The sequence below is a fragment of the Balaenoptera musculus genome, chromosome 2 (genome assembly GCF_009873245.2).
Source record: "Balaenoptera musculus isolate JJ_BM4_2016_0621 chromosome 2, mBalMus1.pri.v3, whole genome shotgun sequence".
Classification (NCBI taxonomy): Eukaryota; Metazoa; Chordata; class Mammalia; order Artiodactyla; family Balaenopteridae; genus Balaenoptera; species Balaenoptera musculus.
Genome location: NC_045786.1, coordinates 80,724,124 through 80,850,133, shown reverse-complemented (window position 1 = coordinate 80,850,133; position 126,010 = coordinate 80,724,124). Strand labels below are relative to the sequence as shown.

The 126,010-nt window shown below is 37.2% G+C and overlaps 3 protein-coding genes and 1 pseudogene across 3 annotated transcripts in view; 2 read left to right on the top strand and 2 right to left on the bottom strand.

Moving 5' to 3' along the window:
• The window catches only part of ARPP19 (cAMP regulated phosphoprotein 19), a 17,972-nt gene extending 15,319 nt beyond the window's left edge, over window positions 1-2,653 (bottom strand). Inside the window, exons 1-2 of the mRNA XM_036842243.1 lie at window positions 2,571-2,653; window positions 2,277-2,331 (exon numbers count right to left, since the gene is read on the bottom strand). Coding sequence (XP_036698138.1) covers window positions 2,277-2,321 — 45 coding nt within the window. The 5' untranslated portion in view covers window positions 2,322-2,331; window positions 2,571-2,653. The remainder of the gene's footprint in view (window positions 1-2,276; window positions 2,332-2,570) is intronic.
• Window positions 2,654-9,464: 6,811 nt separating this feature from the next.
• Window positions 9,465-95,082, bottom strand: FAM214A (family with sequence similarity 214 member A). The gene is given in 14 exon segments (XM_036843711.1): window positions 9,465-10,065; window positions 12,205-12,404; window positions 14,719-14,787; window positions 19,725-19,883; window positions 23,808-23,916; window positions 24,638-24,717; window positions 27,901-28,017; window positions 30,171-31,264; window positions 31,267-32,018; window positions 32,775-32,900; window positions 33,181-33,383; window positions 34,358-34,542; window positions 94,451-94,566; window positions 94,883-95,082. Coding segments are annotated over 13 exon segments (3,264 nt in total). The 5' UTR covers window positions 94,467-94,566; window positions 94,883-95,082; the 3' UTR covers window positions 9,465-9,911.
• On the top strand, window positions 44,108-45,000 carry LOC118890627 (histone H3.3A-like). Its single transcript, XM_036843712.1, has one exon. It carries the CDS (start codon window positions 44,221-44,223, stop codon window positions 44,629-44,631), a length of 411 nt encoding a protein of 136 aa, XP_036699607.1. The 5' UTR covers window positions 44,108-44,220; the 3' UTR covers window positions 44,632-45,000.
• On the top strand, window positions 67,680-68,405 carry LOC118890629 (annotated as a pseudogene).
• Window positions 95,083-126,010: the final 30,928 nt, after the last annotated feature.

Here is a 126,010-nt window from a genome sequence, read left to right as displayed (position 1 = left end):
GCTTACTCTTAAAAAAGGGAGAAATGAGGGATCATATGGTCTAAGGGGTTTAACTTGCCAAACTCAAAAGGCTCCTGCACTTTAAACAATTGCTACCATAGTCTCAATACACTGAAATTCAGTTTCAGCAAAAATACCATGCCACAGTGAATTAATAATTTAGAATGTTTTTGTATTTAGTTTGTTTTAGTTTTAGCGTGGTGTACGAGAGATAGGAGTTTATACTTATTTTTACGTTGTAATATTTAATTAGTATCGCCAATAAAAAATAGTGGCCTATACAGTTTTCTTCTCTTAACAGAGTGCACATACTACTCAGGTAGATAGTGACTTAGCTCTACTCCATGCCAGGCTCATCTCTTTACCTTAGTTTTTCAGAGGCAATGGCTGACGCCCATAAAACTATAAAAGTATTTTAGCTGAATACTTTGGCTTTAATTCAAGGTCAATTGGGTACAAAAACAATATCTAATTTTTTTTAGGTCATCTAACTATTCTTCCAAATATAAGAAACAGGTTGATTTGGCCCACAGGAACACAGGAAGTGACTCTGCACATTTTTCTCATGTTTAGGGATGGGTATCCATGCTACAGGCCACTTAACATCTACAGCCAAACCTTAATTCAAGAAGGGACGTTATATTACTAACTCACACAGCAGCCCTAAAATCAAAGGACCTGAATTAAAATTTTAATGTAGACACAAAAGGAAAACATTGAAGATAGCCTTAAACGTGTTAAGAGACATAAATATTAGGCTGTCCCAAGTGAAAGCATTTACAAGGCAGAAATCAACACTCCACGCTTTGGAAACATATTAACAAATCTCATAAAAGAAAATTACATAGCACATTATTGTGCATCAGAAGTCAAAACTGAGGTTGATTTTAGTGTTTAGGACAAGACAGCACAGACATGAGTTTGCTGTTTTATCTGGGTTCCTAAATCCTAAGCAATAATGAACACCACGATAAATATTTTACAATAAATACATAATATTTAATATTACGATTATGACTGTAATTCTTAAATTATATATATGATATATACTTTTTTTTTTTGCCCCCAAGTTTGATTTTTAGCAAAGTGTGAAAAATACCCAACATAGTTTACATCGGAATATTCTCGAATGATGTAGTGACTTGGCCTATTATTTGTTATTGCTTTTTTCTCCAGTTACTTTACAAGTAATATCATAACAGAACCATCCAATTCAGGGAAAGTTAACATGGTAAAGAACACATGGAATGGGTTTAAAACACTAATCAAATTTTCAGCCTGATTAGGAGCATGGTTGTAACCTTAAACAGAAGCCCTTACAAAATCCAAGTTTTAGACCAAATCCTATTTATGACAATGCCCTCTGATTCTTTAAATAATTATGGTGGAAGAAGCAAGCACTAGCCTAGACAAATATAAAGTCTTTATAACCATAATCTGAATCACACCGATCCGTGGCCTATTTCCCTACATGAGCAAGGTATTACAAGTGAGTTTACAAAATGTTCCCATGTTTCCACGAAAAACGTGATCAAGTCAGCTGGCAAAAAAAAATTTAAATTCCAACCTTTCGAGTTTTAGTCAAGCACCATAGGCGAATCCCACTGGCTCACATTTCGGAGCACACGCTGCGCCAAAGCTGTAAGTTACTCACCACATTTAAGCCTCACAACAACTGTATCCAGCAAGGACTATTATTCTTATTTTACAGATTAGAAGACTGAAGCCTGAAGAGTTTAGTAACTGACCAAGGTTACACGACTAACAATGACTGGACCTGAAATTCCAACCCAGGTCTAAGTCACCGCCCCAACACGAGGTACCACCTTTGGAGTTACGAACACGCAGACAATACAAGCAGTTGGACAGTTAGTTCTTCGAGGGAAAAATAAAGGTTCATGAGCCAAGTGCAGCCCACGGAAAAACTTAGGCTCCACGCATACGGACCAAGTCACGGGCTCTTGTGTACAGCTGAGTGATTAAGGGAAACCCCGACACACCCAGGCGCTAAAGGAACGTTTCAGCCAGGACGCCGAGAACCTCCAACTCGCACCACGTCGGCGCTAACTACCCGAGCTCCTGCCGGCGGCCGGTTCCGGAGTGTCTGGCCTTGCCAGGCGAGGAGGAGCGGCACACCGGCTCTGCACCGGCGCCGGGCTGGCTCCGGCTGCGCCCCTTCGCCCTCGGTGGGACCAGGCCGCCGCCAGGCCCGGCCACCGGCAGCAACGGCCCCCGGGCCTTGCGGGCTCCCCGGCCCTCTCCGCGGGCACACTCACCTTCTGCTCCTCCGCGGAGGCTGCCTCGGGGACTTCCGCGGACATACTGCTCCCTCTGCGGACAAGACACCGGGAAGAGAAGCAATTACCGAGTGGCCGAGGCCGCCCGCCCGCCGCGCAGCCTCAGGCCCGCCCCGCTCCCCGAGCGCCCGCCCGTGCCGTCTCTGCCCGCAGAAATGGCCGCCGCCTTATGACGACACGCAGCCCCGCCGCGCCCGGCGGGCGGCCACCACTGCGGCCCGCCGCCGGCCCGCCGCCTCTTCGGCCCGCCGCCCCTGCCGCGCCCTCGCCTACCTTAGCCCGCTTCTCCCGCTCTGCGACGCCCAAGCACTTCCTTCTTTCCTTCAAAGGTCGCGGCTCGCGCTCACCTCACATCCGTCCGCCGAATGCTTCCTGGGAATTGTAGTTTATGAGTGGAGCCGCCTCTCCCCGCCCTCGCCTGCCTAGTCTCGTCCCTTCGGTTCCAGGAGCGTTCCTATCTTCACTTCCCCAGGCTCGCCTGGTTCCGCTCTCCTCCTGGCTCTCCGCGCTGCGGTCATACAGACTTTCTTCTGGGCGCTCCATACCTCTGTGCTCCACAAGTCTCTCCCCACTCTGCTTCGCCTTCTTAACCCTATTTTTCACATCCTCAATCCTACGTCATTGCCTCGGGTTTTTACTGAGACCTTACTAGGTCAGATCCACCTCTTAAATGCTGTCACATCTCTGCATAGTTCGACAACGCACGCTTTATCATTAGACAGTATTTGTTGTGATTACTTTATTAATGTCACTTTTCCTGTTTAGATAAGCCACATCAGGGCAGGGACCTCGTCCGTATTTGCTTATGTTTTGTTCCCAGAGCGCAGAAATTCCTAGATAGTCAATAAATACCTGATGAAGGAATTCAGCTTCCACTCATTTGTCAACTCCCAGGGGTCCACTCCCACAACTTTACTCAAACTGCTGGTACCAAACTCCTCCAATGATTTTTTTTATATAAATTTATTTATTTTATTTATTTTATTTTTGGCTGAGTTGGGTCTTCATTGCTGCACACAGGCTTTCTCTAGTTGCATTGAGCGGGGGCTACTCTTTGCTGCGGTGCACAGGCTTCTCATTGCAGTGGCTTCTCTTGTTGGGGAGCACAGGCTCTAGACACGTGGGCTTCAGCAGTTGTGGCACACGGGCTCTAGAGTGCAGGCTCAGTAGTTGTGGCACACGCGTTTAGTTGCTCCGTGGCATGTGGGATCCTCCCGGACCAGGGCTCGAAACCGTGTCCCCTGCATTGGCAGGCGGATTCTTAACCACTGTGCCACGGGGGAAGTCCTTCAGTGACTTTCTTAATTGCCAAATCCGTTGGCTTTACATTGAATCCTTATTCTACTTGACATCTGAATAGCTACAGGCAATATGTGGTGGTTCCAATGAAGCGTCTCTCAGAAACCTGGAAATAAGATTGCCCTCTAAAAGTTGAACTAGTATAAAGCAACAGATTATGAATGCAGTTCTGTGGGAATTTGGAAACCATAAAAACTCAACCAGGTTGTCCTGCGTAGACTGTCAGGCAGGAAAGATTGCACTGGGATTGCAACTTGAAAAACAAAAAGTGCACTCCTTTTGCAGAAAGAAAGGAAGGGGTTTGTCAGGCAAGGGAGTATTTAAAATACAAGGGTTCAAGAGACTGAGCTTTTTCTTTGCCAAGTATATCCCTTGGGAGTGACTTAAGCTGGGCCAGCTGAGAAACTTCATAAGATCAACTAAATATTTGTTCTCATTTCATACTCACAAAGTAACCTACTGAAAATTTGCCTTTCTTTTATGCAGACCTACAGGGAGAAGGCAGAATGCACTAGTCAGGCTAACTTAAGCATCTAACAGTTTTATTTTTATTGAGTTGACATTCTGGTATATATCCTACATCAATGTATTTGTGAGCTAAAATCTGATAGATGCACATATATAGAAAATCAGTATATGTAACCTTAGATAAAGAGAATCTGTTCCTGAAAGATAGTGACACTCACATGAGGGCAAGTTTGAATTTCTGGGAGGCAGATTTTGGTCAATGGAGAATCCACAAAGGCCAATGTCCCACTGTGGGGACTGTCTGAGAAGCCATCCTTCCCCAAGTAATATTCCTTTGCATCATCAACCATGTACCTTAATGTTTAAAATTACACAGCGATCACTAATTCCCTGTTTCTCAAAACTTTCTTCCCTTGACCTTTAGGATACCACTCTCTTATTCTCTCTTACTTCTCTGGTCATTCCTTCGCTGAGTCTTTACCTGCCTCTTAATGGGAGGATTTTAACAATTCTGTCCTTGGATCCCCTTCTCTTCTAGTTTTGTACTTTCTGAGAAATCATTTCCATCCTCATAGCTTCAACTGCCATTTATATATTCTAGATCAGTGCTGTCCAAGAGAACTTTCTGTGATGATGGAAATATTCTGTATCTGTGCTAGCCAATACAGTAGCCACTAGCCATATATGAATAATGAGCATTGGAAATGTGACTGGCACAACTAAGTGAATTTTCAATTTTATTTAATTAAATTAAATTAGCTACAAGGATTAGAATCACTGAGAAACCCTAGTGACGGAGATTCTCATTAAGTCTGGGGCAAAGAACTGATGTTTAACCAAAGCTCCCCCTGGTGATTCTGGTGCATACATGCACAAAAGATTTTTCAGGCTTGGAACTAGGTAGGAATATAAAAGTTTTAAAAAAATCAGGGGTCTTTTTGAGGTTTAGGTACCCTAGCTCAAGGGTTTGTAGGAGTGAGTAAAGGAGATGAGAAGTCACACCCCATCCATTCCTCAAACAGCTGAGCGAGGAAGTCTACCTGCATCATTGCTGATATTGTAGCAAATATCAAGAACCGAATACCGTTTTTTAAATTGAAGTATAGTTGATTTACAATGTTGTGTTAGTTTCAGGTGTACAGCAAAGTGATGCATATATATATTCATTCATATATATATATATATATATATATATAAATAATATGTTCTTTTTCAGATTCTTTTCCATTATAGATTATAAGATATTGAACATAGTTCCCTGTGGTATACAGTAGGTCCTTGTTGTTTATCTACTTTATATATAGTAGCATGTATCTATTAATCCCAAACTCCTAATTTATCCCTATTCCCTTTCCCCTTTGGTAACAAGTTTGTTTTCTAATTCTGTGAATCTGTTTCTGTTTTGTAAATAAGTTCATTTGCATCGTTTTTTTTTTTAGGTTCCACATATAAGTGATATCAGATGATATTTGTCTTTCTAAAAACAGAATACATTTTTAATGAAAGGGAGAGACTGGAAGATCAACGCAGGGAAACCAAGTTAGATAACAGAGTGCCAGAAAACCCTGAGTATAAATGGTGATGTCTGTGAGCAAAACTCAGGGAACATCACCTGAATAAGTAGGTCAGAGAACTGTAAAAAAACAAAAAAAAGTTTTAACAACTTGAGTGTTGGAAGTGGAACTTGAGAGAGGAGGATGCCACTTCTCTAGGGACTTAGTGAGACGAGAACTTTATACGAACTGGAAAGGCTGGAATAGGAAATTTTTGAATGAGTAAAAAGAATGATGAACAGTGGGGTCTGGAAGAGACGTTTAAAACTTTAAACATTTAAATCTCATAAAATATTTGCCACAATATGTTTCTGAAACTTCTCACAACTGTATTTGCATGCCTCCTGACAGTATACTAAGTTGAAGGGCCTCTGAGTTGCTTTATGACATTCCTTCCTAAAGTTTTTTTTTTTTAATCAAAATCTTTTCTCCCCGAATGATTAATAGGCATTGCCCTATTATATAATCTCATTACACAGCAAATTAACTTTTTTGCCAAGAATATTGATGAAAAGTATATTTTGATGCCAGGCCACAATTACTAGTAGAAAAAAAAAAAATGAAAAAAGGGGCAAAATGCCAGTGTAGTAGAGTGGAAAAGACAGAAGATTTAACCTAGATTTGAATCCTGGCCCTTCAACTTACTGACCATGGGACCTTGGGCAAGTACTTCAAGTGTCCTTTTTCTTTCATTGTAGACTATATCCAAACCCTCTCTGAATCATGGCTTTAAGTATTAAATCACATATAAATTGTTTACAATGCCTGGCACACAGTAGGCATTCATATGTTCCCTGCCTCTTCCCAGTGTTCAAGTTTAAGACATATCTCTCACAGATAATCCATGGTGGAGTACAATGAGCTGATTCCAATGTCACACAGAGACAGTCTTAGGGATTGAGAGTGAATTCCTACCATGATGAAAAGCCTACTTCCCAACTAGACTGATACTGTGTTCCCAGGTCTAGTAGATCATGTGGAGTGTCATATACTAAATTTTTTTTTTTTTTTTTTTTTTTTTTTTTGGCTGTGTTGGGTCTTCGTTTCTGTGTGAGGGCTTTCTCCAGTTGTGGCGAGTGGGGGCCACTCTTCATTGCAGTGCGCGGGCCTCTCACTGTCACGGCCTCTCTTGTTGCGGAGCACAGGCTCCAGACGCGCAGGCTCAGTAGTTGTGGCTCACGGGCCCAGTTGCTCCGCGGCATGTGGGATCTTCCCAGACCAGGGCTCGAACCCGTGTCCCCTGCATTGGCAGGCAGATTCTCGACCACTGCGCCACCAGGGAAGCCCTTATATACTAAAATTTTAAGAGCCACCACATCTGTAAAGTGATAGCTAGAAGGGTGGATGGAAGGAGGGACTTTCACATTTACTTTACATAACTATGTAGTGTAAAAAAATTTTATAGTAAACATGCATTGCATAAATTTAAAAAATTAAATTTAAAAGCAAATCATTGCTTCACTCACAAACTGACTAGGGAGAGTGGGGATCCCAAGGATGAAGTTTCTGAAGGAGAAATTGCTTCCTTTCTCTAACCCTCTGGGAATGAGAGAGACCTGGTGGGGTAAAATGACAGGAGAGGGAACCCTCTGTTGGGTGCCTTCCAGCCAGTCCCCATTGTCATCACTTGTTATTAATGTTTTTCATACTCTTCTGATAAGAAAATCTCCAAGGACTTTCTGGAGGTTACTTGTGTCCTGGAGTTCCTTTTAAAAAGAAGTTATCACTCATTTTGTTAGTCTGCAAAACTGCCAAGTGAGCCTGCAGTAAGTGAGGAGATCTCTATGATCTACCACAGGTAGCAGTGTCGGTTGTCTTTACCTGCAAGCCAACTCTCAGTGTAGTGACATAATCTGTGAGTACAAAGAGGAGCCACATAGGAAGTGTGGTAAAGTCTTGGCCTATGACAAAAGAAGGGTAGAAAAAGAACCATTATGATAGAGATAGTGCCAGGGCAAGAGAGAGCAGACAGGTGCTGGGTCACCATACCTCACTGGGAAAAAGAACACAGACAAAAAAGGCCGTAAGAAGTAGATGGACAAAATGTCAGCACTTGTTTCCCTTGCACAAACTTCCTAGGAAGAGCACAAGATGCATCCAGCTGCTTCAGTCATTTTCTGGAAATTTTCTTTCAAATGCCCAGAAAGGTGGAAAACCAAGTACTAGAAGTAATTCTAGAAAGATTGCAGTGTCGTGTCCACATAAAAAGACACCTGCATACACATACGTCATTAATTTTTGGATTACTAGAGAGGTTAAAGCAGCAATAACACTTTTTTAAATTAAATAAAGGCATTTTGATGTTTTAAATACTTGGTATTTTCCGAGTTTTATATAAAATTATCAATATTGACTTTTGTCAAATGTATATAAAACGTCTATTGGGATTGACATATACGCACTACTATATATAAAATACATAACTAATAAGGACTTACTGTATAGCACAGGGAACTCTACCATACTCTGTAATGGCCTATATGGGAAAAGAATCTAAAAAGAGTGGATATATGTGTATGTATAACTGAATCACTTTGCTGTACACCTCAAACTAACATTGTAAATCAACCGTATGCCAATAAAAATTTTTTTAAGTCTAGATACATGTATTGAAATACGTATTCCAATAATTAGATGACACTTTAAGAAGACACATTAATGATACTCTCACCCCATTTTGTCAATCACCCAGAGCCAGAAAGTTCAGTTCCATCAGATACCATTAGAGCTAGGACTATAATCCAAACCTCATGGGTCCTAATTCCATGTTGTTACCACACACCTAAAGATTAGAAACAAACCTTTATAAATCTGTGCCACTGAAAACTTTTTTATTTTTCGTGGAGTATAAATAGCCTTTTCTCTTTAAGCTGGTATTTCAAAAGGACTTTATAAGAGACTTCTTGCTGACCACCCCACAGCCTGCAGGCACACACTCTTACATGCCTTGTATAGTCTATCCATTTAGGTGAGTGCCAAAATAAAGACCTTCCCATCTCCCAAATTCCAGACTGCTCACTTGGTTCTAGACTCCCAGGTCTCCTGGGTCTGGCCTACTTGAACGGTATGTATTTTCTAACCTGCGTTCACGGCTTTGTGTGAGCATTCCCAGTATCTGTGCCTTGTTATCTGATCTGCTGTTGCCCACTGTCCCTGTACAAAGATCTAAAACCACTCTTCTTTCTGAGGGGGATGGATGGAAGACTTTTGATGCACTCAATCATGTTCCTTTACTCAGTGGTTTTCCCAGTTGCCAAATGCCTTCCATGTGACCGTGAATGAGAAAGTGATAAATTGGTACAAGGCTCAAGATCTCTCTCTCTTCTTATCAGCTGTAAAGCTAGAATAGAAACTGTCTGATCGGTACCAGAAATTCACTCAATCACATAAATGTCTCATCTAAAAATAAAAGCCAAATACACATTTCTTTGTTTCTTGCATATATTTACAATATAAATACTAATTTGTTTTCAAAGTACATATTCTTTCAACAATTTGCAAAAGTTATCTAGAATGGGACAGCAATTTAACGTAAAGCCTTTGTAGTAGTGATTAAGGAAAAAATAGAACTGTTTTGGCGATAAGGGGTTCTAGAAGGAATATGAATGGGCATGATGATCTGAACTTGCTAAGGGAATGTGAAGCAGCTTACTCCGCGTTGCACTGCCGATACAGCATGTCAAAGGACTACTGTGTGAGACAGCAACTGGGATGGGGTTTTGTAAAAACTAAACCTGGGAGATATAAAAAGTACGCATGCTTGCATAGTGCGTTAATCTTGAAAGAAGCTCAACATTTCATTCTCATTTTCAATAACTTAAATGAATAGTACTTAAAACACATCACACAAAATTAAAAGACTTGTGCATATATTTCGGATTTCAACATTAATGTCAAAAATACATAGTATGATTTTACATAGGATTTGTGCTACATTAGAACACTAAAGACAAACATCACTTGAGTAGTAAGGAGAACATTAAATATTAAATAACTGAGAAATGAAACGTGTAAACACTAATCTAACTGTGGCGGGGGCTGGGGGGGGGGGTGGTTTGCTCTTGCAACAAGTCCAGTGAAGTGGTTTCGACAGTACAAAAAGGGTTAGGACATGAGTGTTTCCAGTCTCCTTGGAATATGTGGATCTCATCCCAGGAATCCTTTCATAAAAACTGGTCCAGGATTACAGGAGAGGATCCACTCTCCTGCTTGTTAATTTGGTACACTCCCTTCTACGCTATTTTTTACTTTCAAACTTGGGTACTGAGCAAATACTTTAAATTGTCACTCTTTATCAACATCTTGGTGAAAACTGAGGGTTTGTTGGCGATTCAGTGTAAGATTTGAGTTCATATGCAGCACCGCTATCAACTTCCATCGACTTTCTAGAGAACAGGAGCCGTACATCTCTATGGAGGTAGATCTTTCCAGATTTAGAACTCTGGAACCTAAACAAAGAAACAATAAAAAGATGCTTCATTTCAGGGAATCAGTGTTTAAAACAAACCTGAGTAATTAAATTTTGAAAGCAGGAAGAAGTCTTGCTATAATATTAACAGTGCCTCTTTAACAAGATATTTAAAGTCTTATATTGCCAATGCACTCGCTGCTATTTCAGTGCCTCTCCCTCACTATCCCTAAACATTCCATACTCCCTTTCCCCTCTTACAATGACAGAGGTGCTTCTTTTCGTAAATCTGGGTTTCACATGCAATCTGACTTTACATCCCTGACACCACAGCACATGCACCTTTCCTTACCTGTAGTAAGCACTTTCAGTTCACGTCAGCCAATTATACTACATTTGGGCATCTTCTAGCTACAAAGAATGACCCATTTCACACAACTTGCCCTCCTACAATTTTGAGTACATTAAAATGGATTCCACACTTGGAAAGTCACCACAGAAAACTATCAAGTTTTGAGACAATCACAGGATGAGAAAGGACTGCTACCACCAGTAGTGGCTAGCTAAATAAAGCCTAATCATCATTAGAAACCAAGAGGAAAGTTAGCAGTGAAATGAAAATGGTTATCAAAGCTGTATATGGAACTGTTTCTATCCTCTGCTAACAGCTTATAGCATAATACAGGGGGTTGGAGGCTTTAATCACATAAACTTATCTGGCAGATAGTCAAACATACCCTTTAGTGTTAATTTCTCTAGTTTTCCCTTTGCATAGCAGAAATATCTGGGTTTGTGGATTTTATTCCCAAATTAACTGAAAAATCTGGTGGTCAGTTGTATATATTAAAGCAGACCTCAGACTGGCTCACTCTTTCATTCTTTCTGCAGTTTTTCACCTACTCAATCTGAAGAAGAACATGGTGAGCTTTGGGAATTATGCCATACCTTCTAAAGCAGTTTCTTTACAGCATTTAAGGTATCTAATCATTATGTGGAGATGATAAAAGCTGGGATAGTTGACTTTTTGGCGAATGTTGGTTACATATGGCTACGGCTGTTGTAACAGATTAAAGAGATGAAAGTTACCTCCTCCTGATGAATAGGGCTCCTTGGAGTGAGTAGTTAAGCTAAGATGAATTACTGTCACTGATGTGATTGAGGACTTATCAGAAAATTATTAGGAATAGAGTTACAGGCAAAGGGCTACTGAGTTCTCTTCTAAGCAATAGACCTGCTCATTGATCTTAAGAACTACACTAGGATTTCAGGGCTTAAAACCTTACCCTACGATGCTGGAAGCATGGACCTCAAGAGCAAACAAATGGTTTCTCGCAACCTAGAGCTATTAGCTGGGTAGTAAAAGTTTGAGGAAAATATATTTCTGATGGAATCACCAGAATATGAGCTGTGTAAGAACAGAGATTTTGTCCCTGCTGTTTCCAAGAGTCTAGAAGCATGCCTGACACATCAGTATTTGTTGAATGAATGAATGAATACATGAAAGTTAAGAATTTCCCTGTCCAACTCAGCAGCCACAAGCCACATGTGGCTACTGAGCACCTGAAATGTGGCTAGTTCAAACTGAGTACAGCAAAAGAATGTAAATATCTCATTAATAATTTTTATATAGATTACATATTCAAATTAAACACTTGATATAAGCTACTGAGCACCTGAAATGTGGCTAGTTCAAACTGAGTACAGCAAAAGAATGTAAATATCTCATTAATAATTTTTATATAGATTACATATTCAAATTATAACACTTGAATATGTTAGGTTAAATAAAATATATTAATTCTCTGCTTCTTATTGCTTTTTTTAATGTGGCTACTAGAAAATATAGAACTATATATATGGCTCGTATTACAATTCTATTGGACAGCATTGGTTTAGAAAACTGTGTTTCATTTCCCCCAGATATATTAGCATTGTTTTGCTATAAAATAGTTTCCATTACACAGCTATAATTGAAAACTCCCCTAATTCAACAAGTAGTAATGACTGAAGGAAGATATGCCATGTGTTTTCTGCATCCTGGCATATCATAAAGAGTGTCGAAGTTAAGCAAATTCCAAGGGGCACTCGTCTAGTTAGAATGACAGTTTTTTAAAATAAACTAAAAATTTTAGAGTTTTCTTCTAAAGTAACGTATTTTCATATTCATTTGAAACATTACCTCAGATGTATGAGGTAGCGTAATAACCGTTCTTCTGTATGTCGGATGTTCTCTTTATTAACACTTCTCTTCATTTCTTGTTTAACAGGTACAGAAAAAGTTCTTTGTCGTAGGAATGTCTGATGATTGGCTGGCATATCTCGTAAGTCATATATCACAACAAACATCTTCACCACAGTCTTATTAGGATTAAATAAGGTCTGAAGAAACAATATAGAAATTATTCTTTAAAAACAGTGATTTGTTTATTTGATTTTAAATGATTGTGCCAATAATAAAATAGGCTTTTTAATAATAAATTAATCCCAGTGGATATAATTCAGTTTGGGGGAATAAAGTTAATAAAATTTCAGAAGTTTATGAAATGATATTCAATATATTTTTAATGGTTCAATTAGATTTTTTATTTACAGAAATAAAAGAAATAAAAGCTCCTGTAACAAATCAAAATCTTTAGTCACAAATCTCATATTAATAATAGATAATACATAACATTTACTCTTGTTCATATTTTAAGAAATGGTTTCATTAGATTAAGCAAAATACACCTTCACTGAATTAAAACATTCCAGTTCAATTACTTCAAACACTAGCTTTATTAAAATGAGTCAACTGAAAAATGCTCAAAATAGAATTTTAGTTTTCCTCACATTTTAATAGTGAATAAATAGAATTTTTTTAAATAAAAAAATAAAATCTTGGTAAAACTAGACTTTGATGTGATGTTTCAGGTACATATGGTTATTATAAAATTTAAAATACATTCTCAAAAAAGAGAACTTTTCTTGTTTGGAAATTTTTCCAAGTTTAGAAAATAAAGTTCATTATTATTAGTTACAAAGTAGGCTAAGTAATACTTCATGTTCTCACAGTTGGATTCATTTCAAACACTGCAGTGATACTAGACTTTTTTTTTAATCATCATCAATATCATACTAGACTGAAATTAAATTCAGTTGCTACTTGGCCATTAATAACTGAAGGAATATTATTTTTTAAAGTACTAATTTTTAAACAAAATTCCAAGCTGCTGATTTGACTTTAACCAAATTACCAACACATCAATAGGTAACTTGGTGCCCATGCTTTCAGAAGCTCATCCGTGGCACTGGACATCACTCACTGAATCAAAATGAGAAATATATCAATATTATGATCCAATTTTTGAAATCTAGTGAGTCTTAAGGCTAATAATACATTTAACAACCACAACAACTAGTAAGCCAGGAGTTCAAGCCATGTTTATACATAATTAAATTTATACAAGGAATGAAAGACATACCCAAATTTCAGATTTAAAATAGCCAGTAGAGTTGGTAGTCTTCAAACAAGGGGTAAATGTGCTGCCTCTGGGTTTATGCCTCATTATTATGACACCTGATAGCTAGCTTTCCAGTGACCCACACTTTCACAAGCGCTACAGAGCCAGAGGCAAGAGATCAGAAGATGATCACTCTTTTAGTTCAAGAAATCCATTCAACATAAAAATCTTACTTTAAAATGCAGTGATTTTTCCTCGGTAAAATTTATACATATGTACATACTGCAATACGTACATGCATATATATTGCCTAGTACTATGTTTCATTCCTGTGCGATACGAAATAAACAAATGTACAGACTCTTCGCTATACTGGAACAATGCTGATGAGTAAAAGTGGTCCTTCAAAGCACTGATCACACTGAACCCAAAGGTCATCAAAAGGCTTGCTGAATTAGACCAGACCCTTAGTGTGAGGAACTCAGCTAGACCTTTTTTTTTTTTTTTTAATTTCAGCTTTATTGAGGTATAGTTGACAAATATCAGCTAGACTCCTTCCAAGAGGTGCAAGAGCCAACACTGTAATAGACTTCTGCGCTTACAGGATTATCCTGGGTCTGACCTGGAGATGAACTCAATCACAAACTGGCCTTGATATAAAATTACTCTTCTGAGAACCCTAGATCAAGGATGATGAAGGATTATTGCTCTGGGCTAGAAGAGTTCTCCTAAGCCAGAACTAGATCAACACCTAGACCAAAAGGAAAGAGGCATTCTTTGCCCTGACATCTGTTGGGCTGCATTTCTGCTTTGTGTAACCGTCTCATTAAATCAATTTTAGAAATTGTTACAGTAGGGATAATATAATTTTGCTTCCCATGTTTCCCTGCCAAAGCAATACTAATATTTGGGGTCTCCTTTTACATAGGTCAATCTCAATACAGCTTATTATATTAAGTAGAAGGTACTGGTAATCTAAATTCTAATTATACTGAAAATAGCTCTATTTAAATTATGTTAACTGTCATATACTAGTTTTCTAAAGCATTCACCTTGATTAGCTTATTAATGCTTTCCTTTTATGGAGGTCCCCAAATGGTCATTCCTGAGGCAGAGCAGGGAAACTCCAAACAAAGCTGCAGCCCCACTGTTACTTACCAAAGTTGTTGCAGCAGCAGTAGCAGGAGAAAGGGCTAAGTTCTATATGTATGTGAGAGAATGATTATTGCAATTGTAGGCTATAAAACACATACCACTTGTATTGTTCCTGAAGGAGGTACTCGATAACCCCTTTTACCAAGGGACTCTAAAGTAATCACACCCTTGAAATAAAAGAAGACAAACTGAGTACAAACTGATGCATATATATACATAAAAGACTAAAATAAGAATAATAAATCATGTAATTACTAACATTTCAGAATTGTATTTGTATGGAAAAACATTCACATTGAATTAAGAGATACATTCTATGAATATGAAATAGTGAGGATCCCACCTCACTAGCAAACAATTTACTGTTCTTCCTAGAGATGCTTCAATAAACAATACATAACATCAATGACCATACTGCTTGAAATTAATATTAAGATATAAGATACAGAAGTGAGAAGTTCTTTAACTAAAAAGGAAATAAAGGGAGATGATAGGATTATTCTCTTGTACCATGTGGGAGGAGGGAAATGAAGCAAAACAATTTATTGGTCTTTGGACATACAGAAACTCAGGAATGAGGAATGATCCTAAGTCTTGCCCAAAAATGAAGTCAGTTCTTCAGTCAGAAAGTTGAGTTGTTATATACGTATATGGACTTCTGACTAGAGACAGACCAGCATCATCGGCATCACCTGTGAACTGGTTAGAAATGCATAATTTCTGGCTTCTCCCCAGACCTACCAAATCAAATCTGCATTTTAACAAGATTCCCCAGATGATATCATATGTACATTAAAGTTTGAGAGGCACTGCCATATTATATAAAATAGTTTTCTGAGAAAGATGCTGTAATTACTGAAGTCCAAACAATGACAAACAGTATAAATTAAAACACGGGAAGCTAAGATTGAATGTGTGAAAGTTTCTAGATAACCAGGATGACCAAATTACTACAGGTGGTGACTGTGATACTTAATTCTTAGGTAGCTTTAAGAAACAAATGCTGATTCATTTAACTGGGTGAATAGTTTTCTTTTGAGTAGTTAAGTAGAATAATTGCATGCTCTACAACTCATATCCCATCATTTTACACTGTACCTGCCAAAACATGTCAACTTTATGTAAAAGTAAATATAAAACAGGACTGTCCCATCAGGCAACATCTCTGTTGGGTTTGAAAGACAGACCAGGGGAGGCGGTGGGGGGTAGAAAGCAGTGGACAAAGGTAAAAGGGAAGGCCAGACTCTAATATGTGAATACCTAATCTCCAAGTGAACAGCAATTGACAATCAGAATATTAAATTAACATGTTAATAATGGGAAATGTTCATGGAAATGGGCACTGGAAAGACATATGTGGTTCTTAACAAATATGATTACATGGTCGTTTAAAGCATGAAAACAGCATATCAACAAACTGCATCCCTAACCAAAACAGTAATGAAGCTTTAATAATTTTTCTCTTATAATCTTCTCTACATGAAAAAATGCTATGGTATATAATGCTCCTCTTCTTCCTAGTTCCAGAAAGAAAAAGCAGAATATATCTAAATAATAGCTACCTTTCTAATCACATTGCTCCAGGCAATACATTACTGTTTTTCCTTGCCATCCTCCACTAAATATATATAAGAAAACTGGTGAGGGAAAATCTACTACCAAGCCTACACTTACTTCCTTTAATACAATACAATTCTAGTAGATTTTAGAACATAATAACAGTAACTAAATCAATTTATAAAGAAAGAATATGGATATTTTTAAAACCCCTCAAAGTTTAAGGCAACACTTTACAACAATAATTTCTAAGCAATATAAGACTAGTATTGGCAATGGCAAGTTAGGAATTTTGAAGAGATTGGGAAAGTATTTGGAATTTTATTTGTATTATTATTTTTAAAATTTCTTATTTTAATTGGTTGGCATATTAATATTTCCACCTAGAAAGTTACTGTATTTAACATAAAGAAGAAAAATACATTTTCTTCTGGCATTTTAGGATGGAATAGGTAGATTAAGATGAACTAAATTTGGTCAAAATCTTACACAAAAACTTCTCAAGTGACTGGGGAATAGAGAATATGCAAAGCTAAGTAAAACTGAAGAAGGTATATCTTAATTTGGTTAATTATAAATAGAATAAAATATATAAAATATATAGTGCTGTTAATATGATCATAAAGCAAGTCATACCATGAATTTGCCACGGGCAAAACTGCTTTAGACCTTTCTGCCTGGTTCCACCGTGCAATAGTTTCTGAACAGTGAAACGTTGCCATATTACATAACACTTGGAGAACATTTTTACCACTGACGTCGGATTGGAGAGAGACATTTCTATGGCTTTGAGCTAGTCTAAAAGGAATTAGTTAATGAAAAGCCCTGTACTATCTCTACTCCACAAAGACAGAATTCTCTGTGCTAAAATTTCACCCTTGTAAGTCATTTGTATAATTTGTCATGACAGGTCCCAAGGTTATTATTAGAGTAACAAATAGGGGTTTGGTGTCTCAGCTCCACTGTCTGTGATATGTACTATCTTATCAAAACATGATCAGTCCTTTGAAAACAGACTAAACTACCAAAATACAAATAAGACTCCCTACCAAATAAGATTAGTTTGATTAATTTACAGTAGGAAAGATCCGTGGTCTAAGATTTGGACTGGGTCATTTGCAAAGGGAACCCATTCCTAATGAGTAAAAAAAACTACATAATGGAAAATTTATTAAAGAATATTATCAGAGAAAAGTAAGAAAGAGATTCTTAAAGGATAGACTAACTTAACCTAATTTAGACTCTTTTCAATATTTATTCATAATCTGTGATCATTTGTGTGTGCTTTCTGGAGACAGAGTGATAAAATCCTTTATCTGTCTTTTTTAAAAATTTAATTAATTTATTTTTTATACAGCAGGTTCTTATTAGTTACCTATTTTGTATGTATTAGTGTATATATGTCAATCCCAATCTCCTAGTTCATCCCACCCCCTGACTCCCACTTTCCCCCTAAATCCTTTATCTCTTAAACCTTATTTTTTTAGATGTCAACCAAGTCAAGAATTAATGTTGTTTTGCTTTTTTAAAGCATAGTTCAAATTACCTCTTGCTCATGAATTTCACTCAAAGATAGGTTTTTGAGCTGACTTTCAGCCAATTCACTCTTTTTTTTTTTTTTTTTTTTTTAAATATTTATTTATTTATTTATGGCTGTGTTGGGTCTTCGTTTCTGTGCTAGGGCTTTCTCTAGTTGTGGCAAGCGGGAGCCACTCCTCATCGCGGTGCGCGGGCCTCTCACTATCGCGGCCTCTCCCGTTGCGGAGCACAGGCTCCAGACGCGCAAGCTCAGCAATTGTGGCTCACGGGGCCCAGCCGCTCCGCGGCATGTGGGATCTTCCCAGACCAGGGCTCGAACCCATGTCCCCTGCATTGGCAGGCAGATTCTCAACCACTGTGCCACCAGGGAAGCCCCCAATTCACTCTTTAACTTGTTTCTAACTCATCCTAATGGTCATCAGGGACTCTGTACACTAATGACCTTAGACCTTATCTTTCCATTCTTTATTACCATGTGCCAACAGAATACCTGAAACTAATGAGACTTCTTGATGTCCCAGTAAAGCAGAATAGGCATCTTTATAGCTATATTCTAATATTATAAGCATTCCAGTAAGATACACATTTTTTCTGGTATTGAGCTTATCTCAATGATATTTTCCATTTTATTATCTAAAATTAAGTTATTTTTTCAAAATTGTACTGGAAAGTGGATACATCTTTCTATGGTAAATGAATAACAAGTGGTATATGTGATAACTGGGTAGGTTTGTGAAGAATTGGGCCTCTGTTTTTTATAACAACCACTGTTATGCATCTTTACAATTATGACCCACAAGTGTTATTATTATTGAAAAAAGAAAACTTTGAATAAGTGATACCACTGTGCTTTTTAGATCGAAGTATGAAACACCAATCAGACTCTTGATTAAAATTTTCACCCTTAGAATGGAATAAGGCTTAACAACCTTCCTTGAACAAACTACGCCAATAATGAGTAGACTATATTTAGGTCCCTAAAACACTGTAACTTCTCTTCCTCTATTGTTTCTCAGTTATGTAGAATTTGCTTTTCATAGTTTTTATTAATAACAAAAGACATTGTTGCTAATGTCCTTGAGGAACCTAGAAGGTGGGGGAGAGGGATATTAGAAAGGAAGCAATTGGGTCAGGGGATAAGCTGGGAAATTCAAGTAGCAAGACCAGAGCTGTATATTTCTATGCCTATTGCAATTGTATTTCTCAAAGTAAGACCTAACATAAAAACCCAGATCTGACTCCATATTTTATACCATCAGTGTAAACTTCTTACAGACTTGCACTGCTAGCCACTAACTTGTCTTTTGGAAAAGGGCTGATAGTAATCACACACCAGGACTTGGTATCATTTTTGCAGTTGAGGGCTTATTTCATCCTCAAATCCACTGGAATAAAAAATGGGAAAGATAAAATTATAGGATCCTAAGGCTCAAGACAGTGCTCTTATTCCTCTTAGCTATTTTAATCTCCACTAAAACATTGGCCTGGAGTCAGAAATAGCTAGTATTCTAAAGAACCCTCGGAATGGAAAAAGAATGGTCCAAAGATAAACCAAACAGGAGAAAGGGGGTGAAAGGGCCTCACAGAAGCCGTAGGTCACCAAATCTTTACCCAAACTCTACTGAGATGAGGATCACAGTGAAGGCAACACTGATAGGACTAGAGTGCCCAGCAAGCACTTGAGAATTTGTGTGAACTCAGCAAGATATGGAATTACAGTGTCACTAATCAAAATTTTATCATTTTTTCATATTACATGGAAACAAGTAAATTTTCAGCACAATCCTCAAATGTAATAGAGGATATCTGTTATTAGAGCTTGCTCAGAAAGAAGTTGCGGGGTGTTATTTTGGCATATTCATCTCTATGCAACCTTCAATCCCCTCTTAGGAAATGCTTTATATTTTCAAGCATTGCACCAAAGTAGTACTAAATCTCTTTAAACGTAAAGGTATTTGTCATTAAGATGGTTGATTTTAGCAGAAGAAGACAATTAAAAAATACTTGCCATATAAGGAGAGGGAGCGTTATCATCAGAAACACTGTAGAATGACACTTCAACTGGAAGAGTCAAATGAGTGGGGCAGAAAACACCACTCGCCCCTACCTCGGCAGTAAAGCCATCAACAATGCCGAGAGGATCTAAACGATAGTTCAAGACAGACTCCTGGAAGGCAAAATAAAAGAATTTTTAAGAAATAAAATTTAAAAGTTAACACATTCATTCTTTCGTTCTATTTAAAGAAATATGTTAGTATGCTTTCTGGCACTAGAAAAGTGGTCGCTGCCATTGCCATGCCCTCATTTCAAATGTTCATCTGACCTGAAATCAACCCCCTCCCAAATCAATCTTCTACCATCCTACAAAGTTTGGCCTCCTTACTATTCCAACCCACACATCTTTGAACTTCACCATTATGTTGATATAATCGTTTAATGAGTTATTCTTATCTCTGTAAAGAAAAATATGCTCTACCAGAGCAGGTATAATATCAGAAATTTTCTTATTCCTCACAGAGTATATTCCTACTGTTAGCCACAGAGAAGCACTTGAAAACTTGTTAACAGGTTATATACAGAAGTTCCATCAAAACAGAAAGCCAAGTACTCATAACTTTAACTGAGAAACAACTGCCTCTTAAAAATCGTTGTTGGATGTGACATATGTTTTATTCTTTAGCTTAATTTAAAAGACAGTAAATACACATTGGGAAAAAATTTAAAAGTACATAAATACAAACAGTAGAGAAGCTCCTTATCCATCTCTCCCAAGCTCATTTGCTGAGGAAACCACTTTTAACAATTTAGTGTTTATCTGTCCAGGTATGAGAAACACGTTAAACCTTTCACAAGCTCTCTTTTCTATACATACATCAACACATATATGCATACATCATGAAGTGTGAGTAGCGTTTCTTTGATTCAGTAATTCTTTGAAAAGAAACACTCCAAGCCTTCATGAGTCTAAATTGGAAAGTGACATCAGCAATTCTCAAGTCCCGTGTCAAAAAGACCAGACCAAGAGACCTATGTTACAACCAGCCTTCTATATCTCCCTCCTGCCCTGCAATCAATGCAATCCATATCCTGCTGATGGGACCTCTCAGTCTCACAGCCTCAGCTCTCTCAACACCACTAACCTAGCTCAGACCCTCATAACCTCTCCTCTGAACAAATGCAATACCCTCTAATTAGTTATTCCATCTTTAGTGTATCATCTGTATTACTGCCAGAGTTTTTCTTAAAAAAAAAAAAAAAGTCTTATGTTACCCACCAGGTTAAAAACTTTGTGTTTCCTGATGTCCACAGGATGAAGTCAAATATTCACAGCATGGTATGTAAGGCCCACCCTACATCTCTTACCACAGCTCTCCTCACTTGCACACAGTCTTATACTCCAGTTCTGGCTGATGCTTTTCAATATCACCATGCTCTTTTACTACTTTTACACGTATGCCTTTGCACATGTAGCTCCCTTTGTCTAGAATCCCTTGACACTTCTCACACAAATTTACTTGGCAAATTCCTACTCATCTTTTGTAACTAAGCTCAAGTGACAGCTCCTTAGTAAAACTTTCCCAGTCCCTTAGCAGAGAGAACAAATATATGAAGACTGAGAAAATTTCTATTACAGTGCTAAATACTACTTTCGGTTTTATAGATTATTTATATGTCCAACTTCTCCAGCAGATTGTAAACTTCTCTAAGGCAGGAAGTTTATTATTTAGCTTTATATTCCTAGCATACAACATGACACATAGTAGGTACTCAATAAATGTTTCTTAAATAAGAAAAATGTTCTAAAGATGTATGAAATTTTCAGAGAAAGAGCACAAACAAAAATGCTAATGGATAAGGCCAATGATCCAATGTAGTCTCTGACTTTATTCAGATTTTTGTGACTTTAAACAAATATATTGTACTAACATGCATGTTAGGCCCTATTCAGTGCAAAACTACAAGAAAAGGAAGTAAAAGGTATACAAACTACAGAGTAAGAAATAAAACTGTCCCTATTTGTAGATGATGTGGGAATCTACGTACAAGAATCCGCCCCCTCCAAATCAATAAAATTAATAAGTTGAGCAAGGTCATAGGTGATTATATATGTGTTTATACATGCATATATATACATACACACATACATATATATACATACACACGTCCATACATATAAAATCACTTATATATATGTATATTTTTAGCCCCACCTCGCAGCATGCAGGATCTTAGTTCCCCAACCATGGATCTAACCCATGCCCCCTACAGTGGAAGCATGGAGTCCTAACCACTGGGCCAACATGGAATTCCCTAAAATCACTGTTGTTGGGAATGTAAATTGGTACAACCGCTATGGAGAACAGTATGGAGGTTCCTTAAAAAACAAAAAATAGAACTACCATATGCCCCAGCAATCCTACTCCTAGGCATATACCCAGAGAAAACCATAATTCAAAAAGATAAGTGCACCCCAATGTTCACTGCAGCACTATGTACAATAGCCAGGACATGGAAGCAACCTAAATGTCCATTGATAGGGGAATGGATAAAAAAGATGTGGTACATATATACAATGGACTATTACTCAGCCATTAAAAAGAACGAAATAATGTCATTTGCAGTGACATGGATGGACCTAGGGATTGTCACACTGAATGAAATAACTCAGAGAAAGATAAATATCATGTGATATCACTTATATGTGGATTCTAAAAAAAGGGTACAAATGAACTTATCTACAAAACAGAAGTAGAGTTACAGATGTAGAAAACAAACTTATGGTTACTGGGGGGTAAAGGGGGGGAGGGATAAATTGGGAGATTGGGATTGACATATACACACTACTATATATAAAATAGATAACTAATAAGGACCTACTGTGTAACAGAGGGAATTCTACTCAATACTCTGTAATGGCCTATATGGGAAAAAAGAAGTGGATATATGTAAGAAAGAGTGGATATATGTATATGTATAACTGATTCACTTTGCTGTACACCTGAAACTAACACAACATTGTAAATCAACTATACTCCAATAAAAATTTTTTTTTAAATGTCATTTACACGTTCATGTTTAAGATTGTTTTCTAATTGAAGACAACTAAACCCTTGATATACTTGATCCCAAGTAGAAGAGTCATTAAATAAAGCAGCACATGTATCAGAGACCTTTAACCATTTGATTTTTTAAAAATAATCTTATTTTATAATAAATTTAGATTTACAGAGAAGTTGCAAATATAGTACAAAGAACAATTTGATTTTGAAAATCAGCCTCCTTGATCCTGAATCAGCTGCTATCAGCCCACCATCATCCTTCCTGGGTCCCAGAGCCAGTTTTACCAGGTAAGAAGGTGTGGTCAAGTCTATTTTCCAGCTCGAGCAATGGATACCTCCATCCAACCTGATTTCACCTAAGTCCTGCATCTCCTCCACCAGCTCCCAATTCTAAGATGTCACTGCCAACAATTCTCCCAACTTTACTTCTCATGAAAAGGAAAGGAAAAAGGGAAATGGAAAAAGGAAAAAGGGATACGGAAAAAAGAAAAAGGGAAAGGAAAGGAAAGGAGGTGATTTCAAGGCTTTAGAAAAATGTAATCCATTTATTTCCTTTTCAAGAACAAATGACATAAATGACACCATGGATCTAGGTTAGGAAACTTCAACTCTTAAAATAGTTTCAAAAAACATTACCTGGGCTTCCCTGGTGGCGCAGTGGTTGAGAATCTGCCTGCTAATGCAGGGGACACGGGTTCGAGCCCTGGTCTGGGAAGATCCCACATGCCGCGGAGCAACTAGACCCGTGAGCCACAATTACTGAGCCTGCGCGTCTGGAGCCTGTGCTCCGCAACGAGAGAGGCCGCGATAGTGAGAGGCCCGTGCACCGCGATGAAGAGCGGCCCCCACTTGCCGCAACTAGAGAAAGCCCTCGCACAGAAACGAAGACCCAACACAGCCATAAATAAATAAATAAATAAAACAAACAATATGAGTTAGTCTAAACTATAAAAAATAAAATAAAATAAAATAAAATAAAGAACTCAAAGGACAGTCAGCTTCTAAAAAAAAAAAAAACAAAAAAACATTACCTCAAAATTTCCTAAGAGACTAAGACTTGTTATAGGTGGAGCACTAGAACTCAGAAATGGTTTTTCATGAATATCTGGATCATCTTCAATGTTTAAACATGGTCGAGGACTATTTAAAAAAAGAACAAATCAGCAAATGGACACATTAACAACAGTATTTTCTAATTTACTTTTGTACAAATTAAATTAGGAGGATCTAATCAATTTTAAACTTAAACTACCTTAATAAAAAATTAATGTAACCAAATTTTAAGATAAGAAATATCTCATTCTAAATTCCTGATTAGATTTTATAATCTTTGCTATAATATTTGATAAAGAATATAAATAACATCTAGGTTTCAAGGTGGAATTTATAACATATCACATAGCAGCATCTCCTGGAAATATATAATATTATAATGCAGTCTTCGATATCAATCTTCAATTTAAGTTAAAAATTAGAATACGAAGGCAAACTTATGTGACTAAGGAATATAATGAGAGTATTATTTGTCAACATGGAACAAATTGCCAAGGCTTTTTTGCAAAGGAGTATAAGACAAAGGAGGAGGTGAATGACCAGAAACAGACAAACCCACGTAAATGTTAAAACCAATATAAGTGTTTGTTTATCATAATGACCACTGTATAGTTAGTTACTCATCATCTTAATTTCTCCCTCACTCATCCTTAATAACTGTATGTGTGAAATCATCTTGAAAATGATAAACTGAAAAATGGGATTCCTGTTAAAATTTTGATTTTCAGAGTCAACATTATTTACTGTGAAAGGCTAGAATTTTGTGCAAGATTATTTCATATACACTAATGAATTTTAAGATAAATACCTTCTAGATGATAAGCTTTTCAGATGCAGTAATGAAGAATCCAGATTAAAGCAACCTGATTGTGCCTTTCTTTGAGGAACCTAAGGTTAAAATAATCACTTGTTAGGTTTCAAAAGAATTTCAGAAGACTATAATTTTTTTCTTGAATTGATAGAACAATTTTCAAATGAAAGCTAAGCATATCTTAAAAAATAATAAAACTTCTCTCCTAACAGCTTATTAAAATCATGCTCTTTATTACATACTGTCCCTATGTCCTCATTTTATTAACTAGTTTGGAAAAAAGATGATTAATAAAAGCACTTTTACTAGGTTTTGATTTTTTTCTTTTTTTGGCCGACCACACTGCGGTATCTTAGTTCCCCAACCAGGGATTGAACGCTGGCCACGGCAGTGAAAGCGCCAAGTCTAAACCACTGGACCGCCAGGGAATTCCCTAGGTTTTGATTTTTTAAGAACCAGAACCAGTTTTTTCTAAAACCAATTCTTACATGTAATCCCAATATATAATATAATAAGACTTTTACTTTTTTACTTTATATACTTCTGTATTGAGGGGGTAGGAATAAATGATTTATAGCTTTACAATAAAAGGGGGAAAAAAAGAATTAAATGGTGATGGGAGTCTGGGGTCCTGCCAACCCTACTGTTCTTTTATCCATCCCTACTCGACTGCACATTTCCAAGAACCCTGGCTGGGGCTTCACAGAGAATAGGTTTGAAAAATACTACTATGGAATTTTAACCACTATTGTATACCAAATTACATTTAAGACAAACCACCAACTAGCTAAAAATAATCTAAAAATGAAAGACCCAAGTGTAAATTAAAGGTCAACATGCAAGTTAGACGGATTTGTCTCTAGAATTAATGTTAAATATGTATAAAGTATCTGAGTGATTGGTCTAATTTGTGACTAAGAAACAGATGATACTGAAAGTCTAAACAACCTCAATATTTTTGAGAGTTGTACAAGTACACCATTCTATATTTTGGAGTTAGAACTTAATGTGAAATCTTCAATCCAGATTCTCAGGTCTTCAATTCGGGAAAGTTTTCTACTTTCATTGCCTCTCATACTGCATTTTCCTTATTCCATCTAGTCTTCCTTTTGGAATTTCTACTAGGCTTATACTGAACATCTCATTTTATCCTCCAGGGCTCTTTCATATTTTACCATCTCTCTTCCCTTCTGCACTTTATTCTAGGTGCTTTCTTAATATGTGTCTATCCACTGACGAAACCTCTATTCAGGTGATTCCAGTCCATCATTTAATCCATGTGTATGTGTATGCGCACGTGTGTGTACACTTCAATTATATTTTTCATATTTTTAATTTCTATTTTTCCAATCCCACATGTTCTCTTATCTCAGTTCCCTGTCTTTATCTTCATTTATCTCTTGGAACATTCATTCATTCACTCATTCATTCATTTATGTTAACATCTTTATTGGAGTATAATTGCTTTACAATGGTGTGTTAGTTTTTGCTGTATAACAAAGTGAATCAGCTATACATAAACATATAACCCCATATCTCCTCCCCCTTGTGTCTCCCTCCCACCCTCCCTATCCTACCCCTCTAGGTGGACACAAAGCACCAAGATGATCTCCCTGTCTTGGAACATTTTAAAAAGAATTATTTCTGATTCTCTTTCAAGTTGCTCTGATAACAGGATTCCTAAATATGAATTTTCCCACTTCTTCTTCTTGCTGATTCTTTTAAGGTGCTTTGTAATTTTAATTCCCCTGAGATCATCCTCAGTAAGAGTTACCTTCCATGAAAATAAATCCTTGGTGCCATGGGTAATAGATGTGGGATAGTTTCATGTTTTCTCATAGCACAAATTCAGAACCCCCTAACCATGGATGACTTAGGCTTAGGTCTAAATTCTTCTGGGGGCTTCTTTTCCCATCTACTCTATCCCTCCTATTGCATCCCTTAAGTAAACAGGTGATTTTTTTTCCCTTCTCCCATTTCTAGAATGGCAGTCCTCACCTGTTTCTGGCTTTATGGAGTTTGGTTTTAGGTCCCAGCTATGACTGGCGTAGACCTGACTCCTGATCCAGCAGGAGCATTAAACCCTAGCACTGTATTAGATTTAGATATCTTAGAAGGTCATAATTTGCCCCAAGTTAGTTTCAGAGATTTATCTTTCTTGCTCTTACACTATATTATGTATTTAAAAGTTGTGTTATATTTTGTCCAGGATTTTTGTGTTTGGGAAAGAGGAAGGATCTTCTTGTATTAACTCAGTCCACCATATTGAACAGAAGTCTGTAGTGCTTTTTATACCAGCATGATGCTGTAAGTTTTTTCCTCATCACTCGGGCATTTTGAAAGCACCTCATACGTAGGTCAAACATTTGGGGTTATTTTAAATTGTTTAGAATTCAACTTCCCTAAAATAAACATCTAAGGTCCAAGTTACAAATTTAAAACTAAATCTCTTATTCAAGAATTAATTTTTGAAAATATGCCAGATATTGCATGCTTTGAGTTTACTTAAAAAACTCACATAAAAACAAAAACTATGTCAATAGCAAAATAAACATGTTTTTAGTTTACTAGGATATTGACTGCTTACCTCTGGTTTAACTGAAATGGCAGCTTTAGCGACTATCAAATGCTGACAAGGAATGATACTAATCATCTTCCCAACACTAAGGTAGACATTATCACCCCCTTTTTTCAGGTGAGGAAACTGAGGCTCAGAGAGACAATATTTCTCACCTAATGTCGCACAGCTAGGGTGAAGTCAGCGTGATGCCAAAGCGAGGTTCTTAACCACACACTCAGATCTATAAATTTATTAGTAAATGTAGAGTGGGGAAACGTATATGTCTCAAAATAAGAAGATTAACTGTACAGGTCGCAAGTCAAAGACAGCCACGAGTTTGATTCCCAGATGATTCAGCTGGTGGTGTCAACCAGCCTCAGTACCATGATACAAATCTATTTAGAGAAAATCCACTTGACACTAAGTATTTTCTTTACATTAGTGAGAATTAATATGCTGGACAAAAGAATTTCAGAGAAATTTTATAATCCTAATACAATAAATTCATTTTTATTCATTTTTTCTGCCTTTTTCCATATTAATATTTAGCTATTAAATGTATCAAAAAATAAAATGTTTTCCCACTAGAAATTTATTTTGAAGGTATTTAAATTTTTTCAATTAAAATTTGGATAAAGTGATTTGCAAACATTTTACATGTTTTGCAATTCTAAATATAAAATAAGAGAAAAACACTTACAGGACTGGAAAGAAGAGGCAATCCAGTTCGAGGATGAAAGGCTCTGGTTGAGGTTCCATCCAAGGAATGAAAATTATGTTTCTGCCAGACACTTGACTGTTTAAGTGGTATAGTTCTCTGCTAGGAAAAGATTTAGATTTTAATGGCAATATTTAAAATTTTTTTGTTTTTAGATTTATTCTTAACATGTACTGAGGTATTACATCCTTGGTGGTAAAGCTAACAACCTATATAACTATCTGTACACACATATATATACACTTTAATCAAAAAACAGTGTTTAAGAGTTTTTTCTAAGATGCTGAATAAACTCAAATATTCTACAAAAAGTATGTCCAAACACAGTTGCCTTATCAACATATTTATAAAAACTCAGTCTGGGCTTCCCTGGTGGTGCAGTGGTTAAGAATCCGCCTGTCAATGCAGAAGACAGGGGTTCAATCCCTGGCCCGGGAAGATCCCACATCCCGCGGAGCAACTAAGCCCGTTCGCCACAACTACTGAGCCTGTGCTCTAGAGCCCGCGAGCCACAACTACTGAAGCCTGTGTGCCTAGAGCCCGTGCTCCGCAACAAGAGAAGCCACCGCAATAAGAAGCCCTCGCACCGCAACCAAGAGTAGCTTCCGTTCACCACAGCTAGGGAAAGCTCGTGCACAGCAATGAAGACCCAATACAGCCAAAAATAAAAACAAATAAATAAATAAGTTTATAAAAATAAAACAACTCAGTCTATCATCTAGTAAGCTAATATTCAATTCTTTTAATCTGTGAAAAAAAAACCTCACAGTTAGAAAAAATTAGTAAAATATTCTAAAATATAAAACTATGTCAGTAGCAAGAGCCATTCTCAGAAAATATAATTTGGTACAGCATGATACAAAAATTTAAATGTGAATTTTAAAATATACTTAACACAGTCACAGTATCACGTTTTTGAAGTGATATAAGAAATAGACTAATTCTTAAGAATTTAAAATGGCAAGTTTATACCCAGAAATAAAAAAATGCATAAAAACACATGAATAAAAATCAGAGAAGAATAATTGGGGTCCTGGCTCTACCATTTACTAGCTTTATGACCTTGGGCAATTTACTTAACCTCTCTGGGCCCAGAGTCCTCATTTGTAAACTGGAGTTAGTAATAGCACCTAACCTCATAGCGTAGTGAAAGGATTTAGTAAGCCAGCATGTATAAAATATTCAGAAGAGTGCCTGGGCACCCAGTAAATGCTATATAATTAAATTTAAAATGAGTGTATGAAAAAACAAATCTTAGTGGCTTGAAAAATACCATGGTCAAAGTAAGTCTCCCTATTAGGTACCAGAAAGGATCATGAAAAGCTAGTATTCTTAAGGCCAGGGTAGGTTTTTGTGACAATTACAGTTTTAGGAAATTGGAAACTGTCATTTGATTAAACCCATGTGTTAGAAAGAGATCGTCTGTTGAAAAATATTAATTGGAAACATGGCATACTTTTAAGACTCTAATGTCTGGCAAAACTAATTTGTATGATAAAGAAGATGAATCAAGGTTATTCAGATTTGGATAGAGGCAGTTAAGTAGTTTTCCATATAACTGAGATATAAATTTGTGATACTTCTTGGAGAAATAAAGGAAATTTAAGCCTAATAATAATTTTCTAAAGTTAAAAAGTGGTTTGGTGGACAAATAAAATGGAACTAACTTAAATAACTTTGATTTAGGTAGTGCATTAAAAGCTTACAAAATGTTTAAAGATCTATAATTTGATTATCACCACAACTATAAGCAAAAGAGATTCATCGTTCTTATTTTAAAATCAAGGAGACTGAGGGTTTTACAAGTTACGTGATTTATTCAGCTTCACTCAAGGACCAAATCGACAGGACTGAAACTTGGGTATTCTGACCAACAGCCCAGTGATTTCACTACAGATATTCCTAAAATCCTTAGCTGAGCAGTGGCATAACACAATGGGCACACTGCTTGTACTAGGCCAGAGCTGCTATCAAACAATACCTTAAGCTAATGATAACAGGTTTCACTTCTGACTCTTATTTACTCTCCAGCAACTGTTCACAGTATTAAAGTAAACAAAAAAAAGGCAACAGGAAGAATTTACCTAGCATTTGCTCTGAAGTGGGTGGGTTATTTACAAGGATGTTTACTGTATCAGACAGTGAGTTCTACAGATAACGGGCATCTTGGGCCTAACTAGATCTCCTGTACACAAAATTCAAACCATAACAAATGTTTGGGGATTATATTTGAAATGTTAGATATTACTTACCAATACCTCTTTATTTTTCAGTCGCTCACACGTAAACAAACAGTCTTTTATATTCTTCCTCTGAGAACAGTTTTGAGATTTTTCATCAACTGGATCTTCTTTCTTATCCTGTTCATTTTTTAAGTGGTTTGGCTTTTTGCATTTGAAAACTTCACTATCTTTATTGAGATAATTTTCTATACTATTAAGTTGAGTATTTTGTTCGCATGACTTAGGCTTTTTTGAGTCTTTATCTGAGCACTCATTTGCATGTTTGTTCAAATATCCAGACATTTCCAACACAGTAACATTTATTTTCGAGTCATTCTTTTTTGAATGATCAAACTGGTGATTGTTAAAAGATTCTGGATTATAATTTTCATTTATTATTATTTTGTCCTTATACTTATTTGTGCAAATCTGTTTGTCAATACTGTTACATTTTGAATACTGTTTATTGATTTCATTGTCAATTTCTTGTTCCTTAAATTGACACTCAGAAAGTGTGTTTTCCAATCTGATTGTGAAATCTAAGTTATCTTCTTTGCAATGAGACATATTTGAAGGATTCATTAAACCAGTGGCTTTGTTCTGTGTCTCTTGAAATGTACTTTGGATTTCACTAGGATTGTTCTGATGCAGATTTCTTCTTGTTTGAGGTTTCAAAGAAGGCTTGACATTACTATTGCATTTAAAAGAACTAAAATATTTATTAGGTGTTAAGTTTTTCCCTTCACTGATGTTATCTAACAAGGAAAATTTTGTATCAGAAATGGAAACAGAGGTGTCATCCTTGTTTTTCTTCAACAAATTTCTGTCTTCATAGGAACTCCTAAACAGTTTAGAAGGAACTGAACTGGAGTCCTGCATGTTGAATGATTGCCGGGGCATGTGAGGTGCTGTTGGATCAATATGCTCCAAGTGCTGAGCAATCCTTGCAATGACATCTTGCCGCTCCTGGAGTAAAGAGCTTATCAAAGGATTAATCTCACCAACAGACTGATGAGAATGAAGACCATTAGAGATGCAAGTCTCACTTCGAGGAGTTTCTGGTTTTACTCGAATTTTCCCTTCATTGGTGTCTTCTGAGGAGGTGAGCTCTGGATTACCAAAGAAATGGAGAATGTTTCTTTACATTTTCTCACATTTTCATTTTCTCGTGAAACCCGGAAAAGTTTTGAATTAAGTGAACTAGATTCTTGTGTATTAAGTGGATGTCCAGAAACATGTGAAGTGCTTGGATCACAATGAATCAAATGCTGAGCTATTCTTGCAATAACTTCTTGTCGCTCCTGAATTAAAGAGCCTATTAAAGGATTAGTCTCACCAACTGATTGCCAGGAACTCTGGTGGCTAGATTCACTAGAATCAATCACTGAAAATGATTTTAAAGTTCTCACTGATGTTTCATGTGACTTTTTATCTCCTATACCACTGAAGCCCAGAATATTGCCTTGAGATGTTCCATAGTCAGATTTACCGCTAGTGCCCGGATATAGTTTGACATTTTTGACAGCTGCAGTATATTCTGGAGTTGTGCCATTTTTTGCATGTAATATTATGCTCTCGGGTGCCATGGTCCAAGTTTGTTTGCTACACAGACGCTGTGAACCGTTTGTACCACATTGCTCTGCTTCAGTAGAATTTCGGTGCTGATGGGTTTTAAGTTCATGGTCTTGAACTCTTTTCTCATAAAGGCCAATATTAGTGTGAATACTACAGGTCAAAACTGGATAATTAGATTGTCTGGGCAAGGACTGAACACTGACTTTCAAGGCCACATTGTGAGACACATTGGGAACAGGAAACACATGTTCAATTGGAGTCTGTGAAAAATTCCACTGTAGGTCTACATCAGCAGCACTGATTCTAGAATCACACAGAAAAAAATGGAATCAATGGATTATAAAACATATCATTATTATATGTTATTTAAAAAATTTTAAACAGTCATATACTTACCTTTGTTTGCATTAATTACTATTGAGATTTTATTTTAACCTACTTTACCATGCATGTCGTTCTAACAAAACCAACATAAATAGATTATACCTGGAATAGAGACCATCTTCTTTTTGAGAACACTATTCTCTTAAAGCATTAAAGCTCAAAAATACTATAATTTAAAATTAGTTGTCAAAACAGAAAAAAAGGACTTTCCATTTACTACTAAATAAATGGATTCAGCTAACTATTAAGCATGGTGATTAAGAGATACTCTCTATCTCATGGCCACCTGCCTAAAGAGACAGTTAAGACAGTTGTTCAGCAGCCTGTGTGTTTACAGTTTTCAGGATCTAAAAACTAAGTCTACCATTATGGAAATTCAGCAACCCAGAAAGTTTTTCCACTTTATTTATAATGGTGGTACGTTCTCATTGTTAGTTCTGTAAAGTAAGCTAAAAAGTTCTCTGAAAACTATTCTACACCAGATTTAACCCAAGAAGCAAAATTCATATTGAGTCATATCTAAATTTCTCTAACTTGTTTTGAAAAATACTTCAGTAAATTTTGTCCACTTATATTTAGAAATGAAGGAAATAAACTGCTTAAAAGGTAAAATTTCATTCAGTAGCTAACCACTGTAGCTGAATACACATTGTCCTTTTTCTGCCCTAGACATACCTGTAAAGAATATTTCGTGGAATAGCACCATGAGAAACACTCAGCCAAGCACTTAATTGAGAAAAAAACACAAATGAGCGGACAGCCAATAGGAGAGTCTTCTCTTCAATAAATCGATCGCCACTCCTAAGGGAAGTAAAAAAGCATCATCTAAATGTCAGCAAGTACAAAATGACTAAATTTTAGAAAGATAAAAGCTGAAATAAACATATCACTCAGGATATGTGCTTTCAAGAGTATAGGAGTGCATTTACCAGTGTCACCTGAAGTCACATAAGTACTAAATATGTAAATTTTACTACATAAATAGAGGGACTCAAAGATATGATATATTATTAAAATAATTTATATAAAGTAATGGAAAACCTGATTTACAAAGGACAACTTCAAACTCAGTTCAACTTACTGTCGAGGAACTGGCTCCAATATCCATCTTTCTAATAATAACGCATCTTGCTTAATTGCAGGATCATTTAGATCAATCCCTTCTGTGGTGGGCCCGTCATCACTGTAGCAGCAATCTGGTAGTAGCATCACTTCCACCATGATTGGAAGGTTATTCTTCCACAATAATGCGACCTCAGACCTAGTTCGTCGGGCTTGGCGACACTTGGAGAAGATGGAGATAAACAAAATGGCTTAAGAGCCCACCCAATTTTATATTTAAATTTGAAAAGTATAATTGTAAAGCAGACATCTGTATGAAAATGAGTTGCCTATTGCAGGGCTCAACTCAGGCTTGTCTGCCTATTTAGGTTTCCTCATTAAACAATGCATCAGCACTAGGAGCTCTAGAGTGTGGGGATTAGTAGCAAACAACAATTATGATGCAAATTTTCTTGGGGGAGGATATCTTTGCTCTACTTTGTGGAAAAAGAACTGTCATGCCCAACGTCTGACAGGCCTCAAGATGGCCCAGCCTCGCCTCATTTGTTAATTACATCATCATTAATTACAGAGGAAAGATTCATTCTAAGAGCAAAATATTAAAAACTCATTTTCATTAAACACTCAAAGTAGACAAGATTTTAGAAGTTTAAAATTTTGGACTACAGTTAAGAGACTAACTGGGAGAAAAATCCTTACAGCAAATTATACGCTACATACCAAAATAAATATTTTTAACAGTATTATACAAAAACATTAATGATAGCAAAAAGTATCCTCCCATTAAAAAGGGGAGGGATATAGGAGGGAAAGTGATTAATGTGGGGAAAATAATTATGAACATCCATCTACTAAATAAACAAGAACACAAAGTTGATGAACCGGGGCTGAGACTAAAACTAAAGAAAAGCTAATTCATAGTAACAAAGATAATCTTAAATCTGGTGTGTGTGGAGGCAGGTATGAAACTGGCTGCCCACCTGCCTGCTGATGGAAAAGCTACCTACTGTGGCCTTTTAGAGCCTTGTTTACGAGCCAAAAGTATTAGCTGCGGTTCAGGATTAGTACTTTTTCTTTATGTTGTGACCAATTTTATACTTAAATGTGAACATTATAATTGTGATTTAACAAAGTTAATGACAGAATTTAAACAGGTTTATATAAAAGATAAAAAGCATTCAAAACACAATGCTCACCTGGGCCAGCTTATCACTACATTCATGTTTGCTAGTTACTGGGTAACAGGACTGTGCTGGAGGGCAATGGAAACTTTCCGTCCGACCTTTAACAGAACATTCAGGTGTTCGTCCTTCTGTTATTAACAAGGCCAGAGAGACCAAGAACTCCTCTGCATCATATTCAAAATATTCATCCAGACTATCTGGTATCAAAAAAAAAGAAAGAAAGAAAGATGGGTCCTTGCTTTAAGGTATTCTTGACAAGAACTCATTTTTTTTTTTTTAACATCTTTATTGGAGTATAATTGCTTTACAAGAACTCATTTTTTTATGTCTAAAATAACTAATGCCATAGCCCAAATTCAAGTATATTCACTAACAAAGAGTGAAAAGAGAATAAAAGTGAGGCAATTAAAATACAATATTGGTACTTCCCCGGTGGCGCAGTGGTTAAGAATCCGCCTGCCAGTGCAGGGGACACAGGTTCAAGCCCTGGTCCGGGAAGATCCCACATGCCACGGAGCAACGAAGCCCGTGCGCCACAACTACTGAGCCTGAACTCTAGAGCCCATGAGCCACAACTACTGAAGCCCACGCTCCTACAGCCCGTGCTCTGCGACAAGAGAAGCCACTGCAATGAGAAGCCCGCGCACCGCAATGAAGAGTAGCCCCCCTCACCGCAACTAGAGAAAGCCCGTATGCAGAAACAAAGACCCAAAGCAGCCAAAATAAATAAATAAACTTATTAAAAAAAAATGGATAAACTCTTAATTCACAAGGTACAGAAGTCAGATGATGATGGATAATTCAAAATTTCATTTAAGACAAAGCTGGTTAAAATTACGGCATAAAATTGTTTTTATGTAAACTTCAATTAAAATGTTTAAGATTTAGGAATACATTTATAATCTTTTAGATAGTGATATTTTTGGACATCAAATACAGTAGTTTTCACACACAAAACTTCGCCAATAGCCAAAAGGTCAAAATGTCTTATTAGGTCATATAAATATTTTCAGCTAAGATGTCTTATTACTGTTATTAAATATTAGAAAAAGAGGCAGATACAAATGTATGTTTCTCCCTTTCTCTCCCTCTCCCTTCCTTAACTAGTTCCTTGTTCTTACAGCCCTAATTCTGTGATGTGGACACTCACAGCCACAGGGTCCTTCTCTTTCCTTGCTGTGCAGTGGTAGTAGTTTCACAGGAAGAAATTTTATAATTATCCAACAGGAGATGCAAGCCTGTATTGCAATATATGAAGTGTGATATTTTTTGGTTACTAGGCAGTTCCAAACAATCTAACCTGCAGATGTTTCACTTAGATATATTAAATTTAAAATTTTTCACAAGTCCTCCAATTTTAAAAGCACGGTTAGTTTTTAAAACTGTTAACCTGCTATGCAGGTTGGACATGCATGCATGTGTACATTCACACACGAAATTCAATTTATAGTGCAAACTTGAAAAGGTTGCTTTCTCTTATCTCTGCCAGCTAAGCAACACATATTTTAAGTGCCTAGCACACTGTAGTAGGCGACAAGGGGACACAAAGTTGTACTGCACATAGCTACTAGTTTCAAAGGATTTGATTCAGAGATGATTTTTTAAAACAACAGAACACTGAAGCATATAATAAATTCCAAAGAAGTTCAGATAACAGTGGTAAAATTTTGCCAAAGAGGTAGATGTTAAGCTGAACCATGAGAGAGAAAGTGCAACTTGAGTGGAGCATTTGTACCAAAAAAGTGTAGAAAAGGCAGGACTGGAGACTGATTGTGAATAGCCTTGAAGAGTATGACGACGAGTGCCTATTTCTAGCCTCAGGAAGGCTTATCAGGAAAAGAAGGAGTCTTGAGAGCCAACTTGATTGAGCTGGTATTTTAATACCATTCAGTCCCTAAAATGACCATTTGCAACATATAAAACAACAGCCTGCACTTAGTAATGTTAGGCATTGCCAGTTTTCACTACTTTCTATACATTAACTCATTTACTCCTCAAAGCAGCTCTAGAAGGGACTATTACCACCATTTTTATAGATAACCGAAGCATAGAAAGGTTAAATAACTTGCCCAAGATCACCCAGCTAGGAAGTTGCAAAGTTGAAATTTGAACCTACACAGGTCTGGTTCTAGAATCTGAGTCCCTAACTACCCCATGCATGCTTTCTTTCACTGTGACTACAAATTTTGCCTTTATATACTTTAATAGATGTTTGTAAAAATATAATGTATATTCAACATATATTTTAACAATATATTTTGGAATATTGTGGTACAGGATTTGTTTCCAGGAAAAGGACCGTAATTTATAATAATGCGCCAAACTGGGAAAAAAAAAAAGAGGTCTCAACTTTCAACTTTCCTCCAGGAACCAATTAGGTCATAAGCCAAGGGTCTCCTGTGGTCTCCTGGGACTCACTGAGTTAAATCATGGTGTCCTTCAGACGGAAGCAAAAGACATAAAAAGAAATCCATTCAGACCTTTCTCTGATGGTTCTGTGGGTTTTCAAGGCTAGCTCAGGCTTGCCATGGGCTGGCTACATGGGATGATTTTAGCTCCCGGGAGATTTCTCTGGGCTCATCCTTTTCCCTCTCTCAGACTGTGGGGTAATCCTGGAGAGTTAAGAATTGTGGCAGAGCAGTGGCTCTTACGCTATGGAATGCTGAATGATGTCAAGATGTCAGTTACTCCATGTGAGTACCAAGGATGGTTCACAGCCTAAGTAATGTCTCATATATATTTGGCACTATTTTTTTTTTAAATTATAATTTATCTCCAAAACCCTAGCAGGATATCCACTGACAGATGAATGGATAAAGAAGATGTGGTACATATATAATACAATGGAATATTACTGAGCCATTAAAAAGAATGAAATAATGCCACCTGCAGCAACATGGATGGACCTGGAAATATCATACTAAGTGAAGTAAGTCAGAGAGAGAAAGACAAATATCATATGGTATCACTTATATGCAGAATCTAAAAAAAAAATGATACAAATGAACTTACTTATTAACAAAACAGAAACAGACTTACAGACTTAGAGAATGAATTTACGGTTACTGAGGGGAAGGGTGGGGAGGGGGATAGATTGGGAGTTTGGAATTGACATGTACACACTGTTATATTTAAAATAGATAATTAATAAGGAGCTACTGTAAAAAAACAAAAAACAACAACCCTATCAGGAAATGGCTTACTCATATACAAGAAATTACCAAGTTTAAAGTGATAAAAGTTAAACTGTTACACATTGTAAAGCAACTATACTCCAATAAAAATTAATTTTAAAAAACTGTTACGTGATGACAACCTTTAGGAACTTGTCAGGAAAAATTTATGGGTGTCTGAATTTTAATAAATGAGAATAGTAAATCACAGTAGTCATTAGAAAAGTTGCATTATTAAAATTTTGATAATTTCCATCTCTAAAACCTCTGCCATAGCACAGAGTTTACTGTAGTAAAGAATATGACTAAGGAACTGGGAAATTTTATGTCATACTAAAGAAAATTCATTAGATATGACGATACTTTGAGGACATAGCTTACTCAAGAAATAAGGTATAATTGTTGGGTCTCTGAAAACAATTTACTCTTTACAAAAACAAAAAGTGTTGCAAATCTAGACAAATATGGGCTGCTAAGGCTTACCTACTAGCTATACATTTTAAAAGAGAGAAATTATTTGATGTAAAACATAACTTTGAAAACAACAGAAAGGATGTTATAAATTCTCACAGGCTATCAATGACAAATCATTAGAGAGTGGGAATCAATCAATCAAAACATAGTCCCTCTGCCCCCAAAACCTCAATGAGGATAGTGCTTACACCACAGTCTGACTAGAAGCCATGACCAGACTAGCTCCTTTTTTGTGGCACACTCTTCTGGCTCCGGAGTTCAGCCATCTTAAAGTTCTTCATCTGTTCTCTCCAACAAAAGAGGTTAATAATTTGGCCCCTGGGAAAACCTTAAACAATCAGAATGACCCATAGGTGAAACAGACTAACTTGGGAAGTAAATTCTTCATCACCAAGGGTGTTCACAAACAGACTGATAAACAATTGCCAGGGGTGTGGTTGAAGGGATTTAGCTGTCAAGTGGAAACTGAATTAGACTTGCAGTGGTTCTTTCAACCTTGAGAGTCTGTGAATCTCTGTTCTTCAGAAGTACTTCATAAAAAACCCAGGGGAGAGGCCAGAACCACCACTTCCTTCTTGGGAGCCCCTAACCAGGAGCCCCTCTGAATCAGAACTCATCATAAACACTTAATGGTGGTGTCTCTGGATCCTTGATTTAAAACAAAAACCTAGGATACTTCAAAGCTCTGTCTCAAGGAAACAGAAGAAGGTCCTTCCTACCATTGGGCTGCTGTATATACTGTTCAATTTACTTCTAAAGCCTGCCAAGGTAGTAGATTTCACCCCCCTCATATATGGAATAAAATGGCAAGAGAAGCATGAGAACACCTGGGGGATTGCCAAAAAGAAAGTTTCTCTAAAAATAATGTCCTTTCAAACTTATAATGGACAATCTAGTAATACGAATAAAAATTCTTCTGTGAATTTATTCCAATGAAATAATAGAACAAGTACACAGAGATGAATGTTGAAGGATATTTATTAAAATGTTTATAGCAGTCAAAAAGAATTGTAATCAATCTAAATGTCCAACAAAAAGGGACTGGTTAAATACACTGTGGTACAGTTTTATCTAAAATAATGATATAGATCTACTTTTGACAAGGAAAGATTATCTACACCATAAGTGAAACACAACTCTCAAAAGAATGTTATGATCATGTGTTTGTGGAATTACACATGCATAGAAAGATATACATGCAACAAAATATTATCAGTCCTATAAAGCAAACACACAAACACATAAACTAAATTTTAAATAAATTACTATTCTCTGACTGGCATTAGATAAATGATAAAGCCTATTAACTGAAAAATAATATGTAAATAAAAGAATTACATAGTGTCATATATTTTAATTAGAGTTATTGTTTTGTAAAACCCCTGCTAAGGAGATCACAGTTTGGTTACTCAGTAGAGGAATTTGTGAAGACACACATAGGTAACAGTACACTGGTTCTGGTGTTGAAAAATTAGAACTTAGCAGTTTGAAACACTTTTCTGCTTTGCTTTCCTTTTTTTTTTTCTCTTTATAAATAATCTTTTAAAAATAATTAGGTAAGAACTAGCATCTCATACTGATAATATGAGAAACATATGGATGAATCTGAGAAAGGGTGTTAAGAATTAGTAGAAGAGGTTATGCTCAGAGAATTGGACTCTCAGTTGATATTACCAGTATGTAGGTATGAAGATGGTGCTAAGTGCCACGCTGTAATTGCAAAAATTGAGAATAATTATGTAAATGCTTTATACTAACTGTTGAGGGATGGCTTTTCTGAGCAGATAACATTTAAGCCAAGGTCTGAACAAGGAACAAGCAATTCAAAAATCGGAGGAAAGACCATTCTGAGCAGAGGGTCTAAGGTGACAATAAAGGAGTAATGTCCCAGGAACTAAAAGAAGGTGAGTAAGGCTGGAATGGCAGTAGCAGAGAGAGAAAGTGGTAAGAACTATAGTTTAGAATGGTGGGCAGGGAGTACATCACACAGGATTTTGAAGCTAGGGCAAGGAGTTTAGATTTTATCCTAAATGCAATGGGAAGTCACTGGAGGGTTTTAACTAGAGAAGTGACACGATCTGATTTACATTTTTAAATGATCGCTCTGACCGCTATGTTGATAACAGAATAGGGGAAAAAGAATCAGAGTAGGTATACTAGTTAGGAGGTTGCTGTTTTCCAGGGTTGGGGATATAGTTTTGGGAATCATTGGCATTTGGATAGTATTTAGAGTGAAGAGTTACCTAGAAGCATGTAGAAGACATTCATGACAAAGGCCCGAGGCACTCTAAGAAGTAGAGATCTGTTAGAAGATGATGAACCAGCAAAAGGAGCTGGTATATGTCAAGTATGGTATCATGGAAGCTGCAAGAAAAAAAATGTTTCATGGAGGGCATGGCCAATGGTCTCAAACACTAGTGAGGTTTAATAAAATATAAACAAAGAAATGACCACTGTATTTGACAATAAGGAAGTCATTGGTGACTTTGACAATAGCGATCTCAGTAGGTGGTGATGATGGAAGATTAGATGTGACATACATTGTCAATTATTCTGAAGGGTACAGATGATAAATACAAAAGCCTACTTTCCTAGTCCTCTCTTAACACAATGGCCATTCATGTATCACAATATAAGTATTACACATGCAAAATCATCACTCATACAAAATTGTCTCCAAATCCCAAAAGGGAATACGAGAAGTTCCCTTCTAAGTCTATGGTACAGGGACAGGAGATTCTCCCGCTTTATGGTCCTAAAATCCAGTCACTGAACAAGTCACTAACTTGTTCTTCAAATTTCTCTTGAAATTAAACCTTCCTTTTTAACCTCAAAACAGTTACCAAGGTGGATTCCTATTACTTTACACATAAATTACTACACCAGTCTCCTAGTTACGGTCTAGGACTCTAGGCCCTTTCTTATTCATCTTGCAACCTGATGCAGATTAATCTTCCTGAAAGCCATTCCATCACATTCCTCAAAGTTTTTCTGTTTGTTGTTTGTTTGTTTTATTGGCTCCCTAACTGCCTATTAAACCCAGTGTAAACTCTTAAGCCTGACATTAGGGCCAGGGCCACTGTACAGAGCCAGCTACTCTGGCTGTGCATTGCCAGATTCTGATGTGAACACTGCCTCTTGAAGTTATACACTGAGGTGACCCTGCTTAAGACTCCACCCACCTCTGGTTCTTAATCTCATCTTTTCCTGCTCTCTGTGTTCTACCCAAACTGCTGTCTATACCACGCTCTACTCATTTCCCACCCTGTACCACTGCTTTTTCTTTCTGTACTGCTAACTTTAGCCAACCCTCTCCCAACTGCAGGAACTTCCACAGTTACACTAACCCATCCATTTCTTTATAAAAATATTCTTAATATTTCATAGATGTTTATCTCCTAATGGGTTAAGTTCTACATACATTGAAATATTTTTGGTTTCTCATTTATATGTTCCAATCTCATAGGTATGTGTTGAGTGTTTCTGTTTCAAGTGACAATTGTAAAGGACCTTAGAAATCATGCAGCCTAATCTACCTTACTTCCAGATGAAGAGAGTAAGGTAAAAAGACATTAACTTTCTTGCTCAAAGCTGTATGCATACTGCTGCACACTGGAATCCCGGTTTCTTCATTCCTAGTGCAACTTGATTTATACACCATGAGAAGTCTTTAAGCAGAGAATAAAAGACAAAGTTGACTTTAATGACAAGTGCAAAAAATAGTGGCTGTGGCTATAAATGAAAGCAACTTTATATCTGCACTATTATTTTATTAATACTAGTGACACATAAATATTTCCACTGTCAGAAGAGTACCTTCAAACACAAAAATATTCTTTGTTTTTGTTAGCCAACAACAAAGCTTAAACTGAATTTTTTAAAAATCCTCAGCACTCTATTATGAAAAAGGCCAGTGATCTGTAAACAAACTTATCACGGACTGACTTTTAACAGCAGCTTTCTAGACTTGTGTGTGGTTTAAATTCAACCAAGTATTTCTGCTGTACATCTACATTATACAGTAACCACCAAAATTCAAAATTATGATAAAACAATGAATATTCTGAGGTTCTATCTGAAAAACAAAGTCGTGTATGTTTTTATAATAATCTAGCTCTTTGAAAATTGGCTATAAATTTTAATTGTCACATAATACAAACATTCAGTTAAACAAAGATGATCTTATCATCTTGAGTTGTGGAGTGTTTTATCAAGTGCTTCCTCATCTTAATTCTCATGATGTAGCATAAAGTAACAGTTAAGAACATGAACTGTGAGGTCAGGCAAACAGTTCTGCTACTTGCTAGTTGTTTGGCTTTGTACAAGTTATAGTGATACAACCTCTCTTTGCCTTAGTTTTTAAAAAATCTACTAAATGGCAATAATAATAGTATTGACCTTCAGAGGGTAGTTAATAGGTTGTTATTTGTAAAATATTTAGAATATTGCCTGGCACATAGTGAGCACCATACTGTTTCTTTTTTCTTTTATTTTCCATCTAACGTTTCTTAAATTTAAAATAAAAATAGGGACTTCCCTGGTGGTGCAGTGGTTAAGAATCCTCCTGCCAATGCAGGGGACATGGGTTCGAGCCCTGGTCCAGGAAGACCCCACTTGCTATGGATCAACTGAGCCCGCGAGCCACAACTACTGAGCCTGCGTGCCACAACTACTGAAGCCCGCACGCCTAGAGGCTGTGCTCCACAACAAGAGAAGCCACCACAATGAGAAGCCCGCACACTGCAAGGAAGACCCAACATAGCCATAAATAAATAAATAAATTTATTTAAAAAAATAAAATAAAACAAAAATAAATGCGATGGCATAGGTTTTTCTCTCATTTTACAGATGAGAAAACTAAATTTGTAAAATCATTTGCCCAAGGTCACAAACATTATCAGTAAGTAGAGAACCATCTGTAGGAGCCCACTTTCCACTACCAATAGTTCTTAATAATGCTCAGTTATGAAAGTTCATTCTTATTTTTCATTTCACACAAAAAAAGACTCATTTTTAGGGTAGAGGTTACCCTACCAACTCAGGGCATAGATTCTAGAAAGCTCTTCAGATAGACATATCTTCAAGGATTCCTGGTATTAAAAGAATTTGGACAGCTATTCCTTTCTCTCCTTATGTCTCCCTAGTTTAAAGGTTTCTCAATTTAGATATCATGGAAAAGGTCTGGATCATGCAGTTCCAGAAAGAGCAAGAGGATATCCCACTTAGAAACATTATCCTTATAATGCTTGGCAAAACTGTACAATTACATCTGCTCATAAATAAAATATTTCAATGTTCTGTTTTGTGCATTCAAAACCACTTAGAGTTTATTAAAACCAAGCTTGGTCCCTCTGTCATCAAAGAAAAATAAGCAGCTTCTGTGGGCAAAACTACAGGGGATAAGTTAAAAAGTGGGGCAAGGTGGGGGGAGTCTTGGCTTTTGTATAGAATTCAGGAGTTAAAGAACTCAAAGGAACCTTCAAGAGTATGTATTTTCATTAATCTATAGATGAAGAAATTGGACTTCAGAGAGTAAGGTGACAGCTCAGACACACAGAGCAACATAATGGTAAAGTGAGGCCTTAAATCAAGATCTCCTATGTATATAAAATGTTAAAAATCTGAGGACTTATTTCCAAGTGTCATCCAGTGTGCCTACCTAAACTCTACTCCCCAGTTAGTCCAATTCCAATTCTGGCTCAGGAAAGAATAATGGATGGAGACTCAGCCTCAGGTATTTGTTGGCTTGGTATCAAGGTCATTCTTACAGCTCATTCTGTATTGGTTATCTAGCCTGTGAATGTTGATTCTGGTCCTTACTGTAAAACATCTTGATGTCTAATTCCCAATCTCTGTTTTCCTTTGAATTCTAACTGGACTTGGCAGTTTACATGGTTACTATTCTGCAATCTTGACAGAATTTTCTTTGTTTCTCTGCTCATGCAACCACTCTGAACCCTACTTCTCACCACTGAGACATGAGGTGCTTACCTATCTCAGGATTGTTTCCTCAACATCTGTTATATCTGATAGGGATTCCTATATGCCATGGCTACCCAAACTAAACCTGACACTCTGAAAGCTGCAAAAGAAGAGTTGTGAATGGCTTTTTTCAATTGTGTTCGCTGCCGCCGCCGCGCCACTGTCGCTCTCCGACGCCAGCGCCGCCTCTCGCTCGCTGAGCTCCAGCCGAAGGAGAAGAGGGGTAAGTAAGGAGGTCTCTATACCATGGCTCATACAAAGCAGACTGCCCGCAAATCGACCGGTGGTAAAGCAGCGAGGAAGGAACTGGCTACAAAAGCCGCTCGCAAGAGTGCGCCCTCTACTGGAGGGGTGAAGAAACCTCATCGTTACAGGCCTGGTACCGTGGCACTCCGTGAAATTAGACGTTATCAGAAGTCCACTGAACTTCTGATTCGCAAACTTCCCTTCCAGCGTCTGGTGCGGGAAATTGCTCACGACTTCAAAACAGATCTGCGCTTCCAGAGTGCAGCTATTGGTGCTTTGCAGGAGGCAAGTGAGGCCTATCTGGTTGGCCTTTTTGAAGACACCAACCTGTGTGCTATCCATGCCAAACGTGTAACAATTATGCCAAAAGACATCCAGCTAGCACGCCGCATACGTGGAGAACGTGCTTAAGAATCCACTTTGATGGGAAACATTTCATTCTTTAAAAAAAAAAAAAAAAATTCTCTTCCTGTTATTGGTAGTTCTGAACGTTAGATTTTTTTTTTCCCCCCCGTGGGGTCAAAAGGTACCTAAGTATATGACTGCAGGTGGAAAAATGGGGGACAGAAATCAGGTATTGGCAGTTTTTCCATTTTCATTTTTGTGTGAATTTTTAATATAAATGCGGGGACATAAAGCATTAATGCAAGTCAAAATGTTTCAGTGAACAAGTTTCAGCAGTTCAACTTTATAACAATTATAAATAAACCTGTTAAATTTTTCTGGACAATGCCAGCATTTGGATTTTTTTAAAACAAGTAAATTTCTTATTGACTGCAACTAAATGGTGTTTGTAGCATTTTTATCATACAGTAGATTCCATCCATTCACTATACTTTTCTAACTGAGTTGTCCTATATGCAAGTACATGTTATTAATGTTGTCTGTCTTCTGTGCTGTTCCTGTAAGTTTGCTATTAAAATACATTAAACTATAAAAAAAAAAAAAAAAAGAGTTGTGAATGAGTTGGAAAACCAAAGGGGGAAGGGAAACAGGGGTTAAAAACCTTAACTAAGGAGTACACTGTTACAAACTGTGTATTTTCCAATGGAGAAATTGAAAATCTGCCAACTTTTTTCTAGTCCCTGATTTCAGTTAAATTTCAACTCAGGTGGGAAGCAGACACAGAGGGAAATCCTCTCATAAGCTTCATGTGTTCCTACTGCAATTATTACTCTACTCTAATGGCCGACTGTCTCTAATTAGATTATAAACTCTAGGCATGCAGGAGCCAGGTCTAACACATCCATCATTCTATTACCAGTGCCTAGGACAGTGCCTGGCGTATAGGAGACGCTCAATGAATACATAAGCAAAATGAAAGAGTGGTTAAAGTGTAGTTATTTAACTAATTAATAAGATCTCAGTTGCAGATCAACTGAGATCTATGTTAAAGTATGACCAACTCTGAAGAATTCAGGTATTATAGGACAAGTGACCTCAGATTATTAGCCCTATAACAAATGGCAGGTTGAAGGTGCCAGGACATCAGGCAATGCACAAGAAGTTCTTTTAGCTTTTATTTTACTACTTTTTTTAAAAACAGAATTTAACTTATTCACACTGACATTTTAATAAAGAGTTGTTAAAACACACACACACACACACACACACACACACACACACACCACTAAAATGATTATATTCATGTATGTTCCTGGGCCTCAATCATCAGTATCTCAAGAGAATTTGTTTTCTACATTCCAATTTGACAGCCAGTTCTGCCATCTGATAGTGTATTCTCTAAAATGTTGAAAGCAGGTAATTTTTGAGGGTAAGATCTTACAGATATCTTCACACTAAATCTCACAGAAACCAAAGGAAAAGCCTTGGCTAATTCTCTAATCACTAATTCTCTATCATTAACAATTAGCACAACTAGTATAACCAATGGAAATGGACTAAAGGAAGGCAGGCTTAGTGATTTGACAGGTGAGAATTAGGACTTTCAATTATTTTCAATGCTCCAAAATGTTTCTTAAGTTTTTCTAAAACTGCTCATGTTTGTAGACATTCTATCAGGCTCAGAACTGGTGTTTTGAAGTTTTCATATATATACACAAAAATTTAACTATTGTGAACAAAATCAATACAAAATATTCATTCCATCATTCTTAGATATTTTAAGATTAATAGTATTTTCTAAAGCACTTTGAACTTCTTGAAACAAGGATCTAAATAACGTTAAAAGCCATATAGTTCTAGTTCTAAAACTAAAAAAGAACATAAGAGAATTCTGGAAGCATAGAAGGTGCTCCTTTGATATGAGCTATGACAAGCCTGTGTACTCAGAACTCACGCCGTACTGAGTTCCTATGTTCCCTAAATTACTTACAGTCAAGTAATAAGTACTAACCCTTTCCCACCTTTGCAAATATTGCATTATAAAAAACAGCAATCACCTACCAATTTGAATTTGTTTACCACAACTATTAAATAAATTACAGTAACAAAAAATACAATGCTATGTAGTTTTTTAAAACACTATCGTAGACTATAGTAAAACTTTTAAAAAGGCATATATTTTATGTCATTTAAACTGCTCAGATGATTATATTATAGATTAAAAGCTTGCATAACAAAGAAATATGGCATTTATGATGCCATATTTGATGGCATTTCCATCAAAATAATTTTTAACTAGAAGTGCTACATAGGCATAACACAAAAGAAAGAACTCTTTATAGTAGTAAAACAATTGGTGAGTTTATTTTAAAAAAATTCAATCTAATTTATGCAATACTTATTACTGAATTTTTCACCCAGTTGTTAGCAGATAGATATTTTCTAGGCACAGAAGAGTAAATAGAGTTCACCAGAAGCCAAGGAAGGTAAACCTTGTACTTCACACAATTCTGCAAGGCGACTCTTCCCAGAGGACTGTAATTGGCTGCCGTAACAGACATCTCCTTTTCCTCTACAGTCCGAATTCCCAACTACACAAAGCCTCTAATATGTAAGTGCCATCCACATTCCCCTCCTGGCTCCTTACCAATTCAGCCACAGTAATTTGTGTGGAGATAAGGGAATTTTTAAAGAAAACAATCAGAAAAGAATAGAAGGATAAGTAACTAAGAACTGTGATCAAAATAAAGAGAAAAACAGGAGGAAAGGGACAGGGAGAAACAAAATAGACAAAGAGGAAAGAACAAACAGGAAAATAAGATGGGGGGGGCGGTGGGGTGCGGGGGGAATATAAAAGGAAAAATAAAGTAAACAGAAGAAGAGTAGAGTTAGAGGACGCTGAACAGATAAGGGAGGGAAAAACTTTTCAGGGGAGCCATCACTTTCTGTCCTAATTGTTCCTTAGGCTCTTTTCCTAAACTCCCATCTTTCAAACATTGCAAAGTAGGCCTCCCTGTCTTCTTACACATGTTCTACTAGCACCCCTAAAAGGAGCCCCAAATTTGTTAGTTAGTTGTATACCCATTGATTAAAAACATTTTAAAGTAGAAAAGGCCAATTCAATCTGGATTTTAGTTCACAATAGTGTTCAAAAGGTACAGAGCTTCAATTTAGTGAGCATAAAATATTAACTGTAACCTAGGCAAGTTGCTCTCTTAATTATTTCTCTGGTATCTAAGAGATGATTTATTGTTTGATAACCATATTGCTTATAATAATTTTTCTGTTGGTTTTAGATAAATGATCTTAAAGATTAATTTTTCTAAAGGACACATAATATGCCAAAATTATAACTCTGAATTTTAAACCTGAAATATTAAAATTTTATGTTCTTCTATAGAACTGTGATGGTTCTAAACTGTGGCCTAACTTCGAGGAAAAAACTGGCTTTATGATCAAGTAGATGTAAATTCAAATACTGAGTGAATCTAGGCAAATTAAAATAATAATTCTTTGAGAAATTTCTGAGGAAAAAAAACCTCTGCCCTTTGATCTTTGGCATACCCTACTATGGTAGGAATTATCAAATTACATTTCAGTTATTATTTAACCTTAAACAGCAAACCTCATGTGGTTGACAAATATTTATTTATTTATTTATTTATTGACAAATATTTAAAAACCCACTCTAAATTCACTGCTCTTTATGGTCAGAAGACATTCCTAGTAAAGTTTTCATACAAAGGGCCAGAATATAAATTAAGAAATTATTGATTTCAGGCTGTATTTCCTTCATAATGTATTTGATTCAAGGAAAGCCATGAAGCATAAAACCTTCCCATCTCCAGAAATGAAATGAGGTTATATACAACATAACTGATGGCCAAAGTGAAAGTTAAAATTCATGTAAAGATCTGAAAATGAAATTAACCTTTAATAACTATTTTGTAACTGCAATACGTAAAACATTCACTGCAGAATTTGATTTTACTGTTTTCACAAAGACAGTAGGATCCAGTGAGGACAGTCCTGGGCAAGTTCAGGCACATCACTTAATTTCTTCATTTATACAATGGTAATGGTAAGTGTCAGGGGAGAAAGGAACTTCTTCCCTTTACCTGGGTTGGGTCTCTGTACACAGGGAGAGCAGGACTTTACCACAACCCTTATCTTCCACCAAGGAACATACTGGGGAGAAACACATAATTTCTATATTCATCCATTTTATGAATTCTTCCACAAGGCCAGTAGGATGGCTGACATGACTGGTTTGATTTTGGTAGTCACTGTGTTATTTCCAGTCAAAATGGAGTAACAGGGACTTGATTTACCCACAACCTAAACCACAACAAAATACAAACAACTGTTTCCAGACACTGGACAACAGACAGTGTAAGACAGTGATCTCTGAGAGAAAAATAAACAGGTGAGCTCTACAACTGCCCAACTTTAAGGCCTGGAGAAAGTTTCCAGGCTGAAGGACAGGGAAGGAGAAGGCAGACAGAATCCAGCAGTCTCCCTGAATCAAGCACAAAAGAACTAAGGGAAAGGGAGGGTAGGTGGCTAGAGTCACAGGGCAGAGTACCAGACAAAGGAGAGTAGCACAAAGAAGGTGAGCTCAGGAGAAATAGAGGAGTGAAAGAAAAAAACTGTCAACCTGGAATTCCTGAAAAACAAACAAACAAACAAAAACCTTAGACCCAGAAAAGCTGAAACAAGTTTATCACCAACAGACCCTCACTACCAAAAATGGTAAAGGAAATCCTTCTGTCAGAAAGAAAATTAAACCATTTGAAAATCTGGATCTACACAAAGAGAACTGGAAATCATAAATATGTAGGTAAATAAAAAATAAATTTGTTCTTTGTTTTAAAATCAGTTTTAAATAGAACTGACTAAAGGAAATGTTGAAGTATTTGAAGGTAAATACTTCAAAGTATTTGAAGGTAAACTGTGACAAGTTAATTATTGCATACTTTAAAGTAACTACTGAAAAAACAAACTAAACATACCCCCATAAAACTAATTATAATTAATAAGTTAACAAAGGGGATAAAATGGAATTATTCAAAAAAAACCCCAAAACTATCAATCCAAAAGAAGACAGAAAAAGAAGGATAAAGGAACAAAGACCAGATGGGACAAATAGAAAGCAAATAATAAGATGACAGATTTAATCCCATCCATATCAACAATAACCTAAAATGTGAATGGTCTAATTAAAAAGCAAGGATTATCAGATTGGTTAAAAAAGCAAGACACAACTGCATACTACCTATAAGAAATCCATTTTTAATATAAAGACACAAATAAGCTAAAAGTGAGTGCTAACACTGGCCAAAAGAAAGCTGGAGTGGCTACAGTAATCAGATGAAACAGATTCCAGAGCAAATGATCTTGCAAGTGATAATGGTGGCCATTTCATAATGATAATGAGGCCAATCCATCAAGAGAGCATAACAGCCCTAAACGTTTACGTACCTAAGAAAATAGCTTCAACAAGTATAAACTAAAAATGATAGAACTGTAAGAAGAAACAGACACATCCACAATTATATTTGAGACTTCAACACCCGCTTTTTCAATAATTAATAGAACAAGTAACAGAAAATCAGTAAGAACATAAAACTCTTGAACAGTACCATCAACTTGACCTAATTGGCATTTACATAACACTCCACTCAACAAAAGCAGAATACACATCTTTACTAGGTACACATACAACATTTACCAAGACAGACCATATTCTGGGCCATAAAACAAATCTCAATAAATTTAAATAGTTTTAAATCATCCAAAGTGTATTCTCCAACCATAATGGAATTAAATTAGAAGTCAGTAAGAGAAAGATAGCTGGAAAATCTCTAAATATTTTGGAAGTAAATAACTGGTGTGATTTCAATAGTCACTGGACCACCTCTTTACTCTGAAGTGAGGTTTCCAAGTTTATGGACTGAATTGTGTCCTGCCACACCTTCCCCCACATCCCCAAACTCATATGTTGAAGCCCTAACCTCCAACGTGACTGTATTCCGAGACACGGCTTTTAGAAGGCAATTAATGTTAAATGAGGTCATCAGGGTGGGGCCGTAAACCAATAGGATTGGTGGCCCTACAGGAGTGGAAAAGAGAAATCTCTCTACCTCTCTTCCTTCCCCTCCCACCTCCCCCCTTTCCAAGCACATGCACCAAGGAAAGACCATAAGGGCTTCCCTGGTGGCACAGTGGTTAAGAATCCGCCTGCCAATGCAGGGGACACGGGTTCGAGCCCTGGTCCGGGAAGATCCCATATGCCGTGGAGCAACTAAGCCCGCGCTCCACAACTACTGAGCCTGCTCTCTAGAGCCCAAGAGCCACAACTACTGAAGCCTGTGCACCTAAAGCCTGTGCTCTTCAACAAGAGAAGCCACCGCAATGAGAAGCCCATGCACCACAACGAAGAGTAGCCCCCACTCTCTGCAACTACAGAAAGCCTGCGTGCCACAACAAAGACCCAATGCAGCCAAAAATTAATTAATTAATTAATTAATTTTTAAAAAAAGGGAAGACCATATGACCACACATCAAGAAGGCGTCCATCTACAAGCCAGGAAGAGAACACTTACCAGAAACCAAATCAGCTGGCACCTTGATCTTAATACTTCCCAGCCTCCTTAACTGTGTGAAAATGAATTTCTGTTGATTAAGCCACTCAGTCTATGGTATTTTGTTATGGCAGCCCAACCTGACTAATACATCAAGGATAAAAGCCAGGAATCTGCCTCTATATTTCCTGTTCTTTGCTGAAACTCAGAGGGTGTAGTCCTGCACCTTGCTCCAGATTTCTAGATAAGGCATGCTGGAGCCTGTGTCTAGAGCCTACATGTTCTCAATTAACAAAAGAGGGAGTAAAAATACCAGGCATAAATGGGTTTCCAGAATCCTTGCATTTGGAGAACCATAGGGTGCATGCCTGGTTTAATAAAGTGATACTCTATTTCTCATTCTATTGATACCATCAATCATGTGTGTATATACTTGCAGTTGGAAAGGAGAAATGGTGATTAGTACTATGAATCCCTAGCAATTATAACTATCCAACCATCTTACATAATTGTTGTGAGGATCAGAAGTGAGGTATGCCAAACACTGATTCATTAAATTAATCTTACTCAAAGGAAAAAAAACCCTTCTGTTCGAGGGCATGGCTACTTAATGAAGTCAAGGTGGGGGCAAGGGGACAAAACTGAGAAAAGAGTGAGGAATAAGGGGAAAAGAAAAACAAAAGTAATGATAAACACATGTAGAATTCACGAAGTCCAACATCATATTCTACTCCCCCCTACTACCTATACATCTCCAAACCCAAACCTGCTCTTTCTCTTGAGTTCCCTATATAGTCTAACATTATCGATGCTCAACTGCCCAAGCCAAAAACTTGGCAACGGAGTCCTATAAACGGCACCTCCTAAACAGCTCTAGCCACTTTTCTTCCTCACTCTAGGACCCTTACCTATACTACCAATGGCCATATGGGGACTTCCCTGGTGGTCCAGTGGTTAAGGCTCTGCGTTTCCACTGCAAGGAGCATGGGTTAGAACCCTGGTCAGGGAACTAAGATCCTGCATGTTGCATGGCGGCCAAAAAAATTAATAAATAAAAAAATAAAATAAAGAAACCATTAAAAAAATACATACTTAAAAAAATGGCCATATGTTACACACTAGTGTGTATAAAATAGATAACCAACAAGGACCTACTGTACAGCACAGGGAACTATACCCAATATTATGTAATAACCTATAAGGGAAAAGAATCTGAAAAAGAATATACACATATATATATGTATAACTGAATCACTGTGCTGTACACCTGAAACTTATATGATATTGTAAACTATACTTCAATAAAAAATTTTTTTAAAATAGCCATATGTTAAAAAACACCTCCTGTAAAATGCTATAAAAAATATATATATATGTATTTCACCAAGAGTGAACCCTAATGTAAACTATAGACTTCTGGTGATGATGTGTCAATATACATTCATCGACTGTAACAAATGTACCACTGTGTCATGGGGTATTGATAGTGGGGGAAGTTGTGCATGTGTGGGGAACGGGGTGTATATGGCACTCTGTACTTTGTGCTCATTCTTGCTGTGAATCTAAAACTTCTCTCTAGGAACTTCCCTGGTGGTCCAGTGGGTAAGACTCTGAGCTCCCGATTCAGGGGGCCCGGGTTTGATCCCTGGTCTGGGAACTAGATCCCACATGCATGCCACAACTAAGAGGTCTGCACGCCGCAACTAAGAAGTCCGCATGCCACCACTAAGAAGTCCACATGCTGCAACTAAAAATGATCCCGCATGCCGCAACTAAGACCCAGTGCAGCCAAGATAAATAAATAAATATTTAAAAAAATAGAATAAAACTTCTGTCTAAAAAAAGTTTATTAATTAAAAAATATTTCCCTTCTATAAAATGCCAGAAAAATATTCTTGGTGGGTTTTTTTTTACTTTCTGCAGATTTAAAAAATAAAAATCAATACTGAAAATAATCTATTCACTTATCCCAAAATTGTACTTAAGAAGTTTCCCTTAGGAAGCATGAATTATGAAGAAAAAACCAAAAATTATAGTAGAAAGCAACAAAAGAAGCACAAAAGAAAATTATCAAAGCTCAGATGAGTTATCACTGTCCCAGGATCAAAAAAAAAAAAAAAAAGATGTTCTGTACAAACTTAAATTAACATGGTTTATGTTTTATATTAAAGCATTTTAATGCCTCATAAGTATGAATATACTTAAAAGTCTTCAGGGCCTGAAAAAAATGTGTAAGTTATGAAAGAAGGGAGAAACACTACTTCTGCAACATTATTTGCTATTTAACTTGTATTACAGGTAAAAAATTAAGTGACTGAGGGAAGCACAGTTCTTATTATAACTGATATTCTCAAAGTCTACTGACAATAATCTTGTTTCTCATATAACCTCTGGTGCTGAGCTTCTTGGACAAAATTCCCCTGGACTAGACTATTGAATACCTATGTTAAATTCTGTATTTTGAGAATATGCCAGAGTAAGAGTCCTTAATGAGCAGTACAGTGCAGTATATTGTATAATGATGGCTTTCAGCATTCTATAAATACAGCAGTCTTGGAAATATCAATTTAACGCCAGTCAGATTTGTTTATAAAAGAACCCACCTACAGGAAATAACTGAAATAAGTTTCACTTACAAACTGAAGACTGCTTGGACATCTTTCTCTGGTCTGTGGTTGTGGATCCATCACGCAACTATAACACTAGTATCTACAATGCTATAATAACAGCTGACACTTCCTAAGCTCTTACTATGTGCCAGATACTGAGATGATTATTTTCCCTTGTTTAATCTTCACAACGATACTGAGAATACATCACACTGTTTTACCTCCAAAAATAGCCTGATTATATATGGAATGGTCATTCATATATAACCACTATTGTTAATTCATCAAATCTAAGATGTCATTAATTTTAAGATACATAACTATTTTATCTTTCATTAAGAAAGAAAAATCTGCCAATTTAACTACAGTGTGCATCAAAGTGTAAGAAACACATTTCTTTCTGATTTCAAAGATTTAAAATATAGAAAATGTGCATGCTAAAATCAACCAAATATGGTAACCCTAAAATTGTAAGTTTAATCAGAATCTGATTTAAATGCAGTATTTCTTAATAGACCTGAAAACAAAGTGAGCTAACTAACTGAATGCTTTTCAGCCTCTTTTGAGAAGAAATCCAACCTTGGAGAATGAAGTCATTTCGCCAACAAACTTCTTAACTGAATAGGAAAAAAAGAGAGAGAGCTACAGCTGCAGGTGTTCATATGAACTGCATTCACACTTTATGCTTATATATTTTTAGTCAAACTATGTACATTATTCAAAGTAAAAACACCTTCATCAAAGTGTGTGTTTAACAGTGACTGGTTAATCTATATTGTAATAAAAGGGCGAAATAAGACTGGATATTTATAGTTTTGTGGTTAAGATCATGATTAACAGACAATCTGAATCCTGGTTCTGCTGCTAATAACGATGTAGCCCAAAGGAACGTATTTAGTCTCTCTAAACTTTACTTTCCTGAAAAATGGAGGTAATACCTATTTCATAGCATCAATGATTTCATGAGCTAACAGTATGTTGTGTTGGACAACATGGCACACAGTAAGCAGTTTTATATAATACATAGTCTTACTGTTCCTTAATAAGCCAAAGTATTTGGATAGAAGTTTTCAATAGTTCTAGAATCTTGTGGTTTGGAATCCCAGCTGCACATTGAACAAACTGGAGAGTTTTAAAAACAAAGTATAAGACAAAACAAAAAAACAGAAACAAAACTCAGGGACACATCCAAGACTGGATATTATATTCTTATAAAAGCTCCCTATGTAATTCTAATGTAATTCTAATGCAACAAGGATTGAGAACCACTGCTCTAATTGGAAGCTTGAGGCTAAGCAAGGGGAGAAAATGAGGATATTAGGCAAGGTGGTACATGGAGAAAATAGTGGTGACATTCGAAAAGCAAGAGACCCGCTTTAACATATGTACACTGGAGTTACATTTTCAGTTATAGCTGTGAATTTGTGAATATCCATTTATAATATGTAACTGAGGTAGAAGTGGTTCTCAGACTGGGGTCTGTGGACATTCTGGGGATCTGACAGCTCTCTCTCCAAATCTAACACGTGATTTATTTTCAATGAAAATCTCAAAAAATGAGCAGAAACCTAGCCTGGAACGTCGTGGACAATGATAATCAAGGATTGCCTTATAATTTCAGTGCTATATTCATATGTACTATTATGATTTACATTTACAGTTTTGCTGGTGTTTAAATAACATGACTTTAACAGCTCTAGGCTAGTAAGAGAGGTGGACTTAACACAGATGATGTTTTGTATTGTGTGCAAAATGGTGGCCCGGGGTACCAACAAAAGTTGACAATGAGTCAAATGGGACAAGCAAATATCAAGCCATAGTACGGTAGGCACGTTCATCTCAGAAGGACTTGGCCCATAATACCAATCATGATAGTCACATTTTGACCAGTAACTTTGTAACACAGCATAATGATTTAAAGTTTACTGCTTCTACAGTTTTATTTGCACTTAGTTTTTAATTTTTAAAAATCTTTTTAATATTTTAATTTTATTGGAGTATAACTGATTTACAATGTTGTGTTAGTTTCAGGTGTACAGCAAAGTGATTCAGTTATACAGATACATATATTCATTGTTTTTTAGATTCTTTTCTCATATAGGTTATCACAGAATATTGGATAGAGTTCCCTGTGCTATACAGTAGGTCCTTGTTGGTTATCTATCTTATATATAGTAGTGTGCGTGTGTTCATCCCAAGCTCCTGATTTATCCGTCTCCCCCATGTTTCCCCTCTGGTAACCATAAGTTGTTTTTGATATCTGTAAGTCGGCTTCTGTTTTGTAAATAAGTTCATTTATATCTTTTTTAAAATTAAATTCCACATATGAGCGATATTGTATGATATTTGTCTTTCTCTGTCTGACTTACTACATGATAATCTCTATGTTGCTGCAAATGGCATTATTTCATTCTTTTTTATGGCTAAGTAATATTCCATTATATATATATGTACCACACCTTTTTTATCCATTCCTCTGTTGATGGACATTTAGGTTGCTTCCATGTCTTGGCTATTGTAAAAAGCGCTGCAATGAACATTGGGGTGCATGTATCCTTTCGGATTATGGTTTTCTCCGGATATATGCCCAGGAGTGGGATTGCTGGATCACATGGCAGCTATTTTAAGTTTTTTAAGGAACCTCCATACTGTTCTCCATAGTGGTTGTACCAATCTACATTCCCACCAACAGTGTAGGGAGGTTCCCTTTCTCCACATCCTCTCCAGCATTTATTGTCTGTAGACTTTTTGATGATGGCCTGCATTTAGTTTTTTAAAATCATTTTGGTTTGATAGTTGTATGAGGTCTACAGGAAAATTATACTGAGTTCATTTGTCTACAATGTAATTAAAAAATAACTTATGTCAGCTGGTTCAAAAAAATTTTTTCCCTTAAATAGTTGTGGGGAGTCCTGGAAGAAAGACTGAATGGATTCAAATCTCAGTTCCATTATATAAGGAGGAGGCTTTCAACTTTTCATAAAATCTTTAAGATCTCTTTCTCTCTCAGGTATTATTTTGAAGTTGGCAAAAAGTCATACTTGGCACACCTGTCAGAATGGCTATTATCAAAAAGACAACAAATAACAAGTGTTGGTGAGGATATGCAGAAAAGGGGACCCTCGTGCACTGTTGGTGGGAATGTAAATTGGTGCAGCCACTATGGAAAACAGTATGGAGATTCCTCAAAAAACTAAAAATAGAACTACCATATGATCCAACAATTCCACTCCTGGGTATTTATCCAAAGAAAACAAAAACACTAATTGGAAAAGATATATGCACTCCTATGTTCACTGCAGCATTATTTACAATAGACAAGATATGGAAGCAACCCAAGTGCCCAGCAAAAGATGAATGGATAAAGAAGATATGGTTTATATATACAATGCAATATTACCCATAAAAAAGAATGAAATTTTGCCATTGCAACAACATGGATGGACCTAGAGGGTATCATGCTAAATGAAATAAATCAGACAGAGAAAGACAAATACTGTATGATTTCAGTTACATATGGAACCTAAAAAAACAAAACAAATGAGCGAACATAACAAAACAAAGTTATAGATATAGAGAACAAATTGCCAGAGTGGAAGGGGGTTGGTTGCCAGAGTGGAAGGTGGTGGGGGGAGAAAAGAAATAGGTCATGAGTATGAAATGTACAGTGTGGGGAATATAGCCAGTAACTATGTAATATCTTTGGTATGGTGACATATCGTAACTAGACTTATCATGGTGATTATTTTGAAGTGTATAAATACCAAATCAGTATGTTGGTGCAACAGGAACTAATATAGTGTTGGATGTCAACTGTACTTCAAAAACAAAAAAACTAACGCACTCATAGAAAAAGAGATCATTGTGGTTACCAGAGGCAAGGGGTGGGTGAAGGGGGAATTGGAAGAAGGTGTTCAAAAGGTACAAACTTCCAGTTATAAGATAAATAAGTACTAGAGATGTAATGTACAATATGATAAATATAATGAACACTGCTTCATGTTACATATGAAAGTTGTTAAGGCAGTAAATCCTAAGAGTTCTCATCACACAAAAAAAGGTTTTTTTCTCTGTTCTTTAATTTTGACATGATGGATGTTCACTAAACTTATTGTGATAATCATTTCATGATGCAGGTAAGTCAAATTATTATGCTGTACACCTTAAACTTATACAGTGCTATGTGTCAATTATATAGAGAGAGTATGATCCTATTTTTGTTTAAAAAGAGTTTTAAGACATCTAATATTATATATACTTACATGCGGACAGGGGAAAGAGTAAAGATACATGCACAGAACTATAGATACTGTTTATCCCTGGGAAAGTAGGCATAGGAAGAGGTAAGGAGTTTTCCCTATTTGTTTATACACTTTTCGTTTGTCTGAATTTTGTTTCAAACACCATGTACTATTACTGTAATGTTTTAATCAAATTTTTCAAAACTGGGGGAGGGGGCAGTGAGACTCAAATAAAGATACATGCCTTTAAAGGCTTTTAAAATCACAGATAAGAAATACCTACCATAAAAACTAGAGGATTACCAACTTTTTACTTTGCTAGATATTTTTTAAAAGACTACTGAAATAGAGAACTCCTAAAATGACTAATTATGTATAAAACTTTAAGACATCTATCTTATATAAACTTTCCAAGACAGAACAATATTATTTAATAACAGTTCAAATATATATACAGTGATTAAGGGGAAAATATTGAGTATCTACCATACACCAGTGTTTCTCAAATTTTAATTTTTCTAAGTATTATGGTAGACAGAGTAATGACCCCCCCCCCCCCAAAATGTCCATGTCCCAATCTCTGGAACCTGTGTATATGTAACTTTACATTGAAAAGGAACTTTGAGGATGTGATTAAGTTAATCTTGAGATGGTGGGGGAGAGGTCCCTGGATTATCCTGGTATGCCCAACATAATCACAAATCCTGGGCTTCCCTGGTGGCGCAGCGGTTGAGAATCTGCCTGCCAATGCAGGGGACACGGGTTCGAGCCCTGGTCCGGGAAGATCCCACATGCCACGGAGCAACTGGGCCCGTGAGCCACAATTACTGAGCCTGCGCGTCTGGAGCCTGTGCTCCGCAACAAGAGAGGCCGCGATAGTGAGAGGCCCGCGCACCGCGATGAAGAACGGCCCCCGCTTGCCGCAACTGGAGGAAGCCCTCGCACAGAAACGAAGACCCAACACAGCCATAAGTAAATAAATAAATAAATAAAATTAAAAAAAAAAAAAAAGAAAATGTATATTCCCAGGTCCTACTCCCAGAGATTCTGACTCAGGAGGTCTGCACGTTTAATAAGAAAGCTCTATGCCTCTGATGCAGGTGATCTCTGAATCATACTTTGAGAAATAGCACTTTAGATCATACATCAAAATAAATACCTCACAGGTAAAAAGAATCATATCTAAATTTTAACGGGGAAAACTAGCATAATATTCAATATGTATTTATTTGACCTGTGGAATAACGAGACCTTTCTCAGCTTGAAAAGAGAAAAATACACACAAAGGAAAATATTGGCAGATTAAAATGTTTTAAATCTAAATTTTATATATTTCTTTTTCTATTTCTTAAAGGTAAAAAGTAGAAGGGGACTTCCCTGGTGGTGCAGTGGTTAAGAATCCACCTGCCAACGCAAGGGACACGGGTTCGAGCCCGGGTCCGGGAAGATCCCACATGCCACGGAGCAACTAAGCCTGCGAGTCACAACTACTGAGCCTGCATGCCACAACTACTGAAGCCCGTGCGCCTAGAGCCCGTGCTCTGCAACAAGAAGCCCGCGCACCACAACGAAGAGTAGCCCCCACTCGCCGCAACCAGAGAAAGCCCGTGCACAGCAACAAAGACCCAATGCAGCCAAAAATTAATAATAAATTTATTTTAAAAAAGAATGGAAAATATTTCTATACTATATGGTTGACAAAGTGTTCCTATTTATATTACATTATTCTATATGCTATTTTAATTAAACTTACTATTTCAAAAGTTGAAAAGAGAAAGAATTCACATAAGGTGAAATAAAAAGAGTAACCACATAGAGAGGAATGTTTACTCTCTCTAGAGAGGATGTTTAATCAAAGAAATACCAATTAAAACCATACTGAAAATCCATGTTTTATCTACTATAATAGTAAAGTTAAAAAAAATTTTTTTAATTATCTGTGAAAAATGGTTTGAGTGATGTTATGTCAACATGATGGAATATCCAACAGACATTAAAATAATTATATTATTTAGAAAAATGCACTCAAAATCCATTAAGTTAAACAGCAATACATACAATTTTATATTTAAGACTTTTTTCAATAATGTATAAACTGATATAAAGATGATCTGAAACAAAGACAATATAAAAAACTAAAATAAGTTTGCTAAAGTTTGCTAAAATAAGCTCTCTAAAGCTTCTGAAGATTTTTAAATACTTTACTTCTTAAAAGCAAAATTAGAAAGAAAAAAAGTACTATCTATCTATCTTTTTACTTTCACCATCATTTCATAAAAGAAATAACAAAAATTTAACAGTCATGATCCAGACAAAGGGGTCTCTCTTGAGAAAGGCTGCCATCTTTGCCATGGACAAATGAAAAGCTTATGTTAGACTAGCACAGGTCTGAGGACCAATCTTTGGGAACCACTACTACTACCCTGAAAACTACTTGACTTCAGGCCCTGTGTGAATAGTAACCAAGAGCCCAACTACAGTTCTCTGGGGGTTCTTCCTCTTTCTCTCTCCACTGCTCCCACTTCAATCAGCCTGAGAAACTTATCTATCATTTGAAGGAGCAATGATAGGGAGGGTAGAGACCATGTTCCACAAAAGTGGAAAACTGCCAGTTCTTAAAAAAAGGGGGCAATGGACCAGAAGTCAATGAGAAAGATAGCTTGCCAAAAAGAAAATGAGATGATGTAATAGCACCAAGAAAGAATACCCACTGGTTCCTACAGTGATCCAACCAGTTGAAGCAGGGAGACAATGCCACCCTTTTAACCATTTGTTTGTTCAAGTAGATTCATTCATTAACCTCTGTGCAAATGTGGGGAGATCAATTATTTTGAATGGAGGTTGCAGTTTAGTTGTAAATGGCTATTGTAAAGATATCACCTTGCTATATAAGGTTGGTAAGAAAAGAAACAATACTTTTTTCTCTCTAATTTTTTCTTCCTCAAAGGCAGTTTCATATTGCTTTATTTCCCCTTTAAAATGGGTAACTCTGCCAAAGACAGTATCCTTTGATAAAGATAATGATCAAGCAGGGGGATTTAATGCTAATGTAATGCTTTTAATTAACGTTTTATTGGATAACTCTGTGGTCATTATTGTCAACTTCAATCAGCCAAGTACAGGATAGTTCCTAGAACCAGATTAAACTGGTTTTAGTTCAGCCAGTATACACACAATTAGAACTATCATCAGTCGAGCATAGCTATTATCATCAAGCAATTATTTATTGTTATATTATTCCAAAATCATCTGTTTAGAAGATAAACTTGCCAATATGCTTTAATTCCATATTTAACTTACATCTTTTACCTAAATTTTGATAGCTAAATAAATCTTAACACCAACATTTATACTTGTAACAGATCTTGAAATTGACAGATCTCTCAATAAAACAGAAAACAAATGAAAAAAATTTTATAGTAACTTGCAAAAAGTATGAAAATGCTATACTAGAAGCCAGAAGATCTGGATTCTAATTTCAGCTTTGTCATGAACTGGTTCCAAGACTTTGGGAAAGGTCAATTAAACGCAAACTCACTTGTAAAATGAAGGAATGTGAAACTAGATGGCCCCTTCCAATTTAAATAATATCTGATTCTACATGTGCCAATTTTTGGAGTTATAAAATACTATCATCCCATTTGCTGTCAGTACCACTTTGTCCACAAGCACAGACTGATCCTGGTACATCTAGCCTACCACAAACTAAAAATAATCATGGGGGTGCTGGTCAGAGTACAAAACTTGTCCCAACTACAGCTGTTTTTGCTTTCTGTGACTCAAAATCTTAGAATTTTCTATGCCTCCTCCCTTTCTCCCGTCTCCAATAAGTAAAGTCTGACTGCTTCTATTAACAATCTCCCATATCTGATCCCTCACCATTCCCAGTTTGGCCAGAGCATTGGTTTCATAAAGAGAAGCAATGAGAGATGAGGTAAAAAAGGACGCTATCTAACTTTTTTAAACCTCTTCTGTCATTACTGCCCTTTAGGCATCCAATGGTCTGGCTCACCTGATCTTATTCTCTCCCATAGCCACATCAAGATATCCCACCCCTCCGTATTCCACTGAATCACTATAATTTCTTGTTTCCAGCACTCCCCTCTTGGCAAGCCTCATAGCCCCACCTCAGTTGTTTTAATCCTTCTCTCCAACTATTCCAGTATTTTTAAAGCCACACCATGGAAAAACTTTGTGGTAAGGAGGTGATTCATCCTTTGTGCTCCAACTCTCCTAATACTCTTACTGCTTTTCCATTCTTGATACCCCACTAATTTACCAATGAGTCCCAAAAATTATAGCTAGTGACTCAAAAATCACTTCAACTAACTTTTTAAAAACTGCATTTTAAAGGTTCAAATCTCACCATTTATACAAGCCTTCTAAAATATTCTTTGGAAGAGTTTTAAAATTTTCTTCATAAAGAATTTGCTATTAAGTTCATTCAAAATTAGATTTGTTTGTTACACTTGTGCATGGGTTTTTAAAATTACATTTTCTAACAATCTCTACTCCTATGAAGTTAAAAATTTAACTTTACCACTTGGTCAAAGTTCTACAGATTAAAAGAACAGGGTATGATATGACCCGGCAATCCCACTACTGGGCATATACCCTGAGAAAACCATAATTCAAAAAGAGTCATGTACCACAATGTTCACTGCAGCTCTATTTACAATAGCCAGGACATGGAAGCAACCTAAGTGTCCATCGACAGATGAATGGATAAAGAAGATGTGGCACATACATACAATGGCATATTACTCAGCCATAAAAAGAAACGAAACTGAGTTATTTGTAGTGAGGTGGATGGACCTAGAGCCTGTCATACAGAGTGAAGTAAGTCAGAAAGAGGAAAACACATACCGTATGCTAACTGATATAGATGGAATCTAAAAAAAAAAAAAATGGTTCTGAAGAACCTAGGGGCAGGACAGGAATAAAGATGCAGACGTAGAGAATGGACCTGAGGACATGGGGAGGGGGAAGGGTAAACTGGGATGAAGTGAGAGAGTGGCATGGACTTATAAATACTACCAAATGTAAAATAGATAGCTAGTGGGAAGCAGCCGCATAGCACAGGGAGATCAGCTTAGTGCTTTTTGACCACCTAGAGGGGTGGGATAGGAAGGGTGGGAGGGAGATGCAAGAGGGAGGAGATATGGGGATATATGTGTATGTATAGCGGATTCACTTTGTTATACAGCAGAAACTAACACACTACTGTAAAGCAATTACACTCCAATAAAGATGTTAAAAAAAAAAAAAAGAACAGGGTATGAAATAATGCAATGAGCTCTAGTTCAGCTTAAATACACAATTCTTCACTAGGTCTTATCCCAACTCATCTGGTCCTATTATACCCTCCCATGATGTTTTATTGTTTTTAGGAGAAGAGCTCATTGTACCTTATGCTTTTCTTTCCTAAAACTTAGCACAGATAAAAATAAATCACTATTTGCCTTTTTTCTCTAACCCACTAAGCTCCATGAGAACAAGGACCAACTCTCTTACAGTTACCCAGCACAGCACTTAGCATGAAGAAGCTCTCAAACACTTGTTGAAATACTGAATGGTTAATGTTCCATCATATTTTGTTTTCTGCCTATTTCAGCTTACTTCTGGTTAAAGTGATAAAGGCTTGCTGTTACCCTTTCCAGATAACTATCATTTTATTCTTCTCTTGGATTTGACATTTTGCACTGAAATAGTTTTTGTGAGTTCTTTTTTTAATGCCCTTATTATATAATTTTCTTAAACGGGACAAGGAAATATTTGTTTTTAAAATAAAGAAATTGCATTAGGTAATCACCACATCTCTAGCCCAGGGCAAAAACATTTACTTTTTAAAAAATAAAAAAGAGAGCGTACTTTCTGAATTCTAATTTCCATATTGGTTATTGGAATTTCTAGATCTCAACAGTCTTTTAAGGGGTAACAGAGAATTCATCATACCAACCTATTGATTGCTCATGTGATGAGTTGGGGGCAACTTAAGCTCTAGAAAGAAAACTGTATTTTAAGTAATTTAAAGACTGGCTACAAGGTAAGAGTGGAAAAAAGAAGTATCTACATGTCAAAAAATTCAAGTGAAATCCAGCTCTTCTCCAGAAGGCAATGGGAGAAGGCCTTCAAGTAGAGGACAGTCTTATGGAGCACATTCAGATAAGTCTAATTCGGGGTGATGCCTGATAGATAATAAAGGTGTTACTAGAATGCTTAGGTGGGAACTCAGTCTTAGATATCAGAAAAAGCTCCCAGAAGGCTTGATATTTAAAATGAAAGACTTAGGGAATTCCTTGGTGTTCCAGTGGTTAGGGCTTGGTGCTTCTATTGCAGGGGGCACGGGTTCGATCCCTGGTGGGAGAACTAAGATCCCCCATGCTGTGTGGCATGGCCAAAAAAAAAGAAAAAGAAAGAAAGAATTAGACCTAGTCAGTGTTACTGAGGTGTTCTTTTGTTTCGCCTCCTTAAGTTCAGGTTGCCAGAACTGAGCTTTTAGCCACGTATCATAGATGCACGGGCACAAACTTAGAGCTACACAGATTTTATTCATTTCCTTCTTACTTGCACTGACCCTATTTTTTAATTTATCTGTGCTCTGTGTAAACCATTAACCCTAATTCACCACTGTTTCAGGGCCTGAAAATCCTCAAGTAGAAAATACTGTCCTTTCCACTTTTGTAGGAATATTCCTGATTATATGGGTGTTATCACTCCACACCACATGCAGAAAGAACCATGGGACAAAAAGCTGAGAAAATGCTGCCACAAAAGGAAACAAAGTCCTGGGCTTCCCTGGTGGCGCAGTGGTTAGGAATCTGCCTGCCAATGCAGGGGGTCATGGGTTCAAGCCCTGGTCCGGGAAGACCCCCACATGCCATGGAGCAACTAAACCTGTGCGCCACAACTACTGAGCCTGTGTGCCACAACCATGAAGCCCATGTGCTTAGAGCCCGTGCTGCACAACCACAGAAGCCACCGCAATGAGAAGCCTGCACACTGCAACGAAGAGTAGCCCCTGCTCGCTGCAACCAGAGAAAAGCCCACACGCAGCAACGAAGACCCAACGCAGCCAAAAATAAAATAAATAAATTTATAAAAAAAAAAGGAAACAAAGTCCTGTCTCTCAAAACCACAAGTTCTAGATTTAGCTATACACTCAAAAGATGACCCTGTGCTAAAAAAGCAACAATCCACTATTCTAGTTCTGTTTTGTTTTGTTCCAGCTTTACTAATCCCAGATAACTGGCACATAACTTTCCAAAATTACTCTCAAGCTTAACCTAATTTAGTCTTTCTTACATTTTTATCTCGTGGGAATATGGTTACAACATAGGCTGGTCCCCAAAAATACATTCTGTCCTTTCAACCTCCTTCCCTCTACCACATGCATGACTCCTACTTCTAAGTACTCTTAACATTCATATTTTCCACTGACTGTGTGCTGGTATGTGTGAACCTTAAAACTCCAGGAGAAATAAAAAGTGGATAGAGAGTTGTTTTTAATTAAGAGTTGAAAACTTGCGCATACACACTAAGATCAGTTCTGCTCAGTTCTCTTGAACAAAGATGGAATTAGGTAACATCCGTTGCAGTGGACCTATCATCTCTAGTGCAGAGCAATTTCTGGAAGAGCATCCAGGTGAAAGCCTAAGGCCATAGGAGGTGTCTTCTAGGTCTCCTCTTATCTCAGTCTACAACTCAGAGATGATATGTAGGTGCTGGGGACCTAGATATTACATTCCAGGCCTGGTCCTTTTTTCCTAGGTTCTTTATCAGAAGCCCATCCAGAATATAGGAGTCAGCGCAGGAATATGGGGTACTCCCTAGGACAAATCCATTTGCAAGAGTATTAATGTACGGAGTACATGTTAGAACATTTTCCCTCTCCTCAGAAGTTACAAAACAGCATCCCATGTTCACCACTTAACACTTTGCTTGTATACATATCCTGAAGTTCTTATCCAGTTTGTTTTAAACCTCAGTTCTCTAAACTTAATGCTTTTATTCTCTGACTAAAGGCAAATTATGTTTAACAAGATTTCTTAACTTAAGAGAATTTATGAACCTCTGGATATTTTCCACAAAATTATGTATGTATATACACAGATGCATTGTTTTCCTAGCAAGAGGGTTGATATTTTTCAGCAGATTCTCAAAAGGGTTAGTACCCTAAATGAGAAACAATGACATAGAGCAATCTTTTTTTTCTATTTCTGTGTGGATATTTTTCAGAAAAAAATGATTTAAGGTAAACAAATACACCAATGCAATGCAATCAGGTAAAATCAGGATACTTATTTCTAAAAAGGTTCTCCTACCCTTTTTGTTAGATGTGAAATAGTCTCTGGACCCAATGCAGAAGCCACTTGGGCTGTACCACTGAATGCATTGACAGTGAAAAAATGGAGTACACTTGCAAGAGACTGTCTTTTCTTTACATTTGCTTGTTCTCTAATCCTCAGTAAGCTAAACTTTATCTTCAGCAAATTGGAAGACTAAATATGTTTATGTGAGCTTCCCTGGTGGCGCAGTGGTTAAGAATCCACCTGCTAATGCAGAGGACACGGGTTCAAGCCCTGGTCCGGGAAGATCCCACATGCCGCGGAGCAACTAAGAGCCTGTGTTGCGCACCTAGAGCCGGTGCTCCGCAACAAGAGAAGCCGCCGCAATGAGAAGCTCGCGCACCGCAACAAAGAGTAGCCCCCGCTCGCTGCAACTAGAGAAAGCCCGCGCACAGCAACGAAAACCCAACAGAGCCAAAAATAAATAAATTTATTAAAATAAAAGTTTATGTAAGAATCACAAAATCTTAGCACTTGATGAAAATATGAAAACCAGGATGGGAACCCAGATTAACCCTCTCTCCCAAAATAACTTAAAATTATCACCACCCAAAGCAATGAAAATACTGTGCTCAGTTGAAAAGAACCTGAAATTTTGTATACTTATTAAAATGACAAAAGAGCATTTTCTGAACATTTTGGCTAAGAAGTTTGAGTTTTAAAATTTTAGCCCTACACCATCATATTTTTATTCTGTAAGTTCTTATATTTCAAAACAGTTACATTCATCATGTATGTGACAATATTTAATTTCTGGCTTCCAGACAGCTGGCTTGTCCCTTGTCATTAATGAGTGGTAAACACAAGGTCTCCCTTAGCCCAATCCTAGTTGAGGAATTCAAAAGAAAAGTCAGAAATGAGCTACTGCCCAGTAAACAAATCCCCGGTGGATTCACCAACTCTAGTCAGTCAGCCCAGCACTTGTGGGCACTTGTATGCACACACAGGTGTGCACACACACACACACACACACACGCACACCAAAAATAACACATCAAACAAATTTTTTTCTGCCTTCTCTTCTTCATTTATCTTCCCATTTACTCATTATTTCCTTGCCATTATTGACTATTATCTTTCTTCAGAGGTTTAGTCACATACTTCCCTATCAGCCTTGCCCTTTCTTCTGCCCAAATCCCCAAACTTCCACGACTTTCTGGGTCATAAAGTAAATTGAGACATCTGCATAAAAGTATATCTGCATATGTGAAATTTAAAGGAAAAATATAAAAAACTATACTTAAAATTCTCAGAATTTAAAAATGTAGAATAATTTTAAAGAAAAGAGAATGGTTAATATTTAGCAAAAAATATTACGTAAATAACAGGGATTGTAAATAACTGGCGGAGTTCCCCTTTCATACTCTGGATGACAAGAAGCCTACAGCAAAATCTGAGGCCCAACTATGTATGACTCTTAGGGCCGGGCTATTTTTTCTACCCTATCTTGACTACTTCCTGTAATTTATAATTTTAATGTCCCTGTGCTTATCATAAACCTTATAATTCAAATCCTTTGATGTTCAGAAGTCTTTAAATGAGTAAAATTGAGACCAGTGAAGAACAAGGCAACATTTCCAGTTTCTCAAGTAACAGTCATCCTACTACCACTTGTAACTCAGCCTCATCACAAAGGATTATATAATCAGATTCAAGCAATACGGTAAACAACTATGTTTTTAAAACTTGGGTCTTTGATTTTAGATACAACGGCATCTGAAGATTTAAAAAAAAAAGATTTACTATGCTCTTGCAAAAGCAATATAGTTTATGCAACAGCACTGTTGCTACATGAAAATGCTTGATAAAATGTTGTTAAGAGGCATCTGGTGGCAGGGTCTGGGGAAGGGGCGGCAGGCGCCATGTCGGGCCACAAAAATGGGAAGGAGAAGCCCCTCAAGCAGCCCAAGATGCAAGCCAAGGAGATGGATGAGGAAGATAAGGCATTCAAGCAGAAACAGAAGAAGGAGCAAAAGAAACTCAAGGAGCTAAGAAACGAAGGCCGCGGGGAAAGGCCCCCTGGCCACAGGTGGAATTAAGAAATCTGGTAAAAAGTAAGCTGTTTCTAGACTCCACGTATTGTGTCCAGGCAAGTTAATGAACAACACACACACATACACATGTGCACACAGCAGCAGCAACAACAATCTATGGGGTCGGGGGAGGGGTGGGGGGCAGGGGTAAAAAATGAGAATCCAGATTTGCTACCAGATATTATCAAATATGTCTACTTATCAAAAAAAAAAAAAAAGTAAGCTGTTCCTTGTGCCTGAGGCAATGATGATCCTTAATTCCATTCCTGTTTAAACATCTGGATTAAACATCTGGATTCCCTGCCATAACATCTGTGGCCACCTATAGCTAGAATGAAGTGTTGTCTTGGAACCTATTGTACATTTAAGAGTAAACTTTTGTAAAAAAAAAAAAAATCATTAAAAAAGAAAGTGTTGTTAAGACAAAACTTTCCTGCCTAGCTGACTATAATAATCAAATCTTTTTTGGATTCAGAACATGAACAAGTGATGGAATTTCTGTAAGAAGGAGTCAAAGAAACATTGTATGATAGAGCACTTAGAGCATACATGTAGGAATCAAACGTTTGGGATAATACTTGCTGTAGGAATGATTTTTCACAAAAGACCAAAAGAAAAAGAAATTACTCAGATTGTTACCCCTTCCCAGCCTGAAATTTTAAATTACAGAACTTTTTTTTGAAGAACTATAATGAAATACTATTTTCATATTATTGCCTGGTGATTTAAGAATAAACAAAAAAAATTATTTTATTTAAAATAAAATGTTACAGCAATCACACTGCATCTGATAAATATAAGAACTTCTATTTGCTATTGTATCAAGTGGCTAAGAGAAAAAAGTAATCACTATTTTTGAGAACTGAAGTATTTTTCTATTTTCAAGTACAAAGAAGTATAGTTAATTTAAAGATTTGACACAGAATAAGACAATTAAAATTCTATTGTCAAATAATAGATAAATTCAAAGAGTTGAAATATGCTAGCAATGTCACTAGCCTTGACCAGAGGAACTTTCAGATGTGTAAGACATGTAAGAACCATCTTTAGGTGCTGAGCCCAGGAATAAAATCTGGGATTCTGCCAAGACTATTCCTCCTGCAACACAAGGCAAAGCTTTTGTGTGACACAACAGTAGATCCAAATTTCTTGCCAATATCATGTACCTTTATTTTTGCAGCATATGAATGAAATCATCCTGCTCTTGGAAAGTCTGTTAATTCTTAAGAAATAAACCAAGGGGAAGGGAGTAGTAAACCAATTCAAGCAACATTTTGGTTTTTGTGGTTGTATAATTAAAAAATAAAATAGTAATTGATGAGAGTGATAGCTAAAAAAAATGGAAATAACTAGATTGACTTCCATGTGGTTAGAGCTACATTTGATGAACTTGGGTCTACTCAGCATGCCTCTGCCTCCCATCCCTGCCCTTCTCATAGCTCCTCTTCTGCAAATGAGTACTTTATATTGCGAAGGCCACCAAGTCCAAAAAATATAATAGCTTTCCTTATTCTGCCATAATTTTTATAACTCCTATCAAGTTCAAGTTTGGGGGTACACGTAACGAACTGAAAAAACTAAGAAATGCCAGTCTTTTAAAGTTTAGCAACATGTAGGTTCACATAAAACACTTTTTTAACGTTTAAGGCCAATTTATTTTGTAAATTTTCATCTACTATTTGAAATCCTTAACTTACTATAAATATATATGTATCTTTAAAAATGATCAGTAATGGGCGCAAAAACATGAAATGTATTTTGAGTTCTTTTCAAGAAAAGATATATCTCTCCTCTCTTATCAAATAATGCTACCCCTTCTTAATGACAAGCACTTCTTGAAGAGAACAACAATATCAAAACCAATCCTATTCCAAAATATATCATTTGTAGAGATAAAAAATAAAGCTTGACTATTAACTTGGAATTTATATTATATTAATTTTATTCAGACATAAATTACCTAGTGAATTAAAAAGGAGCCACTTACACAGCCGGGTGAAACTGGATAAGCAAAAGAAAATTGTTCATAAATGGGCAATATACTAATTAGTATTCTGTTCTGCTTTAAATAATTTAAAAGAATCATTAAATCAACTATGTAAAATATAATTTCACAGTATTTGAAATTATGTAAAACTTTTCTTTATATCTAAGATATTTTAAAACTTGCCTATAATTAGTTGGATAAACTGGCTTTTCCAGATCTCATAAACTGTAACCCACATTCTGTTCAATTATTACAAATATTGAATTAGGTTCAATTTAATAAGACTGTACTATATCTGCAGTATTAACTAAGTCAGATATGGAATTATTATATTTAATTAAGGTTTACTTTAATTTTAAAATATTATCTTAAACATTTCTGGTTTGTCTTCAAAATCCTTTATTTTTTCAGTTTTCTATATGGACATTTAATAGAACATGCCACTACCTTTGCAGTTGGATTTTACTACTATCCTTTATCTGAACTGAGAAGTACTAGTCAACAGATCAAATAATTAAGAGGTTATATACAATTTGAGGTAGCATCTTCACAAATCCTTTATAGAAAGACACCATGTCAAAAGTATGTCAAAATTCTCACTAAGCTAAATTCTGACAATCTCTGTCAAATTCAGAAACAATGAATTTCAGTTAAAAATATGTAACTTATATTAAATACATTCTCCTTAACAGCTTTTATTTTAAAAACACCTCCTGCCCCCAAGTACAATTAATACTTCTGTCTAAACCTCATTCTCTTCCCAGTTTTCTCATTTTTATCATATTTTTTCCCCATTAAAGTAAGCATATTGTATTTTGGTTTCTTTTCTCCCTATTCATTGTTCAGATCAGCATTTTAGTAATCTTTTAAGCAATGCTGTTCAAAGAAAACAGGCTATATGAAGCTAAAGAAAATTCCCTAAGTTCAATGTTTTTCAACCTGAGATCATTTTCCTAGACCTATTTATTAAAAATCCACGCAAAGCAAACACTACAACTGTAAACAGCTACAGAAAATTGGAAGCTTAAAAATAAAGCCGTTGAAAACACTTCATTACACACCTTCTCTGTGAAGCCCTTTGTTTCCACTGAAAACCATACTGGAATCCTTGTATAAAATAAGTTGCCTTCTGGCTGTCAATAGCTATACAGTCAGTAACTGAGGGATCCAGATGTCTGCAGTGGTTAAAACAAATGTTCAGCAGTGGGTGCTGATTCCGCTTCCCTCTGTGTAAGGTTTTTCACAAAGGCAGCAGAGTAAGAGCTCACATAGCAACAGCACTCACAGCTGATTGGATGGAGGATATGCTCTGCCGCCCCTGCTCGCTAGGTCCACTACAGCTTCCTGTCTGCTTGGCAGCGCTATCTTGTTGTCTTTGCTCCTCTTACCAACTCAGCCGTGTTTAGGCAACGTGAAAGGAAAGATCAGTAGAACGATAATGACAAAGTATTCTAGCATGAGCCCCTAAAATGTGCGTCTCTGGGTGCTTTTAAAAGGAGAGAAATTCATAGGGCAAACATTTACTTCAGTCAGTGTTTCACATAAAACTGAGGACAAAGAGGGGTGGTGGAGGGAATCAATTTATTACTTCGCATTTCAAGTAAATCAGGCTCTACCAAGTGAAACCCTCTGAAAACAAAGAATACAAAAATTTTCGACAATTAGGATAAAGCATCAACCTCCATCTACCTAGAACTATGAATTACTTTACAACAAAGTTCACAAATTCCAAGAAAAGCACGCAGGACCAGTTAGATAGTTAAAATGAGACAGGGCCTAAAAATAGTCCTCCCTCAAATTTATGCAGTGCCTTTTAAGAGGGCATGAAAAATTGAGGTTAACAGATTGCTTAGAAAAAGATTTTAAAAGGAAAAAATAATTGCTTAGTAAACTCTTGACAACAAGAAAAGATTTAACTAGGTTATCTGCATTAATAATATCTCTTCTTACATAAACGACAATGACATAAAATATAAAACAACGACACTGAGCCTGGATTAATTTATTTTCTCTATCATAAAAGTATCTGGAGACAGGAAGGCATAGGAATTTTTTTTACCCCTAGGTTTCAAGTACTGGGCTTCAATGTACCAATCTACACTATCTCTACAAGCTTTAAGAACAAAAACAAAAATCCATCCCCAATTTAAGAAGATGTTTGGGGGAGTCAATGCAAGTGTAGTAGGAGATAAACAGATATGAAGAATCAGAAAAATTCCTCATTTAGGAAATATTTCCCTTGAACTTCACACAAGCTAGGATAGTGTTTTTCAAACTTTTAAAGCAATGGAACCCTTTTAATTTGCATTCTTCTAATAAAATGCATTATTAGTGGTGGCATTAGGATTTCTATACAGGAGGGGTTTGTGGGAGTAGGCAGAGGCAACAGCAGAAGCATACTGTTTATTACTCAGATCTTTGTTTATGTGGAGTGTCTTGGGGGTAGGGCAGAGAGGTTGATGGAAATGTTGGCACTATTAAAGCACCCCATGAGCACCATGAGGCTATTTTTAAATGAGAGGCTACAAACAACACTGCAGTTTCATATCAGCCCCAGAATCTACAGAATTCCTACCCTTGAAAAAGCTTTTAGGATCTCTGGAGCTCTACAGTATACAAACAAGAGATATAACCCGTAAGAGTTAAATCTTATTATTACCTTAGTGTAAGGAAAGAACCTGATCCTTGGCTCCACAATTAGCCAGAGGGAGAGCTGCTAAGCCCTCTGAGAAATAACAAGAGAGAAGATGTGTTTAGGAGCACAATAACCTCGGAGCTAAGTGACTCGGAGAAAGAATGGCATAGTAGAGAGAACAAGGACGCTGGAGTCAGGCTGACCAACCTGGGTTCAAAATATGAATCTGCCATTTACAAACAGTAAGACACTATACAAATTACTAAACTACTCTGAGCTTCAGTTTTTTTATCTATAAAATGGAGTTTACTCACAGGACGATTGTGAAGGCTAAAAGGTGCTCTTGGCCAGCCAGACTGCTTTTTTGGTTACTAAGTTTCTTCAAAACTTAGGGTCTTTGCAAATACTATTCCTCTTTTGCTAGGACTGGTCTCCCACAACCCCTTCCATTGATAAGTCTCCATTAAATTTCTCTTCCCCGGGGCAGCTTTCTGTGAGCCAAGACTAGTTTCAGGGTCCCTGTACTTTTTTCTTAGTACTTAGCTCACAGAATGTTAAATAATTATTTGCAAAAAGACTGGTTGGACATTCTCCTCCACGACATTGTAAGTGCTTTAAAGGGAGGTACTACATCTGTCTACATTATTGCTTACCTAACACCATGCCTGATTTATATTCCACATACTATTTTATTTGATTTCATAACCTTGGGAGGTAAATACAAGTATCATTATCTGCATTGTTCAAATAAGAAAATCAGCTCTAAATGTTTATTTACTCAAGTCATACAACTAGAAGTCAAAGGAAATAAATTTTTTAAAATTTTTGGATGAATAACTTTATAATTCAAAATTAACTTCTTCCTATATCTTTGAAAAAAAGAATATATAATCTCTAAACTGTTTTAGAATACTTCCTTTCAGTTAGAATTCTTAAACTTTTTAATTAAAGGCTAATGTTAGCCTGTTTCTATAATGTAAAACTACTGATTAACATATACAAAGAGAACTTATTGAAAAAATATTAACTTTAATCAGAAATATGTAATTATAAGTGAATAAAATGAACTCCAAGAGATATGCCACCTTAAAAAGTAAAATCCAACCAAGAGATTTATTTAGTGAAATGCTTCCTCTGCTACCAGTTTTCTAAATGGTAAATAAATTTCAAAATGGCACTTTATGTAACTCTGAAGAATGCTTGCTTTTTTTCCTGGTTCATCTTGGTACACAAAGCTATAAATAATCTCAACAGTCTACAAGTTAGGAATCTGAATAGGACTTCCCTGGAGGCGCAGTGGTTAAGAATCTGCCTGCCAAGGCAGGGGACAGGGATTCGAGCCCAGGTCCGGGAGGATCCCACATGCTGCGGAGCAACGAAGCCTGTGTGCCACAACTACGGAGCCTGCGCTCTAGAACCTGCGAGCCACAACTGCTGAGCCCACGTTGCATAACTGCTGAGGCCTGCGCGCCTAGATCCTGTGCTCCACAACAAGAGAAGCCACCGCGATGAAGAGTAGCCCCCGCTTGCCACAACTAGAGAAAGCCTGCACGCAGCAACAAAGACCCAGCACAGCCAAAAAAAAAAAGAATCTGAATAATATAAAATGCTATACTAAGTGCTAGTCTCAGGTTCTCAATCCTCAACACTCAACCATGAAAAACTCCCTTTTTGCCCAGCGTGGTCATAATTGTACTCTCCATAGACCAGCTCAAGAAATATAAATTATTTATATTATACTGATGTAAGGAAATAAATAGGAAAGCAGATCTTCCATAAGAGTTTTTTAAGGTACATATTCCAAATATAAAATGGAAAAATTTGAATTATCAACTGTTTCAGATCATTTGTGTCCTCTGTTAGCAGAAATAATTGGGAACTATCTACTTTTAAGATACCTTAGAGATAACCATGCTAGCTTGGACAGTTTTTAAACAAAAAGATATAGTGCTAGAAGAAAAAAAGAACCCTTCAAAGGTAATGATTACATAGCTGCTATATATGTAGGCCCATGGGCCAGGCATGGTGCTAACTTCTTTACATGCTCATCTCCTCTGACTCTGTGGTAGTTAAGTATCCTCACAGATGAGGAAACCGGCTTGTAACCTGCCCAAGTAAGCAGAACTAAGTGGGCAAAGCCAGGAAGTAGGTCTTCCTAAATCTAATATGTGTGCTCCTAACAATTCCTTTCATAATTACATTTCTATAAGATAAATATGGCATCACATAAGAATAAAGTTTAAATACAGAAATCTCAAGTTAACATTTTCCACTTATTACTCATTCAATAACCACCACTACAGCCCCATTACACCTCAGAACTGTCATTGATACACTACTTATAAAACAGAAAAACAGGATTTGACTGCTAAACAGGGAGCCAGGCTGTAGCTATAGTGAAGGCACAATAAAAGATTCAATCTGTGAAACTTCACTACTTTATGATCACAGAACACATACCTGATTCAGAGAAAGTATAAAGGGAGTATTATAGAAATGAACATTGAACCAGGAACCACAGATCTGGGTTCTAGTCTAAACTCTACCACTAATGAGCTTTGTGATCTTAAGCACTTCTCTGAAATTGCTGACGTCTAAGTCAGGAATCTTTTTTTTTTTTTTTCCTTTTCTTTTGTTTTTTTTCTGCCTGCAATATTGGTATGTTGTCAGGATCAAATAGGACAAGAAACAATTATTTTGAAAACAGCAAAATGCTACACAAATAGGATATTGTCATCCCTGGTGGTCAGTCTTCTAGGGGTCGGCACAGTAAACATGTTTGCACAAAATCCAGTGTAATTACTGAAAAGATCCCTTAAAGCAGCAAGACATAATGGAGAAGAGCCAGACAGTCTAGGGTTCAAGTTCTTTCCACTTAACAAGCTGTGCTATCAAATTATTTAACCTCCCTCAGTCTATTTCTTCATCTGTAAAGTGGGAGTAATAATTTCTCTAAGAGTTATGATCCATCTAGTCCAATACTTGCTCTCAAGCAATTTAAGTTTCCTCTTTGCTTTTGCAAACATCAGCTCTATAATATGTTACTAAAGAGCAAATGTACATGCATACACACATACACATACCAACAAATAATGGGCAATACATCAGTAGTATTCCATATTAATAACAGTGGGGATAAAATTTAAATCTTGACTACCAAAAACAGATTTTTATGACACTGATATTTTTTAAGTTTGTTAAATGATGTCGCTTTGACAACACATTTCACAGCTCACTAACTTATTTGCAAGAAAGACTAAGCAAAACTAAATTTTACAGTTTTGGGAATTAGGGAAATTTATGGTTTTTCTAATTAAATCAGAGTTTTTATTCAAAAATTATGCTGTCAGGTCACTACTGGGATAAATTAAGCCATAAAAAGCTATATTAATTTCCACTCACATGGAGATTTCTAGTGATCATTATTGCTGAAATGATTATCCAGTGATGTGTACTTATTATGACGTGGTACCAATAAGCCAAGTGGCCAAACAACAATCCAAACATACTGTGTTTTTAAGAGCTAAAACACTTCTTAAATTTAAAATATTAAAATGTACCTGAGAGACTTAATTGGGATTCTCATCTTTCAAAAGATTTGGGGTTATGATGACCTACATTAGTTCCAGGAGCGGAGCCTTGTTTACAAAATCTAAGATCTTGGAGAGAAGAAAATGTTCTAGCCTGCTTTTTGGCATCACTCATACTACATTGTTTAAAATGAGCTAGAACAGGGATTATCTATAATCTAAGCTACTGGACAAACACTCTAATAATATCTTATCCACACACTAGTCAGATATAATAAGTATCAAGATCAGGTATAAGAATCCATTTTTAATATCCTATAGTACTTGGTCTTAATAAAAATATTATTTATTTTCTTTTTTAAAAAATTAATTAATTAATTAATTTTTGGCTGCATTGGGTCTTCATTGCTGCACACGGGCTTTCTCTAGTTGTGGCGAGCAGGGGCTACTCTTCGTTGTGGTGTGCAGGCTTCTCATTGCAGTGGCTTCTCTCCTGTTGCGGAGCACGGGCTCTAGGTGTGTGGGCTTCAGTAGTTGGGGCACACGGGTTCAGTAGTTGTGGCTCTTGGGCTCTAGAGCACAGGCTCAGTAGTTGTAGCGCACGGGCTTCATTGCTCCACGGCATGTGGGATCTTCCCGGGCCAGGGCTTGAACCTGTATCCCCTGCATTGGCAGGCAGATTCTTAACCACTGCGCCACCAGAGAAGTCCCCTATCATCATTATTAAGTAAAATATGTGCCAGGATGCACATGGGTTTCCCTTTACCTATACCCATATTTCTTTAAAGATATGATCTGGGATGTTGTTAATCTTCTGCTATTATAAAGAATGGTACGTTTGATTCAGTCTTAAAAATCTAGAACCAATCGAGGATTTTTTATTCTGATAAAATGATATTTTAGTAAAAGTATTTCCATGGAGATAATGTATCTTACATTTACTTGTCCCTTAGATGATCACAACTTTGTGAAATAAGAATGAAGAAACAGAATCACCTAACCCAGGTTTAATTCCAAGTCCTGGGTTTTTTTTGTGTGTTTGTTTTTTCCCCCACAACTAGCCATCACTGGTAATGTCATTACCTCTACTAATTATGCCAATAGTCATACAAATGACAGATTCTGCATTTTAAATTTTGGAGAATGTTAACAAAAATCTAGTAAAGTAAATTATTTATGTGGAATTAAGACAACCTCATGTAGCTTTAAGACTCAATTGCTAAGCCCTCAAAGTTTTAATAATTTACTTGCATTTTAAAAAATTTTGCTAATTTCAGACTATTTCATATAGTCTTGTTTCCAAATGATGTAACTGAACTCTTCTGGCTACCTGTATCACTGCAAACTCTAATGTATCTAAAACTGAATTAATTTTCCTCTGATTAGGATTCACCATTATTATCACTCCCAATTTCCTAAGCTAACAAACTCTGGAGAGAATAAAAATAGCCATTGATTATGTGTTTATTAAGTGCCTGATACAACCACTTTACTCAGGTTATGTCATTACAACAAACCTATAAAGTGAATACTATTATTATCTCAATTTTAACCAATGAGGAAACTGAAGCTCAGAGAAGTTAGGTAATTTGATCAAACTTACATAGAGCAGGTGACAAAACCAGAATTTTAACCCAGGTCTTTCTAGTTCTTTTAAATGCTAAAACAATCTGCAGGACTAAATGTGAAGTCAATTTAAGGGGCTGGGACTATCATTTTCTTTTTAAATGAAACAGGAAAAAGAAAATATGAGCCACCATTGCATGAGGAAGATTGAGTAATGAGTTTTGCTTAGGAGGAGGGAATGTTGTTATAGGGCAGCAACTTCAGCTGTCTTTGTGGGCAGTCAAAAAAATGTTTAACCTACTGCTCCGTTTGATACTGCCTCTCAGTTACCACCACCCCCTTAATTTTCCCAAATAGGTGTTTGGTTCTTCCTTATCACATTCAACCAACATGGACTTTGGAAGCCTATATTAAAGGCTGATATTAAGTTTTACCTAGTTTGAGAAAGAAGTAGCTACTAGAGATTTACCACCAGAATGTATGAATTCTGTAACTACTAAATACACTTTTTTGTGTAGAGGGAGAGTTTTCTTTTTCTTCACACAAATGCTACAGTCAACCTGTCAAAGCTTTCCATTTTCAATACAATTTCAGTTTACACAATTATTTTACCCAGCAAGCCAGTGCAAAGTACTTATACTTTGCATACCTTAATAGTTTCTAACCTTTTAGACCAGGAAGGTTTTAGTTGCATCGCCTAGAGGGGAAAATCAACAAGGCCTCATGAACTAAGCACCTCAATTGAAACCTGCACTTACTGAGAATAAATTTCCATTCCTTATTCTCAAAAACGAAATAAAACAGAACAACCAATACATACATACATACCCTATATTCAAACCAAAAATATTTGAGACAACCACAAATAGAAAAGGGTAGTGGAACGTCAAAGTTCTACAAGTCTGTGCAGGCCATCTGATACTCTCTTCCTCTGGGCCAGTTCCCCTACTCCCCACCTGCGCCTCTTCCAAAACAGCACAGGGTAACCTCCAGTCCTGATTTGTCTGTTGACTCAGGGAAAAAAAGTCAGGAAAGACTACATTTGACTACAGGTTCCACAGGGCAAAGATCATGTTAGTTCTTGCTCATGATTGTATTTCCACCACATATGTGCCAGGCACATAGCAGGTGCTCAATGAATATTTGTTTCAGGAGAAGAGAGGGAAAGGAATCTAACTGTCCAAAGTTTTATCATATTTAACAGTAAATTCTAAAAATGATAAGTCATTTTATCCCTATACTATGTAATTCACTAATTTAAAGTTTATTACAGAAGGCACTGTTCATAAGAATTCAGATGACTTTGAATAAAAATTTTTTTTTGCTAAAATATGTGCATTTTGGTAGAAACATTTTAGAAATCAAGAATTTCTGAAACAAAGTCCAGGTGTTTTGTACCAAATCAAAGCAAACATTCCGTGTTGTCAATCCCTTGATTTAGTATAAGAGTCCACATAAATTATAAAATATTAGATGCAATATCCTACAGAACACAGCTGGGGCAAATTGTCTGCCTTGAGTTATATTTAAGCTAGCTAAATACAGAATAAAATACAAGTTAATGGAAGACAAGATTTGAGTGCACTAGCAGGACAACAGAATGGCTAATAACTAGGGTGAACATAAAATTCTTTGTCCAAAACAATGACACATTTAGAGTGAAAGGAGACAACTGTGAAATAGGATTGAACACAAGCGCAACAGGCATAAAACCAGGACCATCCCAGGTAGCATTTAATCCATCCCATCCCCCAAGAAAATGTGAATTTCATGGTTAAAATATACATAAAATGGTTAAAAAAAAAAAGATATATAAAATGGTTAACTTAATTTTTTAATGTAAATTTTTTGTTCCATGAAACTAACTGATCTGAGTCAAAATATAAAATTTATGATATTTTATGATATCTGAAATACTTTACAACTGTGCATCAGGTTTTTCAAATGTCCTTAAAAAAAAAAAGTTACCATATGCAACTCACTACGTCCTAGCTTTCTTGTCTGAAGGGAAGGGAAAGAAAGATCAGGTCTTCACCCACAAAGCACTGACAGTGATTAAGCACACAATAGGCACTTAAATGTTTTCTCAAACATCTAATAAATGCCAGCTCTGAGCCAAGCACACTAACAGGTGTGAGGGAAGAAGTCAGATGCTGTGCTGCCCTTGGAGAACAAATACTCTAGTGAAGGAAGCCCAAATTGTGGTATGTGTCCTAGTCTTCTTTCATTTCCTAAAGCATGCCAGGCTCTTTCTAAATTCAGGACCTTTGCACATACTACTCCCTTGGCCTGCAATGTTCTTCTCCTCACTCGTTACACAGCTAGCTCCTTGTTCTTACCTCACTTTTTCAGAGAGGCCTTAGCTAATCATCCCAACCAAAGGGGTCTTCTCCCTGCCCTAAGTTGTCACCCTCTTAACCTTTGTATATTTCCTTCAGAGCACTTAGAACATGTACTTACCTTACTTGTTGAAGAAATGTTAATGTATTAACAATAATAGGTAACATTTATTGAATATTTCTTCAGAATCAAATACTATTCTAAGCACTTTACATGGATTACTTCATTTAACTACTATGACAGTCCTTTATTTAGGTACTATTACTAGCCCTGCTTTTCACATGACAAAACTAAAGATGGATTTCCTCTATAATTCTTAATAATAAGCTTACACTATTTCTTGACTTTTAAATTTTAGGCGTTATGTCTAATTTCTTTATATTCCTTTCTCTTTTTAGCAACCCAGTTTCAAGGATTAAATATTTATTTCACTTTGAGTCTATGTATTACCATTTGACTTTCTTTTAAAAGTATGTATATATTACTTGAGAAGAATGTTAAAATATAATCACCTAGCCTTTGTTCCTTTCAAGTTCCTTGAGTAAGGCTGGATGATCATGATGTCATTTCTGATGCCAGAACCTAGAGGCAACTGTGCTCTTGCTAGAGGTAATATAATACAGAAAAATACTCAACTGGCTAGCAGGTAATTTAAGTTTTACTTTTATAGTTAGACAGGTTACTTCTTTTTTGGGGGGTCTTATGTTTTCTCAACTGTAAAAATGAAAGAGACTCACACTCTCTAAGGACCTTTCCAAATCTGATGTCTAGCAATAGCATAACTTTGAGAGTAATTTCAGAATAACAAAAGCATTTTCATGTCCTGAGCTCTTCATAATGGAATTTAATCTGTACCACGATGTAACCTGATGATTTTTTTTTTCATTGTTAGTCATTCAGAGTCCCCTGGCAGATACCTGAACTCTGCAACATAAGCTACAAGAAACAGCACAGGCCAGGGTTGTTATATGCTGGACTACAGAAACATGTCTCCAGGACTAGCATTCAACCAACAGAATAATTACCAAGATTTGAGGATACTTCCTCAAAGGCATAGGTATGTTCCTTATTCCAACTTCTGAAGAGCAAGTATACCAACTTAAGAAGAACACACATGCCCAGAGAAACAATTTTTAAGAAAGGAGTTATGAATGATGGAAAATAAGATTTCCTGCTGTGCTCTTTCTACCACAATACACTGCTGAATAAACTCCTCTTATGACCAAAATTTTTTTCTTGAAGCTTTGGTGTGAAAAGTGTTTATTTGGTTGGGTAGTGGAGAAGATATATGTTCATTCTCTCCTTAACACAGCTAGAAAAGCTTATCAGTGTTGTGGGGAATCTCCTTACTCTTAATGCTCACATGCAGTTGGGAGGTACAAGCGCTTCTAATCCTACAGAGTTCATTAAGTTTCTGCCAGCAATTGTCTGGAATGAGAGAAGGAATCTCCAACTTCATCCTGTTCTTCTCCCCTTTATTTGTTCTAACACACAGCTACTTTAAAATAAACTGTGCAGTTTACTACTCTGACCAAAGAATATCATAAAACAATAGCCATGGTATTATCAGTATTGTGTGCCATCTTAATATTCCCAAGAATTTTCATAAAAGGCAATACATACTAATCCCTCATATATTACAACGAATGGTGGTGAAGGGAAAAACATGTAGAGAAGAAAACAGCCAACAGTAGAGAGGAGTGTCAGGTAATTTTTATAATACCAGGTAATAATGTAATTTTGAGGGCTAAAAAACTGAATTTAAGACTGTCAGACATTCAATAATATCTCTGTTCTGGTTTACAATGAAATTATATAAATGTACTGCCAAATTATTCTTCCAAAAAGTTCTCTTAATCATACGAAACAGTAATTAATGGTGCCCCACTATCGAATGAATGAAGCTCAAAGTCCTTAGCTTGACATTCAAAACCCGAATCCCCTCATTCCTAAGTAACCCTTCCAATTCACATTAGTCTACCTGCTAGCCCTCAAACATCTTTATTGCTCATGTCCTCTCTTCCAATCTTCCCCCTCTTAATCTCTGTAAAATTTCCATCTATCCAAATCATACTGTCTTTTAAGGCTCAATACAGCTGCTGTCTCTGCCAAAAGACAGGCTTTGCCCTGAAATTAATCATACCAGCTGAAATTAACCATTCCCTACGAACTCTGATAGTAGACATTACTTTTACCATTTACTGTATTCAGTTATGAGTATCTTGTATTATGTTTGTGTGTTTGTTTGTAGTTATCTCATTTGATCCTTCCAATAACCTTGAGAAGTGGGAATAAATATTCCCATTTAGAAACAAAAATGGACACTGTAGAATTAATTCTTACAGTTATAAAACTAACAAATCACAGAAAAATAATGCTAAAAGTTTTCCAGTAATAAGTTTTATGCTGCACCACAAAGATATTAAAATGCATGCAAGCATTCATTCAATGACAAATATTTATTGAGCAGCTACTAAATGCCAGGCACCAGTTCATGCATGGGGGAACACAGCAGTGGACAAACGCCACTAAGTCCCTGCCCTCATGAAGTTTACGCTCCTATTGGGAGAAAAACAAAAAAAGCAAATAAATAAACATAGAACAGCAGGTCAAGTAGTGATAAGGACTATGAAGAGTAATGCAGAGTCAACAGACAATAAAAGAACTGTACTCTTTTGATAGGATGATCTAGGAAGGCTTCTTTGAGGAGGTGACAACTGAGCAGAAAGTCAAATGAAGTAAAAGACAGTCATGAGACTTATATTCCAAAAGGGAACAGCAAATGAATGCCAAGTCGCCATGGTGCCAATGTGCTTGTGGTGACTGAAGAACAGCAAGATCGATGTGCCTAGAGTACAGGGAACCTTAGAAGAGTACCAAAAAATGAGGCTAGATGCGTAACATGAAGCTTCAGGATTAAAAATGGAATTCTTCCCAATGCAAAAAAAATTTTAAATATAATTCTTTTTCAATTGAAAAAGTCTTAGAATTTCACCAATACTCATTTTCCTCTTAGATCTACTTAGTCCAGGTAATTTTTTTTAAAAAAGCTAAATAAAATAAGGAAAAATCTGCTAAAATCCTAATTAACTGTCCTATTTACATGACCTAATTTTTTTTTCCAGAAGCCAATCATTTTATTTACTTGTACCTTTACATATTCTTATGGTGTACTCCAAAAGCTTTCTAAATGTTGTTCAAACATCAGGGTCTAACTCCTTTTCTGTAACAGAAAGCAACTTACTTCCTTAAAAGGCAGTATGACTACAGACAATACCAGGACAACTAGAGAAATATGAATATAAACAGTATATTAGATATTAGCATTGTGCTAATAGATTTCTTGGGTGGGATAACTGTATTGCAGGTATGTAGGAGAATGTTTTTATTTTTAGGAGACACACAGTGGTATGATGGTAAATGTTTAACAACTAGTTCTGCAAAGAAAAAAAAACAAAGCCCTGGTTTGTAGCACTGCCAATTTCCATGGTGTAAATGCTGGTACCATTATTGATTTCAAGCAACCAACTTGATGCAGAGCTGGGAAGAAATGTACACAATCAGCTTTCACACGCTGTTACCAGCCAGTTCCATACTGAAGTACACAGGGTTGAAGTGTCATGATGTCTGCCACTTACTCTCAATTTATAGAAACAAAAAACAAAACAAAACAAAAAAGCCCCTATGTCTGTCTGTCTAACCACTTACCTATCTACTGACCTCCCACTCAAGAGAGATAAAACAAAAGTGGTAAGATGTTCACAATCCATGAAAAGTATTTGGATGTTAACTGTATGATTCCAACTTTTCTTGTGGGTTTGAAATAGAGCAAGCAATGTACGGAAGTTTAAAGAAATCCTATGGCCAACTCTTTTGTATGCCAAAAAATTTGTTTGTATATCAAAAATTATTTTGTATGTCAAAAAAAATTTGGGAAGTATACCAAATATGATATAGAGCTTTAACTTAAAGTTATTTTTAAGATCAAAACCTTGGAATTCCCTAGCAGTCCAGTGGTTAGGATTCCACATTTTCACTGCCGAGGGCTCAGGTTCAATCCCGGGAGCTAAGATCCCGCAAGCTGCACAGCGCAGCCAAAAAAAAAAAAAGATCAAAACGTTTTTAAAAAAAGCAATTTGCCAATACTGAATGCTAAATTTATACGTTCTCCTACTATTATGAATTTAAGTAGAAGTGACCCACTGGATAATGCAACAAACCATGATATGTCTTCACAAAAGAAAATGGCTGATTTGGTTAAAAAATGTAAAAGAATTCTCTAGATGTCAGGGTAAAGTTTTATCAATATAAATGGCCCGATTTTAGCTATTGTTATCAAATTTTAATTCCATTCAGAATATATAAGTTTAATAAGTGGGAAAATAAAAAATGGGAACTTCATATTAATTTAAAATGTTAATGCCTAACTATAAACTAGTTGTGCTCTCAAAAAGGGTAAGTTTTAAAGTCCAAATAATAGTCATACTTTGAATAAATATTATTTATAAATAATAAATAAATAACAATTATAAATAGTTAAGTTATGACTAGATTCCCAGGCTAGCCTACCAAAGGTTTCTTAACCTATAATATTAGCCCATTTCTTACAGCATCATGGAACAAGTGTAAATTCTGGGTCACAGAAGCAGAAGGGCCATGCTCCAAGCACTGAAATCAATCCTAGCTTATATTCTAAAATAAAGAAAAAAGCAATTTGGGGCACCATCTGACCATTCTAATAATTTCCATCAACCTCCTTCTAGTGTCCACCCCCACCCGAATCTCTTTGCCTTAACGCTGCTCTAAATGCTCTTAATGGTGTATGATCACCCAGAAATAGTTGGTGTGCTCCAATTACCTACTTTCCCTCTCCCCTTGCATGCACGTTACAGATGTGTAGTTCAGTACTTGTTTCTAGTTCCTCTAGTTGTATATTCCAGAATACAAGGTTCAGAGTGACAAACAATAAGGGCCTATTGATCTCTTATGCCTTTTATGATTAACTTTCACAACAGAGCACTGAAACATTCATTTCCTCAGTGCAGCTGATCCAAGTTGTGTATCCTTGGAAATAAAACACTCACCAATCTCTATCCTGTGCCAGGCACAAGCTAGGTGCTGAACCATAGGTTCTCAGTTCGTCTTTCCCACAATCCTTAAGGTTGATGTTATTAGAACAAAAAGAACTGAAGTTCTGACAGGTTATGTAATTTGCTCAAGGTCATTTGGCTGATAAGTGCTGAAGTTAGAATTTCTAAGTTTGACCCTAAAGCCTTAGGGTCTTAACTCTTCCTTTTTAGCATGCTGAAATTTGAGCTGATTTTATAACAAAATATGCCTATTATTTCAATAATCCTGAAACATGTATAATTAAATATACATTTATTAATCTAAATGGATCCCTTGTTGGTGTAATTTCAATCAGAATAACAAGGGGAAACTTTAAAAACAGTAAAAACCAGGCACTGTGTGAATGGATAATTTTAGACAGAATGAACCCATCTAAGATACACTTGGGAGCACCTGGCCCTTTGCTCATCTGTACAGATGATCCTGTCCATAGGGCAAACCAGTCAACATATATAGCATTTCACACCTTATATAAAGTTCTTTGACACATTATCTTACCTGAAACTCAGAAGCAACACTTTGAGCCCAGTACAATTTACAGATGAGAAAACAGGCTTGGAAGTTGACCCAAGTCACAGAACCTGTAAGTGACAGAATGAGCCCCAAATCTAAACTCTAAATCCTTTGAGTCTTTATCCTACTTATACTCAGAAATCTGAAGTTATCCAACAAATTTAATCTCTCTTTCTTTCAAAGAAATAGTAACAGGAACAAATTCAGCATGGTGGTTGGAGAGCAGAGAGCTACCAGCAGATGTCTGTGTGTGGATCATTTGTTAAGCGGATGTATATAAACTGGGGACCACCTATACCAAACAGCTTTTGCCTACTTCTTATTTTACAGCATTTTATTTCAATTTAATCAATTTTAAAATATAACCTTTTTTTAACTTCTTATTTTACATTATAATTTATTAACAATGTTGTGATAGTTTCAGGTGTACAGCAAAGTGATTCAATTATACATATACATGTATCTATTCTTTTTCAACTTCTTTTCCCATTTAGGTTGTCACATAATACTGAGCAGAGTTCCCTGTGCTATACAGTAGGTCCTTGTTGGTTAAATATAACCTTCTTTTAAGGTAAGTTATGGGCAAATGTATCTTAAATCTGTTTTTTTAAATTAGGTATAAAGTTGTGATAATAGCCTAACAGTCAATAATGCAAACAAATTCCTAAAGTGAGAGAATTTCAGGTGGTGACACTAAAACAATCAATGATTGCTAATCATCTGCTTCTACTTCTATTTGCTCCACAAATATTGGGATATACTAGTGATTCATTCTTTCAGCAAATATATATTAAGCACCTCCTACGCACCTACCATGTATAAGACTATCTGCTAGGTGATGGAAATATAGTCGTGAACAAGAGATAAGGTTCTTGTCCTCATGGAACTTAAAATCAAGTTGTGGAGACAGACAATAAGCAAAGAAAAAAATCACAAAATGTGATAAATGTGGGACTTCCCTGGTGGCGCAGTGGTTAAGAATCCGCCTGCCAATGCAGGGGACACGGGTTCGAGCCCTGGTCTGGGAAGATCCCACATGCCGCGGAGCAACTAAGCCCGTGTGCCACAACTACTGAGCCTGCGCTCTAGAGCCCGCAAGCCACAACTACTGAAGCCCGCGTGCCTAGAGCCCGCGCTCCGCAACAAGAGAAGCCACCACAATGAGAAGCCCGCACACCACAACGAAGAGTAGCCCCTGCTCGCCACAACTAGAGAAAGCCTGCACACAGCAACGAAGACCCAATGCAGCCAAAGATTAAAAAAAAAAAAAAAATGTGGTAAATGCTATGAAGGAAACAGACTGCGGAGACACAGAACAATATAGGACACTAATTTAATAAATAATAACAGCTAGCATTAACTGAGCACTTTAGATAGTCAGAGAACATCTCTCTGAAAAGTGATATTTAAACCAACGTCAGAAGAATGACAAAGAGCTACCCATGTGATAACTGGGGAGAAAGGCTTTTCAGGCAGAAGAAATAGTGCACACAAACAAGGCTGTGAATGGTCACCGAAAACCTAAAAGGTGGCCAATGGAACTGGGCATGCTGAACAAGGGGAAGAGATGCAAAAAGCCTTATTATAATTTTACTGGATGAGTTTCTTTTATATGAAAAGGAATATACGAGAAATCTCAACTCAGATTATTGCTAGGTCTGTCTTTGGTATTACACATGGATTAATGTCTAATATTTTGACTAGCTACTGGCATTTTTAGCCAGTCCATCCTGTTTCAGTTTAAAAAGAAAGTCTGACATAATCAACGTCAGATTTTTCACCCATTTGAGCAAAGACAGAATTAACTATTGACAAATTGACTTTGGTTTACCTACTAAGAAAGAAATACTGTTTCCTGGTACTACAATTTTGCTTTTTCATTAAAAAAAAAAAGTCAGTATTAAGTTAGAATTTCTAAGTTTAACATTCCCTCAGTTTTTAAAAACTTCAGCCTTAAATGGGGGGAAAATACTACCATAATTAGGTGCAAAGTTGAGAAGGACAAAAGAATAAATGAATATAAATATTCTTCATTTAACAACTAATTTTTTTCTATACTTGTTCACAATACAGAATGCTTAGGCCCCATGGGTTTCTTCACATTTTGAAAAGGAAATCAGCTTTTGAGTCACTCTCCCTATGTACACATTAGCCTCCCAATTCTGCCTTCCAATTATCTTTTTTCTCATCCTTCAAAGAAATGACAGTGTTCCACCCACTGAATCACTTCCTTCTTACAGAATGACAGGCAAAAACATAGGGAACCTCTATGTCAGTCCCTATAGTACTGAATCTCAGAAGTTGTATCAAGCCAGCAATTATTTGACAGCTACTGATGTGTCAAGACCCATCAATGCAAATGGATGAAAGATCAACAGTAGTCATTTTTGGACTTGAGATCACAGGGAGTATACAAAACATATACAGCTTAATTAGCCCCTTTCTTTTGTCCTCCCCAGCTTTCCCTAAATGATTGACTTCTTAATTAGAATATGTCCAATTGTAGCAAGAGCAGTTCACATTTGAATGTCTACTATATCCCAGCCATAGTTCTAAGCACATTACATGCACTAACTTATTTACTCAAAGTAACCCTAAGGCAAGGAACTATCACTTGCTCCATTGTAAAGATGAAGAAGGTGAGGCACAAATAAGATATACAGTTTTCCAAGATCACAATAATTAGCAAATCTGTTTTTCATTTTCCTCAGGCCTATTTTAAAACAAATTTGGTCCCAATATCTTATAATATTTTAATATAACATACTCCTACCAGTCAGAGGGTTAAGAGCATGTACCCAAGCTTATTTCAAATCTGGGCTAGCCCTCTTACTAGCTGCGTAACCTTGGGTAAGTTACCAAACCTCTCTCTCTGACTCAATTTCATTTATCTATAAAATGGAGATGACAATAGCATCTAATTCCTTGAACATTTGTGATGTTTAAATGAGTTACATATATAAACTACTTGGAATAGTGCCTGGCACATAGTATGTAGAAGAGTTAGCTGTTATTAGTAATAGTACCACACCACCTCCACCCAGGGAATTTAGCAAAAGCCTGATCTATTTAATCTAGTCAACACTTCTTCTCCTCTAACATCTGTCATTTGTATTGTCTGACTTACATTGGCTAACAATGAACTATTCTTAGCAAGTAAGCAACACATCTAACTCCCATGCTATTTTTTTCTAGTCCTTACCACTTCTTTCCTCCTATTTCAGTTGCCCAGGAAGAACTATTTGAGATTAAAATGGTTCGCATTACACTCTAGGCAAGTTCATAAGCCATCGCAATACAAAAGCTAAAGCCTAAATTTGTAACACAATCAAAAAGGGGGTTTCTTAGTCTGTTCAGCCTGCTATAACAAAATACCATAAACTAGGTGGCTTATAAACAACAAGCTGTTTATTTCTCACAGTTATGAAGGCTGGAAAGTCCAAGATCAAGACACTAACAGATTTGGGCATCTGGTGAGGACCAGCTTTCTCATTAGGCAGCTGTCTTTTCATTATAACCTCAGATGGTGGAAGGGGTAAGGGCACTTTCTTGGGTCTCTTTCATAAGGGCACTAATGCCATTCATGAGGTCTTCACCCTCATGACCTCATCACCTACCAAAGGCCCCTACCTCCTACTACTATCATCTTAGGGCTTAGGATTTCAACACATGGATTTTGGGGGCACACAAGTATTCAATCTACAGCAGAGGGAAAAAACTAAGCATTCCTCTCAGTTTTAACCTCAAAAAATCAAATTGATTGGTATTTTATTTGTGGAACAGGTTTTGCACTAATAGTTTTTACTTAAGAATTATAAATGACTTACAATATGTGTTCAAATATGAATTGAAACAAAGTATGTTTAAATTATTAATGCCTTGATGATTTCCTAGATGTTATAGGCCTTAACCTTTCATAACAGTTGATAAGCTCAGACAACATTCTTAGAAATGTCTGATGAAGAAACTGTTTCTAACCAAAGCATAAAGCATAGCAAAATTGACATTTATCTTTTATATTAAAAAGATTTTGATTCTACTTAAATTGTTGAACAATACCATGAACTTAGGACTTCTGAAACCTTGGGACTTTTGAAATCAAAACATAAGCTTATATTCTATTATTTTGAAATATATTTTTATAGAAAAAATATGCATTCAAAAACATACAAAATTAGAAATACCATACATTTATAACATAAATAAATATTAAATGTTAAAAACATAAAATGCTTTAATTGCTTCTATGCAAAGACCATACTTTAGACATCTCTTGAAACACTGGGCATTCAATATCTAACTAGGATCAGATCCAAACTTTACATCCTTGAGTACAAGGTGCAGTAACATCGTTTAACCTCTCCAGCTGCCCAGCTCTAGTCAGAATTTAACACCATTTAAAAATATATTTCCAGGAAGCTTGGTCCACCCATGCCACCCCCTACGTATAGAGGTTAAGATGTAATTGTAATAACAAATGACACAGAAATAAATTACACATACATCAAGCATCCTTTCATAGCTTTTGTATCTTCTCAGATAACTACACATTAAAAGCCTACTAAATCTGCTTGAGCCTTAGCAGGTTACAGGCTATGAATGCAAAACGAAACAAGATACTATTAGGTTATTGCACATTTGACTATTTCTTTACCTCTGTTGAACATACTTTATAACTGACCAACATATAACCGTCTGTAATATCTTGTTTAACATGGTAATTATCATTTATTTAAAACCTAAAATGTGCCAACCAGTGTCGTATTTCATTCTAACAACTATGAGAAGTTGGAATTATCCCCATTTTACAGACAAAGAACCTGAGACTCTCAGAGATAAAGGAGATTAATGAAGATTACACAGCTAGCAAGTAATGGAACAAGGATACAAATACAGGTCTGATTCCAAAACCTGTGCTAATGATAACATCAAAGACTCATGTTTGGCAGCATTGCACAAGTAATGTTATATAACTGCTTAAAAATTTAAAAAAAGAAAAGAGAAAAAAAAGATTTACCTCAGACTATAGTAAAATTCTATTGACTACTGTGAAACGTAGCCACTGTACAGTAACATCTTAATTATCTGGAAGTACAGTAGAAGGTCTTTTAATTTTCACTTAATCAACTAGCAAGGTTGTCCAATGCTTTCCATATCTTCCATAGAAGCAAACTGACAGACATGAGCAGCTAATAAGTTACTTTCCAGTTGCCTGCACACTTCTACTCCTACTAGTTGAGTTGTATGCTTAAGTAGTATCTGATGTTTATTCCCAAACCTGCTTATGCGAATTTATTTTAAAACTATATAAATCAATGAAATGAATGCAAAAAAAGGTTATTTCTGTGAAAACTATGTTGAATGCTTTGGAAAGCACATATTTTGATGAACATAATTTTGATGAATATATATTCCCTCTCCTCCCAAAACAAATTTCTGTTGACTACACAAATATTCTTGTAATTCCTGGTGTACACAGACACCTATAAAATTGTGTGAAACATTAAAAAAGAATTTAACACTTTTTAAATGTAAAATATTCCACCCTTGGATTTTTTTGCAGTCTTATTCTACTTTAAAGAAATCAAAAGTAGAAATCTTAGGTGTACATTTTTGGTTTGTGGTTTACACAGGAAAGATCATATCTAACTCTGAAAAATAGACCCCATTTCACCCCCAGAAAAGGGCCTTGAGCCTACACCAAAAGACAAGTGAAATAATTAAGGCTGTTATTTTTTCTGATTCCTCATTTAAACTAACTTTTTAGATTAGCCAACCAACTACCACATGCAACCATGTAGGATAAGAGGGTCCTTTTGTACTTAGAAACTTTCTGAAGCACAGCTGTATACCACTAAGCAAATATCTCAGAGTTTCTACACTAGAATTCGTATACTTTCTTAGCTTCTGAATGAATATCTGAAGGTTTTCCTATTTATTCTCATTTTTTAGAGAACTCAGTGCTAAGCATGGTTATCTAGTTCTTTATCCCAGAGACTAAAAGCAGTAAAATTAAAAGGAGACAAGAATAAGCACATTGACAACAAAGACTGTTGACAGCATGGGAATTCAAAAATCAGATCTTAAAAAAAACAGGCTGAAGTGGTTTAAGCTAGAGGAAAAAAAAAATAAATCTCTGTCCACATATCATGATTACAACTGAAAATATTTTTGGCATTTAAAGAGTAAAGTTTCAGTTATCCAGAAAATTAACTCATATAGCATAGTTTCTTAGATACCAATGTAGAAAAAGTGAAGTATTACTGTTGTCAAGCTCTCCCATAATTGTGCCTTGCCAACCACAGGTCAAGAAATCAATTCAATGGGTTATGCAAGCAATTTTTAACAATAGAAATAGAACAGAAAGTACAAGACCACACTGCACATAGTAAGAGTAAGTATGTTTTGTGCAAAGTTTATTTCAGTATTTCTATACTACTTTGCAAAGTAAAAGATACTACTTACCCTAGGTCCTGGTCAAAAGAAAGACATGGGCCTAAAGATTCATATTATAAAATACAGTCACAATACTAAACTTTCAATCGCCTCATTTTTACATCATAATGCTAAAGATAGCTACAATTTTAACGAGAAAAAAGTCACTTCTTTAGGAGTCTTGATGCATAAATGTATTTATTTTTCCTAGTAATCTACATTAATATATAACATTTTATTGTGTTTAGTACTAGTTTTGGCTAAAATAGAGACTGTGTGCAAATACTATTTTTTTAACTGCTTAGGGGACTTCCCTGGTGGTCCAGTGGGTAAGTCTCTGCCCTCCCAATGCAGGGGGTCCGGGTTCCATCCCTGGTCAGGAAACTAAATCCCGCGTGCATGCGGCAACTAAAAGATCCTGCATGCCGCAACGAAGACCTGGTACAGCCAAAATTTAAAAAATAAACAAACAAACAAACCAACAAACCTGCGTAGGACCTTAAAGCAACTTTTACAACAACCAGCAAAACAAAAACAAAAAACAAATAGCGACTCTGATTTTCTTTGCTTGTTTATTTTGAGATGCAATTACTGACCTTGGTGCCATCTTTCCAAAGTCACAGATGAAATCTAAAAGTCTAAACTTGGCATTCTACACAAGCAACCTGCTTAGTAACAATATTCTTGCTAATACTTAATTCATACAAAGCTGATTTTAAGAAACAACCAAACACTTAAAACTAATCCACTAAATTAAGTATGGCTTTCTCCACTTCTTTCTAGTGTATTTTAAGACAATATTATCAAAGATGTATTTTAATAGAAAAGAAAATTTGACTTTCTAATCCAGTTTGAAAAAATATATGGAAAAAATAACCAGTTTAATACATATCTTTTAAAATTTTTTTATTTTATTTTTTAAAATTATCATTTATTGATTGATCGATTGACTGCCATGTTGAGGCCTGCGGGATCTTAGTTCCCCCACCAAGGATCAAACCTGTGCCCCCTGCAGTGGAAGCACAGAGTCCTAACCACTGGACCGCCAGGGAATTTCCCATATCTTTTTTTAAATGAGCATCTAATTCATAAAGATAAATTAACATTTCCAATCTGAAAGTCTCAGATTTGGAAGGAACTCTGTCATCTAGTCCAACTCCCTACCAAATACATTAATCCTCTTCCTACAATGTTCCTTGGACTCAAATTCCCATATGACAAACTCCTAACTACCACTATATTAAAATCGTCTAAAGTTTGTCCTTGCAATGGTCAATCAAAAGTAGATTGATAAATGAGTTTTCAATTCCTTTGAAGTCCTTGAGAAACACAGTGTATGCATTATTCCCATAAGTCCTGAAAATACAGGTTTAGAAAGGAAATGGCACATTTACAGTACTTATTATATTATAGGGATTTCAGTAGCCCTGTGTATATATTGATATACTGGACAAAGCCCTGGAGTACTTTGCAAACTTTTAGAGTTTGCCTAAAGCACAAAAATCAGCAATGACAAATAATATTTGTGAACTCAAACAATCTTAAATTTTCTCAGTTTATCAAGTTCAAATTCTCAAGTTGAAAAAACTTTTAAACTTCTTTAAAATTGAAGTTAGATTGAACCTAAAAATGAGTAATGTAACTCTAAAATGATACCAAGTATTATGGCAACAGATACAAGTGCTGTTCTTGGCAATTTCATTTTTAATATCTCTTGAAACTAATACTTTGAAGACACTTTTGAAGAATGTATTCTCCCATCTAGTTCCTAACTCTTCCATGCGCCCTTCTCTACCTTACCATCTGGAATCTGTAACAGAAACAAATAATCATACGTAATTCACAAAGAGTTGATCCTGCCGCAGAATTAGGTTAACGTTCCTAAAATGGGGCACAGAAAAAAAAAAAAAATCCTACTTAAATCAATAATTTACCTCGGTCTGGCTTCATTTTCACGCCAATTTCCACCCAAGGTGCTGTGAAATACACGTGTGGGTTCTTTCAACAGGCTCGCCGCCGATTCTGTGGCTACTGCTCCGTTTTCAAAATGCTAAAAGAGATCAAAGTAAAATTAATCTGGTCTTGCCCTCAACACTCGATCTTGCAAGAAAACTACTGCTAACAGGCCTCTTCCTGGCACTAAGTGCGGTGACAGCACCATCCGCAGGTCTGAAAAAAGCAAAACTCTGCACCGCCTCCCCCATCTCCTCCGGACCAAGCACCCCTCTTCCCCGCCCCTGTGCTCTCCAGGCCAACGTGTCCTTCTTTGACACAGCGTCTCTGAACCAAAAGGAAGATCTATTTATAACCTGAAGGTACAGGCAGGGGAAAAAAAAGAAAGATTCAAGCAACACAAGGTAACTAACCCCTTTGTAAGAGAAACACCGCTGGGAACAGTGGCACCTCCGCAGTGGCTGGTATAGAAATGCTCCGACCTGGTGACTTGGGCGCAGGAAACTCTTCAAGACCCCAAGCGCCTCGCCTACAGCTCCGCCCGCCCCGCCGGGCCTCACCTGTGTAATTACCCTCTGGCTAGTCTTCCTGCCTCAACCGCGGCCAAGTTGACACAATGAGAGGGTCAGAAAGAAACGCGAGTCATCTCCTCGTGCCCAGCCCCCAGTCCCAAACGAACTCTACTGGGCTGTCCCGGGTCGCCCCCGCGGCCCTGCGAGGCCGGGCCTGAGGTCGTCCCGGGAAGGTGGTTACGGCCGGGCGCTCGCCCCTGCTCGGCGCAGCCTGCCCGTGCGGCCCCCTTCCGTCCCGCCGCGGCCCCGATTTCCTTCAGCCACGCCGTCCGGAGCGCCGCGCCAGCCCTTTTCCCCGCCGGAGAGTTGTTTTCATGGCTCCCTCGGCCGACCTCTGCTGACTAACTCGCTCTCCTCTCCCGTCCCAATCCCTCCTCCTCTTGGCACTTCTCTCAGCCGCTCGCCCAGCGGCTCACATCACACTCCCACCTCAGACGTGAGGCTCCGAGAGGCGCAGGGCCGGCGAGAGCGAAGTGTGGCGCGCAGCGGCCCCCGGGGCTGCGTTAGAGGACCATGGGAGCCCGAGACAACAAGCCCGACGCGGCTCCCCGGCGCCCCTGTGGCCATCCACCCCCGCCTCGGCCGCCGCCTCGCTACGCTCCCGGCGCTCAGCCCCTCGCCCTGCCTGCCCGACTCGCACCCGAGCCCCGCTGCCCCCGGGCTTCGCCTGCCCGTCGCCCCGGCCGGCCCGCTCGCCCCGCGCCTCTGCCAGCTCTTCGCCCGCCCGCTGCCTCTAGCTCTGGCGCCCCAGCTCCCGGTCCCCCTCGCTCGCCCAGTTCTTTCTCTGCAGTTTGCCCTGTCAAAACACTGCCCGGGTCACGTGTCCCAACAACAGCCAACCCACCGCTCGTCACTTCCTCCCCGGCGGCCTCCGCGGCGGGCGCCCGGTTGTTATGGCAACGCCCCCGCGGCCCGGGGCGCTAGCCTGGGGGCCTGGGTTCCCTTGCAGGTGCTGCGGGCTGCGAAGGGCCGGCGGAGCCCGGGAGGCCCGAGAGGTGCCCGGCGCTTTGGCCGCGCTCGCCTCCTGCCTGCGCTCCGAGCCGGCTGCGGCGCTTCTGGGACCAGGAACCGGAGCTATGCTATTAGAGCACAGGGTAACTGGGGAGATGTCATCCGAGGGCCTGCCCCAGACGTGGAGGATAATTATAGTCTCCTCCTCCTCCTCCACACTGGATGCTGGCGCAGAGTTGTGGCCCAGCCCCGAGGGGCTTGCAGTGCACGGTGGAAGTCGGGTCTAATTAATGTGGCCGAGACAGGAGAGTGGGCAGCCATACGCTGAAGGGATTGGGGAGTTTAAGAGCAAGAACCACCCCCCCACCACCACATTTTTTTCAAATCACTAGGGATTTTAGTAGGATTCGGAACCCAAGCTCTAGAGGCCTTCACTGTGCTAAAAATAACTTTTATAACCTCTAAAACACTGACTCATGGCAGGACACTTTTGACACCGTGTTATTGTTAGGGAGCTGTAATTTTGTTGTGCTATAACAATGTGACCTGATGACATTTCGTGTTGCGATGTTGTATCATCATTTCAACACAAACAGATGACAAGGATCTGCTGTAATTAAAACAAGCAATCCTAGCAAGGGCTGAAGCTATTAGCTACTCAGTTTATAGACAAAGTACACATGGGGTTGTGAGCTCAAAACAGAGACAAAGAGAAGTACAAAATTTGCAATCCTCTTTGGTTTCATTTAGAAAAAGCCTTTTTTTTTGTTTAAGAAATAATTTTGCATACAAGAATCACAACAGGAAAGTACTAGGTTAGGTTTAAAGGTGATTTACTTTAGTCTTTGTACTCTTCTGAGGTTTCCAAAGTTTTACAGGGAGTATGTTTACTTCTACATCAGAAAAGTTTTTGTAAATTACAAGATTGGGATTGCATTTTTTTTGCCTCAGATCTATTAAATACATGAAATTTTTATTATGAAAAAAACAATATTTTCTGGATGTTTTCATATGCACAGTAAAATTACATATGCAACTGCAATTAAAAACCTTTACTCTAAGATTGCAACTAATCAAAACAGGACAGAACATTCAGGAAGGTAACATTCATCTTCATGGGAAATGTTCTGGCATCATGAAGATGAAACTTCTGACAAATGGCAACAGTTCCTTAATCTATGTAATAGCTACAAATGTTAACTCCCAGTGGATTTGACTTTGATATTACAGAATACTATAGTATGTAGTTTCCTTTATGAACTGAAGCTTTACTTGTTCTAACATCACTTCTCAATTAACCTTGGTAATGGGAGACAGAAAGAGCAGTTAAAGATAATCCAAAATCCTAAATTTAGCACAACAGCTGGGACCAGATAACAGCTATTGTAAAGGCTCACTGGGTGAATAGGCAGCAAGATCTGTGATTTAGCTCCTCTTGCTCTGCCGAATTTGCAAGAGGTATAAAGACCAGAAAAATGTTGAGAGTAGAAGCTGAGAATATTGGATAATCTGGAAAACAAAAGAATTCTCTTTTAAACAATTAAGTTTTAACAGCACATGGATAAATGATGCTGTCTGAACATTTGTTAGACTACCTCGAAGCTTTTTATTGAGAATCTTAAATTTGTTGAAAAATTGGAGATCATTATGGCACTGGAAAAATATTTTAAAAGAGGTGTATTTTTGACTCATTCATTCATTTTTCAAATTGTTTTTTCACCCAGCCTACATTTATGGAGCACTCACTGTCTGCTAGGCATATGCTAGTTTCTGAGAGCACAAAAGTCACCAAAAACAGGGTCATTACTCTCATGGAGCTTTATTGATTACTACAGTTGCATAGCCTAGGTCAAGTCACATTCTACAGCCTCTTTTAACCTATAAAAATGAGGGGTTTGGACTCAGGCAGTAAATAATCTCTTTCCTTTCTAATTCTGAAAGAATCCTGTAATTGTATAAAGCATTTGTAGAATGGTTGGAAATAAGGACCTACCTACCATGGCAACACTAAGTGTTGGTGATAAAGTGTGTTTGCACCTTGGAGCACCCAAGTAATACAAACATCTCTGGTTCCTGCTTGGTGAGATGTGAAAGTGGGTGAAGAAAGCAAGTCAAAACAGCTGGCAGGGGGCTTCCCTGGTGGCGCAGTGGTTAAGAATCTGCCTGCCAATGCAGGGGACATGGTCTCGATCCCTGGTCCAGGAAGATCCCGCATGCCGGGGAGCAACTAAGCCTGTGTGCCACAACTACTGAGCCTGCGCTCTAGAGCCCGTGAGCCACAAGTACTGAAGAGCGCATGCCTAAAGCCCATGCTCCGCAACAAGAGAAGCCACTGCAATGAGAAGCCCGCGCACCGCAACAAAAGAGTAGCCCCCTCTCGCCGCAACTAGAGAAAGCCCTCACGCAACAACGAAGACCCAACGCAGACAAAAAAATTAAATAAATAAATAAATATTTTTTAAAAAACAGCTGGGAGGAACCTTTCCCCTTTTGCATCTGATTTGCTCTCCATTTTGCTTTCCCCTAGTGTTGCAAAGACTTGAGTAATTAACTTCAAAAAAGTTAGCTCATCTTCAGCAAGGAGGTAATCCCCTCAACTTTGATATGTTTTGCTGACATGGGCAGTGTATAACAAAACTGTGTGTTTAATGGAGGTCTTTTACTGACTAAGGTGATGAGGATAACTGGTTTGTTCACTTTATTAGTACAAGGCTGTTACTGTTACCAAGGTCATGGAACCAGTCCAGGCTACCAGAATGAGCTCCACCAAAGCAGGGACTGGTGCATTTTTCTTCTTGTATCTCTAACACCAAGCATAGGACCTGGCACAGAGTAGGAGCTCAATACATGTCAACCTTTGTAGTCACCAATAAAATATTCTTGTACATGCGCACAAACTGTACCTCTAATACCAGTTGGCATTTACTCCCTAGTGGGATAAAGCTAGACAGAGAGTTGGGAAATCAGTGGGTGGCACAAACTTCATACATGAAGGATACATTTTCATTATAGTTTTGGTATTGTCTTATAATAGTAGGAGCTCGTTGTGGGTTGAATTGTGCCTTCCAAAATGACATATTGATGTCCTAACCCCGATACCTGTGAATGTGACCTTATTTGGAATTAGGGTCTTTGCAGATGTAATCAAGTTAAGATGTAGTCATTGCTGGAGTGGGGTGGGCCCTAAATCCAATTACAAGTGTCCTTATAAAGTGAGAGAGATTTGACGACAGAGGAGAGACAAGGAAGATGGCCATGTGACCAGGCAACAGAGATTGGAATGATGCAGCTGCAAGCCAAAGAATGCAGAAGATTGCCACGAGCCACCAGAGTCCAGGAAGAGGCAAGGAAGGATTCTTCTCCAGAAATTTCAAAGGGAGTATGTCCCTGCCAGTATCTTGCTTTTGTCCTTTTCATCTTCAGAACTGTGAGGGAATAAATTTCTGTTGTCTTAAGCCACTCAAGTTTGTTGTGTTTTGTTACTGTAGCCCTAGGAAACTAATATAGAACTCCAGCAAAGAATATTGCCATAATTTTTTCTTGGCCTGTAAGTTGCATTGCTGACATTGCAAGTTTTCTAAAACTTCCAGATTCTGAATTGTCACCAAATCATGGAGATCTTTAATTCTATAAAAATTACAGTAAATCAGTTGGAAATGTGAAGAAAATCTCTCTAGTGTCACAAAAGAACAACTTTATGATCATGAATAATAAGTGGTTGAGAATCATCACATGAAAATACACTGTTTTAGATATGGTGATTGGTAGATCTGTTTTCATCATATTGTGGAAATAAAGACTAGTAGAATTAACTGGAATGTATAGCTAAATCTTCTAAGGTAAGTAAAAAAATATCAAACTGTGTACTTTTAGTTCTTGAAGCAACAAGAGGAAAGGCACGCTATCTTTTCTGTACCTAAATTGTTTCTGATTGTTCAGTCGTATTTATTACAGTTCATTTCTTCCTAAGGGAGAAAGATCATGGAGTCGTTGCTAAGGTATTGTTCTCATGTAAACAACCCTCCACCTTCTTTTAAATCGGTTGGCTGATTTGTCCTTTTTGAGACTCCTGTTTGTCCACCTTCTTTAACCACGGGTATAAGGAAGTGAAAAATGATTCTTTCTGGTTCCTGCTTGCAGAAGTGATTGTAGTACTCAGAAATACAAAAGCTTCTAAACTTCAAGCCATGGGAACCTTTCATCTGAAGGTTTGCTGAGCTGCTAGAGGTCTCTGAGCCATCAAGACTTAAGATCTTTTCAAAAGTTAAAAATAATTGTTCATTTTTGTGACAGTAATTGTGCCCAGCACTTCACATATATTATACATTTGATCCTGAGAGGGTGATATTATCTTGTAGATTTGGAAACTGGGGCTCTGAGATGAGTAAGTGTCCCAAGGCTGCAGTTAATAAGTAGAAGCAGCCTGCTTCCTAAGTGGGCTCATTTAATTTCCATTAAAACATGATAAAGTAGGTTAAATTATTCCAACTTTTTCAAATGGGGAAACTAAGACTCAGAAACATTGAGAATGGTTGCACGTTTGGAATGTAAATTGGTTTATGTAAACTTAAGCTCAGTGCTTTGAGATATAAGTCCTAAATAGAATGGCTGTGGTTGGTTTGTTATATGTAAACTCCAAAGAGCAAATAGTCACACTTAGTTAATAACAGCAGCTAATATTTCTTGAGCATTTAAGTAGTAAGCACTATACTGAGTGCTTTATAGGTATTAGTTCATTTAATCCTCACAATATCCCCATGAAGTATTATTATCCCTATTTTATAATCAAATAAACAGGAAAAGGGAAGTTAAATAACATGCCGAAAGTCAAGTAATTAGGAAGTGTCAGAGCCAGGATTCACACCCAGGGAGCATGACTGTGGAGCTTATGTCCTCAACTACCACCTAGTACTGGTCCCATGTAGTTTGGTTTTCCTCCTAAACCCTGTATCTTCCTGCCACTGGGCTTTTGCCGTTTCCCCCACAAAATGTTCCTCTCCAGTTCCTATCTAAACCCTTGTGGACTTTCAGGGCCCAAAATCTTACTTCACAATGCCTTCTAACGCCCACACTCTCACACACCCATCTGTCTTTTCTATGAACTCATGTTTTATTTATGGCCTTAAAACCACATACTATATATTTTTTTATCTTTTTATGGGCAGAGATGAACTGTGACCTCGGGTTCCTTTTTATTTTTTGTGTTGACTGACACCAGACTGGGCACAAAGCCTGAAGTAATTACTGAAGACCTGAGGCCATCACTATTCTCTAGAACTACTCCAGCCAATACAGTAGCCACTGGTCACATGTGGCTATTGAGCACTTGTAATGTGACTAGTGAAACTGAGAAACTGCGTTTTTCATTTTAATTTAAATATAAACTGAATGACTGGTTCTTGATTCCATGATGAGAAAATTAAGTATGTTTGGAACAACTTGGGTATATGAATATACTTTTTCCAACTGCAAATGGTAGGAAATATAAATATAGATCAATTATTTCTTTTTTTTCCAACCAAATTTTTTATTGTAGCAAAATTCACATAACATAAAATTCACCATTTTAACCATTTTAAAGTGTACAGTTCAGTGGCAATTAGAACATTCACAATGTTGTGCAACCATCACCACTATCAGTTCCAGAACATTTCCAACGCCCTAAAAAAACCCTTGTACCCACCATTTAGCAGTCACTCTTCATCCTCCCTCCCCCAAGTCCCTGGCACCCACAACTCTGCTTCCTGTCTGTATGGATTTGCCTCTGCTGCACATTTCACATAAATGGATCAACCAACATTTTTCAGGCTCAGCACCTGCTAGGCACCAAGGGTATGAAGATAAATATGACCATCTGCTCTTAATGAGATCACTTTCAACTGGGATGAAACAGATTAAAAAAATCATAGTAGAATGTGATGTGACAATTATTGTAATAAAAATATGAACATTGTGAGAAAACAGATGAGGGAGATAAGGGATGCTGCAAGAAGTAAGATATGAATTTGAACATGGGGGCAGAAGTTTGCTAGACCAATGAGGGCTGGGCAGGAGGGTGGTGTAGAAAAGAGGGAGCTGGAGTAGGACAGGGAGAGTGTGACCAAGGCACTATATCAATTATTTCTAATGAAAATTTAGCATCCAAATTGAAATGTGCTGAAAGTCTGAAATATACACCAGATTTCAAAGACTTAGTATAAAAAAAGGAATGTAAAATATTAATACTCTAAAAATGTTGATTATGTGTTGAAATGATCCTGTTTTAGATAGATTTGGTTTCTTTAAAAAATTTTTTTAATGTGGCTACTGGGAAATGTAAAGTTACATATGTAATTCACATAATACTTCTATTAGACAACACTGCTCTAGGACTTGGTGGCTTAGTAGCAGCAACACAAAAGACATTTGAAAATCAGCTATGCTCCCCAACCAAGTGATGCCTTCTAGCAGTTCAAATTTAGGGCTAAGGGAACTTACTGCTTGCTCTAGTCCTATCAAGAGTTCTATGCATCCTAAGCAGAAATAGAGACACAGATGTAGAGAACAAACGTATGGATACCAAGGGGGAAGGGGGGCTGAATTGGGAGATGGGGATTGACATATATACACTATTGATACTATGTATAAAATAGGCAACTGATGGGGACATACTGTAAAGCACAGGGAACTCTACTCAATGCCCTTCAGTAACCTAAATGGGAAGGAAATCGAAAAAAGAGGGGATATATGTATACATATAGCTGATTCACTTTGCTGTACAATGGAAACTAACACATTTTAAAGCAACTATACTCCAATTAAAATTTTTAAAAAAAGAGTTCTATGCATCCTATGGGAATTCCCTGGTGGTCCAGTGGTTAGGACTTGGCGCTTTCACTGCAGAGGGCACGGGTTCAATCCCTGGTCAGGGAAATAAGATCCTGCAAGCATAGCGGTGAGGCCACACAAAAAAGAAAAGTTCTATGCATCCTAATGAGACTTGAATGCACCACAAAATGGTGAGAGCATACCTTAGATATAGTAGACACAGTAGTGAATGACCCTTCCAAACACACACATTAAATTCAGTAGTGTTTTCATAGAAATTATTTTCCCTTTCATGCCTGTTAAAGGATCACACACAGAACTAACTATCTTGCCCCCAAACAGTGTGAGCTATTTTCAGAAGCAGTGATGGGTGGACTTCAGTTAAACTCTCCATGAGCTGGTAGAGACATTTAGTCTAATATAAATCAAGTTACTGGTCCTTTAAATCTTTTCATCAGAATATATCAGCTCATTGCATCCTAATGCAAATTCTATGACAGTATTTTTCACTGTAAAAAAAAACAAAAATCCATACCATTTGACTTGAATGTAGATATAAACAACAACAGTGACCTCTGTTTCAAAATGTATATGATAAGACACAGCAGTGTAAAGCAACTATACTCCAATAAAAAAAAATATATGTGATAAACTAAATGATTAGATATTTCAGAAAAAATATTTTGAGCAGAGTCGTATTCTTCCAAAAGTTTTTAAAGAAGCAATCTTAGGTTATTACGCTATTAGGTTTTTAAGAAAGAAAAAAAAGAGTGTAAGACTGTACAAAAATAATGCAGAAAATCTCCAACTCCTTTTTACAAATGGGAAAACTCATAATTGAAACTAAATTCTTCACATGCAATAGATAGAGCATGATAGAACAATCTGTAATATAATTTTTCAAATCAAATTTCTGCTGCTTCTGCCAGAACCAAAAAGCTCAATGCAGCATAAAAAGAATTCTAGAAGTGATTCCTGTATTTGCCTGCTGTGTATATCTCAATAATTTCATTCTGCTATGCTTCAGAGAGAACAGAACATTAGCTGCCTTCTTATTCCAAATTTCACAGGCAAAATTCTGTACTTGCAACTCAGTGTAATTGGTCTTTATTTCCAAAACGTCATTTCTGTCTAACATAAGTTTAATTCAATTTGGCATTCATTGAATTTTGAATGCCAAATACTTTGCTGGGCTCTAGAGAAAAAGAGGCCAGAAAAGCAAGTACTTACCCTCCGAAAGCTTTATTAATCTAAAAAGGAGGTGGCAATGTAAATAAATAACTGCAATTTATTTGACAGCAGCAAAAAATTCATGCATAAAGAAAACAGCTGGCACAAAGGAGGAAAGTTGCTTCCCTCTAGGAGAAGGAGTTGCTTAGGAAGGAAAAGGAACATATTAGCTATGTTTTGGAGCATGAAGGAGTCATCATCAGACAAGCAAAATGGGGTGGGATGCAGATGGGGGAAGTTGTTCCTAGCATGTCACTCCAGCATGTCACTGAGGCATGATAGAACATAATTTGTTCAAGATGCCATATTAGGTCAGATTCAAGAAAGTTAAATGAAAGTGATAGGTACAATGTTAGACAGCCCCCCCCCCCTTTTTGCCATTGGCCGCAGTTCTTCATCCCTCCCCGTATCCATGCTTTTCCCTTGTAACTTGCAGTCTCCCCCAGTAAGAGGTCAGAATACATTGCCCAGATCCTGGTTCAGCCACACGACTTACCCTGACAAATAGAATGAGGCTAACATGATAGTTTTGAGCTAGACCTTAAGAGGCCTTAGCTGTTTGCTCTCTTGTGCCTCTACCCTTACCGTGAAAAACAGATACCAGGGCTAACCTGCAGGTCCCTGGAAGATGAGAGACAAATGCAAGGAACTTTAGCCACCTCACATGACCCACAGATCGTTCCAGCTTTGATTAGCAGAACCACCATAGCCAACCCATATATCCAAGAATATGAATTGTTGTTTTAAGCCACTAAGGTTTGGAGTGGTTTGTTACACAGCATTTTTGAGGCATTAGCAAACCAATACAGCCGTAGCAATGAATTTGCGTTTTATCTTGTGGATGACAGAAAACTATAAAGGATTTTAAAATGAATAGTTAGATTGTTTCAGAAAGATGGCTTCAGCAAAAGTGGAAGATGGAGACGGAAAGAGACGGTGGCAAAAAAGCTACTACAGTTGTCCGACCCCAAGAGTATGCAGACCTGAACTAAGGCACTGGCAGTGGGAATAAAGTAGAGAAGACAGACTGGAGAGAGGTTTAGGTGATAGAATTTGGGTGGTGATTGGTTGTAGGCAGAGAGAGAGGACAGCATTCCCACACTTACCACGCCATCCTTCTCTGGCCCGGAATAGTTGATGAATCACCATGTACTTTTAGACAGGAAATACAAGGAAAAATCAGATGGCCACTGAGGGCTGGGGTAGGGGTGGGCAACAGGGGATAATGTATTTAATTTAGATACATTAAGTTTGAAAAACCTGTAATCATCTAGACAGACAGTATGAAGGCAGAGGAAAATTCTGCTCTGAAGTTTGGGGATGAGGTCTCATCTAAATGCATAGTGCTCAGAAACCATCACCATACAAGTGGTGGGTACTCCATGGGATAGAAGAAGGTGCTATCATGGGATAGAAAAGGGAAGGTGCTCAGAAATGTCGGCTGTTGTGGAGAAGTCAAATAAGGTAAGGACTGAGAAATATTCTTTCGATTTAGCAATCACGTCATCCGTAAGAGAAGGAACAATTTTGAAACTGTTTTAACAGATGGACAGCAGTAGCCTGGGTCCAATTAAACTCATTGTCTATGCAGAAAATAACCCATAGTTGGGAAATTCACAGCACCAGTGCTTTGAATCAGATCACTGCTCTACACCAGGTCAGTGTGGCATAATTCTGAGAACAGTTGATATTTTACTATGAACACATGTTTTGGGAATTTAAAATCATTTGTGCTATATCCCAGAAACACCATTATCCTTGATTTCATGAAGCGTACCAGCAAAATCCAACATGCAGAGATTTCACAGAAATTGTTTTTCTGAGAGTAATGTACTTCAGAAATATTTTCTGATTTATAGGAGTGTCACATATGAAATACCAGAAAAAACCCTCCCGCGCTCTTATTCATAAGTGCCCACATATTGAATTTCTCTTCAGTGTGCTATATACATGACATTTTTCTCTCAGTAAATCATGGTTCATTTCTGTCTCTTCATCAGAATACACCATGGTGATTCTAGGAAACGTGATTGGGTATTGATGGCTTGTCTAGTAAATGAAATCCACACAGCAAAGATGTGGCAATGTGAATGTAAAATACAACTCGTATGGCTGTTTGGATTGTTAGATATTGATATGGGACAGGCCCTGGTTATTGCTTTTAACAGTAAGGTAGTACTAGGCCATGCAAAGTGCCTCATGGTACCTGCCTCATTTGTGGCCCCCCTTTTGCCATGTGACCTTACTCCCTTTGCCACAGGTGATTGAACCAAGGATCATTACCTGTCCTGAAGGCAACACTATATAGGTTGGCAAGTGACCTGTGAAGTGGCTCAGGGCTAGAGAACTAAGCCCAGCAGGAGTACCATTATATTGGTTAATGATTGGCTAATCATATTCATTATGGTGGTGGTGGTGGGAGGGTAGTGATGTACTTCAGACATGCAGAGTTAGTGGCAGCTGAGCAAACACAGAGGCCTCCCTAATGGTGAACAATGGGAAAGGAGGCAACAGACACCCAATTCTGAAAGAGCATTAACTGCTCTTAACCCAAGACCTGCAATTAGGCTGCTAGAGGTGTTGCTAGTCCCAAATGATGGAAATGATGGTCAGTCAGCTGTATACCTGTTGGGGTTTTTTTAATCTTCCTTTTATGGCTCCATGAATCCTTCCAATAAACCCCTATAACAAAGGCAACCTGAAGATCTCTGATACTTGAAACTTGAAAGAATCTAACATAATTTTACATTGCTTTTTATCATGAGTAACAATGTTCAGATATATTATTGAATTAGGGTCCCTACACACATCAATTAATTATTCAATCAACAATATGTACTGATTACCTACTATGTGCCAGACGTGTACTAGCATTAGGAATTTAGTAGTAAACAAGACTGACATGACTCCTGCCTGTATGGTGCTATGGTCTAGCCTGGAATACGTAGACTACTTGGGTCTTAATATGTACTATATGGACAAACCTAAACTTAATATGTCTCACAAGCTTGTGATCTACAATTGTTTTCCTTGTTTTAAATATTTATGGTTTTCCAAGTATATTACATTGATAAGGGTATAGCATTAATACTTGTGTTAATACTTTGGTCTAAGGACACCTACATTTATATCTGAATAACAGTTCAGAGCTTTCTAAGATTTACCATATTAGAAACAGAGCAAACAACAGAAATCAGGGTTAACAAAACTATAAACTATTAACTAGAACCTGGCCCTTGAGTAGAGCCAGAAGTATAGTAACAAGATGAGGCTTGTATATAGAAATCAACCAAAGAGAATAAAGTGATGACATTTGTATGCCAGTATTTTGCAACAGTGGTAACGTGCCACCTATAAATGAGAGTGAGTCCTGAAGTAGAAAGGCTGAACATTTTTCTTTGCCCTAAATAAAAGATAAACTGAAAATTAATGGCATGGATTGCCCAAGATAACAAGGCTGAAAATAAAGGTATAGGTGATTCATTAAACTAGATTGAAGAAAAATGGAGAAGATGGAATCTGGTGCTTGGTGAAACTGAAATCTCAAGGAATTGACATTGATGTGTCCTGTTGGTAACTCAATAGTCAAGCAAAAAATTTTAATGCTATGTTTCTTAGGCTGACTAAAATTAAGAGTGAATGTCTTTCTCAGTGGAGATAAGATGGTCCAGTGAGAGTAGAGAGTTGGGGGAACACTGTTAAGCTCTTCAGAGTTTCTCGCACTCTATTATTTTACTTGGAGCATCAAGGGACTGAAATACTCTTAGTTATATTTTACCATTAAAACGTTTTTATGTTTACCTTCCAAGATACTCAAATCCCTACGCCCCTGAACTTCTAATTGTTGTATGAGAGTTAGTCTGGTTGCTATAGTAATGCTATGGAAATTATCTCTTGTTGTCTTCAATTCAATAGGTTGCAGTTTAAAGGTCTGCAGCTCTCTAAGCAGAGAACACAGACAACATTGGAAATTAAAGAGATGACATAACCACAGCTACCGAAGATAATTTAATTAGCACAAAATTTTATTTATATAATTTATATAATTAATTATAAAATTAATATGAAGTGGATAATCTTACGGAAAATATAAACTTATAATATGGAATCAAGAATAGGTAGAGAACCTGACTAGACTAATCATCATCTAAGGAATAGAAAAGTTAGTCAAATATCTACTTCTTCAAAAAAGATAACAGACCCAGAAGAGTTTGAGAGAGTTCTACCAAACCACTGAAGAACAGGTAATTCTTTTGTTATACAAACTGTCCAGGGCAAAGAAAAGGACAAAAAGCTTCCTATTTCATTCTGAGACCAACATAATCCTGATAACAAACCAAAATGGAAAGTACTGCTTCCTCACAAAAACCCCACAAGAAACAAATGTCATTTATGAACACAGAAGCAAGTATCCCAAATACAGTATTAGCACAGAATATGGCAGTATATTAAAGGAATAGCACATCAAGACAAGAGAGTTTATTCTAGAAATACAGAACTGCTTCAACATTATGAAGTCTATTAATACAAATCACCATACTATCTGATTAAAGAAATAGAAACCAAATGATCATCTTATGCTGAAAAGTGAACTGATAAAATTTAATACCATTCCTATCAAAATGCCTTAGAGAGCGAACAAGACAGGAAAACTTCCTTATAGAGAATTTCCCACAACCTTATGGCAAGCATCATCCTAATAGTGAGACATTCAAAGCAAGCATCCCCTTGAAAGAACCAGATAAGAATACCTACTTCCACCATTACTATTCATTATTGTATTTGAGGCTTTAGTCAACGCACTAAAACAGGAAGAAAGACATAAGATACAAGTAAATGGAAAGGCTGAAACAAAACTATTTCAGAGGTTATGGTTAAACTAGTAGAACAAATAAGGGAATTTAGTACCATGGTCAAATATGTGATCAACATTTGAAAAATTAATAGCTTCTAACACTCCAACAATAACCTATTAGAAAATGTTAGGGGAAAGGGAGCCATTCATTTCAGCAATAAAACCATTACATCACTTAGAAATAAACCCAATGAAAAATGTTGAAGATTTACATGGGAAAACAACAACAAAACCAAAATGACATAAAATATTTAAATAGCTGGAAAGATAGACCATGTTCCTGGATAGGAAGACTCAATGTTTAAAGATAAGATTTGTCAATCAATCTAGGTGATTTTTATCTTCTTTATGTTTATAGTATGTATTTTCTGATTTTTCTATAGTTGTTACAAATTACCTGTAAAATAAACATGAAAACAAATACATACACACACACGCACAAAGATTTCTCACTCTTTAAGTTAAATACAACCTCAATCAAAATCTCTACAAGATTTTTAAATGGAATTTGAAAAGTTGATTACAAAAGTTTACATGAGGGGCTTCCCTGGTGGTGCAGTGGTTGAGAGTCTGCCTGCCAATGCAGGGGACATGGGTTCGAGCCCTGGTCTGGGAAGATACCACATGCCGCAGATCAACTGGGCCCGTGCACCACAACTACTGAGCCTGAGCTCTAGAGCCTTCGTGCCACAGCTACTGAAGCCCGCGTGCCTAGAGCCCGTGCTCCACAACAAGAGAAGCCACCGCAATGAGAAGCCCGCGCACAGCAACGAAGACCCAACGCAGCCATAAATAAATAAATAAATTTTAAAAAATGGAACAAATGTCATAATTTAGAAATATTTTGTATTTCAAGATTATTGGATTCCTTTGAATTCTTATGTAGTTTCTTTTATATATTTTAAATTATTATTCTTAGGAATTCATAGGCTTCATAGGTAGACTTCCAAAGGTGTTCAAGGCCAGAAAAGATTAAAAAGGTTAAAACTACTGTTCTAATCGTATCATAAATCCATTTGCTTATAAATAAATTTGCTTGCAAGTCACAGAGTAGAAGATATTTGCAATACACACATCTGACAAAGGATTCAGACCACCTTAAAAAAAACCAAAAACAAAAGACTCCCATAAAGCAATAAGAAAAAAGGCAACCAATTCAATAAAAAAAAAAAAATGGGCAAAAGACTTGAATAGGAATTTGGAAAACGAGGATATCTACGTGGGCAATAAACATAAGTAAAGCTCAACAAGGATTTATATGCCTCATCAGGGAAATGCAGATTAAAACCACAACGAGATTAAGGTGGGAGGGAAGGGTGGTGGGGAGGGATAGATTGGGAGTTTGAGATTGACATGTACACACTGTTATATTTAAGATAGATAGGCAACAAGGACCTACTGTATAGCACAGGGAACTCTGCTCAATATTCTGTAATAATCTAAATGGGAAAAGAATTTGAAAAAGAATAGACGCACATATATGTATATATAACTGAATCACTTTGTTGTACACCTGAAACTAACACAACATAGTTAATTAACTATATTCCAATATAAAAAATAAAAATAAAAATAAAAAACCACAATGAGAGTCCACTATTCCCTCCCCAGAAAGGCTAAGATTTAGAAGACTGACAATATCAAGGGTTTTCAAGGATGTAAATCTCATATATTGTCGGTGGGAGCTGCAAAATGATGCAATCTCTTTGGAAAACCATTTGTTACTTTCTACTAGAGTTAAATATGCATTTGGTTTAGGATACAGCAATTCCATTTTTTATCCCCCAAAGAAATGAATGCATATGCCCTCTAATTTGTACATTATATTCAAAGCAGCTTTATTCATAATATCCAAAATATGAAACAATGCAAATATTCATCACACAGATAAATATATTATGATAATTTATGTAATGGAATACTACCCATCAATTAAAAACAAAAGCCTCCAACACAAGATGGAGAAATCTCATAGATACTGTGTTGCATGAAAGAAGCCAGACACAAAAAAAATTCTAGTATGTCATTCAATTTACATACAGTTTAAGAGCAAGCTAAACTAAAAGATGTTTTTAGAAGTCAGAATAGTGATTAACCCTTCAAGGAAAAGAAGGAAAAGTGCACAAAAGAATCTCATAGGGTGCAGGAAATATTCTACAGTTTTACCTCAATGGTGGTTATGCAGATGTATATGCATGTAAAAACTCAAACTATATGCTTAAGATTGTGTACTTTATGCACTTTGCTGCATGTACGTTATTACTCACTAAGTAAAATAAAGTTGGTCAGATCTACAGAAGTGGTAGTGTTTAGGGAAACTCAAACTATGGCAAAGCCACTTGGAAAATGGTTTTAATATAGTCCAAAACAAACTGCCAGTTGACCCACTGGAAAAAATAAGAAAGTTATTCTTGGATGAGTAAAAAGGAGAATGAAAATAGAAGTATTTTGAAAGCAAAAGCACACTACACAAACACACTATTAGTACAAACATGCCCCAACCTTGGACCAGTGAGAATGTGGGTTAAGCCAATGGCTCAGAAATCACTAAACACAGTGACAATGTTGGCCTCCAAACCATCAGAACATATTCTGTTTTGTTTAGTTTAAGTTTTTATTGAGATATAATTAACACATAACATTGTATAAGCTTAAGGAGTATAATGTATTGATTTGATACATTTATATACAGCAATATGATGACCACCTTACCATAGCTAACACCTCTGTGACTTCTACTTCCCATTTCCTCTCTTCTTTCTTGTCTGTGTCCTCACACTGATAGCACTTGGGACTGAAGAATATTTTATTCCTTTTGCAGTCAGGCGTGAGATGGAAAAATATCCTTGAGGGAGATCATTTGGCTAGGGAAAATAGGACTCACAGGGTGTGATCTCCAAGGCCCAACACACTCCCACATCCTTGTCAGTGTACCCAGCCATCCTGGATGGGTCCTCCTAATACAACCCTCAAATCCATTTAGTCCTACCTCAGGCCTGCCACTGCCTTTTAGGGCCCTCGATGTTGCTCTAATACAGCATCCTGATTAGTCTCCTTGCTTTAGATGTTCTCTCCAGCCCCAGTTCCACTCTCCAACAGCCAGAGTGATTAACCCCAAAAGCAGGTCTGATTATGTCATTCCACTTAAGTGGTTCCCTTTGTCTCAGACTAAAATCGAAACTGTCTGGTGGTAAACAAGGCCTTTTACCATCTGTCCCTGCATATCTCCCTCTCCAGCCTCATCTCCCCAGCAGGCATCCTGTGCAAGTCCTTAGAATGTGATATCAAGTGGAAATGTCCCCAGGTGAGCCTTCAGAGGATCACCATGACCCGGGATTCTAGGGGTGTCTTACTCTTGTCCCTACTATAGCATTCGGATTTAGTATCTGTGAGAACCTGAAGGATACTGGCCACAGCAGCAATTCTGTTATTTGCCTTCTTGCCTTGGGATGCTAGAATTGTCAGCTCTAGAGTGAGGTTTCCAAACCTGAAGGAGATTAAAACCAGACATGGGGCTCCCTAGACATAGCCCCCTCTACCGTAATCCTCAGAATATGTATGGGTGTGGCATAAAGTACTTTATTCTCAATGTACAAATCCTTTAGAATCTAAAGTTTAGATTCTTAGTATGGAATTAGATTAACCACCAGTAGAGGAAGAAGTCTCTTTCTTACTACTTTCACAGGGACAACACTGTGATCTTCTTGGTGGAGCTTTGCCAAATTAAAATCTGCTCAGATACAAATTATGTTAAACTACAGATCCCTCAGGAGAAATAGGAAAGTATGAGCAATACAAATTAATGTCAGTGGGTAGAGTGCCCAAACCTGGATATTGCCTACACAGCACTAGGTTTGTAAGCCTGTAATATATAATCCATAGTGCAGAGGTTCAAAATTAGCATCTAAGAATCAGCTTCATGGAGTCTCTGCCCTCTTTTCCCATATGAAAAATGTTTGAGCTTATGTATTTTGGGAGGCAGGGAGTCCATGGCTTTCAGATTCTTAAAGGGATTCAAGATCCATCTATCTATCTACCTATCTACCTATCTACCTATCTATCTATCTATCTATCTATCTATCTATCTATCTATCTATCTACCTACCTATCTGCTGTGCCACTTGGTTTGTGGGATCTCAGTTCCCCGACCAGGGACTGAACTCATGCCCATGGCAGTGAAAGTGCAGAGTCCTAACCACTGGACTGCCAGGGAATTCTCCAAGGTCTCCTTAAAAAACCAAAAAGCCTCAGACTGATTAGGCTTATTATTTATATTGAGAAGCAACTGCCCTTCATATTGACCCAGAGAAGACTCAAGGAAATGACATCCAGGAAACTTGAATGCTGCAGACAAAGATGCTTAATGATTCCTGAAGACAATTAAAGCTAATCGAGTAGTGTATTACTATTGTTTTTAAATTGCTGCTTTCCTTTATTGGAAAGAAAGCAAGATAGACTTTCTGTTTTTTGTTATGTCTTGTGGAAGTAATTTCTGGTTCAGTTTTCTGACATACTTACCTCAAACATATCTTGTTTAACCAAAGAAAACTTTAACAAAAGGAAAGATATCCCTTGCTCATGGTTAGAACATCTAGTCATCATAAAAATATGTTTTTCCCTATGTTAACTCATAAATTTAACATGATCCCCCCAAAATTACTAACAAACTTTTGTCCCCCTAGATCTAGACTGGTTGATACCAAAGTTCATGTAGAAAAATAAACACACGACAATAGCCAGAAAATCTGAGAAGGCAGTTCTACTGTCGGGGGGAAAGGGAAGGGACTTGTCCTACCAGATAATTAAAACATACAAAAAAAAGTCCCTATTCTTTAAACAACATGCTGCTGGCACATGAATTAGGGTGATCAAAGGAATAGAATGGAAAAATCCAGAAAAACACCAAGTACACATGGAAATATAATGTATGATAAAGGTGATTTTTTCAAATCACTGGGGCCAAAAAAAAAAAATGGACTTTTGATATCTCAGTACAACTGGATAGCCATTTAGAATAAGATGTATTAGATCCTTTCTTCACACCACATACAAGAATAAACTTTAAATGAATCCAGAATCTAAATGTAAAAATGAAACCATAGTAATACTAGAAGAACATGGGTGAATTTCTCTGTAATGTGGATAGAGGGAAAGGACTTCTAACTATGATTCAAAATCCAGATGCGATTAAAGTAAAAAAAAATACATTTGACTACATAAAAAAATTTTTTTAACTTTGCATAGAAAACCTTAAGAAAAATTAATATACAAATGACAAGTTGGGAGAGAATATTTGTAACATATATAAAAGGAAGGTCTAATATTCCCAATAGATAAAGAAATTTAAAAATAAATAAGACCAAAAATATTATAGGAAAATTAGCAAAATGAATGGACAATCACAAAAGATAGAAAAATGGCATTTAAAATATACTCAGTTTCACTCATAACAAGCCATTTTTCTTCCCCTTGTGTAAACACCCAAGGGAGACGAAAACATATGTCCATGCAAAGCTTTGTACACAAATGTTCATAGCAACTTTAATCGTGGTAATTCTAAACTGGAAAAATCCAATGCTCAATATCATGTGAATAGATAAACAGCTTTCCTTTTGTTATTTATTCCTAACTTCATCCCATTTGTAGTCAAAGAAGATACTTTGTATGATATCTTAATTTTAAGTCTATTGAGACTTGAGTTGTGGCCTAATGTGTGGTCTACCCTGGAAGATGTCCATGTGCACTTGAGAAGAATGTGTGTTCTGCTGTTTTGGGGTAATGTTCTGTGTAAGTCTGTTAGATCAAGTTGGTTTATTGTGTTGTTTAAATCCTCTACTTCTTAAGGAGGAGAGGAAAGAGGAATGGATGAAGAATTGGAAATGGAGGAGAGGTGGAAGGAATTTGACTGGAGGGGGAGCATGGGTGGAGGGAGTATGACTGAAGGGGGTGGAGCATTTAGAGAAAAGCAAGTAATTTCATGGCTTGTCATGATTAACTATTATTTGGCGTTGTTACTACTAATCACAACTATTAATAATACAATGCAGTTAGATAAGTCTGGTCCAAAGTAGAAATCTGATACACAATATTTAGTATTTTCTTTTAAACTGACATGATGACTTCTCTACACAATGAACGTACTCATTCACTGGTTCATTTAATTTGTCACACTGTGCTGGGTGATGCAGAGGACAAGGTGGTAACAGAGACAGCCCAGGCCTTTCCCTCATGGGGTTCATCATCCAGTGGGGAGACAGACCTTGTCCCCAGATAGGATGACCCAGGGTGGGCAGAGCAGGATTGAGGAGCCCAGGAGGGTGAAACAGGAGAAAAATCCCATACACATAGAGAAAATGGTACAATGTACACTCAGTTACCCACCAGCCAGATTCAGAACTTGCAAGATTTTGACACCAGAGGCACAGGTTACAAAAGAAAAAATAGACAAATTAGACTTCATGAAAATTTAAAAAATTTTGTGTATCAAAAGACAGTACCCACAGAGTAAAAAGGTGACCCACAGAGTAGGAGAAAATATTTGTAAATCACATCTGATAAGGTATTAATATCCCAAATATATAGAAAACCCCTAAAACTCAACAAGAAAAAACCAAACAACCCAGTTCAATAATGGGCAAAGATCTGAGTAGACATTTCTCCAAAGAAGATATGCAAATGGCCAATAAGCACATGAAAAGATGCTCAACATCACAAATAATTAGGGAAATGCAAATCAAAACTATGATGAGATACCACCTCACACGCATTAGGATGGCTGCTACCAAAGAAAGAGAAAACAACAGGTGTTTGTGAGGATGTGGAGAAATTGAAACCTTGTGCACTGTTGGTGGGAATGTAAAATGGCATAGTCACTGTGAAAAACAGTAAGGCAGTTCCTCAAACAATTAAAAATAGAATTATCATATGATTCAGGAATTCCACTTCTGGGTGTATAGTCAAGAGAACTGAAAGCAGGGTTTGGAAAATATATTTGTATACTCATGTTCATGGCAGCATTATTCACAATAGCTAAAACTTGAAAGCAACCCAGTGTCCATCAATGGGTGAATAGATAAGGAAATGTGGTATGTATAAGCTGTAAACACACACACACACACACACACACACACACACACACTGGAATATTATTCAGCCTTAAAAAGGAAAGAAATTCTGCAATATGAGACAACATGGATGATCCTTGAGGACGTTATGTTAAGTTAAATAAGCCAGTCACAAAAAGATAAATACCATATGATTCCACTGAGAGTACTTACGAAATCATAAAGACGAAATCATAGAGTCAGAGAATATTAGTGGTGGTTGCCAAGTGCTCAGGGGAGGGGAGAAGGGTGTTATTGTTTAATGGGTATAGGGTTTCAGTTTTATAAGATGAAAGAGTTATGGAGACAGATGGTGGTGATGGTTGCACAACACTGTGAATGTATTTAATACTGCTGAACTATAACTTAAAAATGGTTAAGATGGTACATTTTATATTATGTATATTTTACCATAATTTTAAAAAAGAAGAAAACCCACTGAATCATATACTTCAAAAGGGTGAATTGTATCACTAAAGCTGTAAACAAACAAAGAGTGTCATAGAAGGGAAAGCTCTTTCTTACCACAAATGTCATTTAATAAATGTAGAGTCAGTGGTGGTATAACTGGGAAATTACTATTTTGCAACCATCATGGAAAAGAGTGGATGTTAAATCTAGGGGGAAAATTTGATGAGGAGCAGGGTATTTGTATGGTCTTACTGTCTCCAAAGATTGTTGATTGGCTGCAAGGGTACAAGCAATGAATATATAGTGAAGAAATAAACAATGACTGGGTGGTTGAAATTAACATCACCCAATAGATGCTGACAGATATCATGTGTCTCCAGATGTGATAGTCTGGGGAGACCACAAAATCACCAAGTAATGATCTAGCTGGGGATACATAATTTGAATTCTAGTGAGGAAACACTAGATAAGCCAATTGAAGAACATGTAACATAATTGGCCTACATTCTTCAAAAAGGTCAGTGTCATGAAAGACAAAGACAGACTGAGGAACTATTCCAGATTAAAGGAGACTACAGACATGGTATGATCTTATATGGTGAGGGAAATATTATTTGGACAATTGACAAAACTGGAATATAGACTATAGATTAGATTAAATTATTTTATCAATATTAACTTTCTGGAATTTGTTAATTATATTGTAGTTATGTAAAAGAATATCCTTGTTCTTAGGAAGTATACACTGAAGGCCCATGATATTTGTCACTTGCTCTCCAATGGGTAAAAAAAAAATTGCAAGATAGTGGTGGGGCTTTGTGAGGGAGGGAGAGAAGAGAGAGAGAGAGAGAGAATGATAAAACAAATGTTGAAACACTGGTAACTTTGGGTACAGAGTACACAGAAGTTCTCTGTACTATTCTTACAACGTTTCAGTAAAAAAAAAAAAAGTTTAATAAAAGTCTGTTTAATATTGTTAAATTCATTTGCCTTTCATATGTGAGCCCCTGAGAGCAGTTTTTTTTAGATTCATTTTTATTGGAGTATAGTTGATTTACAATGCTGTGTTAGTTTCTTCTGTATAGCAAAGTGAATCAGTTATACATATACATATGTCCACTCTTTTTTAGATTCTATTCCCATATAGGTCATTACAGAGTATTGAGTAGAGTTTCCTGTGCTATACAGTAGGTTCTTATTAGTTATCTATTTTAAATACAGTAGTGTGTATATGAGATTGGAATTGACATATACTCCTGAGAGCAGTTTTGCTTTGGATAGCCAGGAAAATCCTAGTCCCATCTCTACACTAGCTCTATGTCATAGACACCTTGTCAACAGAGGGTGGAACCACAGGAGGCCTAGGGATGTTTTCTGGGACTTCAAGAAAGGGGTCAGAAAGAGAAAGACAAATACCGTAGATAGCATGGATATGTGGAATCTAATATATGATACAAATGATCATAACTATGAAACTGAAACAGACTCACAGACATAGAGAACAGACTTGTGGTTGCCAAGGGGAAAGAGGTTGAGGGAGGGATAGAGTGGGAGGCTGGGGTCAGCAGATGTAAGCTATTACATACAGAATGGATAAACAACAAGGGCCTACTGTATAGCACAGAGAACTGTATTCAATATCCTATGATAAACCATAATGGAAAAGAATATTAAAAAAGAAAGTATATATATATATATCTGAATCACTTTGCTGTACAGCAGAAATTAACTCAACATTGTAAATCAACTATACTTCAAAAAATTTTTTTAAAAAAAAGGAGTGTAATTACCCTGGGGAAATTCTAGTGAATGTTACTTTAGGAGAAATGTTAAATAGGAGAAAGTGAAAAATGAACAAAATGAAGGAAAGGATAATGTCTCTCAGTCCTGTTCAGCAGTTCGGGGTACTATGACTCTTCAACCAGAGCAGCGTACCCCTTCCGGAAACTTCTCCTCTCACTTACATGCCCTAACCGGCCTCTTCTCAACAGAAAAGGGAGGGAAGGGAGGAAGGGGACTTTCTTTCAGGTTCCAAAAAGTGAATCAAGTACATTTTCAGATAGACTTGAGAGTAAAGGCCGCTTCCTGATTCCTACTCCTCACCCAAAGTAAACTTCTCACCTGAGTCTTAACCCTTTAAATAGAGAACAAATCTTCTCTTTGAAATAAAGTGTTCAAATGCAAATAATTGGCCAGAGTAACACAAACGTGGAAATGCATTCATGTTACTGTATAATCAGCTGATGAATCAGTACAATCCACAACTGTAAAGGACTAAGAAAAAACTAGGAATAGATTTTCTTGTTTTGGAAAAGAGAGGCATTGAGAAAAAGAAAAAGAAAGAAAGAAATTCCTGAGATGTAAAGAGAGGGAAGAAACAGGAGAGGAGAGATCTTTACTATCTTTATAATTTGCTGGAAAGTTAATCCTGGGATTCCCAGAACCAAAACACTTGACGGGGTCATTGCTATTAAACTGCAGGACACTAACTTTCCTGCTTGCATGATTTACGAAGCTTGCTTATCAGACTGACTTTATAACAGATCTCAGGTTTTGGAGGATTTTCTGAATCAAGATATGGGTATTAAATTAAGGCACTTAGCCTCCATTTTTTAATCTGTAAAGTGGCTATAGTTATATTTGTAAAATCTACCTCACAAAATAGTTGGGACTGAAGAGAGAGTTTCTGTTAAACTGCTTTAGGAAAGAAAGACTAGCACCAATTTAAAACTGTATAATTTTTTACTATTCCAATTGGTCTGAACAAGTTCTCCTCAAGCCTCTTACCTTAAAATTAACCCTTAGGTCATTCACCCCCATATTATCCATTGTTCACAGATAGCTAATTGTTTCACTGACATATTACGGGAGACTTCTCCCTTCCTCCCTGGTAAAATGAATTTTCTTAGTTGACCAGTGTCACAACCTCAAATCCTCCAGGGCCCAACCAAGTACCACAATTCCTGAAGCTGGCTCATGTGAGGTGAGCGTTAGGGAGCGGTGAGGACTGGGCCAATGGAGACAGTGTGCCTGCCTGAACCCCTTCACATGCAAAACATGTTCAGGCAAAGTGGGTCAGTTTTGTTCCCTCTAGATTAAAGGATGTCTAAATTCCCTTTTAACTCCCAAATCTTACGATTGATTATTTTGAAATCTCACATTTGGCATGGTAACTGGCCTGGAACCCCTTTCCCAGTATGTATTAACCTGCATGGTTCTCGCTGGTCATCTATCATTGCAAAATCACTGGCCTTTGCACAGTAGCGTGGTTACTATCAAATAAAAAGTTCACATAAAATGTTTCACGAATTTGTGAAACTTTGCCCCAAAGCTCGAATTTGGCTGTCTCTCTTAAGGGACCAAGCTATTGGTTATAACACGACAAGTTACGGATTATTTTTCACATTGACCTTTTAACATAAAATGTATACAGGTCCCTTTCACCCTTCCAAAGATTGTACCCAATTTCTACTTTATCCCCCTTGAATATTCCAGATAACTCTAACCTCATCTGATTACAAATCCCTTCACCTTGCCTAGTCTCTTCAACCACATTGCCGCAACCGCAACCTCCCGTCTCTTATCTTTTTACACCCATTCCCCCCGTCCTGCTCCCCCCTTTCTCCAGACACATACCCACTAGGTCTTGTTCACAGAGGCCAGAGTGTTCCCCGCCACAGAAGATAAGATGAGGATCTGGGAGTCTGGAGACAGGAGCAGCCGCCTAGGTTGCTGCTTCAGCTGTGAATAGGCAGAGGGCGGAGCGTGTGGGAGGGGGAGACCCGTTCGTTGGAGAGGCTGGGAGTTCTGGCTTGAGGGAGAGGGGGCTCTTGGACTGGCACAGCCTGCTAACCCCAAGTAGTTTTGTTGTTAATGCCTAGTTCCTGATATTTCAGCCTGGTTCGTTCAACCTACAATAAATCAGCTCAGGATGCTTTTTATTGTTGTAATGATAATTACAATTATGCCCCCACAAGAACTCAGACCTCTAAATTTCTAGAGCTAGTGAGTTGTATTGCTGGCAGCTGATCCCAAAGAAAGGCAGCAGCGAGGTCAGGTGTCTTCAAGTTCAGAGGCCTGGTGTGAGAGGTTGCAACCTCGGAGATTGCAGCTGTAACTAGTGAAGTTTCTGTTCCTGTTGTATGTGTATCTATGTGTTATTTTAGGTCCACGAGGGACAAGCCTGGGCCGACCAGCTCCTTTGACTCTTGTTAACAGCTTGCTGTTCTGCAGCCCCTGGAGCCAAACTCTATCAGGGCCTCCAAGGTCCTTCCTGCTCTGCCTCTGCCAACATCTCAACTTGATGCCCTACCATGTGACCTTCTTCCACTGTGCTCTGGCTACACTGTGTTCCCAATGAACCATATCCCATAAATAAACCAAGTGAGTTCTGCCTCAGGACCTTTGCACTGGCTATTTCTGTCCCTGGAACATTCATCCCACTGCTACTGTTCATCCCTTTGCATAAACACCTGGCTCCCCCTCATTCATTAGTCAGCTCATTGAGTAACAGTCTTTCTAAGGGTTTCCCTTGACTTTCATCTCAGCCACAGGACACTGTTTGATTTTCTTCATAGTTATTAGCGCTACCTGAAAGTATCAAATTTCTTTGTTTACTTGGGTATTTCTCCAGTCCCCTCCCCTCACTAGATGGTTAAGTGCCATGAGGGCAGAGCTGGGCCTGTATTGCTCATAATATTATCCCCACCTCCAAGCTTAATACCTGACACAGTAGGTGTTTAATGTATGTTCACTGGCTAAATGAATGGGACACTGTTCATTCATTGACTGAGTATTAGCGTGTACTTGGTGTGTGCCAGGTGCTGTGCTGAGCGCAGGAGATATAACAGCAAACAAGACCAGTAAAGGTTCCCCCAAAGAGGCTTCAGGTCTAGAAGGAAAGACAACTATTAAAATAATAATCAATTAATTGAAACTGTATCTTTTTTTAGATTTTATTGAAGTATAGTTGATTTACAACATTATGTTAATTTCTTCTGTACAGCAAAGAGACTCAGTTATACATATATATATTCTTTTTCATAGTCTCATATGCTTTTCCATTATGGTTTGTCACAGGATATTGAATATAGTTCCCTGTGTGATACAGTAGGGCCTTGTTGCTTATCCATCCTATATATAATAGTTTGCCTCTGCTAATCCCAAACTCCCATTCCTTCCCTCCGCTCCCCCTTTCCCCCTCGGCAACCACAAGTCTGTTCTCTATGTGTGTGAGTCTGTTTTTGTTTCATAGATATGTTGATTTGTATCAAATTTTAGATTCCACATATAAGTGATATCATATGGTATTTGTCTTTCTGTTTCTGACTTACTTCATTTAGTATGATAATTTCTAGGTCCATCCGTGTTGCTGCAAAGGTATTATTTCATTCTTTTTGATAGCTGAGTAATATTCCATTGTATATATATATACCATATTGTCCTTATTCATTTATCTGTCATGGACATTTAGGGTGTTTCCATGTCTTGACCATTGTAAGTAGTGCTGAAACTGTATCTTTTTTTTTTTTTTAACATCTTTATTGGAGTATAATTGCTTTACAGTGGTGTGTTAGTTTCTGCTTTATGACAAAGTGAATCAGCTACACATATACATATATCCCCATATCTCCTCCCTCTTGTGTCTCCCTCCCATCCTCCCTAACCCACCCCTCTAGGTGGTCACAAAGCACCGAGCTGATCTCCCTGTGCTATGCAGCTGCTTCCCACTAGCTGTCTATTTTACATTTGGTAGTGTGTATATGTCCATACCACTCTCTCACTTTGTCCCAGCTTACCCTTCCCCCTCCCTGTGTCCTCAAGTCCATTCTCTACGTCCGCGTCTTTATACCTGTCCTGCCCCTAGGCTCTTCAGAACTTTTTTTTTTTAGATTCCATATATATGTTTTAGCATACAGTATTTGTTTTTCTCTTTCTGACTTACTTCACTCTGTATGACAGTCAGAATGGCCATCATCAAAAAATCTACAAACAATAAATGCTGGAGAGGGTGTGGAGAAAAGGGAACCCTCTTGCACTGTTGGTGGGAATGTAAATGGATACAGCCACTATGGAGAACAGTATGGAGGTTCCTTAAAAAACTAAAAATAGAACTACCATATGATCCAGCAATCCCACTACTGGGCATATACCCTGAGAAAACCATAATTCAAAAAGAGTCATGTACCACAATGTTCATTGCAGCTCTATTTACAATAGCCAGGACATGGAAGCAACCTAAGTGTCCAGCGACAGATGAATGGATAAAGAAGATGTGGCACATATATACAATGGAATATTACTCAGCCATAAAAATAAACAAAATTGAGTTACTTGTAGTGAGGTGGATGGACCTAGAGACTGTCATACAGAGTGAAGTAAGTCAGAAAGGGTGAAACTGTATCTTAAAACAATAAACAAGAAATTGCTTGTTTGTTCACAGATTGCTATAAATGTACATACCAGACGTGTTGATAGAGGAGGTAAGCTGTCAGTCACAGAGCCCAGAATTCTCAGGAACTTGAGCCACATTTATGAATTGATAAAAGGATTTTATTCCTGGAAACTTGATGAAATTCCATGGAGCAAACAATCCATTTCTAGTTCTCAGACTAATATTCTGCTGAGGTGTCTGATCAAGACTGCCCTGTGGCAGCAGCATATTTATCAGTCTCAGGGAGTTTAATTTGACAATAACCTCTGAATCCATGTTTCAGCATCCAAAGAATTCAGATTCTGGGGATGACCCGGGGCTCTGAGTGTCCTTTGGAGATTGTAAAAGAGATCTGGCATAAGGCAGGCATTGCAATAGGTAAACTTTAAAGTTTTAGAAGGGAAGTTGGGAACAGGTCACTTTCCTCTAGGAGAAGTTACAACCAATAATATTGTTGGAACCCTCTAGTTTCCCCCAGTCTCCTGAATCTCTACTGGACTCATTTATTTTAGCTGTCAGGCCCCTGAAGGCATTTGATTTTATGAGCCCTGCTTCTAGACATTGAATCGGACGCGCTACGAGTTTTAGTATTCTGAAATCCCTGGAAATTTTCTGTTAGACAAATAAACTATGATTTGGGGAAATTCAAATGCTAAGATGCTGGTGATTTGAGCACCAATCCAAAAATCTTCAATAAAAAGGGGTCTAAGATACTAGGATTATAAATCTCAAATCCTAAAGATTCATAAAGTAAAGCTTTTTTAGCACATTCTTTTGAATTTCCTTGGCAGGAACAAATTTTATCCTTTGGGAGTTGTTTAGTTACTGTTACTGTCAAACAAACCACCCTGAACCTCAGGGACCTAAAATATAGTTGTTCCTTGTTATCCAAGGGGGGATTGATCCCAGGACCCCCCCCAGGGTACCAGAATTCGTGGATGCTCAAGTCCCTTACATAAAATGGCATAGTATTTGGCATAATGGCATTACTTACACACATCCTCTGTATATTTTAAATTATCGCTATATTACTTACTATACCTAATACAATGTAAATGCTATGCTAATAGTTAACCAGCATGGGGCAAATTCAAGTTTTGCTTTTCGGAACTTTCTGGAAATTTCTTTTCCCAAATATTTCGACCTGTGGTTGGTTGCATCTGCAGAAGCAGATTTTATTATGCTCGTGGATTCTGTGGGTTAGGGCTTCTGACAGGGCAGAGCGGGGACAACTTGTCTTTGTTATGTGATTCTGGGTCCTCAGCTGGGAAGAAGGCCCAGGTGATTCAATGGCTGAAGGTTGGAATCAGATGGAGACATCATCACTCATATGTCTGGCAGCTGATGTGGGCCACTGGCTAGGCACACCTACACGTGGTCTCTCAGTGTGGTCTCTCTGCAGGGCTTGTTTGTCCCCAGAGAGCAAGGCAGAAGTGTATGACATTTTTATGATCTGGCTCAAGGTCTCATGGCAAGAAAAGCACGTGGGATGGGATTATTGCAGGCATCTTTGGAAAATACAATCTGCCACAGTGGTAGATTTGACTTCAAAAATAGCTAAGAGTCATAAGGGGTTAAGTTTGATGAAAAATGTCCATGAGTGAAGTTGTTTTTGGATTCAGAAAATGAGGAGCATGACCATCAAATAATAATAAATAAATAATTTCCTTCTGTGGCTCACATCCCGTCCAGATTTCATTTTCAAAAGACCACTCCTAGAACTTTTAAAACAACCAGCATCATTCTACCACTTACCATGGTGAATTTGATTGGATGTTGCATAAGGATATCATCTCCTAGGGGAGTACTTGAAGAACTGCTGTGTAGACAGGTAAATTCCTGCATTTAGGTTTATCAGAAAACAAATGGCCTGGTCATCTTCTATCACGTTTAGTACATACAGCCATCACCAAAAGCTACACTTTGCTTTGGGGGTAAATTCTGAGGTGCTGAAAACAATCAGTAGATCCCAAATGCTTTAGAAAGATGTTTTCCAAAACTGCTTTCTGAGCACTAGTTCCTGGAGATGAGAAATCTTCCTGGATGTTAATAGCTAATAACCTATGTAAGTATTAAAAGATTTCCACAAAAGAAACCTGTTTGACATTTTTTAACACAGTGACCAAAAAACTCCCTTTTCAAGGAGATCCTATTAATATCCCTTGGAACTAGTATACTGTGGTAATACTACGCTGTTGTCTTGTCCTTAAAAGTGTTTGGGAACAGCAACAAAAAAAGTACTGTTGGTTTGTCATTTTGTCCTCAATGTTCATTTTTAACTTGTGATTAAACTGGTGCCAGCTGATCTGATTAATTTGGGGGGATGGAGGACAACTGGGGCCATTTGATAAAGATTCATTAATATAACACAACCATGTTGCCTGGGTTTCAGGGCCACTTTCACAAATGTGAAAAGCAATCTGGGGTATAGATTGTAAAAGAACCACAGAGCTGGAAGAAACCTTAGCGATTATCTACTTTAACTCCTTTATCTCAAAGATGGAAACTGAGGCCTACCTCTGTTGGACGACTTTCCCAAGAAACATTTGTCCGTGCCAAACCAGAACTGGAAGCCAAATGTACTTTCCTAGAGTAGTTTCTCCAAATATAAAAAGTGCAACTGTATGTCTTAGAGCAAGTCTGGATCCTGTACCCCTTAGAAGCAAGAGTTTGGAATCAGGCCTTAGGAGACTCTGCCATTTATTAGCTGTATGATTTTAGGCAACTTACTAACTCACTCACCTTCTCCAAGCCTGTTTTCTCATCCACAAATGGGACTGATATAGTACCCTAGCTGCGTTATGCGGGTTAAATGAGGTAAGGTACTGTACCTTTTCTGAGGCTTATGCAAATGTGGTTGGTTGATTGGTTTACTTGCCCTCTGCTCACATGTAGCTTTCCGGACTCCTTAGTAATTGGATTGGTTTGAGATGCTGATGGACTCAACAATGCAGTTAGTCATTTAAAGTAGCTGCTTTCTTTCTACCTCTTTGTAAATGACACAAAATGAATAATTGAGAGCAAAACCTCAAAGCACGTTTCCAAAGATTCTTAGAGGTAAAACCTAACACACCACTGATGCCTCACCATTGTGCTTAGGAGTTGGAGGATCTAATGTTTGTCTTGAAAAATTCTGGGTGTCATTGCAGCACTATTTACAACAGCTAAGACGTGGAAGC

Coding starts and splice junctions, on each gene's coding strand:
- LOC118890627 (XM_036843712.1), top strand. CDS start 44,221: ATGGCTCATACAAAGCAGACTGCCCGCAAATCGACCGGTGGTAAAGCA.